At 50.8% G+C, this 141,479-nt stretch overlaps 2 protein-coding genes across 12 annotated transcripts; both read left to right on the forward strand.

Moving 5' to 3' along the window:
* Positions 1-29,307: 29,307 nt before the first annotated feature.
* Positions 29,308-55,013, forward strand: STX16 (syntaxin 16). 7 transcript variants are annotated; one of them, XM_057529132.1, is made up of 9 exons: positions 29,308-29,503; positions 30,179-30,244; positions 44,649-44,767; positions 45,155-45,295; positions 46,343-46,508; positions 47,593-47,684; positions 48,241-48,384; positions 49,601-49,681; positions 52,060-55,013. In XM_057529132.1, the coding sequence occupies exons 3-9, from the start codon at positions 44,735-44,737 to the stop codon at positions 52,162-52,164; spliced, it is 762 nt and encodes a 253-aa protein (XP_057385115.1). In that variant the 5' UTR covers positions 29,308-29,503; positions 30,179-30,244; positions 44,649-44,734; the 3' UTR covers positions 52,165-55,013. The 7 variants fall into 7 exon arrangements, with proteins under 7 accessions (XP_057385115.1, XP_057385116.1, XP_057385111.1 ...); XM_057529133.1 differs by having other exon boundaries at positions 30,179-30,193; XM_057529130.1 differs by having other exon boundaries at positions 29,311-29,503; positions 30,179-30,193; positions 44,649-44,756.
* A 10,430-nt stretch (positions 55,014-65,443) lies between these two features.
* NPEPL1 (aminopeptidase like 1) lies at positions 65,444-86,500 on the forward strand. 5 transcript variants are annotated; one of them, XR_009005480.1, is made up of 13 exons: positions 65,444-65,710; positions 66,413-66,598; positions 67,169-67,339; positions 71,314-71,403; positions 71,854-71,935; positions 73,617-73,759; positions 78,447-78,524; positions 80,620-80,720; positions 81,413-81,536; positions 81,868-82,044; positions 82,510-82,620; positions 83,157-83,372; positions 83,932-86,498. XR_009005480.1 is itself a non-coding variant. In XM_057529669.1 (13 exons), exons 1-12 carry the CDS (start codon positions 65,561-65,563, stop codon positions 83,368-83,370), a joined length of 1,533 nt encoding a protein of 510 aa, XP_057385652.1. In that variant the 5' UTR covers positions 65,444-65,560; the 3' UTR covers positions 83,371-83,372; positions 83,932-86,500. The 5 variants fall into 5 exon arrangements, 4 of the variants coding, with proteins under 4 accessions (XP_057385652.1, XP_057385649.1, XP_057385650.1 ...); XM_057529669.1 differs by having other exon boundaries at positions 83,251-83,372; positions 83,932-86,500; XM_057529666.1 differs by lacking the exon at positions 83,932-86,498 and having other exon boundaries at positions 83,157-83,900.
* Positions 86,501-141,479: the final 54,979 nt, after the last annotated feature.

Below are 141,479 nucleotides of genomic sequence, written 5' to 3' on the forward strand. Positions count from 1 at the left end.
CCTGTAGCTCTTGAATGCCTTCATCCATCTCCACCCCTACCGTTACCGCTTACATGGGGCCACCGTCACCCCTCAACTACCCCAGAGGAGTCCTAGCTCCCAGGCTTGCACTCTCCCATCTCAGCCTTGCGAGGCTTCTGGGACGTGGCTGGGAACCCGCCTTTCCCTGCTGAGGACTCTGCAGGCTCCTCGTGGCCCAGCCTCTACTGACCTCGCCACCCCCTCTCACCTACCTCTCAACTCTACATCCTACTTTCAACCATCTTGATCTCCCTGCTCCCCAAATGCCCCCCTGACTCACACCCAGAGCACATTTGAAGCCTCTTTACCAGCTTCATCCCTGCTCCTCCTCAATCTGGCCCACCTGCGCCCAGAGCCTTGCTGGGAGAGTGTCAGTGGCACCGTTGGGTCCATTCATGGCAATTCCACCTGGATCTTTAGGCAAAGGCGCCTGCCAACAGAGCTGGGCTCTGCAGGGAGCTTCCCAGAGGCCCTGGCTCGTGGGGGAGCAGCTCAGAGCACTTGTGTCATGGGCAGAATCCACGTCCTAATTCCTGGAAACTGTGGAAAGGGATGTTACAGAAGTGATTAAGTTATGGACCTTGAGAAGGGGAGAGTTTCCGGGATGATCAGGTTACGTCCAATCTAATCACAATGGGCCTTAAACACAGGGGACGTTTCCGGGCTGGAGTCAGACAGAAATGTGACAATTGAAGCAGGGTCAGGGATGCACATGGGTGGCTTTGAAGCTGGGGAAAGGGGGCCATGAACCGAGGAATACGGGAGGCGGCTAGAATCTGGAAAGACAAGGAAATGGATTGCCCGCTGAAGCCTCCGGAAGGAACCAGCTCTGCCCACACCTTGACTTTCGCCCCGTGAGGCCCACCTTGGTCTTCCGACTTCCAGGACCATGAGACAGCAGATTCATGTTGTTTAAGCGACCAAGTTCGTGGTAGTATTTTTTACAGCAGCAACAGGAAACTCACCATTGGCTTTGGAGTTAACAGAACTGGGTCCGTATCTTGGCTCCAGCGCTGAGTATCTGCGTGCCCCTGGCCAAGGAGCTCGCTCTCACCTTGATTTCCTCATTTATAAAATATGTATCTACCTCATCAGGTGGTTCATCCACTCAAGTCCTATTTCTTGAGCACCAACTCCGTGCAGGCACTTCTGTGTCCCCTGTCTGACATAGAGGAGGAGCTCAGCCCACAGCACCACCCGGGCCCTGGTCCCAGCCCATGGCGGGCCCTGGCAGGAATCTGCTCCTTTGGTCTTGCTGTGGAGTTTTGGGGGGTGGGATGCAGAGGGTGTTCTGTGGATTCTGAGCCTGGAGGAGGGACACAGATGGATGCACGTGGTCACGTGGACGCTCCATTTGTTGGGCGTGGATGGACCCACGCGCTCCAGGACCCTTGAAGGCAGCCTCCTCGTCGTCAGGGGATGCGGAGGGCTGAGCTGGGTCAGTGGCAGAGGTGAACAGTGGGATCCCGAGAATAGCAGGAAGCCCACGTGGAGGGGCGGGCTCTTTGTGACCTTGAAGGTTTGGCAACTTCTCCCTCCCCTCTCCTCTCCTTCCTGCCTTTTCTCTTTTTCTCCTTTCCTTCCTCTCTCTTCCCTTCTCCTTCTGCTTCTCTCTCCTCTTACTGTCTTTCTTCCACGAGTAGCAATTATACTTAGTGAGTGTGTGTGTGTGTGTGTGTGTGTGTGTGTGTGTTGTTTAATAAATCTAGTATCTAAACCTGGCCCGCTCCTGGGTGGTCCCAGCAACCATCCCCTCCAAGCCCCAGAGCATACATGAGCGAGAACAATCTGACAACACAAGAATGCTTTGAGGAGCCCTCTCCCAGGGGCAGATTTGGGGCTCCAAACCTCCTTGCTGGGCGCCTCTCCTCCTGGTTGGGATCCCCTTCCCGCCTCCCTCCCTCCTCCTGGGGAGGCCAGCTGTGTGGTGCTTGGGGCAGAGGCCCCGGGCTTCTGAGAACCCTGCAGGAAGCCTCTGTCACGCCTTCTGGTTTCATGAGGTGGTCTTGGACGGCTGACTAGACCCACCAGATTGGAGCCCAAGAAAATGAAGAATGGGGCCCCGCGAGGGTCTGACCCGGTGTAGAGTTTCATTCTGTTGGCTCAGATGCACCATGGTGAACACTTTCTGAAACTCTGGGGGCCCCTGCCATAGCCTGGAACTAAGCACGATGCTTCCAGCGGCCACGGAGATCACAGGCCCGGACGCCAGCCTCCAGCCTCCCCATCCTGGCTCTCCCTCCACCTCCTCCAAAAGCCCACCCATCACCGTCTGAACTCCACCCCACCCGTCGAGGGACTCATTGTCTCCTGCAGACCTGCTCACGCCCCCCTGTTCTCAGGGAGCACCCCACCATCCCCTCTCCTGGTCACCCGACTTCAAATCCACGCACCAGCCTTTCCTCTCTCCCTTGCTCCACAGCTGACCCTGGCCACGCCACCTCCTCCAAGGACTTTGCTGGCCTCGCCAGGGAAGGTGTGCGTGTGCGTGGAATTGGCTCTGTTGCGGTCCCTCCGTCAGCCCCCAGCCAGTGGGCAGCACCGGGCTGCGGAGCTTGCCGAGTTCACGGCTGCAACCATCCCTGGGCTGAGCACTGGGTCGGTGCCTGATGACATCAGGATAGATCAGCAAGGAAACAGATGCGTTCCTCTGACTTGATCACAGCACTCCAGTCTCTTGCAGAATTTCGTAAATTCCCTCTTAAAAATAAGCCTCCTTGCCACTGCACACGGTTGAATTGTGTCCCCTACAAAGAGATGCCTACCCGGAGCTTCAGAATATGACCCCATTTGGCATAAGGGTTTTGGCAGATGTAATTAAGGTAAAATCTGGAGATGAGATCATCCTAAATTAGGGAGGACCCTAAATCTAATGACAGGTGTCCTTATAAGAGACAGACGAGGAGGAGACACAGACATGGAGGGGAAGGTCGTGTGCAGACGGAGGCGTCTACAAGCCAGGGATTGCTGGAAGCCCTCAGCAGCTGGGAGAATCCTGGGGCAGATCCTTCTCCACAATCTTCAGAGGGAACAGGGCTGCCAACACACCTTGACTTTGGACTTCTGGCTTCCAGAACCAGGAGAGCATACATTTCTCTTGTTTGAATCCTCCCAGCTTGGGGTAGTTTATGGCAGCCCTAGGAAACCAATGCACCCTCCTTACTGGATCTAATAACCCACCCCAAGGAGCTCCATCAGCCCACCATAGATCCCAACCTCTCATCTACCTTGAAACCCGGTCTCTAGCTGGGGATGTGGCCTGTTCCTGTCTCCCCAGTGCCCCCCACTTGTGAATCCAGCCCATCTCCTGGGCCCCCAGCCACCATCTCTCTGCCCCCTGTGGTTCTCTAGAGAGCAGACTTCCTTGCTCTGCTGCTGGAGAAGATGGACATTGTTGCTTCTGATGGCCTGGCATCTATTCCCCCCTCTTCTGGTAATGGTGCATTGGCTTTCCTTTAGGGGTGGGAGGCTATCCTTCCCCTATTTTCAACCCATGAGGTCTTCGTGGGGCGCATGACCCAGGGCGATTTAATCAGAGCAGTCCACTCGCTTAGAGAAGGGCACGTGACTGGTGGGTCAAGGAGGTGCACTCATGGGCTTTGGGTGGGAGGGACTGTAGAGAAGCAAGCCTTTCCTATGGTATGGCTGAGGTGGGAAGCTGTAAACTGGGATCCACCATGAGCCACTGTGTGGGGAGAAACTGCCTAAGAATGAAGCCAACAGGGAGGAAACCAGAGCTCAGAACAGAGCAAGATACTTACAGCACCTTTAATGTGGCTGGATCTCACCATGCCTGCAATCCACCCTATCCCTCCAGATAGGCACTTTCATGAGACAGTGAAGCCCCACGTTTTTCCTTGAGCCACACTGAACTGAGTTTCTGCTCTTGTCAACCAAAAGAGCATTGTTGACCCAAGAAGACAAACTGTACCTCCTCCCAGAGATGAACAAAAACGAGGGGCACAGGGAGAGTGTTTTCTTCTCACACAGCCCTGATCATCTTCGGGTTCCTCTGGCCACTTCCGCAGCTCTTGAGTCCCCACTGACCTTCTCCCCCCACTGTAACTAAAACGAGCCGCACTGATCTGGGAGCCGTCTCCCTGTTTTCAGTCCTCCCTCCAAATCACTGCTACGCTTTTCTTCCTAAAAACCCAGGCTTCCTGTCCCCCTCACCTCCACCCCACTTAGTTCCCAGCTCTGTAACTCACTTGCTGCTCTGTGGGTAATTGTGAGGGCGCATAAGCTTACGTCCGAGTTGTTTGCCTGCCGTCTCTGCTCCAGACCTTGGCGGGGATGGTGCGACAGCCCGGGGTGCCCTGTCTGCTCACTGGGTGCTTGTTAGATGCACGAATCAACGACTGGTCCCAGCTCCGGGGGCCCAAACCCACCCAGAGCACCTGCGACGTGCCAGGCCTCATTCTAAGCACATGCCATGGACTTTGATCCTGGGAAGTGGTGTTAATCGTCTCCATGTCTTGTAGATGAGGACACGGGGGAAAGGGCTGTGGAGTGACTCGTCCATGGCCACATGCAGCTGGTATGTGATGGGTGGGGGAAGGAGGTCCCTGGTTCCAAAGCCCACGTCTTACCAGGAAGGAAGGTGGGGAGGAGGAGAAGGAGAGAGAAAAGAAGGAGGGGGGAGGGAGGGAGGGAGGGAAGGGGCTGTGGGTGTGTGCACGCGGGCATGTGTGGTGTGAGTTGTGTAAGTGAGTGTGCATGAGTGTGTGGGTCTGTGTGCAAGTGTGTATGGGTGTGTGTGAATGTGGCTGTGAGCCGGAGTGAGGTGGGGATGTTTGTGCAAGTGTGTACAGGTGGGTGTGAGTGTGTGTGTGTGTGTGTGTGTGTGTGTGTGTGGCGTCCCCGCCGCTATCCGCCGGCTGCCCATCACCACGTGCGTTGTGATGCTGGGCCTCATCAGTGTGCGCAGCGCATCTCTGGCCGAGCTGACTCACACCAGCAGCTCGCTGGGTGAGTCACTCCCCGGCAGAGCCGCAGGGGTGCGGGCCGTGAGGCACCGAATCCCCACAGGCCTCGGGTTCTCAGCCTGAGCCACGCCAGTCCGCCCACACCGCGCCTCTGGCCCTCATTGTCTTGCAAATGCCACTTCGTGAGCTGGGATGGGAGGGTGACGCCCCCAGAGACTGAGGACGCTCTTCCCAGCCAGACACAGAGGGCAGAGGGCAGGCAGATGCGCTGTCCAAACCGGCCCCCGCTCAGCAGCCCCCCGGGTGCCTCTCATGTGCAGGCAGGGGGCACCGCCGAGGTCATAGCAGCCCCTGCCCATCAGGAGAGACGGACGGCAGACAGACAGACAGATAAGTAAGAAGGAGCAGACAGCATGGCGAGAGGGCTGCTCTGTGTTCCCTCGTAGGTGTTAGGACCACCTGAGACGTCGTCCACGTTTATTTGTGTCCTGAGCACACACCCCTCGGTCAGGGCTGGACCCTGTGCCTGCGCCAGCCTTGCCCACCCAGAAGGGGAGGAGGCGGGGGTGGAGGGCCGGCCAGGCAGCCCCCGAGGGACGCCCCCCACTGGGCTCTCCATTCACCCCGCTCCTGGAGGTGCCCACCCAGCCTGGGTGAGCTCAGTCTACGAACCACATCCAAACACCCAGATTTGCAGAGAGCAATGCAATCAGCTTGACGTTCCCCAGTGAGCTTGACTTCGGGGACTGGAGAAGTCACGTGTAGCACTTTTCAAACCATTTATAGATCAGTTCGTTACCACTGATGACGGAAAGCATGCGATAGTGGCGGGAGATCTCAAGATTCGGGTTTTGGCTATTTCTTAGCGCAGTGTGGTCCTGGCGGGGCTGTAGGCGGAAGCCACACACAGCCTGGGCCCTCGTGCCACGCGCACTTCCCTTCGCCTGGCACCACCCTTGACTGGGATCCTTAGCAGTTTTCTCCTCTGCGGCCAGTCCTAGGCCTCCCAAGCGCCCAGCTCGGGGATGGCTCAAGTTTGGGGTTAGAGACAGGTTTCTTGGGTGAACTGGCAAGATGGTGGAGGTCAAACTGTTGAAGTTGGTTCCATGTCTGTTTGGGTCTCAAACTTTTCCTTCCGACCCTCTGGTTCTCTCCTCTCCTTCTGTGTCTTTGCCTTTGCTTTCTCCTCTCCCCACCTTCTTTCTCGTCCTCTTCTTCCTCTCTTTCACACTCCCTCCTCCTTCTTACAGCGTCCCTGTTCCTCTTCTCCTTCCTCTCTGAGTAGAATCCAAGGAACTTTAAGGACAGGGCAAGAGTGGGCTCGTCAGGGTTCCTTGCCTTGATGACCCATCTCATACTGAGAATTGGCTTTCTTGTTGTATCTGCTGAAGTTGCTTTTCTAGAAGAGTCGGTGGGATACACACACCTGACGGCATAGTGGTGCCCTCCAAAGTTACAAGACTAATTCGATTCCCAGTTCCCCCGTAGTTGGGTGCTAACTATATGCCAGGGGCTCACTTTCTTGGAAGGAAGCCAGGCACGGTCCCAGCTGGCCTGAGTGCGAGGCAGAGGGTGGCAAGGCCAGCAGAAGAGCCGAGGAGAGGAGCCCAGGTCCAGGCAGGGAACCAATATGGCGCTGGGTGGAAGTGGCAATGGGGTGGCCTTGGGTGCAGCTCTGTGTGGTCTTGGTCAAGCCCCTTCCCCTCTTGGATCCTGTTTCCTGACCAATTAAAGGGAGACCCATTCCCCTGCACGGGGATGACATGAGACATTTATTGACTGCCCGGCACATGAGAGGGTTCTGTCTTCATGCGAGGGCTAGATGGAGGCGTCCTCCACCGTGATTCCCACTGGGCAGGAGATGAAACAGACACGTTCTTTCCGCATGTTTCCCGCCTCTCTCTTGAGGGCTTCGGAGGCCAAGCTACGGGTTTGGACTCCCCAGGCGGGATGGGGGGGAGGGACTAGCCCCGGAAGTCTGTGCTGGGCAAGGCGCAGTCTCAGCCCTCATGGCCTGTGGGGCAAAGGACCTCGGGGGCTCTGGAGTAGCCGCTACTGTTCCGGTTTCTGGGAATGTCCCTCTCAGCAACCTCGTTACTGGGGAGCATCCTGTCTAGGGTCTCTGGAAGGCTCGCCTCCTCGTATTTCCTTCCAGACTGATGTCCTGACAGCATTGTGTGCCGGGGTGGGGGTCGGAGGTGGCTCTCAGAAAATTGTTTCCCTCGAGTAGTTCACACAACTGATGAGATATTTCGTGACATACCCTCTCTAAGACCTGTCCCCAGAGACCCTGTCTTCCAGTGACTGCCAGGGCCTTCCATGCCAGGGTCACCTCTCCGGGGACCATCAACATATGGAACTTATTTTTAATTTAAGAGAACAAAAAGACTCCTCCCTTCCCTCCCTCTCCCGACTCCTGCCACTGCCCCTGGCTATCCTGGAAACACGGGGTTGTTGCTACCTCTGGGGTTTTGCTACTATGTCCAGCCTGGAAAATCTTCTCCACCCAACCCCCCCTTGGCTTGGCCAAACTTTCCCGGGCTTTGGGGGCCACGCCAAGGCCCTAGAAGGACCAGGAAAGCCCCACAGACACCCTTGAGCCTTCCCACCTCCCCATCACCCCCTGACTTCTGGGCTAGCAAACTGCGTTGCTCTCTCCCCGAGCATCTCCTCTCCCTACCCTTGAGCGAGTGTCTGAGAAGGATAACAGAGCCTTGGGAGGGTCTGGATGAAAAGTCCGAGAGGACTTAGCCTCGTGGAGCTGGGAGCTCCACAGCAAGCCCCGGTGCTGCCAGCGCTACCCGCCACCCACGGCCGGCACGCCTGCCTAGGCTTTTGCCCCACGCCGGCCACTTTCTAACCGCCGAGATGCATTATTTGATATCGTCCTCATTGAAAGCCCATTTTGTAGGCGAGAAAGCCCAGTCTCAGGGAAGCTGAGTGGCCTGCCCAAAAGACAGTGGTCCGGTGGGGACTTGACCCGGACTCTGACCCCAAAGCCGGGGCCTCCTACCTCCTCTGTGGACTGGCCCCCGTGTCGAGTCCATCACGGCCACCTTTTAAGACCCAGCTGGGGGAGGGGCCACTCCGATTACTTAACATCAGTGACAAAGATGGGTTTTTGCAGAGATTCCTTTTGTCATAAGGGATTTAAGTCAGTTAGGTTTGGGGTGGGGGGACAGAGACAGGGAAGGGTGGTGTCATTGTGGCTAATTCAGTGCCTAGCACACCTCCCTCCGGGCCTCTCCTGGCTCCAGAAGCCCCCTCCCCAGTTGTAATGTCACCAGCCACCCCTGCAGATGACAGCCTGTGATTCATCGTCAGCCATCTGCTTTCTCACTGCGGGGGCCCAGAGCGGGACCCATTGGGCTGGGGGGCAGCTGCAGGTTGACCCGATGCAGCTCCTGGATGGTTTGCATTTTGGGAGACGCTGGGAGAGGCTTGGTCTCACCCAAGTCTGCAGATAGCAGCATCTCACCATCCTGGGTTGGAGTTTCTAAACAGTCAGATAACCTCGCTCCCGGAGAAACAGCCTGAATGCTATTTACAGAGAGTGACACTATTTAATGAGATAAAGCCTTGGGCATCCATGAACCAATGTATGGTACTAGCCGTGATGAAATGGCTGTTTTCTTAAGAGATACCCAAACTGAACGTCATGCAGAGCTCTGAGAGCGTCAGAGAAACTCCTCAGCTGTAGCCTGTTGAAATTTCAGGCGAAATCCAAACATTTGTCAGTCTTATCGCTACCGTGAAAATGATATGTTTTTCTAATATTATGTGGAACCCATTTGCCAAGGGAGAGATGCCCCAGCTGCTTTCGGGGCTTAAAGCCAGCATCTTCACCCTTGTTTCACATAATGCACAAACAAAATTCCAATACCAGTTTCTAGAGGAAAGATTTTAGATGGGTGGCTTGTCCTCGAGAAGTTTAAACAGATAGAAGGGAGATAAATATCAAGCTTTCATTAGCTCCCAGTTTCCTTGAACTAGCTGGTTTTCTAAAGACTCCAGTGTGGGGAGACTAGAGCAAGTGGACAGCTAAATATCAGACCTACTCCTTAAAAAAAAGAAAGAAAGACTATCCCCCCAAATCCCACCATTGTGGATCCCTCAGACAATGACCCCCTCAGACAGTAGCCCCACAGGTCCCCTTTAAAAGGGCACTATCCTCCCCCCACCCCCATGGTGTCTGTCTCTTCTGCCAGCCTTGGACAAATGGCTCCCTCCCCTGAGTTCCTAAAACATTTATCATCCCTACGATTCACGGGGCAATTAATCATGTGCTGCCTTGAATATGTCTTCTGTTGTTGTATTGAACAGCTGTTTAACCCTTATCAGTGGTGAAGTTTTCAATATCTTGTCTTTCTAACCAGACGTGGGCTTCCAGAGGGCTGGGTAGGCGTCCACCTCTCTCTCCCCTGCCCGTAGCCAGAATGTGCCTGGTTTGTCACCATCAGGGGACGGGCTGTGTCTCCCATTAAGAGTCAAGCGCTTAGCACAGAGAATGGTTACTCGTAAGTGCCCAAGAGCCTTTGGATTAACATTATTCTTAGTATTATTGCTATTTGGTTTACTCAGATATGCATCCAGCACCTACCATATGCCAGGTGCTTCTGAAACCACCTGAAAACAGTGCCCATGGATTTCCCTGAGGCCTTCTGGAATCCAGTCGGAAACTCTAGGCACTATTCCCTACTGAGAGGATGCATTTATCCCCTGGGTGAGAACATGTCTTTCCTCCAAGGCCCTCGGTTGGTGTCAAGGACCCTTCAAGTCTGGGCAAAGTTGGTTGTTTTGGTCTCAAGAGCTGTGTGTGATTTTCAAAGAATAGAAGGTTTGTAGGCAGATGCTCATCAACTTCTTCCCCAGAGAAGTCAGGAAACGGCCAGAAACGGGGAAGTGCTGCACAGGGGGCACCGCTGGTGTGGCAGGGGCTCAGAGAAGCTCGTGCTCACTGTGGCTGGAGATGCTCATCCGTGTCCCAGCAGCAACCCTTCCCGGCCAAGGGAGAGGGCAAAAAGCACAGCAGGCTGGGGGGATGTGTGTGTATAGAGCAGCGGTCCCCAACCTTTTTGGCACCAGGGACCGGATTCGTGGAAGACAATTTTTCCACGGACGGGGGGCTGGGTGGCGGGGATGGCTCAGGCGGTAATGCGAGGGATGGGGAGCGCTGGGCAGCGGCAGATGAAGCTTCGCTCGCTCACCTCCTGCTGTGCGGCCCGGTTCCTAACAGGCCGTGGCCCGGGGGCTGGGGACCCCTGGTGTATATAGAAACTACTTCCTTGTCATTTTCAATGAAATGGTTATCGTTGGACCATCCAGTAGCGCTCTACCTACCTCTACCTACGCCAGCTCCCTCATCTGATTTTTACAAGTCCCGCTGGTTCCCGTGTGGAGAGTGTTTGGGGGTGCAGGGGGAAACCTGGGGGCCCAGCGAGGGGGCCTGTCATGATGTCACGGAGCAGGGAGGCAGTGGGGGGGGGGACCAGGCGGGACCAGATGGAGAGAAGCCGGTGCGTTCCAAAGCCCGCCTTCCTGAACCCCACACCTGGGTTTCCTCCCCCTTCCCCCAGCACCCTGCCTGTGTGTTGGTCTCCCCCATGAGTAGGGGGCTCCCTGAGGGCAGTCACTCTGGCTGGACGGGGTCTGAACACCGGAAGGCAGGCAGGCCAGTCCTTAGGTCTCTTTTCCTGGTTCAGATCTTCCCAGGAATCCATCTGTGGGCTTTGTTGCAGCACCCGGGCCCTGGAATAAGAGGAGGCGTAGCTCCCAGGCTGTATATGATTCCATTCAAAGCCTAGCCTTTCCAGCCACGCTTCATTCCTGCCTGGGGTTCATGACTCTCACGGGGTCCATTCTACCGCCCGCTTTCCAGCAAAAGCGGGATTCAGGGGCAGCTGGGACCAGCCTCAGGCCCAGGAGGAGAGAGACTTACATCTCCCCAGAGGGCACCTGGCCCTGGGGACAATGGGCCCTCTGTTAGCCTGTGGTGATGTTACAAGGACTTAAAGACCCTTCCGTGGCCTGGCTCCAGGTGTGTGTCCGACATGGCTTCCCACTTCAGACCAGAGGGCCTGGGATGGCTGTGGCCAGGAGCAGCGGCAGACCTTCTCAGGGGTCCTCCCAACCAAGGGAGAGCCCCTCAGCCCGAGCCCATGCGGGGGGCCAATGCCTTGACTCTGGCCAGGCCCCACCTGCCTCCCCTTCTGAGACCCTTTGCTGCAGGGTCTCTGAATAAAGAGTACCAGGTCCTGAGAGGGTCATGCCGTCCAGGTTTGAGCCCTGGCTCTCTTGCTTACTAGCTGTGCAGCCTTGCACAAGCAACTTCACTTCTCTGAGCTCCTCTCTCCCCCTCTTTAAAATGTTGGCCAAGCCTCTCTGAGCCTCAGTTTCCCCATCTGTAAAATGGAGGCACTAGGTTGTTAGAAGGACTAAAAGGAACTTGGCTGGGGGACTGTTAGCACAGGGTCCGGGCCAGGTGCATGGGCATTAGGGCTGCTGTTCATCTTATCCCGTGCTAAGGGGACAACTTCTCCATTGTTTTCCATCAGCCAATGGGCTGGCCGCACCATTGCTTGCCCCCAGGGCTCACCCCACCCGCAATTCATGTGGGAAGGATGTGCAGAAGCCAGCTTCACGGAGGACCAGTGAGCTCACTTCAGGAGACAGGGTCGCTGTACGGGTTTCCGCAGCAGAAGAGTTAACGGCAACTTCAGGGTAGTGACCAGGGTTCCATGAAATGTGCAATGTGGTTTGTTGCTTTCTGGACAGGCTTTGCAAAGGCCTCCTTGTCCCCTGCACCTTCCACGAAACCTTTTGAGCTTCATTCCTTCTTCCTTCTTTGGACAAATATTTATTGAGCACCTATAGTATGCCTGACCATCTGTGTTAGGGCCAGAGTCATGAGCTGCCCAGGCCAACTCAGATCCATTTTTTTTTTTTTTTTTACCATTTTCATAGCATTTATTTTTATTTATTTTTTTAACCATTAAAAATTTTTTATTCATTCATGCATTCAATGTAGTCATTCATTTATTTTTGTTTTATTGAAGTACAGTTGATGTACAATATTATACACGTTACAGGTGTACAATAGTGACTCAATTTTTAAAGGTTGTACTCCATTTATAGCTATTATAGAATATTGGCTATAGTCCCTGTGTTGTACAATATATTCTGGTAGCTTATTTTATACATAATAATTTGTACCTCTCAATCCCCTACCCCTATACTGACCCTTCCCCCTTCCCTCTTCCCACTGGTAACCACTAGTTTGTTCTCTGTATCTGTGAGTCTGCTTCTTTTTTGTTATGTTCAGTAGTTTGTTGTATTTTTTAGATTCTACGTATAAGTGACATCATACAGTATTTGGCTTTCTCTGTCTGACTTATTTCACTTAGCATATACCCTCTGAGTCTATCCATGTTATTGCAAATGGCAAAATTTCCTTCCTTATGATGGCTGAGTAGTATTCTATTGTGTGTGTGTATGTGTGTATATATATATATATATATATATATATATATATATACCACATCTTCTTTATCCACTCATCTGTTGATGGACACTTGGGTTGCTTCTATGTCCTGCAGGCCAGCTCACATCTAGTGGACGACACAAGGTGCTGAGATAGAGACTTATGGGAAGACCCAGCAGGAGGGTACAGCCAGAGGACTTCTCTGAGGGGGAGTCATTTGAGCTGGGACTTGGAGGTGAGGAAGGAGCCAGCCATGGGAGGAGCTAGGACAAGAGCATTTTAGGCAGAGAGAACAGCAGATGCAAAGGCCCTGGGGAGGGGAAGGTTTGGCCAGTTCTAAGAATGTATCCAAGGCTCCCATGGCTGGACAGCAGTGGGTCCCACTGGGGAGCAGGGATGCAGGATTGCCATGTGATCGAAGACAAATGCCCTAGCGAGACAGCCAACACACTGGCATGCCACCTCCTCTAGGAAGTCTTTCAGGCTGGCCATGGTGGAGGTGAGCTGTAGCCCCTCAGAAAGCCTAGGCCTTCTGCCATGGCCCCATCTGGCCATCATCCCTCGTGGCTGTGCCTCCTGAGGGTCTTTGTCTTATGACGAGTGGGTGTCTAATCCTCCCAAGATACACAGAATAGGGTGACGTCTGTTACTCCACTGATCACCAGGAGAGATGTGACACATCTGGCTGGCCAAGTGGGTGACCCCTTATCTCCCAGAGCGACATACCGAGAGACCTTCCCAAGGAGGAGCAGCCCAGAGCTCTACGTCGAACAGCATTCTGGAGCTACACGTGCAGTGAATGATCAGCAATGTCTGCTAGGAGCACGGGAGGGAAGGGTGGGGGCAGGCATACCACGTATTTGCCATCCTTCATCACCGAGAGCCTCGTTCCCCCTCCCCAAAGCCCCATATATTTTCTAGGTCTTAACCCAGTGGCATATACATGATAGATGTTAAAAAATATTTGTTATTTGATCGATAGTTTATTCAACAGTCATTTTATAGCCTAGTGACTACAAGCTAGATTAAGCGAGGGGGAGAAGAGCGTGAGGGGGAGGGAGGACCTGTCTGCTGGAGAGGAGATTCGGCGGGGGTGGGGGGGTGGGGGGAATGTGCCAAAGACCAAGATCTCGCCAATCTGGGTGTAAAGAAGTCATTTTTCTACGCCTACTAAGTACAGACGACGTGCCTGGCGCTGTCCTGGATGCTGGAAGTGCCGTGGTCCCCGCTCAGGAAGGCACCTTCCTGTCTCTAGTTTCATGAACTCGATGCTGGGGAACCCTGCTTGCCTCTCCCAAGGCCAGGTCCTCAGGGCTGAGATGCTGGGCCGGTGTGGGAGTCTCCGCACTCCCTACGGAGTGGGGTGTGGGGATCTGGGCTGTTTGACAAACACTCTTATGAAAGCAGCCCTCGGCAGGCAGGCGGGAGAAAGGCCCTATTTAATGGGGCCGTGTCAGAGTCTGGAGCTTAAATTTTCTTCTCAAGAAAGGAAAAATGCCATCGAGACCCACACCCGCAAATGCATAAATGTGGGCGTGATTTATTAACCCACACGTCAGCCAGTGTTTTCTCTGAGTAACTGTGAAATCTTTCCTCCTCTCTAAACAAGACATCAACAGTGTGGTCACTGTATACGTTTTTCCACTTTTTCCAGAGCCAAGAACCAAGGGAAAAAAATTAAAAATGAAAGTGTAAGAAGAGTAAAGCTTAGGCCATACCCACCCCAGTTTGGGGAGCCGTGTAGGTTCTCAAAGAACCGCCAGGCCCCAACTGGCCCTCCTTGTTGGGATCTGATGTGCTGGAGGTCCGCAGACCCCTCTCTCCCTGCAACTCAGGAACACATCTCCCACCAAAAGGGGCTGACGTTCCTGTAGGTCACAGAGGAGCAGGAGCACGGGGGCTTTGGGAGGATTCTCTGCATCCTGCGGGCCTTTCTGAGTGCTCAGAGGAGGCAACATCTTTTCCCAAGAGAGGGGCCTCCTAGGCAATGACGTGTCCTGGTCCAGGTGAGGGGTTGTCTCGCACCAGCTTGGGGCCCAAGTCTTTCCCGGTTCCCCACAGTGTGAATGTGCCCCGGCCCTTGAGGCACCAAGAGCCCTCCCCTTGAAGGCCACCAAGTCCTGACAGCAGCCTTGGGGACACCATCCAGGGCCTTGGGACATAAAGAGCCGTGGACCTCAGCTGGGGATGTCTGCCAGTGTCTGGAGACATTTTTGGTTGTTACGGTTCAGGTTTTCCACTGGCCTCTCATGGGTGTGGACCAGGAAAGCTGTTACACACCCTAAAACGCACAGGACAGCCTCCCAGCGGAGAACCATCCAGCCCCCAGGTTGGGGACCTGATCTAGAGAGATTTCTCGCCTGCTTCCCTTCTTTCAAACGCTCGCGGCCACGTGGAAACTCCTCCTTCTGTCTCTCAGGACTCTCCTGTGGGTCAAGAATATATGTGCCCACTTGAGGAGCGGACAAACTGAGGAGTCCGGTGGGGAAGTGACCTCCTTGAAGGCCAGGGACAGTCATTGGACAGCTGTTCCCGCCCCTCCCCACCTCCCTCACTCTGTCCTACTCGGTTCTTTGATGGTGGCCTGTTGCACCTTTAAAATCAAGTGAGAGAGAGAGAGCGCCAGAAACATTCCCGCAACCTTTTCCACCAGAGGAAAGAACGTGAAGCCAGCTGAAGATCCGTGGTTGTTAAAAGACAAAAACAAATCAGAAAGAAGGAAAATGTTCTTAAAGGTGAATCTCCCTGGAGCAGAGAAGGAAGTGCTGGCCGGCCCTTGTGTCACATGGAGACGTTCTGGAGAAGTTTTGGGAGAAGGGCCTCGGAATCCTTCCATTTCAGGTGACAGCCAGGGCAGGCGACCACAGGGAAGGGGGAATGAGACCACCCAGCCGGTGGAAGCCCGCCAGACCCAACGTTGAAAGGGAAGGCCGACTCAGAACCCCCTCTGTGGCTGTAGCTTGCAGGCACTGGATGGAGGCTTCCAGGCCAGAGGAACTGCTGCTCTCAGACCACAGCCCTTAGGGGCACAAAGCGTTTCAGAACCGGAGAGGGAGATGCGGAGGTGGCCCACAAGTAAAGACTCTAGGAATGGGCAACAGCCTGATTCGATTCAGCCAAACCCCAAGTCCTTCAGGCAACATCACAGATGCTGCCGTTCCCTCTCCCTGAGACACTCTTCCCCAGACTGTGTCTCTGCTCCAGTGTCACCTCCTCCTAGAGGCCTTCCCAGATCATCCTTCATGTGATTCTACTGTCTGCCATGAGGCAGGGACCTTGCGTCTTGCTGGCCACGGCATCCACAGCAGCCGGCTCTGTGCCTGGCACACTCTCAGTATCTGTCCCACCCCTGTTCCTGGGGGCTCTGCTACGTTTGTCCTCGGAGGACTTGCTTACAAGGTGCTCTTGGCTGAGTGGGCTTAACCAAGATCATCGTGGGTGGCATTAGTAGATTCCCTCAAAATTTACAACATGATTGAGGGGTTGGGTGTGGGCCCTGGAGCCAGCCGGACCTGAGTTCCATCTTGGCTCTGCCTCTCCATGACCTCAGGAACGCTGGCCCCTAGGACTGTTTGGAGGGTTATTTGAGATGACTCGTATCAGGTGCTGAGCACAGATGTAGCACAGCACCTCCTCCCCGCAAGGAGAAGCATGGTTAGGCAGAGTTTCTTGAAAAATGGGATGCTTTTTCTTCGAGAGCCGAGAGCCTGGGGATGTTTCTTTCCCAGTAGGTCCTTTGGGGGCTACCAAATCTTTCCAGCCTCCGTGTGCCTCTCATTTTAAGACCAAGGAGCTGTGAAAAAACTGCTCCCACACATGGGAAACTCAATCATGGGATCTGCATGAAAAGCATCCCAAAGCAGCCTTGTTTAGCATTCAGACATGCATGGCCCCTTCCCACCACCCTTTCCAGGTGTTAAAGATGGTCCATCAGAGCCTCCTGCACTGGAAACAAAGGAGTTGTCTGTTCAGTCACCGTTGCCCATGCCCGGCATTGCTGTCAGGGGCCCCGGGAGCCCTGCTCCAGCCAGGCCAGCCTCTGGGGAAGATGCTTCCCCGCCATCTCTCCTGGATGTTGTCCAGGCCCCCCCCAGCAATCCACCCCCCGACTCAGGAGACAAGCCTATCAACGAGTCTTCATTCTGGGCTGGTGACGGCTCGGCTTCCCAGGTGCGAGGAAATCATCACGCCTGGGGGCTACCTCCTATCACTCTGGATCCATCTGTTGCTGGAAAGTTCCTCCAGGACCAGGGCCATTGGCCAGGGCTGACACAGGGGGAAGAACAGCCCTCATTTCACACGGAGCTGCACTCTGAGCCCGTAGCCCTGCCACCAGCATGCCAGCTCACGCAGCCTCCGGCTTAGCGTCAAGCCCAAGCGCCTTTGGCAGGGGTGCAGTCAGCCTGCTGGGGCCTCGTGCACTCTCCATGAGCCAAACATGGGGTCCGGGGCCGTCCGCGGCTCTATTCCCACCGTGGGGACTGCCTGTCACTCCCAGGAGGTCCATCATTCACTTACTATTCGTTTATTCTTTCATTCACTCCACAAATGTTTACAAAGCCCTCACTCTGCCCGAGCATAATATAGAAATGAATACGTGGTCCCGTAGCTCTCTGTGGTTCTGAAATGGACATAAGGAAGTCCTTGTTTTCGGTCTTTGGGGCTTGCTGTTCTTTCTGCCGGTCCAGCATCTACTTTCCCTTCTTCCACTAACAACACCCTGATTTTCCTTGGGAAGGCCTCCCCACGCCTGCCTCAGCCCTTGTGGGTGAGCCAGGCCAGGCCAGACAGACCCTCCCTCCCCCAGGGATAAAGACTGATTGGTTCTGGGATGAAGAGGCAGGTGACCTAAATCTGGCCAATGAGGCTCAGTTCTGGGACCTTTACTGGAATGACCGATGAGTCCAGAAACGCTGGTCGAGGCTAAAGAATCCGTTCATCTTCCATCAATCCAGGAAGGCTTTTTGAAGGTAGAGCTTCGAGTCTTAAATGATGGGACAGAAGTGAGTGCAGCCAGCCCTCCCACGAGGTGACCAGTCATCTTCCGACCCAAGAGAAGCTGGCTGTGTTCTAAGCCTGTGTATGGCTTGGCTGAAGGGTCCGAGTCCTTTCCCCAGCATGTGAGTGGTTCCCTGCTTCCGTCCCCTCTGACCTGCACACCCAGCCCACTTCCTGCTCGCGAACAGGCCATGATCTAAGTGATTTAGTGAGAAGTGAGACCCACTCTCCCAGAGACCCACACAGAGGAGGAGGTCTTTGTCGGGGACCCGGGGAAGGTACTAATTCTTCTCAGATGGACTCTGGTGTGCTGAAGGGCCACGCTGGGAGTCGAGCTGGGTTCAAGGCCAAATCCTGCCGCTGGGCAGCATGTGATCTTGGCCAAATGGCTTCCCTCCTCTGGCCTCCGTGGTCTCTAAGTATCTATCTAATAAATTCGTTATTTCTAAATCAATTAGATAGAAATGCTGAGGCCAGGAGGCTTGGAACAGGAGCCAGGGTACATGGAGCTGACCCATGACCCCTTGGGAAGGTAGCTGCCATCTGTCGTGTTCTGAGAGGTCCTCCCTCTGCTGAAAGGGGGCCCAACTCCCCGACACCATTTCTCCCCTTTCGTTTTTCTTCTGTTCCAGAAAGAACAGGGTAGGAAATTCTGTCGAAAAAAGGCAGAAGGGCTCTGCGTTGCTAATGGCATCCCGGGGAAATGAAACGTAAAACCGTGTGAGTTATTCAGCTTCACATAATGCTTTTCTCAGGGGCCTGGAAAGAAGCCCTTAGCAGGAGGAAGTCTGATTTCCTTGGAAAGATGGAATTCTGGTGAGACCAGCAGGGAGCCGGGCCCTCCCAGCACAGACGCAGGGTGGAAAGATCTGCAAGTCAGCCCGAGGCAAAGACCAAGACGTGAAATTTCTCTCCCTCCCTCTCTGACACACACGCATGCACACACACAGCAAGACCATGGTTTATCCCCACTTTTCAAAGGAAAAGCTGTGTGTGGCCTCTCACGTGGCCGACTTTGAAAGATACCTTGACTCCAGGATGCTTCTAGAATAAAATCCAAACGCCCGACTTCCAAGGCCAACGAGGCCCTCGGCTCTGACCTCACCCCTCACGCTCTCCCCTCCTTCACGACCTGCCAGCCTGTCGGCTCCTTCCTGCTCCTCAAAGGCTCTGGCTTGGCCCGCCTCGGAGCCCTTGACCTCGACCTTCAGTCTGAGCCTCTACGACTGGCCTTCCCCGCTGTCCTTCAGGTCAAGGTCGCTTGTTCTGAGAGGCCTTCCCTGAAACATCCCTGGTCTAAAGCAGGCCACTTTTTTTTTAGTTTTCTGCTGGCAAATCCTTACTTTCTGAGATCGCATTATTTATTTGTTGTTTATTTTCTGATTCTTCCTCCTGGCAAGGGAACTGTTGGAGGACAGGCGGCACACTGGTTTGTCCATCCTGTGTCCCAAGTCAGGAACGATGCCTCCAGAAACTTGTAAGAATCTCCTTGTGGCCCATCCCGACTACAAACATGGAAGAGAGGGGATTCTAGGAAATGTCGTTCAGCCTGGCCAAGTGCTATGGTCTGAATGCTTGTATCCCCCCACTGCCCCGCGAAACTCCTGTGTTGAAATCCTAACCCCCAAGGTGATGGTATTAGGAGGTGGGGCCTTTGGGAGATGACTGGGTCACGAGGGTGGAGCCCTCATGAATGGGATTAGTGCTCTTTTTTTTTAAAATATTTTATTTATTTATTTATTTTTGGCTGTGTTGGGTCTTTGTTTCTGTGCGAGGGCTTCCTCTAGTTGTGGCAAGCGGGGGCCACTCCTCATCGCGGTGCGCGGGCCTCTTCACTATCGCGGCCTCTCCGGTTGCGGAGCACAGGCTCCAGATGCGCAGGCTCAGTAATTGTGGCGCACGCACCCAGTTGCTCCGCGGCATGAAGGATCTTCCCAGACCTGGGCTTGAACCCGTGTCCCCTGCATTAGCAGGCAGACTCTCAACCACTGCGCCACCAGGGAAGCCCGGGATTAGTGCTCTTATAAAGGAGGACCCGCCGAGCTCCCTCGCCCCCTTCCACCGGGTGAGGAGACACCAGTTATTCACCAGGAAGAGGGCCGTCACCAGTGGTCGACCATGCTGGCACCTTGATCTTGGATCTTCCCAGCCTCCAGGACTGTGAGAAGTAAATTTCTGTTGTTTATAAGCCACCCAGTCTGTGGCATTTTGTTCTAGCAGCCTCTCTGGACTGAACCGGGCAACCGAGACACCAAGTTAGCATACTGGAGAGTCACCCTGAATCAGTATTGACTGATGGGAGTAAGTGAGTGGTTTTGGATTAAGGTGTGAACTCCTTAGGCTGGAACATCATTCTCATTATGGTGCATCTTCTACCTGCCCATCTTCCTCCCAACCATCTTTAAGGGTCTAGGAACACCCAGGCCCGTTTGAGCGTCCCGTCCCCCAGAATACAGCTCTTCACCCATCCATTGGCTGGCCCTCAGCACCTTTTAAGATTCAAGCTTCAAGCAATGGCTCCTTTTGGAGTCATTTTACACCAAGGCTGAATCACAGCCTTCCTCTGTGCTCCCCTGCTGGCTCTCCTCCCTGGAAGCCACCATTATTCCATGTTTCTTGCGTCTCTTTCTAGAAATGTCTAGTCATTTGCCAGCAAAACACATATATAATTTTTCCTCATGTGAAAGAGAGCATACAGTATTTTTTTTCTGGATCTTGCTTTTTTTTTTTTCTCTTAACACTGTATCTTGGAGACCTTTCCCAATCAATATATACTGAACTGCTTTATCCTTTTTAACTGCTCTACAGGATTCCATATGGATGAACCATAACCTATTGCATCAGTGGCTTTTTGCTGGGAATTCAGATTGTCTGCCCGTTTTCACTCTGATAAACAACATTGCAGTGAACATCTTTGTACATGACCATATCATGCTTCTGCCCCTTCCCCACCTGGACAACTTCTGATGCTCTATGAGATTCCCTCTGAGAAGCCCCCATTAATCTTCATTAAGTGAGGCCAGCTGCCCCTCTCTGGCTTCCAGGCAGCTGGTGGGTATGTCCCCTGTAACACTTACTGGAAGATATTTATTGAAGTGTCTGACTTTCCTTGTGTCTGGTTCATCTCTGAACCTCCAGCATAATCCACAGTGCGTGACACAGAGTAGGCACGAGATAAGTGCTTATGAATTGAATGAATGTCACATTTAAACCCCTGACCTTCAGGGGACTCCAAATCTCACTCCTTCTGCATCGTCACCTCCCCAGTGTTTATGGGGCTCAGCGGGGCTCTCTCCAGGTCCCTTGCCCACCTTCTTCTGAGCCCTGCTTCTTCAGCTTCGCCCATGCTGCTTCCCCCTCTCTGGAATGCCCTCCCCTTTCTGAAGCCCTTTCCCATCCTTCAAGGAACGGGTCCTCCTCTGCTTCCTTCATGAGGAAGCTTTCGCTGAAATATCAATCTCTCCCTTTTCTGAACTGCTGCTGCCTTTATAGTCACTTTGGCATATTTTTTCAAGCTCCAGTGCTCACTAATTGTTTCCCGTCTGTTGGTTTTGTTTCCCCAGCTAGACTGTGAGTTCTTTGAGAGCAGAGCGTCTTACATGACTCCAGCGGCTCCATGATGCCGTGTTCATGGTAGCTGTTCAATACTTCTGTATCGGTAAAGCAATTGGTGCCTTCATTGACTGAGTGGGATCTTAATGCCGATGGCTGGAAATGGTGCTTGGAGCACCAAGGAGGTGCTAAACATCTCAGTCCTGGTAACCTTTGAAGTAGGAGATGTGACCCATGTAGAAAAGTCTGTGGGAGCTTGGTTCCTCCCCAGACCTCTACCCCACCCTGCTTAGACTGGGTCGTCGGCAAGAGTGAGTCCCAGTTACATCAAGTCATGTCGCTCTGTGGTCCCCATGGGCCTGCACACAACTCTCCACTGAATGTTGCAAGTGGCACACGCCCTGCTTCCCCGGCTCCTTGGGGGAAACAGGGCACCTAGAGAGAATTGAATGAGTTTCACCCAGACTCATGCCCAGTCATATTTCCATAGATAATTTGACTCCAGTCTGACTCACTCAGCCTCTATTTCCACCAAAAAGACATGAAGCACACCGTCGATCCCATCAGGGGAGAAGAGTTGAGTCACATCTAATAGAGCCAAAGGAAACACTTAACTAAGTTTGTAACTGAACTTTGGAAGCAAAAAAAGAGAAAGAGGGTGGGTACCAGAGACATGTGTTTACCCCCGACAATCCAACCTTGAGGCTCAAATTGGTTTACACTGTGGCTAAGGATGAGCCGGCCTTTCAAAGGAGAACTGCCAATTGGAGATGCAGAATTCAGCTGGATTTTTCTCCCTCTGTCCTCAGTTTATACGAACTTCTTGTTAGTCCCAATACACCTCGAGCCATTTGGGCTTATGGATGCCTCCTGATCACAGGTAGCTGGCCCTAAAGACATCTACCTGGACTTCGCTGGGTCCGGCCTGGCCTCATAAACCTCACATCCCAAACCCTGGGCTTTGGTTGTAAAACAAGGATCCATCTTCCCACTGTGATGGGCTGTAACCTGCCTCCTTCCACATCCCCCATCAGCAGTGCTCAAATGTCATTCATCCAGTCACGCTCAACGAGCAAGTGCTTCCCCCGGCAGTGCCTGCCCTCCCCACGGCCCCCGACGAGTGGCGAAGGCAGATGTGGAAACAGACCAACACAAGACAGCATGGCGTGTCCTCCAGGCCATGAGTGGACGTGGTGCTCTGTGCTCCAAGAAGGGGAAGTGACTGATGTTGCCTGTGGGGCTGGGGACGGGCTCACTGGTGACATTGGAACCTGATCTTGAAAGGCGAGGGAGTTTTCCAGGAGGAGGGAGTGGGAATGGAGGAAAAAATTCAAGGCAGAAGCTATCAGATGTCAAAAGGCACAGAAATGGTAAACACGGAGGGTGCGGAGAATGTTCCACAAGGCATAGGATTCCCCGTGGGTGTGGCTCGAGAGGCATGGGCACTACAGGCATTTAGAGGCAAAGTGAAGGAGTTCATTTTTTCTCCATATGCAGTAGGATGACAGAGCAGGCATCTAATCAGGAGAGAAGCACGACCAGATTGATCTTTTTGGGAAGTTGATGGTTTAGAGAACATTCTGCATCAGGGACCAGCATCAGAGGCGTGGAGACAAGGCTGAGAGGCCGCTGTTGTGATTTTCCAGGCAAAAGGGACAAGACCAGTGGAGTGGCCGTGGGCACGGAGGGGTGGAAGGACCGCCCATACGTAGGAGGAGGAATCTTTTGCATTCTGGTTGTGGATGGTATGTTGACTCAGGCAAGGAGGATCTAGGATGGCAGATGATGCCAAAGGCTCTGCTTAGGGGCTCGGCTGACTGGTGGTGCCACTGATGAAGATCAGGAATCCAGGAGGAGGAGTATACCTAGGAGGGAAGCCAGGGGTTCACTGTGGGACGGGGAGGACCTCCAGGAGGCTCTGTGCGGTTGGACACGGTGGAGTCTGTGGAGAGAACCTCTCGCTAGGTGGTCCCTGAAACCACGGGTAGGTAAAGGGTAAGATAAGAAAAGCAAGAACCAAACATCTGGGGACTGGGCCACAGACAGACTACGAAGGAGTGAGTTTCAAGGAGAGGCAGATGGCCATGTGTGAAGGGCACAGAGTAAGGACTGAAAACTGGCTTGAGGCAGAAACCTGCTGCATTGGAGTACCCAATGTCCCTTTTCTTGGGTCCAACACACTGACTTCAAAAAGGGCGAACTTGCAGTGCATTTTGTTTGGGTGGCTCAGACCCGGCCGCCCTCACCTTCCTGAGTCCAGAAGTGGTCACATGACCTAAGCCCGACCAATCAGATGATCACTACTTTCTGGCCACAGTTTGGTGTTTAGGGTCCAGGGATGAGGATGGGACTAAGACAGGCCAGTGAGAGTCGGTTCTAGACTTTTGTTGAAGTTATTGAGAAAGAGAAGCGTCCTTTCTACTGCAGTTGCTATGCCATGAGACACCAGGGCTGGGCTTCCAGATATCAATTTGCCACCTCCTGGGGAGAGCTAGCCCGAGCGTGAAACCCACGCAGAGGAAGGAAGAGCTGAGAGATAGACTCTTGTGGATTTCCCCTCTGGATCCAGCTCTGCCTAGATTTTTCTTTCCTTTCTTTTCTTTTTTTTTTTTTTTAAGTTATTTGGGCCAATACATTTGCTTTTAAGCTGAAACCAATTTGATTTGGGTTCTGTCCCTTGCAGCCCAAGGAGTCGTGACTCTTACAAGGCCACGTGGCTAATGAGAGGCTGCTGGTCACCAGAGTGGCATCTGGAGAAGACTGGGTCCAGGTCTGTACTTGACAACACTCAGAATACCATGGACAGGCCAGTGGTTACCACCATGGGAAAAAATATATATATAGAAATGGCTGTGCTGGCTGTGTCTCAGTACCTGTTACCGTGAAAACACAATGATTTCCTTTATATTTTTCAAGGGTTGAGTCATCCAGGTCAGGCCCGGCTTGGCACTTCGACTAATTGATCTTGCCAAGGAAGATGGTTAAGATGGGAAGGTTGATTTATTTGAGGACACATGTGTCAACATCATCCCACAGAAGAAAATAGAGCACAGAAGAAAACAGAATGTATGCTTTGCTGGCATCAGCTGTTACTTAAGAGGTTTCCTTGGGGACCTCGAAGATCAAAAGCCATGAGGTTAGATGTTGTTTCAGTCTTGAAGTTGATCAAACACAGCCACATGGTATGATGGCCCAGGGCCCCAGCAGAGGATGTTCCTTTCCCAATGGCACAGACAAGGTCGGGGGACTATTTTACATGGGGTGATCTGAGACCTGAGTCGTGAGAAGGAGCCAGTCGTGTGAATAGACTAAGTTGGCGGGAGCAGCAAGTTCTAAGGCGGTCTGAGAACTAGTAAGATGGCCAGTGTAGCTGGAGCACAGTGAGGAGGAAGTGGGGAAAGAGGACCAGAGGTCTTGACCTTCTGGTATATGCTGGTCCTTAATATATTTCCTCTCATCTTTCCATCTATCAGTCCAACCATTCATCTATTCCATAAACATTTATGACATGTAGACAATGGGTGGCACTAAGAATTGAAGGAAGAGTTCACAAAGCAAAAGGGCAAAGACCCACAATCCAGGCAGAGAAAACCCACATGAACCAAGGCCTGGAAAGGGAAGAGCTCACTGTTTGGGGTGGAGGGCTGTTGGGAAGGGTCTTGAATGCCTGGCCTCCCTCCCAGCGGACCCCCCACCACACAGAACACCCATGTGCAGAACGCCAGGAAATGTTGATACGTGAAAAAAATTTGTCAGTGTAATTCATGATTCTGGGATAAATCAGATATAATCTTACGCTATATTCAGCCAAGGGGTAGCAGTGAACAAAGGCTTAAGAAACAGTGAGGGGAGAAACACTTCAAATGGAGACTATTCCATCAATTAGCTTAATTTTTTTCTGCCAACCAAGAAAAGACCATCATTAGTTACTATTAGTGATGGCCTGGCTTGGAGAACACCTGTTTTCTGCTGAGTGTCGCTGGTGTGGGCCAGAGGGAGCTGTTTCAGAGCCTCAATCAGGCAGTGACATGATGAGAGTCGCGCTTTGGAAAGGTCACCACGGCTGCAGGGTAGAGGATGGATGGAGGGAAAGAGAGAGTGCGTGTTAGGCTGTTGGAGAAACACACATGATGAGAACCAGCATTTGGGCAGAATAGTGGAGGCTGCATTCCTTGAAGGCCAGAGTTTTGCTCTGGTTCAGCCGTTTTAGCAGTGCCTGGCAAGAGCTAGGCAGAGCCACTGCTAGATTTTTTAGAAATGCTTCCTGAATTGAATTGTCTCCTATAAAAACCTAATGGAGTCTGGACAAAACAAAACTTGCCTCTCTCTGGCATCTCTCTGCTCACGAGAGGCATCGTGGCTGAAGGCAGACAGAGCTAGGGAGTTTCCGGAGGTTGGAAACACTCAAGGTTTTGAGGAGCTATTTGGGGAGACAGACACAAAGCTCCTGTTTCCTAAATCTGGTCAGAATCTGCCTGTTATGTCAAATCTGTGCAAATGAGACATTCATTAGGCTCGGGGGTTCTGCTGCTCATCCTGATAAAAGAATGACCATCTGTCTTCCAAAAGGCGCTAGGAAGGCCCAAGGTAAAAGGTGTCCATTTGAGACTGTTTAAACCCCTTTTCCACCTGCTTAGACACATCTGGATTCCTAAGCCACAGAATCCGAATTTTGAAATGTATTCAGGGGAGTACCCAGTTCCCACCACCGTGACCTACTATTTGGAGTTTGCTGTGAAGCCTTCCAGGGAGAGCCCAGCCTACGTGAGCTTTGTGTCAGCAAGACGGCTCCTGAAATAAAACACGTGGCCACGTTCGGAACACTTAGTACGTGCTGGCCCCAAATGAGGGCTCCGTGAGCCCTATCTCATCTAAACTTCTTCCCTGAAGGGTGTGGGTCTCGTGCTGCTGACCCATTTTGTCTAACCACTGACCTATCTGCACTTGAAAACCTTCTCCTGCCCCTGCCATTGTCTGGCTTCAGCCAGGAAAGTCCATGTTTATGGTTCCCTTCCGCACTGATTAAGATGACAAGAAGACAATGAAACACTTGTCTCCCAAAGTGACTTCTTGGATCCACTGGCAAAATGTTAGAAAGTGGGTACAAAGCCCAAGAAACAGGACACCCAGGCTCTTTGAGCTTGGGGAGTATTACAGAATCCTATCCCAGGCCAAGAATGAGTCACAATGAAAGCTTTTAAAATATAAAACCATCAACCTAGATTTCAATTCCAAGGAAACACATACTTGGCCACGAGGGAATGCTTGAAAAAAAAAAAAATCAGTCTTAAGCCACTTGACAGGAAAATAAAACAGCCAAGGAACATTCAAATGTAATGATTTACATCCTCCCTCTCCCCCCAACCCACCTCCCTTCCAGTATGGGTCAGGGCGTACACAGACTGGACACGGTCTCCACCAGTGTGCATGTCCTGGCCAGGGCTTCCATTTCACTTAACACTATTTCACGCACATGATCTTGTGCCTGGACGCAGCCAGGTTATAACTGCACGCTGCCACCTTTGGGTTGCTATGCCAGTCTCATGGATTCTTCATGATTTCCCTGCTCTCGGGCTCTTGGGTTGCTTGAGGTGGCTGTTTGGGGAATACAGGGATTTTTCTTCCATTATTTATGTGGGCAAGCGCCCGTTCATTTCTCTCAAAGAAATGGAAGCTTGATTGATTTCCTAAATGTAAGAACGAGATTGTCCTGCAATAAATATTTAAGACTGACCAGGAAGGGCGACCACCATCTGCTGAAACACAAGCCCAGGAATTACTTTGTTAAGCTTTCCCAGTGAAGGGAATGAATAACCATCCTATGTAATATTTGCTCAGCACCTGATAGTTGACAAAGGTTTTCACTTATCTCATTGGGTCTTCACAATAGCCCCGAGAGGTAGACAGGGCACGGATTACATGGATTATTAAAACCCCACATTTTCCCCTTCCTAACCGATAAGGGCTCTAAAGGCTTAAAGTCACTTGAGGGAGGTCAGAGAGTTTGTGGAGGGTATCGCGGGTCTCTAATTCATTCATGCGCATAAAAACAAAACAAAACATTTATCTGGAGCCTAGTCCCAAATAGATGAAATGGCAGAGGGTACAAAGATGAATAAAACACGGTGCCTGCACAGGAAGATCACGTTCTAGCCTGGGGGAGAAAGCCAGAGATAAACATGTCCCCGCTTTGCAAGGTGATGAGTGCTCAAGAGAAAGGAACAGGGTGCGGATCACGTTTCTAATCTGATGTCTTGCCGAACACCGGCTCGGTTGTTATTTACAATATCTGTCCCCCGAAGGGGGGAATAGGGGGCTTAGCCGTGCGCCCCGGGTCAGGTCTCACTGCGGGGATCGCACGCGGTGTGGGGACGGTTCTCTCCCTTTTTCGGCAAACAGGCACATATCTCCCGGGGTGCCGAGCTTGCCGGGGGTCCGCACACAGGCTCCCCGAATTTCCCTCCACGAGATAACCGGGGTCCCTGCCTTTGGAGCAGCGGCTTTCTCCCGCCGCAGCCTCCCGCTCGGAGGGGCAGGCAGCTCGCTGTCCGCGGAGACACGCGGCGGCGAGACGGCTGCGAGTTTTTGTCTCGCCCGAGCATCGCCCACCGCCCGCCAAAGCCCGCGAACGAGCGCCGCTTCCCCGCGCATCTCCCTCTCCCGCCGCCCGGCTCCGGAAACCACAGCCCCTTCCTCGAAACGAACGCGCCAGCCCTGCTCGCTGGCTCTCCTGGTTCTTTTTCTTTTATGCATTTTGATATATCCCTCCCAAAGATATGTTTCACAACAATTTTTAGTTACACGACCGATGCACAGAAACATTCTCCTTTAGGAAAGAAAAATGATATATTTCTATCTAGCGGGTCGCCAGCTGCCCGGCGGATCCCCGGCGGGACCCCGCCGGGCGCCCCGCGGGTGCAGCTGAGAGCCGCGCGCGGGTCTCCGCGCAGCCCGGGCGGCCGCCCTTTGTGAGCGCCGACACCGGCTTTGTGTTTCCCGTTTTGCTTTCCTTCTTTTTTGCAAACCCGGAGCTTAGCACGCGGGAAACGCTCGGAAAATACACACGTGTGTGTAAAGTTTGTTTAATGCAGGACCAATTGCGGGGATGGGGGCCGTTCCCGAGTGCCGGGGCGATTTTCCTTTGTTAAGACCTCAGTCGCGAGTGCGGCACGGCGGCCCCGGCTCGCCCGGGGAGGGGAAGCCCGCACAGCCCCGGCCCCGGCTCCGGGCCCAGGGGAGGCGCGGCCGCCTGGCTCCGCGACCCCGACCCGCTCGGGCCCGCGCGCCCGGCCCAGGCCGTTTCTGGCTCGGGCTTCGGCCTCGGGGCGCCCGGGGGGTGACCTCGTGCCGCCGGTGGGGTGGCCTCGTGCGGCCCGTGGTGTGGCCCCGGGCCGGACACCTCGCGGGGCGACCGCCTAGTCCCTGCTCGCGCGCTCGGGCTCGGGCGGCTCGATCCCAACGCGCCCCGGCGGAGCCCCTGCCCAAATCCCGGCCACCCGGGTCCCCAACCTCCAGCCGCGGTCGCGAGGAGCTCCCCGACCCGACTGCAGCGCCGGAAAGCGGGCCGGGGGCGCGGGGGGCGCGGGGCCAGGCTTGGCACGCCGGCGCGCGGGCCCACTAGGCAGAGAAAAGTTGCTGGGGGCGGGGGGGGGACTGTCAAAGTTTCGGGGAACTTTTCCACTTGAGATTCTACAACCCTGCAGTGCCCCCTACAGAAAGCGGTAGCCGGGGAGGGCGGGCGCCCCCCACGACCCCCGACCGCAAGCGGCGGCGCGGCCCAGGCGGCCTGGAGCTCTAGCTGCAGCTTTTGCTTTTTTTTTTTTTTTTTTTTTTTTTTCCCTCCTGGTGGTTTTTCTGATACATCTTTTTTTTTCAGAATTGGAAAAAAAAAAAAGAACGAAAAAGAAAAAAAGCAAGCGTGAGCCGCCGCCTGCAGTGGAGCGTGCTCGGCCTCCAGAGGCAGTCGTCTCCAACTTTTCCTCTCCCGCCCCAACTCCGCGCGCCTCAAACTACGGCTCTGCCGGAGCCCAAATTTGCCTGCCGCTCGACTCCACTCTAATAAGCGCGCCAAGGCCCCTGGCGGTTGTTTGCAACGTGGGGGCCACGCTCTCGAGGCTCAGGCCCGCCCGGCGGCCCGCTCCCAGTGCCTGGGCCCAGTTGGGAAGGGGAAACCGGGCGTCGCGGGAGCACCCCGGGAGAGGGCGGAGCGCTCCCGTGCCCCGGGGCAGGCGTTGGGGGGAGGGGGGTAGGGATCTCCCGCGCCCGGAACGTTGCGAGCTAGGCTTATGAACGTCGCAGGGGGGCACTCGCGAGAGACGGACAGGAAGAGGGCCAGGGGGAACGCCAGAACCCGGGACCATAGCACGGAAACGGCCCGGGGCTGAGCAGCAGTCAGATCCCGGGATGGAGGGAGCCGGAGAAGAGGAGTGAGGAGGCCGGGGAGGCAGGCCCTGCTGCCCTCCTGGAGGCCGGCAGCCTGCGGTGGCAGTGGAGGACCAGGCCGCCCACAGAGGGAAGGGGTCAGGAGGTCGGGCCTCGACCTTAGCAGGCTCAGACCAGGCCCCAGAAGGGAGCTGCAGAAGTTCAGGGCCCAGGCCTGGCTCGGGTTGTCCAAAGGGGACCTCAGGCAGGCCTCCCAGAGCCTCTGGCGGGGACACTGAGCCGGAGACAGGCCTGAGGGCCCGGCCCAGACGCCTGTGAGCCAAGTTAGGCAGAGCCAGCTAAGGCCCTAGGGGGTGTCAGAGACTAATGTGGTAGGGGGCTTCAGGGCCTCCCAGCCCGGAGCCGGATTGGCGAGTTAGACGCTTGTAGATCCAAGGTTGGATTGGGGAGGGGTCTCTGGGAAGTTGGCTAGCAACGCAAGGATTGGGGGGATTTAAGTGCTTAGAGATCGAAGGCAGGTCTTGGGTAGGGGGAGTCAGACAATCGGAAAGCCTAGGTGGTTATTTGGGGAGGGGTCTTTGCGCTTAGACGAAGCGCAGAGCAGCGCCTGCTCGGCTGAAGGCCCGAGGCCTTGTCAAGAGAAGCTCCTGTGAAGGGTGGGCTAGACTAGGCCAGGCCAAGAGAAAGAAAGTGAATAAACCTGGCCTCGAAGTGGGCGGGGGGCCCCTGAGCGGGGGGTCACAAAGGGTGAGACATGGCCACCAGGCGTTTAACGGACGCTTTCTTGTTGTTGCGGAATAATTCCATCCAAAACCGGCAGCTGTTAGCCGAGCAAGTGAGTAGTCACACCACCTGCAGCCCTCTGCATTCACGTAGTATTGCTGCGGTGAGTCTCTTGGCGGCGGCCTCTCCGACACACGCACCGTGTGCACTGCGGCTCTGCCTGTTTGTCTGTCTCTGTCTGTCTCTCTGTTTAAAAAAGAAGATTAAGACTAGTACGGAAATGCAAGGTCTCTCGGCTGGGGTCCGAGAGCATCGATCACCCTGGCTGGGGAAGAACCAGTGCTAGGCCCCTCCCTGCTCCACCTCTGCCTTGCACTCTCTCCTCACTTCCGCATCTCTCCTAGTTCCTCCCCCCACCCCCCGGCCTCCCCCCGGCCGTCCCTGCGCGACCCGCAGCCTCCAATTTACATATGTTTTAGCACTAAGGTTTGGAAGCTTTGGGCCTTTCTGAAGCCTTTTCGTTCCGTTTTGTTTTAAGCTCCCCTCCCCCACTCCGCCCCCGCAGACTGAGCCTCACTTCGGTTCTGCTGGTCGGGTTGCAGGCTCGCAGACCCAAATCCTTGCAAATGCACGATGCCCTTCCCCCAAAGAGGAAGGAGTTGTTGTTTTGGTTTTTTGTCGTCCGTTTTCTTTTAATGGCCTCGCAGCCCTCTGTGTTTCGTGTTCCCTGTGAATAATTGCTTCGCTGTTTTTCCTGGGGGCTCTCGTTTGTGAGGCTGTAAGGTGCTAGCTTCTTCGTTTTCCATTTCCCAGACAGGAAATTAAGCTTTTCCCTCCATTCGAACTTTTTAAAAAGAACATGGTGTGTATGTGAAAATCAACCCCCCAAATAGCCCACGGTTTTTGATTTAATTAACCTGAAACTTTCTTTAGCCCAGCCGTAGAATCTTTTACTGGGAGGGCCTGGAAGGATTGCTGTGCTTTTCTGTTTGTTTAAGGGGCTCCTTTCTCTTCCTGAGCCTCAGTTTCCTGCTCTGTTGAGTAAGAGGGTGTGTGTGCATGATCTAAACAGGAGAATGAAGATGAGCTCTGTGGTAGCCTAAATGGAAAAGTGAAGTTATGAAACTAGTTTGTAGTGGGGGGGTGGGGTCCTTGCTGTAGACAGAGTGGGTTTGAATAGAAGCAGCATTGGAGGAGGAGAGAATAAAGTCACCCCAAGACCAAGTTCTTGGGGGTTATACTTGACATATACAGTTGGGGGAATCTCACATTTATTTCACCTGTTAGGGACTGTATTCCCTTTACATTTTTTCTTTATGACTTGATCTAAATGCTTCACAAAAATCAGGCCTTCTGTCTTGATTATTGACAAAGTCTACAAAGACAGTTTTTCCTTTATGTAAATCGCAAGAGGAAAATATATTTGGCCAGCTTGCTTATATAGAAAAATATTGTAAACTGTGTGAGCGGTTTTAGGAATAAAATCACGGTAAACTTAGGTCAAAAAGCATAGAAAACAGAGGGACAGAGTGTGTTTAGCTTTTCATTTACTTAAGAATTTGAAGGTTTTTTACGTTTGTAAACTGAAAGAAGTCGTATTATACTGAAGTAAGTGCAAAATGGGAACGGGCTAATTCCAGCGCTAATTTTGAAAAGAATGTTCTGAAATAAGTCAAGAAATAGAGAGTAGAAGTGAGTGAAAAAAAAAAAAAATCCTCCATGGAACTTTAGTTTTGCTAAATAAGATGTAAAAATTGCATGTTCTTTAAATGACTTGATTTTATGCTACCTCATGGGGAGAAAAAAACAGAACTAAAACTCCTGTTAATGTTTCTAAGGTATCAGTCTTTAACTGATTTTAAAACATAATGTTTGCTTTAAAATTTTTAATCATGTAAGGTTCGGAATACACTGAACCATAGGATAACATGAGACTTTTTTTTTTTTTTTTAATCATTTGGTCAGACGGTTTAAAAACCTGGTGTCTGAGATAGGCAGCTTTTTAAAAGTGCATCTCTAAGTCAAATCTATTTTTAAAATGGTTTTCGAAGTTAGGCAATTTTAAATATATATATAAACTAAGTCAAATATTTTAAAATATATAGCTAAACTGTACAATTTGGAAAAAGATATGTCAGAAAATGTACAGGTATATTTAGCTAACTCAGACATTTTCTTGCAAATAGATTTCTAAGTCAGACTAAAAATACATGCCTAAGTCAGAGCACTAAAAAGTATTTTTTACATACTATACCATTTAAAATGTTACATATGTTGGTTTGACTATTTAAAATCTTTCTCAGATCATTATGAGCAATCAGATCATTTAAAATATCCTTGTAGTCAATTAAGACTATCTAAAAAATAGATTTTGCAATTAAACAAAGATGGTTTGCCTAAGTTAGAATTAAATAGAAGTCACACATTTATATATTTTAATTGTGTGCATTAAAAAACATATGGCATGTCATAAATTTCCGAAGTGTTTAGGGGTGAATTATTATATTTTCAGCTTGCTTACAGTTGATTCTACAGAAACCATTTCTACACACACACAGACACACAAAATTAAATATGTCAAGATGTTAGCATGACTACATAGAGGGTACAATATTTTCAGTTTTTCTGGAAGTTGGAAAAATGTTATAAACATTTTGGGGAAAACTATGTCTAACACAATTTTTAAAACTTTATTAAATAACTGATGTAATATTTTTCACTGCATATCTAGCTCATAAAAATTTTTAAACCTCATTTCTGAGTTGTAAATTTCAAAATCATGTAGCAAATCAAACAAAATTAATGCTGTCAAATTTGAATATGGACTGGGTTTTAGGTGGTATTAAGAAATTATTAGTTAAACTAATTAAATAAATTTGTTAGCTTTATTAGAGGGGTCTACTGAAATGTTTAGTATTGAAATGTCAAACGATCACCTAGTTTATATACTTAACCCCCGCCCCCCATAAAGGAAACAAATAAGGCAGAGTGTTACTAATTGTTAAGGCAGAGTGTTACTAATTGTTAAGTCTACTGATGAATATGTGGGGGGAGGCTATGCCATTTTACATAGTTTTCTGTATGTTTGAAAAATCATAAATAAAAACTTAGCAAATACCTAGCATGTTAAAAGCACAAGTAAAACAATTAAAAGGCAATTTGTATATATTTATCTAAAACTCAGGTAATTAAAAAAGGAAGTAACTAAATTCTAGAGTGTAACTTAATTAAAAAATCAAACTGAAATTTCTACTTCCTAGTTAGAAGAAAAAGCTGTAGACCTTGATTTTGGGGTGTGCAAATTATCTCACAATTAGAAATAAATCACATCTGAAATTTTTTTTTTTTTTTAGTTTTAAATCTGAATCTGCACATCCTTATTTTAGGTGAAAGCTGTGGAAATTGATTGTAAAGTGTTTGTGCGTGCGTGTGTGTATTACACACCTCAAAACAAAGGGCACATAAAGCCATATCATTCAAAAAATTTAAACAGGCATTTTTTTGCATCCTAGTTGGAGGAAAAAAGTAGAAGTTGGTGGTTGGTGGTGGTGGGGTTAGTGTGTGTACCTATACACGCGTATAAAACAGGTTTGTGCCACATTCAGGCAAATATGTCACAGCTAAGCAGGAATTTAAGGAGGATGTGCGGTGACAAAACAAACAAAACGTCCCAAGGGCCAGGAGGGACCTAAAGGTCGTTTGACCCGACATCCCCTCTGTGATAACCCCTCTGCCTGCCTTCCTTGACCGCATTATGTGATGGGGATAGGAAATTCCAGCAGCCGTCACCCCTACCTCTTCCACTGCGAAAAAAGTCCTTGCCTCTGTTAACCCCGTCTCTGTCTGTGTCTTGCATCCTGTGGTCCTAGCTCTGCTTCGGGGCCCCCGGGGTCTCTGACACAGGAAGCCTCTTCCTTCTCCTGCAGGATAGATAACCCTGCAGCTTGCTGGTGCCCCGGAGCTTTCTCTAGCTCAGCAGTCCCGGCTCAGGCAGGGAGGTTAAGTTTTCTTGCCTATGAATGAAGTCTAGTTTTTCTGTGTGCTTTTTAAAGTTCAGCACCCAGAACTGAACAAAATTCTACTTAATTGTGTTCTCGGTTGTGTTGATATTAGTAAAACTAATTGTTAAAAATAGACCAGGGGTTTGATTTTTAGACTGTCAGCAAAATGCAGCTGTTGGCATTTCCCATTCATTCTGTTTTGGCCTCAGTTTTGAATGCTCCATCATGGTTAGGCCTCAGGGCAGCGTGAAATACAGGGAAGAGCCCTGGAGTTTAAACCTGGGAATTTAGGGCCAAGTCTCACTCTGTGGCTGACTCCGAATGTAGGTCTTCCTGCAAGCTGTTAATCTCTTCTGGCATCTTTTGCCTTAATTGTAAATAGAGGGTTTGAGTTAGGTGATTTCTAGTGGCCCTGTGGATTCAGCCCTGCTTTCTCAGATTCTGTTTTAATACATTGTTTCTACTGACCAAGGCTTGCAGCCTTAGCTTTAACTTGAAAAGGAGGAAATCACAGTCAACAGCATTGCCCTGCCCATCAGCCCGATGTTACCTCAAAAATCCTCAAAAGTAGCTCCAATACTGTGGAGTAGTTTTAACGTTCTGTCTGCCAAGTGCAGGTTTTAAGGCAGCACCTCATTCAGGCAGTTACAGGCAGCTTAGCTTTAAGGAGCTGGAATGAATTTACAGCATTAAATAATCATTCAAAAAAACGTGTAAAGTCTTGAATGAATGACAAGTAGATGTTGAGTTGCTGTTCTCATCTGGTGAGGTGCTGTGTGACTTGTGTGATTTCCTTTGATCTCCTGAAACAGATCTTATAGAGGGATTTGAGCTACTTTGTTAGTGTTTACTGCTTAATCTATTCTCTGTTTCAGAATAATGCACAATCTATAAATGGAAGCTAGAGTTAATTGGTCTTAGATTAGTTTGAAAGTAGCACATTATTTTTAATAAAACATGGTGTGCTTTGGGGGAAGAAAAACAATTGAGGATTAACTGTGGTTATAAGAAAACTGAGGTCCTTCTTCAGTCTTGACTATAATATTAGCCAAGATTTATTGAGCGCTTACTGTGTGCCTGGCACTGGGTTTAGCCCTCTCCGTGTGTAACCCTACTTCATCCTCACAGAGCTCCATCAGATAGGTGGTGTTGTTTTCTCATGATACAGATCTGGAAACTGAGGCTTCGAGGAGTTAGGAAACTTGCTCAGTATTGCCCATCTAGTGAGCCAGGGAACTGGATTGGGAACTCAGGCAGACCTGGCCCGGAGCCCTGTGTTACCTGCTGGGCCACAGGAGTGCTGGCTGCTTTTCCCGGACTTGGGCTGCAGGTCCCGGAGAACGGAAGAACCCATTAAAAAAAATCTTTTTCTTCTTACTATGGGATTGCATCTTTATCTCATTTTACAACCATGCAAGTCCATTTTGACTTGCATATTGAAAGTTCTGTGTTTTAGTCCATGCTGAGTCTGTTGGAAAGTTAGTTCTCTGTCTTTAGAATCCAAGTATGAAATCATTGTATATTTCTCTTTAGATCTATTTGCTTTTCTGCTTCTAAAGATTCCATTTGAGCAGAGAGGCTTACTTGAGAATAAGGGTACTTTGTTGGATAAAAGTGAAGCAAACTTTTACTTTGGTAGTAACGGAAATAAAGTAAATATCACTATAGCATAGACCTGTATTTCCAACTCATTTTGCTCAACTTTTCCAGACTTCCTGAGTAAACACAGATGGGTTTCCACTTATTTTTCAGTTTTATGTAGAAAGTTCTTTAGACAATAAATTCCACATGCTACTTGGAGTTTTCAATATTTGCTTGATTGTATGCCATTGGCAGGTCAGAAACCTAGATGTAGACGTTATAAAGATTTAGAAAGTGATGATGTGTAGTGCCGTGTTTTCATTTGGCTATATTTTGGTTTTTCCTGATGGTAATTCTAAATGTTTTAATTCAGGTCTTGACAAAATTTTCTGGTAAATTGGTGGCAGGGGGAGTTTTGAAAGGCCTTCTGTTTTTAAGTAGCAAAATGGGAGGGGATGATGCTCTTCAAAAAGAAGACCTCCTGAATTTAATTCCCAGTGTGGTGTGGTAGTAGCTGCCTATCACTAGTAACTCCCTGAATTGTTAATAAAATTAGAGAGACTGGAAGGTGGGGTGGAAAGAGGCCTGAACACCTGGGTCTGTCCCCATCTCAGCCCTGTGACTTTGGGGAAATGGATTTATATATTCTGAAGCTTGATTTTCCTATTTGTTTAAAAAAAAAAAAAAAAGAGTCGTATCTAGCCCATGATTCTGATTTCACCTCTTGTCAACTAATAATTGTAGAAACCAAAAGATCAGGGTGTGTGCTTGGTTGATAATCCAAGAGGCCAGGCTCATGTGCAGCAGAGATCTTAACCAGGGTCTGCAGTAATGCTTTATCCAAAGATTGGATGCCAAGGAGGCACTGCAGGACAGGCAGATGTGCAGACTGAGATACTGAATTAGGGGTTTTGCGTTGTGTCTTGTTTTATTAATAAAACCACTTCAGTGCTTTCTTGCTGAAAATGTTAAGCTTTTAAAAAATAAAGAGGTTTTCTTTTTAAAGTAAAAGGTAATTAAATCAGATTTCCATTTGACACTATCTTCTCTATTAATATCTTGTAGTACTACTGTTATGGCAGGGTGTGTATAGAAATATAGTTCTCTTGCTCTCATGGCAAAGTGTAGAAGGAATGAAGAGGGCTTTCAGCTTTCTATAATGTCAGCTGATTGAATTTTTACATGGAGGAATGTTGTGTGGTTACACTGTTATTGCTGTCATTGTTTAATAATATTTTGGCCCTGATAGACCAGTTTCATTTGCACTATTAATTTTTAAAGAAGGAAGTTATGGTTTTTTATTTTCTAAATTGACTGCTCAGCATAAAAAAAAAATCAACACAGTTGATTATTGAAATTCACCACTAATTATTTCAGTGATCAATACTGTAAAAAAAAAAAAAAAAAAAGACCTAGTTGTTCAGATTATCTGTCATTAGTAAATGTCTGTTCAGAAGATAGAGTTCCACTTTGATCGAAAAAAGAACCTTTGGTTTTAAATTGAAACTTAATCTTCTGCCAGCCGGTGCTGCTTCCTTTCTGCTCCCCCTTTAAAAAACAAAACAACAACAACAAAAAAAACCCCTCTGCTTACCGTTTGTTTTGTTTTACTTTCCTTTATAATAGCCTAATAAATAACTGTGTGCCTTCTAGACTACTAATAATGCATGCCAAGCAAATGGGAAGAGTTTTTCTTTTCTTTTACCACCTGTGTCTCTCTCCGGGGAAGAGTGGTTTCTCGGCTTGCTTATTACCACGGAGAAAGCCGTGTCTGCGGGATTTAATTTGTAGAGCCCTTACATATGTGGTCACTCGAATATTATCTGAATTCGGCCATAGACAATTTTTGGGGTTTTTCATTTTCTAATTTTGCTGCATTTGCAGGGCTGATTTACATGTTAAAATTTACATTTATTTGACATGGTAAAATTACATTTTAGCTTTGCTCTCTTGATATTATCTTCCTCAGGGAAATTTAGAATCTTGTGTATGATATTTGATATTTATGAAACAATACCATTATATTTTATTGAAACTAAAGCAAGTGTGTTTTATTTGTTTCTATTGTATTTTAATTTTTACAACTATTTATTGTTTGTATCCTATCTCATTTACCAAAACAACAATCATGGTAAATAAAAATAAAAAACATAATAAGATAAATATTGATGTAGCTTTTTTTTTTTTTTTTTTAAAAGGAAGAATCAGAAGGGGGAGATTTTTTTAAATGCTTTGGTTAGTGGATCTTTATTTTTAGTCAACTTTACAGTTTCTTAAAATCTCAGTGTTTTCTCAACTGACCATCCCTTATCTGTCTGTCTGTCCCCATCCTTCTTTTTTTTTTGCTATCCCTCACTGGATGGGCTGATGGGAACAACATATCTCTTCAGGAGCTGGATGAGGTATTGTGTTTTGACTATTTTTGTATGTTAGTTTATAAAATTATGCCTGTTTTTCTGAAATCTTTGGTCATATGTAAAATGCTAAGAGTGTACATTTTAGCATTTGTTTTGATTACTTCTAATTGTCGTGTTTTACAATTTAATACTTAGGATTTATTTAATGTATTTTCACACCAGATGAATTGATGATTTAGAGAAGGGCTTAGGAACATTATTTACTACTGTAGGGAAAGTGTCTCAACTTTGGAAGCAGTAAAATTTCTTGCCCTTAAAATAAGCCACATTGTTTTTAGGATTATGCATGCAGCTCCCTTGATTCCTGAGACTGTGCAGTGAGGTTGCTCAGAGGTGTAGAAGGACGTGCTGTCTGGCACAAGCCCTAAGGAAGCAGGACCCGGAGCCACCAGACCTGTTGAGATGTCTGCTGAGGTGTCACTGGCCCCAAGCGAGTGACCCTCCGGTTGTGCTGACTGACTAATCGTTACGTGGCCCCCTTCCTAGCAGCACGATCTTGGCCTTTTCGTCACTTATTAGCAATTCTCCCAGAAGATGGAGAGGGTATGTGTTCACAGCACTTTATTCTAGTCGTGTGAATAAAAGTGTTGAGGAAAAAGGCGATCGAACTGTGATTGTTGGTTTTGTGTTTCTAGTATCTGTTTCAGCCATGAAGGGGTTGAAAATACTTTTCCTAAAGGCAGACCTTTTTAAAAGAGTCCTTTTAAAATTGGGGGTGGGAGGGTGTCATTGGTTTTTGTTTTCATTTAGAAGTATGAACAGTGAGGTGGGGTTAGGGCCACTGTCTTCAAAACCAATGGGGTCCCTTCCTAGTTGATAATAACGACAGATGGGAAACAACCTAAAGATCCTTCGTGGAGAACTGGTTAAATAAATTATATAGCAACTCTCATTCCCTGTACTGTACCTGTTAAAAAGAGTGCAGTCTGTCTCTGAGGGCTGCAGGGAATGAGCTCCCAGACACATGGCCAAGTGGGGAGAAGCCTGATGCAAAACACTGGACACCGCGATTCCTACTCTTTAAAAATAAATAAATAAATAAAAATTATGTCTTATTTTATTTTTTTAAGAAAAATAACTAACATTCAGGCTTGTGTGTACTTAGATTTCTGAAAAGAGACAGAAGAAACTGTTAACAGTGGATACCTTCCAGGAGAAGTCTGGGCTGGAAGGGAAACTGCCTTTCTGTTGCAAACCCTTTCCGTAGGTTGGATATATATTTTTAAGCCATGTGTATCTATTACTTGAGTCATTAAAAAACAATTAGTATTTAAAACCAAACGCATCCATCTAAGAATGGATGCTACCGCTTACTGAACGGTTTGGAAATGTGGGACCTGTGGCCCCAAAAAGGAAGTGGGCCGTGGGGAAAAAACAAACAGCAGAACGGCTTCAGTTTGAACACTTCTCCCACCGGGCCTGTCAAGGGTCGTCTTTCCTGAGGGCTCCGCCGTCTGAACCTATTTCCAGTCTCTCCTACTTCCTCTTCAGGCAGCAAGTTCCAGACACTGGCTCCCCCCGCAGAAATTCTCTCTGCCACGATCTCTAGCAGAGACCCCGAGTGGAGAGCCCCTTCCCAGCCACACGCACCTCACGTGCCAAGAGGCCCTCCGAGCTCCAAGCCTTTCTATTCCGGGGCCACGTGGCCCTTCGGCCACCCGAGGCACTCACTTCCCCTTCTTGTCCTTTGTCCAGAACCACTGTATCAGTGAAGTGAATTGTACATGACCTGTCTTTTATTTACTTCATTCATTCATTCCATTTATTGTTGACTCATGCAACTGATTATAATTGCGTACTTATTACCACGAAGTGCCAGGCGCTGACCGAGGAGCTGGGGCTGTGTTGGGAACGGTGTCCAGAGCCTCACCTTGCCAAGGCTGCAGTAGGGCTTCGAATCGATCCTGGCGTGGGTCAGATGGAAGCCCACCCCTGGGTGGGTGAGGCCTGAGCACGCTGTCCTGACTGCGTCACGGGTGGCGTCCTGCAGTGTGTCTGCGTTGGTTTGTCGTTTCTCCTACTCAAGCCAACTCGAAAATCTGCTGCACCCTGGGGATAGCAGGCTGTGTTCTTCCCCAGGAATACTAAGTAAGGTGTGCCCAGAGAGAAAGCCCACCCACCGTTCACCCTTTTGCCCAGTGTACGGCCCTGTCCTCTGCTCTCTGCTCTCATCTACTCCCTGCCTAGGACAAAGTCATCTCCCAAGTTGTTGGGTTTTAAAATCCATAGGAGGAACTATTAAAAAATTACAAGATGTAAAATCGGGCTCCCAAACCATATAGCCTGGGAAGGGCAGGGTGAAGTAGCAGGGGCGTGGGGGGCCACAGGCTGGCTCACTGGTCCCCCTCCTGAGGGCAGCATTGAGAAGGAAAGTCTGTGAGCCCCTCGGTGTCTGTATCTGTAGAACAGGGAGCAGTTCCCTCTGCACTTTTGTTGTTGGGACTAAAATGACCAAGTCAGTGGGGGTCCAGTACCAACAGAGCGCAGGTAATTGTTGCTTTTTTTTTTTTTAGGATGTATATAAGAGTTGAGAAAAAAAGGAAAATCAGCGAAACTAGTAACATTGTATCTGGGTGGTGTGATTGTCAGATTTTTTAAATTTCTATATTTTTTGCACATTTAAAGAAGTGTCAATTTTGAACATTTTTTGTTTCATAATCAGAGAAAGTAAACACTTATAAAACTATCACAGATTAAAAAAAACAAAACTGTAGGGCTGACAACCCCTGATTCTCTTTTCTACAACATGCTTATTCACTCCCTCAAAGAACTGAGATTTCTTCAGCCTAATTGTCTATTAGCCTTCCGAGCCCAGTGAGTTAACGCTTGTGGTCTGACTGCATCATACACACTCCCACACTGTCTCAGGTGGAGACCAGAGCTGCCAGGCTGTAATTGTCAACGTCCCTTCTGGACTTTTTAAATGTTCGTTGCCACAGAACATTTAAAAAGTCCAGAATTGTCAGTACTGGTTCTTATTACCAGGGCATTATGGCTGAACTTGGTGTGTTTTTTTACATGGGTGTGTGGCGGGGGGGTGGGAGGGGCTGTGTTTGACTTTTCTAGTCCCTGCAGGGGCCCTGCCATTTCCTTAATCTTACAGTACACCAAATCAGCCTTCTCGTAAAGGCAGGGTTTGCTAAGAGGAGGAAGGCTGTATATTTGGGACAGCAAGATTTATAAGACTGTGCTCGTGTGTGTGTGTGTGTGTTCCGTCCATAGATCAAGCACTCGTCCATACTGTCTGGTACTCTTTAAAGGGACAGTTGTCAATGTCTAAAGTGGACCAAGAGCAGAAGATAATTTTGATGAGCTGAACAAGAAGCCTGTGGGTGTGCTATTGTGGGCACCCGCTGGCATTTTCCTGCGTTGATGCAGTTGAGCTGGATGACTCTGGGATGTGGTCGTGCACCCTATAGTTCTTGGAGGACAAGAGTTACAAATCAAAGAGACAAGAATTCTTAATCCTCATAAATACAATTTTATTAAAAAATTTTTTCTTATTTAAAAAGTAAGATTTTTTTTTTTTTACTTCAGAAGCACAAGTTCACTAAGAAAAGCTTTAATGAGCAACATCATGTGTTTGGTAGGGGGACACCGAATGGAGTAGGCACAAGTAAAGAGAATGAGAAACCTGGCAGCTTTTTAAGGTCTGAACTGACTTGGATGGCAACTTGAAAACTGATGTATTCTGGATCTTAAAAATGAGGAAACGTGTTGAGGTGGGCAGTGAGGTTTCTGAAGTTGAAAGGGTGATTGTTTTGCATTTAAGATGTATTTTTTTAATGTTCATATTTGTTCCCATTTTTAAGTGACATTTATCTTCAATTAGGTTTTTCCCTTCCCAAAACAGTCTTAAAAAAAAAAAAAAAGTACATACTGTGAAATATATTACAAATCCATACTGATAAAATAAATGCCACATTTCTTCTGAGTAAGGCTGCATTTCTTTATCATGATGAGCTATTGCTACAGATTATACCATAAAGGGGACAAATTCTTCCCTGTTTAAAGCTTTCAGTCTCAAAGAATCAGCTATTCTGTCTTATTGGCAACATCCTGATACAGCATGTGGGAAAGCTAGGGCCAGCTAGACGGGCTAGCGTCTGTCCCCCTCACGTGGGGATCTCTCGATTAGCAAGCTTCCTTAGGACACTTCAAGAGGGTGTGTTCGCACACTCTTTTACGTGCGTTTTTTGGGGGAACACGTCTATGGTGTAAAATCAAGTACTGCTTAAAAAAGAGTTGAATCCACTTCAACTGACTTTTCATACGTGATTTATAATTTCTTATTTGTTTCAGAGAAGTTGATACTAATTATTGTGCAGATAAATTTAGGTAAATACCATCTCTGTATCCTTTTTAGTTTAATGTATATTAGTAAACCGTAACAGCAGTTCAAAATCGTGAGTTTAAAAACTCTAAATAAAACAAATTACTATTATTACTTTATTGAGATACGGTGTAACGGTAAAATGTAGTGGGTTAGATGATAAACTGGCGTAGTGGAAACTCTCTGACCCGTACGTGTTGCTTTGTACGAACAGCTGGAGATTTAAGTTCAAGTTCTGCTCTCAGTTAGGCAACTCTGCAGTGCCTGCTGTATAGCTGGCAGATGCTGGGTGCTGACTGTGTGATTTGTCCCTTCTGTTTTGGTCATCGTGCCCTCCACAAAGTTGCATAGCTCTTGGTGACTTTGGGGCAGGACTTCTGAGGAATACACAGCTCTGTGTGGAGTGAGGTCTGCACCTCGGGGCTGCATCTGCAGATGGTCCTCGAGAGAGGCTGTTTTGTGGATGCCTCTGTGCTCAGCCAGAGCCTGTCCTGGAGTCCCTGGTGTAGCTGGTAGGGAGTGGGTCCGAGGACCGTGTCTGGTGTTATTGTTTAAGTCTGAGGGCTTGTTGTCCTGGTGCGTTTAGCAAGTTACAGTTATATTTCACGCGCCTGCCAAAGTGATTGGCAGCGTGCGGGTGGACGGTGCTTCTGGAGTAGCCGATCCAGGTTTTAATCTGTCACATAATACGCTGTGACCCTGGGCAAGCTAGTTAACTTTCCTGAGTTTCAATTTCCTCATTTATAGATTGGAATAATAGTTCCTAGCTCACCTAGCTTTTGTGAGGATTAAAATAATAAAGAGAATGTAAAATTCCTGTTAGTGAACTCTTAAAAACAAACAAGGTGGCTCTGGCTGAGAATTACCACGTCACAGACGCAGAGCCCCGGATAGTGCAGGCGGGATGACGCACCATTTGTTTAAGACCTGAAATGACACCGGCCCTGCAGGGTCCACGCGGCGGCGGAATGCGCTGGCCCTGATCACGACTCAGACGCTCTGGGAGCTCTTCTGGGGCTGCTGGTCCCCTGAGCCAGTGGGGGCAGCGCCACACCAGGCATGACGGGTGGCAGACGCAAGACTCTCATTTGCTTTTAGGGATTTTGCTACAATCTCTCTGCTCAGGATTTAGGGCTTATTACTTGAAGAATTCTTTTAATTTAGGCTTTTCCTTATGTGATTTATCTTCCCCCTTCATCTGAGGATGTTAAACATTTTGCCTTGTTCCTTTATTGTTAGAAAAGCAAACAAGTATTTGCCGAATGAATGAAAAACAATAAATTTAGATAAATGCAGGGGTGGGGAGAAAAGCAATATAAATTCTTCACCCAATTCTGCAGTGTGATTTAGAAAATTTACAAAGCATTACCTGTAAAGGACTTTCATGTGCTATTTTCCATTCTTTTTTGATCATCATTTGCATCTTTTGAAACTGGCATTTGTAAGTGCTGGGCTCCCGAGGGTACCTCGGGACCCTTTCAGCATTCACTGCCTCCAGGCCAGAGGGCAGCTTCAGCGTGCCGAACCCATGATTTCCCTCCCATTCTTAAAAGCTTCCTAGGGCAGTGTATTATATAGGTAAAGTAAACAAGAGCTGTTGAGATCGTTTCAAAATAAGTGAAAATGTTGCCTGTGGACATTTAACCAAAGAAAGGAAAGGACAGTGTAAGAGTCCCTTGAAATTTTAAGGATTGCTTTTGCCAAATGGTGGGTAATTTGCTGACTGTTTTAGGCAGTTCTTTCACACATTTTAACACATGGTTGATGATCTTGTGACTAAGGTAACTAGATCAGCCCTGTTTACAAAATAAGCTAAGTGTATGTAAGTAAACCGTGACATTTGTGTGTTAGTTCCATTTACAGCCTAGAATTTTTTTTTAACTTGCATCTGTCTGATCAAATTAATTGCTGAGGTTCATGCCATCGCATCATAGTATAGTACTAAGGTTTTTCTTGTAAGGATCTTTTGTTGACTTTTTCATTACATTTCCATAGCCAGAGCAAGTCAGATGCATGTTCACAAGTATGTCCAAGGAAATTAAGAAGTGGTGCATGAAGAGACAGGAAAACCATTGCATACCCTAGCAGTATCAGAAGCAAGTGTGTAACACAGGGAAGTGCACTTATTCCTCCATTTCTGAATCTTCTTAGGGAGCGGCAGTGAAAGGTAGTAAGACTGTGCTTATCTAAATTGAATTTGAGTAATTTTTTTAATGTCCCTTTATCTCCCTGTAGCTTGCGGATGATCGCATGGCTCTGGTGTCAGGCATTAGCTTAGACCCAGAAGCAGCAATTGGCGTGACAAAGCGGTTACCTCCTAAATGGGTGGATGGAGTGGACGAAGTAAGTTGAATGTTAGTTTCACACTCTCTTATTTATTGAGGTAATTATGACATTAACGTATTTTAAGATACCTGCCATAAAGACTCGAATGAGTGTCCCTGGAAGTACATTAGATTTAGGATTATTCTATTCACATACCACAAGAAAGGGGTGTGTGTGTGTGCGCGCGCATGCTTGTGATTTTGGTTTTAGTACTAACTACCTGAATTATAGAAATAAACTGAAGAACTGTGTAACCAGGAGGAGTGCTATTTGAATGTCTGGTCGTTTGAATTAAAAGTTGCTCAGGCAGCTACAAGTTGGCTGAAGACTGAGCTCCATACTGTGAGTGTAGCCAGTTGTCTCAGAGGCAGATAGCCGGCAGGCAACAGTGATGTTCTGTGATTTCATTTGTTTAGATACAGTACGATGTTGGCCGGATTAAACAGAAGATGAAGGAGTTAGCCAGCCTTCATGACCAGCACTTAAACAGACCCACCCTGGATGACAGCAGCGAGCAGGAACATGCCATTGAGATCACCACCCAAGAGGTCACGCAGGTGAGGGTGGAAGGGGCCGCAGGTGAGGGTGGAAGGGGCCGCAGGTGGGAACCTGCGCTTCCCAGCCTTCTCCCCCTCGCAAAAGCCGGAACGCGCTCCGGCTCTAAATCAGATCGCATGTTAGTCCCAGAGCCTCACTTCCCAAGCGGAGGTTCACAGAGGGACTCTAGGAGGCCCTGAGCTGCTCCAGGTGTCAGCATCTGCTCCATGCCTTGGAGGAGTGGCGACTGTTTTTCATTTGTTCGTAGATACTACTGTGGATTGATTTGAAAATTAAATTCAGAACATTATTGAGTTCAGTCATTTGGTTTTAAGATGTGTAAGTTCTGTTGTATACTAGTGTGCAAAATTTTTTCATGTTAAAAAAAAATGGTGGTTGTAACTGAAAGGATGGAGAGCTACTGCCCCAGACTGAGTATATTAGTATCCTAGAGAAACTCAGCATCCTAGAAATGTTTCCTGTAAAATGTTAAATTTGAATAATTTTAAAATAATGTGACTAGTGTGTAAACTAGCACTTACATTTTTCATTTATTTAAATCTCTTGGGTTGCTGATGCACAGAGAAGCGGTGTAGTGGGTGGGAAAAGCCCTGGGGTGTTGGGGTGTTTGAATCCTGGCTTTTAGCGACGTAACAGTGGCATGATTCTCATTTAATCCCTTGGACTCCAGTGTTCTCGTCTGTAAAATGGGAGTGATAATAGTAATACCTGCCTCTTAGGGTGGTTGTCGGGATTAAATGAGAAGGCCGTAAGGAGTGATGCACACAGCGTGCGCGCGCGCACACACACACACACACACACACACACACACACACACACACACACACACACACACACACACACACACACACACACACACACACACACACACACACTTGTTCAGGTCCGGTTCAGCTTTGATCTCTTGGCCGTTCTCGGCACCAGCCGGTCTGGACAGAGCGCTGTGTGTCTCACTCTGGCCGGTGAGCGAAGAGGCCGAGGGGCACCTTGGGCCACCCCCCACCCCACCCCCGCCGCCCTGCTGTGAGCGCCACCTGTTCTCCCAGCTCTTCCACAGGTGCCAGCGTGCAGTGCAGGCGCTGCCCAGCCGGGCCCGCAGGGCCTGCTCGGAGCAGGAGGAGCGGCTCCTTCGCAACGTGGTGGCCTCCCTGGCGCAGGCTCTGCAGGAGCTGTCCACCAGCTTCCGGCGCGCGCAGTCGGGCTGCCTCAAGCGTGAGTGTCCGGCCCCTGCGGGGCTTGTGAGTCACAGGAGTTCCGGCGTCAGCGCCTGGAACGACTTTGTGGTTTTACCCTTCTCTTTCGCTGCTAGTCTCCGTTTTGTCCTGTGCCTTTCGTTGTTAGCTTTTGAGCACATTCCCACCTTGCGGAACAGAAAGGAGCTCCCTTCCGCCCCCAGTGGGAAACCTTGCCCAGGTTGAAGCCATGGCGACAGGGTGTCAAATCGTTCACATCTGAAAAGAACAAAACAGAGACATAGGCCGTGTCAAGTTTAAAGTATTTGAAAATGAGTCTCGCACATTTTAAAAACGTGTGGCTTCCTAGGTGTTAGGGGTGGAGGAGCTGCTGCTAAGTAGGTAGAAAGCAGTTGTGACCCTGCTAAAGCTTCGTATTTGCGCAACAGCAGGTATTTGAGAGAGGGTCCCAACACCTTTCCTGGAAGTAGCTTAAACAAACGCTTTCTCCCTTGGCACAGTGATTTACTCGGGCTCCCTTTCTTCCTAAATAGTGCCAAGTCAGGCTTCAGCTACATCCTCGTTCTAATTACCCTATAAACTGGTTTTTTCTTTATTGCCATTGTAATCAATAATATCCCCACATGCTCCCCCCAAAACGAGTTCTCTCTCCTCCCGACGACTGGCATATTTGTGTTTTAATTTTACTATTTCTAAAATTTGACTGGGGCCATTTGGAATTCTACTAGAGATGGCTTTAGGGAGAGATATCGATTTTTTTTTTTTAATGTTTTGTAACAGCAGTTAGATTAAATATTTCTGCTTCTCTTAGAGATTCTCACATGGTTGTGTCATTTTGTCATTCACTTGGCATCCAGTGAATTATACACATTTACGGTGTGATTTTTGTCTTAGATAACCCCAGGTGCTCGCATACTGTTGCATGTTTGTAGTTCTCTACTGTCCCCCCACCTCTGCTGGAGGTGAGATAGGGTCCTTCTAAAGCTGCTAAGAATGTCTCCATTTTGACTGTTGAGTTTTACTCTAGATTTCCCCTTTTTAATGGTGGGACAGTACCAGGATGGTTTACGTATTCAAGTAAAGTGAATTCCTATCCGTGATAGGCCTGAAGAATCGAGAGGAAAGATCCCAGCATTTTTTTGATACATCAGTACCACTGATGGACGATGGAGACGATAATACTCTTTATGATCGGGTACGTGAGGGGCTGCAGAATTGACTGCTGTGCATTTGCGCTCCGGTCTGTTTCCTTCTCTTCGTGGACCTTTAACTTCCATGCGATGCAAATGGATCAGCCCTGCGTGACGTGCACATCCATCGAGTGGCTTTGGCAGCCGGCGGAAGAACGGTCATGGGGGCCATACTGTTTCTTCCTTTCCAAAGGCTGCAGGGAGACCTTGTCATCTGCCTTCCAGAACCTTCCGGAAAGCAGTCTGCCCACCCCACTCCTGGGAAGAACCCAGAGGTGCGCAGGCTTCTCCCCGGTGGTTTTGCTACTTAGCCCTTGGGTAGCTGCAGACGCGGGGTTCTCTGTGTCCCCTGCTTTGGCCGATAGTGCTTTAGAGCCCGCTTGTTTGGGGAATTTGGATCTTTCCTGTTAGGGAAGAATAAGTGCTTATCTGTGGTTTATGTGCTTTAGAGAAATAGTTTCAGAATTTATTTCCTTTAAGTTACATCTAAAATGGTACACTGTAGCTTTCTTGAGGGGAATAAAACCTAATGCACACATTTCGTCCTTTTTGTTTTGCTAGGGTTTTACAGATGACCAGGTGGTGCTGGTGGGGCAGAGCACACTGATGGTGGAAGAGCGGGAGCGGGAGATTGGCCGGATCGTGCAGTCTATTTCTGACCTAAACGAGATATTTAGGGACCTCGGGGCGATGATTGTAGAGCAGGTACGTGAATTCACCTGCCTCCTCAGTGGGTTTTCCTGCCGTAGTGTCTAGTCCTTCTCCAGACGTTTTCGGTTCTGCACTTCCGTCAGGAACACAATTTGAACCTACTCCCCGAACGCATGTATGTGTGTGTACAAATTATATGCATATACTGCTATCATTCCCCATAAAAAGACTAATAAACTATTTTTTAGATGAAAAACAAATGTCCGTGACAGTTCTCCTCTTCTCTGCCTCTACCCCAGGGGTGCTCATGGCAGCACCCCGCGCTGGGGGCCTGGTTGGTCTGCCCACGCTCAGCAGTGATTCTGCCAATAGATAAGGTTTCCCTTCTAATTTTGGCAGGTTATTGTGTAATGGCAACTGGAACCACTAGCTCTCAAGTAGAATTAAATTGTTTGTTCGCTGTTGCAATCTGATTAGGGTATTTTATTATCTTGCCAGCAGGGATTTGGGTCCTGATCCCCCTGAAACCAGCCTCAGAATGGAGTGGCGGGGCTGTGGAAGATCTAGTTACGTTAATTACCCCCGAGGCTCCCACGGGACTGCTGCTGCCGTTGTCTCTCCTCACACAGCACGTTTCCGTTCACAGCCCTGTCCTTCCCTGGAGCCCAGTGTCCCTTCTTCCTGTCTGAACCAAGAGATTAAACAATTAAACACAAAATTCTCCCTGAGGCGAATGTGTAACTTTACGTGTGGATTGGAGCTCACCGTGTTTGCTCTGACCCATGGAGCTGCGTGGTGACTGACGTTTATAGACATGATAGTCAATTTCCAGACCTCATCGAAACCAGGCCTGGCTTAACGGGCCCTCTCTGCTTACTTGAATCCAAGTATTTAAGCGACACACGGGCACAGACGCAAGCCCTTCACCACTCAGAGCCTATTTCCACTGAACCGTATACTTTTTAAAGCCCCAGTAAGTCTGAATATGGCATATCCTGCAGTGGCTAAATCCAAAAAAGAAACCTCAATTTGTCAGTATCTCTTTCTCCTGAGCTAGACTTTATTGTGACTAGTGCAGCAGTCTGCCACTGAGTGCCTAATATTGCACGGTGATGGATTCCAGACCTGGCAGTGTGTACCTTTACATCACAGTTAGGTAAAACAGATAATTCTGTGGATAATGATGTCTGCAATTTGCATCTCTTATTTTTGAAGTTCAGTTTTCCCAGTTGTGGTTGTTGATCATCTGTAACTGTCATTTATTACTCAGGGTACCGTCCTTGATAGAATCGACTATAATGTTGAACAGTCCTGTATCAAAACTGAAGATGGCTTGAAACAGCTTCACAAGGTAATGCCCTATCTTTCAGTGGTTGAGAATTTGAAGAACTATTATCAGATATCAAGAATTCATGAGAGACTTCTCTTCCATCATAACTGTCTTCGGCGTTCTCGTCTGCCGTCGGCTCGAGATAGGACTGTAAAAATGCACCGTGTCGTTTTATTCAGAGCCGACCACGTGCGCTGTTGCCGTTTTACTGCAGTTAATGATTCCGGGTGCACCTCACACGCAGGTCTGAAATTGCCGAGAATCCCCTTCTGTGACAGTGGATTCTGAAGGAGTTGGGGTTTTCTCCCTTTTAGAAAATATTTTATTCCTTGTTTAGGTCGTCTTGTTTTAGGAAATCGATTTGAGTGGGTATTTGTTAAAATACGTGTTGAGCATTCTGTCTGCTTGTTGCTGCTGACTCAGGCCTCTCTTTGTTGTGATACTTTTCTGATAAATTGCTGGTGGGGATTCATTCTGGAGGAGATAAAAATCTAATTTTTCCTTTTAATTACCGCAGTATATCTGTGTACTACCTTGAGGAAAGAGTAGTTTGTTGAAGTGAGAGTATTAGCTCTCTTATTCTTTGCTAATAATAAAGTGGCTGTTTCAGGAATGTTTTTCACGATATTTGTTAAAAATAAGTGGAAAACATCTTTAAAATCTTGTAATGAGTTATGAGAAACATACACATACACTGCTGTGTGTCTCTCATATATAATTGTGTGCATGTTTTCTTTAAAAGGAATGTAATACTTCACAAATAAAATAAATTGTGTCTATTTCCTCATGTCTTTGAGACCTAGCAGTATTCCTACCCGTATATAATGGTCATTTTTCCGATTCACTAATGTACTTCTCTATCACCTTTCTGAAACCAGCCACTTCCTGTGGCAGAGATGGCCGTATCTGACAGTAGTGTCAGGTTTACAGAAAGACCTCGCATAGGTCTGACCAGAAGCCCTTCACTGCCTCTTCCACGTGCTTTCGTCACCACATGCCGGGTGGGGATGGCGCTCCAGCATATACTGAGAAAGAAGAGGCTTGCCTTGTGCATGCAGAGGGCTTTTTAAGCATTAGGTTCATTCGGTTGCCAAGCTTTGTGTATTAAAAGAGTGAAAACTAACTTTAGTTTATCACTCTGTAATGCCCGGGCTTTCATATGCTGTTGAATTATGCATCGGTTTTGAAGTTTCTTAAATAAAAACTAGTGAAACATGTTTTTTTGATACAACACAGATAAAGGGAAAAAGCTTTCTCCGCGGGAGTGTACAAATCTAATGGGAACTAAAAATTTTGTTTAAGGTTCTACTTTATAAACCATTTTGAGAGGTTTCAGAGTATATCATTTGGTGTCAGCTTCCGTGGTGGTGCAGGTTACTTATTAGAAAACTAAGCACGCGCCGTCCTCTTTCTCCAGGCACGGCTGGCCGTTGCCTTGGCGGTCAGCTCATCTGAGGCTGATGGAGCCTTGAGAGCTGCTTCACATGGGCCGGGCTCTCCAGACGGGTGACCCTGTCTGCCCTGAGGTTTCCTCCTGTGGCTGAGTGGCTCCTGGTGGGCGGGCAGGCTCGCTTAGGAAACAGACGTCCTGGTCAGAAGGTTGGTGGGGACGAGGAAGTAGGGCAGCGGAGGCTGGACGTTCTGAGCAGGTCCGGCCCTCAGGCTGTCTCCTTGCTTTCACCTTCACTGTGAAGCAGCGCTGTCCTCGGAAGGGCAGGACGTGCTCTCCCCGACGTGGACAGGGACACCCTCACGACTCTCTTCTCCCCTCTCCTTTCTGTGGGTCACGTTCTGCACCACGGGCATGTGTGTCTGCAGATGCACAGAACTGGACTCGGCAGGTTCTTTCTGCACTTGACACCACAGGGCCAACTTTCCTGTTTCTACTTCAAAGGTTGAATTTCTTCTTGTTCCCAAATTCAGAGGAGGTAGAAAACAAGCTTCTCTGGGACCCTCGGTTCCATCCCTGCTGGCTGTGGTAACTTTAGCCAGGTGTTCGATTTCTTAGTGAAGGAGCTGTGCGTTCATCCAGAGAACTGTGTCCGGAAGCGAGAGGCTTCTGTTGAAAGAGTGGGTCCTTGCGGTCAGTGGAAGGAGAAGTAAGGAGAAGCGGCCCACAGGGATCTGAAAGCAGAGCCTTCGGCCTCTCCGGCGGCCTCCGTGTGATGGCGGGTCCCCAGCGCGGGCGTTAGCGAAGCCGGGTAAATAGGGAGCTCCGGGGTCATGGGACTCGTGTGGATTGAACTCGCGGGAGCTGATGGCAGGGATCGTGATGCTGGAGCCGGTGGCAGAGGTGTCGGGTGTGTGGGTGCAGCCAGAGACCTAGGACTGGAAATGAGCGAGCCGTGATTTGGGATTTTGGGGAAAATGACGGCCTTTTTTCCCTCCTCTTTCTGTAGGCAGAGCAGTATCAGAAGAAGAATCGGAAGATGCTTGTGATTCTCATATTATTTGTCATCATCATTGTCCTCATTGTGGTCCTCGTCGGCGTGAAGTCGCACTGAGCAGCGCTGGGCCGGGGCGTGAGGCCCGCGTGGACCCGGGTGCGCGGGCCCGGCGCCCGTGGGTTCCTGCCGAGGTGCGGCCCCGGGCCAGTCGGGGCGGCGAGCGTTTCCGTGGACGCCTCTGCGCCGTCGTGCTCGCGCAAGGGGAAGGGGCCTCTGCTTTTCCTTCACTGTCAACACTTGAAGGACCTTGGATACTGCTGCAGATTAGAGATGAGTTCTCTCTTCAGTTATAATATATTTTTTTTTAGAAAGAGAAAACGAGTTGAAGGTTTACAGGCCTCCTCAAGCTGTTCGATATATTATATCTGTATATGCTATTTTTTTTAGCAGTCATGTCTGAGCAGCATGTTAAAATAATTTTTGGAAAAATTTTTTTTAAACCATCTGGTTTTTAAGAAATTTGGTACCAAAAATTTATGAGTAAAGGCAAAAATGCCTCTTCATTTTTCTCTATATATTTTCCAGTTGAAAACAAACTGAGAAGTCCTTTAAGAATTTGTAATCCATGCCCCTTTAACTTAATTTAGCTTTTCCATCACTGTTAATGATCAGAGTAACAAAGTGTGAAAAATAAGAAACCATCATTGATGTTAATTAACACATTTAGATGGGCCAGTTAAAAACAGCTTTATAAGTTTAAATTAATTGCAAATGGAGTATTCCTCATCTAAAATTTGTGCACTGCATGTTCTCCCGTAACCAAAAGGGGTTACTAAGCAAAACCACCTAAATTTAAAAGTTGGTGATTTGAAATAACCTCACATTGAGAGGAAGCTTCGTAGTGTTGTGAAAGTCACCAGAAGCAGCCGGTGTGTCTCTGTGCTTGTCCCCAGCCATCCTTGCTCAATCCATTGCTTATGTACTCACTACTTAATGACCTGTTCAAACCAGACACCATTTAATGAACTGTGAATTTACACAGAGGCCATTCTAAATGGGTCACCCCATATAGGATTAGTGGGTCTCAAATTATTAACCAAACATCACTCCATTTCAAAGTAAAATATTCCACCAGTGGTTTGATTTATTGGCCCTTCGTTTGCCACTTACCATGCCCAGAAAGTAGGCATATTCTTGCAATTTGTTAAAATCTTGGCTAGAAAAGCCCCTCGTTTGTGTGAGCGTGAATCAGATCGCCAAAGTAGGACTTTGTTGTTTACTTACCTGTTATCAATATGGTGCTTGAATATATTCCTGGACCTGTGAAATAATGTGGAAAGTGATAACTTTGAAAACTGAAGTTGTTCATGTTTTAATTGGTCTTGAGACACCAGTATTGTTTTAATGGTCTTTGCATCATTTTCAATGGCTTTCCATTATTTTTACCTTTCTTAAAATGTTTTAAAAGAGCATGATCTCATTAAATGTGCTGCCGTTTATTTGGACCAGTCACATAGAATGTTTCTCTAGAACTGACTTTGAAGTTATTTCCAGAAATTTAAACTCAAGTCCCGAGATTCAAGTTGTCCAAACAGATCATGGGCTTAAAACCCAGACCCCTGCCCCAGCCTTCCCTTCCCTAGTGGTTTACGACGCCGGGCAGTCACTGGTTTTCTTATTACTGATGTGGCCGTAGGAGGATCTAAAGGTGCCCCTGGCATTTCAGGAAATAGCACGGCATTCCCTGACAGTTATTTATTGGGAAAGAAGGTCAGGGGTAAGTGTCCAGCCCCTCCTCGATCGCCCCTGAAATGGGGGGCCTCTGCGGTCCTCGAGAGTAGCTGTAGGCGTCTTTCGTCTCAACGGTTCTGACCTCGTGGAGTCAAGCTGCTCCTAGCAGCGGGGCTGTCGAGATGAGGGGCCTCCCTCCCAGACAGTCTGCAATGGTGATATGGGTTACTGCTGAAGCTTTTCAAGTGCTGCGTCTTACTGACCTTTGAAGGAAAGTGACCCATTGAGAAAGGATCACTGTTCATTTGTATTTATTTTCAGTGAATAGGGTGACTAGAGTTGGGTTTTTTACCCAACTCATTGGGTAAAACAATGAATCTTGGAATGGCTTGAAGGATCCTGTGTGGGATCCGGGCAGCTGCCCCCCACTGACTGGATCCAGTGCAGTGCCAGCTAAAGCCCGGCCGTCCGCTGCCACCACTGTGTCCCAAGGCGGGGAAGTGGCCCCGAGCCCATGCACCACAAAACACTGTACTGTTCTGTTGAGCCTTCACTTGCGGAAAGATCCGCAGCATTGCGGGAGCAGGGGCAAGTTAGTAACCAGCGTCCTGGCACCTGAGGGTCCTTCTCCCCCTCCTCTTCCTGCCCACAGCTCTGGGGGCAGTGATGACCTGTCCCGTTTCTCCCCTCGCCTGGAGTGCACCCCGAGAAGAGGGCCCACAGGGAGGGCTCCTCTGGGCTCAGCCTGGACCCCTGCCCCCTGTAACGTGCCCTGGGTGGCTCTGTTGACCAGGGCTGGAGAGGGGAAACGTAGACATTGACTGTCAGGTCCCCAGAGCTCCTGATATTTCCCGAGAGATCGTAACTGAAAGCTACTGTCTCTTGTTTTATTAATTTGGGGTTGGGGGGAGGTGCTGGCTCGCCCGCCATGGGTGCGAAGCCGCGTACATCTCTAATTTAACGAATTTACTGCGTTCTCTGCTAATTGAGAGAGCATTATTTATTTGTTTTGACACAAGCGCTTTCAGTGTTTTATCCTGGCTAATGGCTTCTTAAAGGTAATAAAACCCTTCCAACCTAATTGGTCAGATAAGACTTTTTTTCTTGTGTGCTTAAACAAAGCAATTAGTGAAGCGCTTCTATCTAAAATGACTTTTTTTGTCCTTTTTTTAAAACTAATTTACTCTTACTGGAAACTTTTTGTACAATAAAGCAGTCGTGCAGATTAAAGAACATCCTGCTATCCTAGTATTAATTTTAACGATGGGGTGCATGTTTTCTTCAAGTGCGTCTGTGTTTCGGGAGAGCCTGGCCTGTTCTGTGATCGTTTGGGCTGATGACTATTTGTTTTGTGCCGAGGCCTTTGTCTCAGTGTCTGAGAGTCCATCTGTCTGTCTAATGGATGCTTTCAAGGGGACCACCTCGACTTGCTATCCACTATACAAAAAGGCAGATCATTACTTTCCTTATGAAAATGTATGCTTTATATACATACCAAGAAACACTGGAGATCTTCAGATAAAACCGTAGTTATGTGCGCCTCGTTGAGAAGTAATTCTTACACACGGGCTCCGGGAGACTTGAACTTCTCAATGACTTTGAATGTTTCCCATCCTATTAATCCGAAAATTTCGGGGGTGGTGTTTGCCAGTCGAACTCAAAGCCAGGACTGTATTTCCTCTCGAAGGTCCTGGGCTCCTCAAAGGCCGGGAGGGTTCTCTGTTAACTCATCGCTGATTCTCACCCGCGTCTGCCCGGTGAGAGACGCCATCGGGGCGCGCCGGGCGTGTGTCTTCTTAGCTACACCCCAGGGTGCACATACGTGGAAGCGGGCGCTGGCTCTGTGGGCGGTCTCCTTGGGCGCCAGGCGTTCAGTCCTTGGAGGTCGCTGTTGCTCCAGGCAGCGCGGTGTCTCCGGAGCCCGCCGATCCACACGGAAGACGCAGCCCCTCCTCTTCCCGTGCGCTCACCTTGTCTTTGGACTGGAACCACAGGCGCCCAGCTTGCTCATCAGCCATTGGCTCTGTCCACGGTCAAGTCCACTCTCCGAGGATACACACCAAAGAAACGCTCCATCCTGACGGGGCCACGGGGGAAGCGGCCGCACGCGTGGGCTCTGCCGGACGCGTGTGCTCCTTGCGCGGTAGCTTCGTGGCTCGTGTTCCCACTGAGGTTTTGGTGGCCTTCTCTTGAGGCGGTGCTCCAGGTGTGTGCAGGTACAGTGATTGGAAACATTGCTTGCTGGGCAGAGAGCTCCTCGGGTGCTGGCCCTCAGGCGTGACCGTGTCACGTGTGGACCGTTGGGTGGGTCCTCTCGGGGACACACGTTGACGGCAGGAGGACAGGCTGCGTGTAGTTGCCCCTGTCAGTGTCCTGAACATCTTCTCAGAACTGTGTTCATACCAGGAGTTGGAGCAGCCTAGAATTCTTCCTGGTTTGCCTGTCGTACTTGTGTAGGCGCAGCAGAACGACTCAGCTAGCCTGCCATCATTTGTTTCTACATTTATTGGATAGCATGTTTCTCTACCTGCTGGCTTAACTCCTATCAGGATTCCCGGTTCTAGTCAAAATGTGGGAACCACGTGGAGAAACTGGCTCGCTGTCTCCGCAGATCGGACATTCATTAGTTGGGTGTAGGGAGGATGGGATGGTGCTAATTCATTGACTAGTTATCCTAAGTGTCCCCTCCCCCTAAGACTTAGAGGGGCAGACTCGGTTTGTTTGATGTTAGCTACACTTTGAAACTCAGCGCTGTGCACACGTGGACATGGTGGGGCCCGAGGTGTAGATCCCTGTGTGTGTGAGCCCTTTAAAAACACCTAGTTTCCTCTCTCCAAGTTCCCTTGACCACCCAGACACCACCTCTAACCTTGCTGCCTGATGCTTTTGTTTAGTTTTGTTTTTAAATTGGGAGACAACAACCCCCTTCGAAATGATGGGTGTGAGAACTAACGAGGGTGCTGGTGCGGGCGTGTAGAGCCTCTGCTCGTCTGAAGGTGCCTCCGATTCAGGACTTGGAGTTGGACGGTGGGCGTCAGCCGTGTGCCGTGTGTATCCTGTCCCCGACTCCACACCACCCCGACGGCAGTCTACCGGTCCGTGGCTGGGTCTTCTTCCAACACAAAGGGACATTTCCACAGCATCAAATGGCAGGGACTTGTGTACGATTATCTGGTCAGCTGAGGCAAAAGAAAATAACCATTTGTCCAATTGTCCAAATGAGCTCTCTGGCCTGTCCTGAATGTTCAAGATAATTGTGTGGGCCCCCGTTTCAGCTCTGTAATCTGGCTAAAATGGATCATTTAAGAGAGACTCCACTCAACGCAACGCACATTTAAATCGGGCTTAGTTAAGATAGACCACTGGGTTTAGCGATTTCTGTTTGTCAACTGTTATGCTAAAATTGCTTTTTAGCTAATTGTCCAAATTCCGCCATTAGGAATCACTATTTCTCTCATTTTGTAGTTGTTGTAATGGAAGCAGAAGGGCTCTGGTTTGCATCATTTGGTCTCTTTTTCTCAGAGGAAGTGCTGAGGGAATCAAATGGTTGTTTTTGTTTTGTTTTTAAACTTGGTGTTCTGACTCGGCACCATAATAGACCTCCATTTTCATCAGCTGTCGGGGAAATAGAGCAGCCCCCCTTCTCCCCGCCAAACCTCCCCCTTTTCCAGATGGGGAAACTGAGAGCCGAGAGAGGGCTTGCCAAGGTCACAAGACTAGTGGAACCCACGGCGGGAACTAGAATCTTCGACTTCCCAATTTCCGGACCAGTACTGTTTCTGCTTATGCCCTTTTCATTGTTCATTTCTTTCCATAAAATTAAATGACCTTCTTCCAGAAAGATTTAATGGTCAAGATGTGATTTGGTAAAAGCTTCCTCAAGATTTTTTTTTTTTCTTATTACAAAGATTAGAGCAGACTGAGGCTAAGAGAGATTTGCAAAGAGCGGTATGTCATTACCCCGAGCTCAGTTTTTCGTGTAATTGGTGTGAAGAGCTGGCTGCCGATGACTAAGGCTGCCGCCCAGCAGACAATAATGCTGCTTTTGTGACATGCCTCGGTGTGCATACGTGTCCATCTGCGGTTGTCTGTATAAAAGGTGTACGTCTGCATAAAACGCTGACCAAGATGGATCGTGTCATGTTGACGTTGTAAATAATAAAAAATAGTCTCGAGCAGAACTGATTTTACAATTGCCTGAGAATGTAGCGCTTCATTTCCATGCTAGGCAGTGGCTAGAAATTGATTTTTTTAAATCCAATTAAGCCTCAAGGTTGGTTATCCATTTAAAAGGTCGGCTGAGTTAAACGATGACAGTACCTTCAGTTCATGCTAATAATTAAATTTACACAGGACTTCAACACTTACGTCGTGCCTCGTGGAGGCACCCGTCGTGTGTTTTTGCACAACAGTGGCAGGCGAAAGTCCCCGGCGAAGGTGCAGACACACAGCAGATCGTGCACCCTGACTTGCTAAGTCCCAGAGCTGGCTGCCATCCAGCCCTGTCACTCCTTCCCCTCGGACTGCCACAGCCCCCAACACCTGACAATGTACCCCTCCCACCTCTCCTCTCCCTGTTCTATGGCCCCAGGAGTACTGGAGGATAGAGAGTAGCCTCTCATTTAAAGGAAAGGAAAAAGAAAGAGGGGAACTCTTGGTATATACGCTACTTGGTTTCATGTGCTGCTGAATTTATAATGTAACAAATCAATCATGTTTTAAAAATAGTACTTTATAGTGCGTATTTACTACGTGTTCCCAACGTTTTAAGAAAAAGACTTCAGAATGTCTTTTTAGGGTTCTCATAGGTGATGTTTAAGTGTTACTGAACTTATGAAGATGTTAGGAGAACCACAGACCTGATTGGAATACTTTTTACTCTGTTTCGGTTATAATGTCACTCAAGTTTCATAAATCACCGAGAAGGGATAGGTGATCTGATTTCAAACCTAGCATTTTAACCTGCATTGTAATACACGCAAGGTTGCTCCTTCTTTGTGCTTCGCATCCATGACTAGGAACCGGCCCAAAATATGGAGCCTTCCAGAATCAGTGAGAAAAAAATACTGAATTTCCTTCTCATGGGCCTTAAAAAAAAACCCCAACAATTTCTGGTTAATTTTTCCCTCCCCCAGCCTTACCTCCACACTGCTCAGCTATACCAAAATCATCAGCAACAGATTCAGGATTCTTTTTTGCTTTTTAAGAGATCCACATTTAGATACGAAGATAGACGTGTTGCTTTACACAAGAGTGTTTCTGGAAAAAAAATGTGACTCAGGTTTTTAAAGACTGAGTCATTTTCAAGGCACTCGAGAAGCCTACTACTTCAGAGGATCCTATAAGGGAAGCTTTTCCTAAAGAAACGATTTCTTGATCAAAATAAACACGGACCCCTCATTTCGCTTTCCTATACATCTCCATTTTATATGCTGAGTTTGCTTCAAGGAATGTAGAACCACGATTGGTCTGTTAATGATTTCTCTCTTACTTCCTTCAGCCACCCCATCTCCAGGCTCCAGGTCTTCAATATGCCCTTGAAAACTTTTACAACCACAAAAATAATTTTGTTGGTGTTGAGAAGTAAATAGAAATTTAGTTCCTGAGACATGAGGGTCATTACTATCTGACACTCTCCCCTTCCTGGGAGAATAATTTAGGCTGCTAGCATGGCCAGGGAGCTCCGAGAGCAACTCATTCAGCCCTCATTTTATCGAGAAGCCCTGAAAACTGATGTTAAGAAGGAATGCTTACTGTTGTTAATAAATGATTCCACTAGTAACATTTTTATTAACACATTCTGTCATCCCCACTGATCCTGGAAGGTAAAAACGAACACAGGACTTGAGATGAGACTACAAAATGTGCTTTTAAAGCAAAGCACAAAAGATGACGTGCAATATGCTGTCTTTTATGTCAGATCCATGAATATATATAAGCTTTTTTTTTTTCCAAAAGGAAACAAGAAAGATAAACTAAAAAGTAATAAAAATGGTTACGGTGGGAGAATGTGGAAAGGGGTGGAAGGAACAGGAGATTTCTTTGAGCATTCCTTTTTACAGTTTCATCTCTTGAACCATACAAATGTTTTATGTGTTCAAAAACTGAAAATGTAAAAAAAAAAAAAAAAAACCTACAAAACAGCTGTAAAACAAAGAATGTTACCCATCATCCAGTTCTACCTACCGTACACCCTGAAAGGAATTCAGGGTGGAGAGCAGGAATGAGGCCCTCTGTGCTCTGGGAAAACAAGGAGAACAGGCCCTCAGATAGTTAGATATTTTCAGGAGAAAATTTCGTGAACCTAGATTCTTGTATCTTCCCATACTTAGAAAAGTGCTGAAATCTTGAACTGAGATATCTGTTCCTTGTGACTAATAGTAACCTTCTACCAAGACGTGTGCTTGATTGCACCTACCCCTTCTCCAATATCACCTATATACTGACACCTCCCCCCGCCCCACCTCTTTGGAGCAGTTCCTCAGAGCTCCTGGGCTAGAGTCCTCAGTGAGCCCCCAAATAGAACTGAACTCACGGCTCCCACATTGTGCATTTTTACTTCAGTTGACCCAGCAAACCCTTATGTTGAATACAAACAGAAACATAGGAATCTAGATGGACATCAGCTAGACAGACCACACAAACATGAAGTAAAATTTGAATATATCAGTGGGATACATTCTAAGAACATGAAGGAAGAAAGGAAGGAGGGAAGGAGGGAGGAAGGAAGGAAGGAATCTTGATGCGGTAGGTTTGTTGTCAGGAGTGGAGGCTATTTGGTGAGAGTTGTAGGAAAGAACAACTGAGTATCCCTATAAAACAAATTCTACTGCTGTCCTCTAAAAGGATTGGGAGCAATGACACCCAAGGAGCTGTGAGCACGCCTGGAATGCAGTTCTGGGTTTCTCAATAGGAAGCTCTTACTTTCTTACCAGCCATTCCCCCAACCAAAAGGCAACAGGGTTCCTTGGAGAAGTGGCTGGCTGTAGATGTGGGGCAAGGAAGGGACACTGTGAGCCCGGGGGTCATCTTATTGTTCCAGAAAGGAGAGAAGTACACAAAAACCGATAGGGACATGGGAAAGAGACACAGGAGCCTGCCTGCTGTGTTCTCATCGGCCTAAGTGGAGACGCTTGGAGCAGAGATGCTGAAAGGTACCCACTTACTTAACGTCCTCAGTGGGGGAAAGGCCGGCGTCCTGGGCTTGCAGCCACTTCAGTCGCCCAGGCCCTGTCTTGGGTTCAATGCTCTTCTGTCGCCATCTTGAAAAAGAGGCTCTGCATTTTCATTTCTGCCCTAGACCTCCACAGATGATGTTCTTCTTTACTCAAGAATACCAGGCAGCAAGTGTAGAAGGGATGAGATAGCTGGAAAATAACCGTGCTGCAACCAGTCCTCGATGCAGGCAGAGATCATTATTGGGTTTGAAAGCCATGGGGGAAAGGTTGTCAGGGAACAGAACGTTCTCATAGTCTCAGAGTGTCACTCTATGCATTATAAAGAGGAAGCTGATTTCCATTCTATTCGCTATAAAGGGGGAAGTGTACCTTTACCATGAAGAGATCTGGCCGACCCCGCTTAAACCAAGTTACCAACCTCGGCCAGTAAGGCGAGACAGCCTAGGTTATGTGCTTCCTGATGGGGCGCAGTGGGAAACACAATGTGCATTGTTGCCAAAAAGGTCTAACCCGAATCTAATCATAAGGAAACAATCAGAGGAATCCAGACTGTGGGCACCTTCTGTGAGACGCGTCAATGTCAGAAAAGACAAAGGCAGGGATTGTTCTGGATTAAAGGAGACCAAAGAGCCTTGACAACCAAGTAGAACGCCTGATCCTTACTTGGATTCTGGATTTAAAAAGAAAAGGCCATGAAGGACATTTTGGGGACAATTAAAGAAGTTTCAATGGGAACTGCATATTAGATGACAGAATGGCTTCTATGTTAAATTTCCATGGCTGTTGTCATCATGGGGGCTGGTGTCCCTGTTCCTAAGAGAGATGCACAGAGGCATTTAGGGTTAAGTGTGTGCAGCTAACTTTACATGATGCAGAGAAAAATACCTATATACACACCCATACACATCCACACACATATATATGAACCTAGGTGAAGGGCATACAAGCATTCATTGTACTGGTTTTTCAACTTTTCCGTAAGTTCATGCATTTTTTTCAAAAAAGTGTTTAGGGAAATGTGATTTTTATGGCAATTAGTTAATTTTCAATCCTTGAGGGAACGTACAAATCTTCTAATTGGCATGTCTGACGCAGTTATTTACAAAATGTAACTGGGAGGCTCCCTGAGGTCCAGGCGTGGTGATGGAGGGCACACGCTGGACACAGGCAGCCTCCAGGGAGGTCATGCACGGGTCACCCGCCCCCTTTCTTGGATGGGGGCTCACTTCCAGGCCAGCTGCCCCATGGAGGGAGGTGGCTGGAGCTGAGCCTTCCTCTGCATCCTCTGGGCACAGGAAGCAGCAGGTCATTCTCAACCAGGAACAAGCCCTCCCTCGATTTCACGTTGGTCCTGACTGAGGCCCGTCCACTGGCTTTCAGTGGCCCGCAAGGTCAAGTCCAAAGGCCAGGGCTCAGCACACATCTCACGCACACTTTATATGTGCAGCCACGGGAGCCATGGTGGTTCCAGAATGGCCCGTGCCCGTTGGTTAGTAGTACTTTGGGTCTTCGTGTGAACGATTCCCTTGTCAGGGATCAGACTGCCTGGCACAGCTGCCCTCAAGACCCAGCTCAAGTATCTCATCCAAACTCAGTCTTCTCCCAGTGACTGGATTTCTTGGTTTTACTGCTGTGTTTGTTCCTTCACCCCTGGGCGCGCGCGTGCACACACACGCACACACACACGCACACACACTGCTGCACATCCCCAAAGCCTGACCTGGCCTGAAGCTCTTCAGAACTGGTACTCATATATTTTGATTTTATATAGGTAAACTCTGGCATGAAATTAACACAGAAATGCACATTTCATACACCGAGAGCCATCTTACGTGATATGACTTAAGAAATATGTTCTAGTATGTGACCTGTACCAAAAAACTTCCTAATATGTCCTGGGAACTTTATTCTGATTTCTTCCAGAAGTTTTTAGTCTTTTCCTCAACTCCTAAATTAAAAGTCTGAAGACCCAGTTGAGTTTGGAACGAGTTTGAAGTCATCAAAAACATGAGTTACTTCTTGGGTTGCATTAAGAGCCTGGTAAGTTGTTTTAAATTTTCATTTTTTAAGAAAATTAAATTGAGGTGAATTTTTCATTGACAGTGAAATATATACTAAGCTCTGGATTAATACCTTCATAAAAATTTATCTAAACAAAGTGGGGCCTGTCTTATTTATGTTGAAGTCTGCAAAGTCTGCAGTGAAAAGGGGCAAGTACTTTCCTGGAATATAGTTATATCTGTCACAAGCGGCATCTTGAGGAAATTGGCAGGCGTTTGAAGTGGAATAATTCCTTAGTGTTCTGTTTAGTTTGGATTTCTTCGATTCAGGGGTGGCTTAAGACCAGAATCAGAAATATCTGCTTCTAACAAGCATCTAACATTTTCTCTTGCTTTGTGTACATAAGTGTTCAATAAATGTCAGTTGCATTGAATCATCTTGTTCACCCTTTCTTGGGGCCATCGGGGTTATTCAGTCTATTCTTAAATATGGAAGAATTCTAAAGGGAAAGATGGTCTACCAGCAGTTTCTCTGCCCCCCTCCCGCCCCCCAACTCCCTGTACACAAACACTGCCAGATCGGGCTTTCTGAAATGCGGCTTGGATCCTCCCTCAGTTTGCAAAAGTCTGTGGATTGAATCAAAGACTCCCTGGTCCCCCTGACCCCGCTCCTTCCCTCGTCTCTGGCAACCTGTTGCTCTTACACTCTGGTTTCAGAGCCCCGTGGACACGGGGTCCGTGCCTCCCCCGTCCCGTCCCATCCCGTCCCGTTAGCCTGCGCAAGTCCTAGTTCATCCATCAGGGCAGGGCTTAACGTCCCTCACCTTCCAGGAAGCCCTCCCCCCCGCCCCCAAGTGCCCCACACGCCTGTCTGCAGCATATTTGCAAACAGAAGAAAGAGTGATAGATCTTCATACATGCTCTTCATACCCTTTACAAATGTGTGAAAACATTCAGCTGCTGTAAAATCTTTTGAGGAAAACAAGATCCAATTAGCGCCGACTTTTGTGTCGGGAAAGCTGAGGGTTTCGAAGGAATTCCTTTCACTCAGTCAGAAACTGACCGCTGCTCTGTGCCAGGCCCTGAAGAAAAAGGCTCTAGTCCGTGGGATGCGTGGGGCCGTCTGCCCTGTGCCAGGGACCACGGCCAGCCGAGGGGCAGACGTGGAGGGAGCAGACAGGGAAGATGGGAGTGTGGCTCGTGCGTGGGTGGTGCGAGTCACAAGTCAGGGAGTCAGGGACACGCTGGGAGGTCAGCAGCCGTGGTGCTTGGCTGCCACACTAGAGAGTTGGCTCTGCTGCTTTTTAAGGTTGGTGATGAAGAGAAAACTCTAAAATATAAGAGGACTGGTGCATGGAACTAGATGAGGTAGCAGAGAGGGGTGCCCACCAAAGGCCCTCGAGCAATCAGGATGTGCACGGGATGGAGTGACAGGTGTTTATTTTTAAATGACTCCTGGTAGAGCTTCCTCAACTGGGTCCCCACGCCCGGACCCTCGTACCTGAGCCGCAGCGGAAGCCAGGCACCCTCACCATCCGCCGGGCGACCCCCCCACCCTCTGGGGGCCCCTCCACTAGCCTTCCCTCCTCAGAGAGGGGTGGGCTCAGGGGTCTTGTAAGCCACTGGCTGTCTCTCCTCTCTCCCTAAGCGGGGTGGGAGGCCGCAGGGACAGCTTCTCGCAAAGGGCTGGGCTGGTGAGGTGACGCCTGGCTTCCTAAGTGGCCATCCCAGAAGCAGCAGCCTGAATGGACACCCCGTCCCCGGTGCCCTCGTCACATCCAGGACAGGCCTGGCAAATCCTGGGGGTCTGACAAAGGTTCAGGAACCCACTAAGTGAGGACGAGGGGATTATGCACACTGCCCAGCATGCCAGCGGGGCCTCGTGCCACGGGGAGCTGGCCCGAATCCAAGAATCACCCAGCCAGTCCAAACGCAACAGGGTGTGGCGGGGGGTCCAGCTGGACCACCACTGCTGCTCAGAGACCCCTGGGAGGCCTGCCTCTCCTCGGGGCTGGGCTGGCTCAGGGCCCACCTAGACTGTGGTCTGGTAGACGGGCTGGGGTGGCCTTGAGGACGGGCCTGCATCTGCTCAGGACCTGCTGGAGCTCAGGTGCACTAGGGTCCGCTGGCAGCCGGCTGGGGCTGGGGGGCGCCTTCCCGGAACGGCCGTCCGGAGACCTGTGTTTCCTCAGTTGCGCAGAAGGACCCACGTCGGGACCTGCCCCAGGGTCAGGGCCTGCCGCGGTTAGAGGCCTGCCGCGGTTTGAGGCCTGCCGGGAATGGGGCCTGGTGGGGCCGGGCCTGGGCCTACTGCCTGCGGAGCGGGGCCTGGCGGAGTTCGGGGCCCGCCCCGGGCCGGGGCCTGCAGGTCCGGGCCGCCCCGGGCCGCCCGACCCGGGCCTGCCCAACCCCCCTCCCCGCCCCGCCGGCCCGGCGCCCCCTCGCGCCCCGGGCGGGCCCTGCACGTCTCGCGAGCGGCCCGGAGCGGCGGGGGAGGCGGGGCCGGCGGCCGGGCAGGGCCGGGGCGGCGCCGAGGCCCGGCCGGAGCGGGAGCCCAAGCGCGGCAGGCGCGGTGGCCGGGGCCGGGGGCGCGGGCCGGCGAGGATGGCGAACGTGGGGCTGCAGTTCCAGGCGAGCGCCGGGGACGCGGACCCGCAGAGCCGGCCGCTGCTGCTGCTCGGGCAGCTGCACCACCTGTACCGCGTGCCCTGGAGCCACGTCCGCGGGAAGCTGCTGCCCCGGGTCACCGAGGAGGTGAGCGGGCCGCGCCGGCCGCCATGCGCCGCCCTGCCGGCGAGCGGAGGCCGGGCGGGGCCGGGCCGGCGGGGAGGCCGCGGAGGCCCCGCCTCGACCGCCCGGCGCCCCCCAGCCCGCCGGCCCAACGGCCCAACGGCCCGGGCGCGCCCAGCAGGCCAGGCCGGCCGGCGAGGCCCGGGGCCGCCCGCCTCCCAGGAACCAGAGGAGCGGGCTCCCGTCCAGCAGCCCCGCCCGGAGGCCGCGCGCGCCCCGCACCCACCCGGGCCTCAGGCTCGTGGGCAGAGCTGGCCTGCCCTTCGACCAGGCGCGAAGGAAGTGCCCTTGAGGGGCCGGGCCCGGCAGCCTGCGCGGCCCTGACACCGCCTTCCAGAACCCTTGTGGCGGTGCCGCCCGCCCCCCTCCAGGGGCACCTGGCTGCGTCCCACCCCAGTGCAGGTTTCCAGCGTTTGTAGCAGAGCAGCCTCCAGCCTGGCCGTTTAAGTCCCCACTGTTTAATCCCACGAGGGTGGACGCGCGCCAGCCGACGCACACAGCGCTTATCTAGTGAGATGTGACACTTCTTAATTAGGGACCCTGGGTGCCGCGGGGAGGCTGCAAAAGTGCCCTTTTAGCAAGTGAGGCAGGCGTGTGCGCGCAGGGCTCCTGGCCGGCGGCCCTGTAAAGGCTGGTGTCTGTCTTGTGTCTCCCCTTGTGATGCAGCTCTGGCAGGCTGCCCTAAGCACGCTCAACCCCAGCCCCACGGACAGCTGTCCCCTCTACCTGAACTATGCCACCGTGGCCGCCCTGCCCTCCAGGGTGAGCCGGCACAATAGCCCCTCGGCCGCGCATTTCGTCACGCGGCTCGTGCGGACCTGCCTGCCGCCGGGAACCCATCGGTGCATTCTGGTGAGTGGTTCTGAGGGGCTGGCCCCGCACGGGCCCCTGAGCTTCGGGTCGCTGCGTGCTGGCTGCTGGCCGGGGCCTGTGGCTCAGCCCTCTGGACCGCAGAGCACTCCGGCCCACGGTATCCCCGAGGCGGACGATGCCGCCGCCGCGACCGCGCAGTGCAACCCCGGCGTTACCGCCGCCGGGGATACCGAGGGCCCCGAGACGGAACGGTCCACCGCAGATCAGTTTGGGTGGCAGATCTGAGACTCAGACCCAGGCTTCCTGAGCCTGTGTCCGCTGTGCATCGCTGCACGTCCTGCCTTCCTGTCTCGGGAGGCAGTTGACCCCATCTGGTGGCTGACATTTTCTTTCTCACATCGTGGGACAGTGATTCCGGGGAAGGCCCCTGGGATGATGGCTTTGCTGGGGCATCTCCGTCCAGATTGTTTCCACAGTGGCCTCTGACCCAGCTCTGGGGCCCTAGCACTTCCTGATGGCGGCTCCCATGGGTTGGGCCCTGGGTCCCATCCCCCCACCCCCAACCCCGCCTCGCTCCCCCTCACCACAGCTCCACTCTCTGTGCTGCAGATGGTCTGTGAGCGGTCGGACGCCTTCGCCTCGGCCTGTGCCCTGGCCCGCGCTTTCCCGCTCTTCACCCAGCGCTCGGCGGCATCACGGCGCCCGGAGAAGAAGACCGTCACGGTGGAGTTTTTCCTGGTGGGACAAGACAACGGGCCAGTGGAAGTGTCCACTTTGCAAGTGGGTGTCTGGAAGCTCAGACCGGGTCCCCGCGCCGCACTCCCCGCCGCCCCCCAGCTTGGGCAGAGCTCTCTTTCCCACTCCCTGGGAGGACAGGACAGGGCTGCTGGAATTCCCGAGAAAGACCCCCGGGGCCTGTCCAAAGCCGGGCAGCGGGCTCCCTCCCCCGAGGGTGGTCTTGTTCTCAGGGTTCGGTTCTGTTCAGCCAGTGTTTATCGAGCACCTGCCCCGTGCCAGGCGCTTTCATGTTTCGATACTAATAATCCTGCCCGTGTATATATCGCGTTACCCTTTATGGTGCGCTTTTACATGTGTTATTTCATTTGATCCTCCTTCGTTTGATCCTTTTGAGGCACGGCGAGGCTGGAAGTGATTTCCAACCTAGAAGTCCTCGTGTGGGCCGCATGCCAGGTTTCCCTCCCGTGGCGACCCCCCCCAGCCCAGTGGTGCTGTGGTCTCATCCTCCCCACCTGCAGCCCCCGCTCCAACCGCCAGACTCAGGTGGTCCTTTCCCCTCTCCTCCCCCACCCGTCACTCTGTCTCAGGCCCCTGGAGCACCCCCTCACCCGCTGTGTGCCCCAGGTCTGTAACTGCCCCCCCTCCACCTGGATTCTGTCCCTTAGGAGGAGACAATGTGCCTCATCTCTGCCCTCCTGAGACGGTGCCTCTTTTTTCTTCCCTTCACCTCCCGTGGTCCGCTTGCTTTGCCTGTCTTAACTCCCTTTCCCCCCTCAGCCCACCAGCATGGAGTTCGCCCACCCCCTTCCTGACGTTGTTTTCCAAGGACCACGTCTGCCTGACTTGAGCACTGGTCATCCCTCCTTGAAGGGCACCCGCCCAGCCAGGAGCCTGAGCCTTCTCTCCTCCCCGTACCCCTCCCGCCTGCCGCCCCCCCCCCCACCATGGGGACATTCCAGCCTCACTCCCTCCTCTCTGGGTGGTTTCAGTGCCCCTGGGCTCCAGCCTGCAGTTGGACACCAATGATCACTCCTTCCCTCCCGCTCCAGGGAGTTCCTTCTGAGTTCTGGGCTGGGGCTGGAGGCCTGAGCATCCTCTGCCCGCTCCGAGCCCCTCTCCTCCTGCCCTCAGCCACAGGGACTGGCTTCCTGCTGTCCCTTGGCCTCGCCAAGCCCGGTCCTGCTCAGGGCCCCTCTCCAGGGCCCTTCCGGCTCTGGTTCTGCCTGGTCTCAGTCCGGCTTCTGCCCACATCCCTTCCTCGGGGAGGCCTGGCCATCCTGGCTAGCCCGGCCTCTCCCACACTGCCAGGCCCTCTGCCAGCCGAGAGCCATCCGCACCAGACATGACGCATCTGAGTTTAGCCTCTGTGCCCTGCGCTGGAATCGGAGTCCCCCAGCCCCCGGAGGGCAGGGTCCTGGTCCTGTGCATAATAATCCCCGCACCGGCCTTGTATGTGATGAAGGGTCTCCCTGGCCCCTACATCCCACCCATCCTACTTTGCCCACCTGCACCCCACTGTTCTCTGGGACCATGGCGGCAGCCTCCTAACTGGCCTCGCTGCCTCCAGACGCCCCCCTCCGGTTCCGCTTCCCACTGCCTCACAACCAGGCAGGGGCCGGTGCTTTGCGAGTGCTTGTCAGGTGTCAGGCGCTGCTCCGAGCACACGTGTGCACACACACTTAATTCTCACAACTGCCCAGTGAAATGGGTTCTGTTACTCTCCCCACTTTAGAGTGGAGCAAACTGAGCCTCAGAGATATGAAGTGACTTACCGGGGCCACGCCAGCATGGGGTAGAGCCAGGCTTACACCGCGGCCGCCGTCCGTCAGCCCTCTTTCTCTTCTGTCTTGGATTGTGAGCACTTGAGGCTCTGACACCCCGGCTGGCCTTTCCGTCACCAGGGGGACCGCCTAGACCCCATCTCTGTGGCCTCTCCTACCCTCCTCCTCTGTGGCATCTGGTGGGACGATGTGTTGTGATTCTCTGCTGGACTTGAGTCCCTTGGGCATCTTTGAATTCAGAGTCTAGTGTGGGGCCTGGCGCGCAGTAGGTGCTCACGTGACGTGGATGGAATGAATGAGTGAGTGAACGGATGGTCCTGCTTTCGTGGTGAGGAAACTGAGGCACAGTGAGGTGCCGGCTCCTACCCCAAAGGGGCGCCCTCGCGCCTGAGCCTCCGCTGCGCTCACAAGGCCCGTGAGGCCGGCACTGACGCACCTCCCCGACAGCGGCCACGGGTCTGTGCAACCCCCCACAGACAGAGACCCTCACCCTCCCGGGGGAGAGCCCGCTGCCAGGCAGCGCGGGCTACACAGCACATCTCGCATCTGAGCTGTCAGGTCTCTGCCTCTGAGGCGCCAGGGTTTAATTACCTCGGGACAGCCTGGGAGGTGGCTGGGCTGGCGTTGTGGACCCAGAGCCTGCCCTCCCCGCCCCCGCGGGGCTGGAAGAGGCGGCGAGAAACGGGATGCCATCCTCACCCCTGCCAAACCCACGCTGCGCCTCTCTCTTGACGTCGCCTCTTCCCTGCACTGAGAAAGGCAGCCAGGCCCTGGAGGTGGGTGCTGCAGGGCCAGGTGGGGCAGGAGGCAAAGCCGAGCGTCAGGGCTGACGCGGGTGGACGGAAGTTCTTGGCGGAAGCTGCGAGGGAAGAGGGGACAGCCGGCTTGGGGATGAGCATGACCTCTGCGTGTGCCTGTGCCCCGTCGGCAGTGCCTCCCGTGGTGGACGGTGTCAGGCTCCTGCTCCCCTTTGGGCGCTGGGTCGGTGCACAAGGCCGGTCTGTCTGTGTCCTTCCCTCCTGGCCCTGTGGCCAGAGCAGTGTCACATCAGACGACCAGCAAAAAGGATGGGGGTCTGTGACACTCACATGGGGCCCATGTGAGAAAAACGCCTCCCCAGCGGGCCCAGGGACCTTTTCTCCATTGGGAGGATCCAGAGAAGCTCCTGGAGGATATGGCCTTTGAGAAGGCCCTCAAAGCGTAGCTGGGATCTTGGCAAGAGAAAGGGAGTCGTTTGGTCTGCTCAGGCCACCATGACAACAGCCCACAGACGGGGGGCTTGAACAGCACATGTTTAGGACGTCCAGGATCACGGTGGGTCCTGTGAGGGGATCTCTTCCCGGCTTTCAGACCACCACCTTCTTGCTGTGTCTTCTTCTTTTTTTTCTTATAAATTTATTTATTTTATTTATTTATTTTTGGCTGCATTGGGTCTTCGTTGCTGCGCGCGGGCTTTCTCTAGTTGCGGCGAGTGGGGGCTGCTCTTCGTTGCGGTGCGCGGGCTTCTCGTTGCGGTGGCTTCTCTTGTTGCGGATCACAGGCTCTAGGCACGCGGGCTTCAGTAGTTGTGCCTCGCGGGCTCTAGAGCACAGGCTCAGTAGTTGTGGCTCATGGGCTTAGTTGCTCCGTGGCATGTGGGATCTTCCCGGACCAGGGCTTGAACCCATGTCTGCTGCACTGGCAGGCGGATTCTTAACCACTGCACCACCAGGGAAGCCTGCTGTGTCCTCTTCTTAGGGGCAGTCATCCCATCACGGGGCCCCACCCTCCTGACCTCATTGAAACCTGATCATCTCCTAATACCATCCCATTGAGGGTCAGGGCTTCAGGACATTCAGTCCATAACAGAGGGCAGTACCTCCTCTTGGCAGAGGCCAGACATAGTGTGTGTTCAGAGCCAGGCGGGAGGGCCACCTGCCACCTGGATGAGGGGCGTACGTAGCAGGAGATGAGGTTTAGAAAGCAAGGTGGGCCCCATGTAGGCCGGGCAGGATGCCAGACTTGAAGGGTTCCCCTGTGATTCTGGAGCTGCGTTGGACTTTCTGTAGACGGCTGGGGGGGTCACGGGCAAACTTCTGCTTCCCTTCCACCTGCCCTTGCTCCCCTGGCAGCAGCCCTGCAACCTCCCCCGGGTGACGTGTGCCTCTGACACCTCTGGGCCCCTGGCCATTGGATGAGGAGGGATGCCTTCCACCTGGTCCCAGGGCCCCAGTGACGGCCTTTTGTTTCTCCTAGTGTTTAACAAGCGCCACAGAAGGCGTGCGGCTGGCAGCCCGCATCGTGGACACGCCCTGCAACGAGATGGACACAGACACCTTCCTCGAGGTTCGTAGCCCTGGGGTCCTGCCGGGACTGGGACGGTGTCGATAGACCTCAGGGAGAGTCAGGAAACCCAGGGCTGCAGGGGGATGGTCCACAGTCTCTGCACCTCGTCTGGGGAAGCCGCGGGCTGCTGCAGACAGAGTCCTGCCGTCCATCCAGAGCCGAGGGGCCCCCAGGCCTCAGCTGAGGGTGGAGGGAGGACAGAGCTTCCTCCCCAAGGCCCCTCAGCAGGACTCCAGCCATGAGTTGCAGGAAATCGCAGAGTTTGGAGGGTGAGCCGCCTCTCCTGGGTTCAATCATGCTCGGAGCCAAGAGTCAAAGCCACGGCATCCCGGCCCATCCCTCTCCCACCGTAAAGCATCTGCTCACCCCTGGCCCAGGCCCTGGCCTCGCCCTGATTTAAGCCGTCTTCACGTGTTTGTGTGTTGTTGTTTTTTCCATGAACACATCCAGGAGATTAAGAAAGTTGGAAAAGAACTGGGGATCGTCCCAACCGTTATCCGGGACGAGGAGCTGAAGACGAGAGGGTTTGGAGGTGGGTCGGGGCTGTTCCTCGCAGATCCTGGCCTCAGGAGCAGCCCGGGGTACCTGGGCGGCAGGGGGGCACCAGGCTGCACGGTGTGTCGTCCCAAGCTTCGCCCTAAGCTTCGCCCTGAAGGAACCCAGCCCGCGTCCAGCCCCGAGGCCAGACCCTGGGAAGCAGACCATCTGTGGGGGAGAGAGGAGGCAGCGATTCAGATTCTGATTCAGATCCTGGAAGCCTCAGGATCCAAGGCCTCCCCCGCCCACTCGCTCTGCAGCCTCCCACATGCTGCCGTCCTGGCTCCCTGGCTAACCCAGCAGGGCCTTTCTGTTCCTCGAATACACAAGTTCACGTCCACATCAAGGCCTGCACTTGCGGCCCTTTCTGTCTGGGATGCTTTCCCCCGAGGTAGTCTCACGATAGGGCCATCTTACCCTGCACGTCTTGGCCACCTCCTCAGAGAGCCTTTCCTGATTGCCAGGTCCGTCCTCCCCCAACTCCCAGGCACTGAGATGCGGTGACGACTAGGACAGGAGCTTTCTGTCTGGCTGGGAAGGTCACTGTCGTTGTTACCTGAGGCTGCAAAGCCAATTACCCCAGAAGGTAGCAGCTGAAAGCAACACGTGTCCGTTGTCTTGCAGTCCTGTGGGTGGGGAATCAGGCGTGCCTTAGCTGGGTCCAGCCCAGCGTCTCTCGAGACTGCAGTCATCTGAAGGCCCCACTGGGGCTGGCCATGTGCTCCCAGCAGGGCTCACTCACGGCCCTGCCAGCAGGCCTCTGGGCCCCACTGGCTGTTCCTTGTCTTGTGGGCCTGTCCTTGAGCAGCTCACAACGTGGCAACTACTTCTCTTCAGAGCAAGGTCTCCAAGCAAGAGATGAGAAAGAGCAAGCAAGATAGAGGCAAGGTCTTCTTTTGTCACCTAATCTTGGAAGTGGTCTTGTCATCTCTGCCACACCCAGAGGAACTGAGACATGCAGTCCTGCCCACACTTCGGGGAGGGGATCCACACGATCATGAATGCCCAGGGGCGGAATCTCTGGGCACGTGTTAGTGGAGGGAGAGGCAGTTCAGTCAGAAAGCTTCACAGAGGAGGTGACGTTTGCAGCGGGTCTTGCAGGATGAGTAGGAGTTTGTCAGGCAGCTATTACTGCCTCTTGTCCTGGTTGCTACGATTGTTCAGCTCGATTACTGGGGGACCTTGAGGCATGGGCTGTGCCCACAGCAAGCCACAGTTTTCTTGAGAAGGTGGGGCATAGAAACCAACAGTGAGGCAGTGGTGGGAGCGAGGTCGGAAAGGGAGGTCCATCCTGAGTGCACAGAGAGGTCAGGGAAGGGAGGGTGAGCAGGGGCTGGAGCGGCCTTGAAGAATTATCCAGAAATCGTTTCATTCTGCAATCCTGTTCACGTCTTTCTGGGAATGATACAATATTTTTTCTCTCAGCGGGTTTTCTTGCCTCACAATACTTTGTGTAGAATTCATTTGCAGTCCCAGGGCAGTGAACTCATTTGCCTTCCCCGATCCCACACCGGCCAGGGGGCGGGAGGGGCGGGAGGGGGCAGGGAGCTCTCCGGGAGGAACGTCCACAGGCCAGTGGCTGCTTCGGGGGGAGAGCAGTGTTGCTGGGGGGCTTCCGGGAGTCCTCCGCTGGGTCCAGCCCGCGCCTCACCGACGTGTCCTGTGCTTTCCCCTAGGGATCTACGGTGTGGGCAAGGCTGCGCTCCACCCCCCAGCCCTAGCCGTCCTCAGCCACACCCCGGACAGAGCCACCCAGACCATCGCGTGGGTGGGCAAGGGCATCGTCTACGACACCGGGGGTCTCAGCATGAAGGGGAAGGTGAGGTGCGGGGCTGGGGCTCGGGCGGGGCCGGGCGGGAGGGCCCCTTCTCAGGCGTCGGAGGAAGGAGCAAGGTTCCTGGGCCTCAGAGTCGGGGCGTCCAGGGGAGAGGCCGTGGGGCCCAGTCTCCCGAGAGGCAGACGATTTCACGCCCGCACTTCAGGCAGGAGGCAGGAAACAGAAAATCTGGAGAAGAAGAAGGAAGGGGCCTGGGGAGACGCCCACCGTCTCCACGACCGTCTGAGGTCCCCCAGGAGGATGCTTAGTGGTGGTCCTCACGAGACCTTCGGAAAGCAGACGCCCTGGTTCAAGGGAGGGGAGTCTGGGCCCGGAAGCCAGGCGCCTGGGAGCGTTGCTGGGAGGCTGCAAGTCCCAGAGTCTCTCTTAAGGGTGGCCCCTCCTCACGCCCGGGGGCCTGCCCTGCACCAGGAGGAGGAGGAGAGGTGTCTTCATCTGCTCACCCCACGTGCAGGTGCTCCAGGCCTGGGCTGGGCTCTAGGGGGAAACTGGGAAGGAGACCTGGAAGAGCGGAGTCAGCCATCCCAGAGAGGGAGCTTTAGACGGCTGAGCGCAAGCTAAGCTCGTGCAGGGAAGACATTGACGACTGGCAGCCCGCGTGGCTCTCAGACGCGTCCTCTTGGCCCAGATGGTGTTTTAAAATCCGAATTAGGTACCAGCATTTAAAAACAGGAGGAATTCTCACGGGACTGGGTCTCTTACCTTTTGTAAACTCAGAGGACCTGGCAGCGCTGGTCCTGCGTTCGCACCTGGGGGCATCGTGCTGGAGCTAAGCGGCAGCTGCCCCTGTGGACGCGCCTCCTTCCTCTGGTTGGCCGCCGGCCCCACCACCCCCTGCCGCTCCTCTGACGTCACACCCCAGGGTCAGCTGCTATTTAGGGTAGGGCTTGTGCTGCTACTTTTTGCACTTCTGTATTTGGTACCTAGAGTGGATGATCTTTTTTTTTTTAACATCCCTCCTCTAATAAACAACAAAATTATTTTCAGGACTAATCGGGAAATGAAACAAATAATAAATGTTTAAAAAAACCAGACAGCAGTAGTGAATTCCCCGATAGTGAATTCCCTTTTATCGAATTCCATATATATTATCATGCCAATAAAAAATTAAAAATGAATGTTATAGTACAAATAAAACAGTCATCCATTAACACTTTTAAACAGCATTAATGTGGGCTTCCCTGGTGGTCCAGTGGTTAAGACTCCACCTTCCACTTCAGGGGACATGGGTTTGATCCCTATTCAGGGAAGTTCCACATGTTGTGAGGTACAGCCAAAAAAAAGAAAATAGCGTTAATGTCATTTTTGATAGAAAAAAACTGATACCTCCATGTTGTTCTCTCATGGTGATGTATGCCAGCATCAGACTCTGCTGTCAGGCCTTAGCTTCTGCGGATTTGTCAATGACTTTATCAACATTGGTCATCCTCACGTCTTTATGTTCACTAGACAGAGGTACCAGATCGGTCAGTCTGTGTTCACTCATAGTTGATCCAAAACAACACAGTTAATTTTAATTTTGAAGAGTTTCTATCACATGAAGCAACTGATACACAAACACTCAGGGGAAGTCTCCAACAGTAGGGTCCCTCGGCAGTGACTGCTAAGAATCCCATTTCCCAAGAAGCTCCCAAAATTGGTATAGCGTCCATGTCTCTGGTCCTTTGAGATCAACTCCAGCAGCTTTCAGACGTCTGTGGAGTAAAAACGTTTTAAACACCACGACTCCAGTGGTTCCCCGAGACTGTGGGCAGCAAGGAGGCTCGCTGCTCCCCGGGGTTCACTCCGAGCGCACCATCCGAAGGCAGGAACTCGCCATCACAGGCGCCGTGGACACTGACCGGCCGCCTCCCGAGCCCGCCCGAATCGGAACCAGTGCACCTCGCGGAGTCTGTGCCCCTGGCAGCAGCCCCTGGTACCTCTAGCACGTGATTAGTTATCCGTGTAGGATAGTGTTGCTGGAGTTAATGCTGTAGGAGTTAACATAGGTGGATTTGAAGCTTTTATTTATGTGATTAGGACTCGCTTCAGCCAACAACAGGAGGCATCTTTTTCCACTGATGACGACGGGCAGACTGACTTTTAGTCGGTTTATTACCGTTTTAAATTCTCTGCAGATGATGTACCCCTCTAGCTGCACCTGGTGCTGGTCCCCCGCCCACACCCTTGACAGGGGCTCTTGCCCTGAGTTCTGGGGGGCAGAATTTCAGGCTCATTTGGACGTTGGCTTGCTGGAGGGCAGGAGTGAGAAGCAGGGCTTCCTGGGAATCAGTCATTTTGCTGGTGGCACCCTCTCCCAGTTTTGCAGGAACAATCCCGGTTTTCAGAGATTCTCAAGGCAAATCAGGATCAGCATGAATTAACAGGTCTCAAGTGTGTTAGACTCAGGACCCCTTCCAGTCTTAACAAGTATTGATTCCAAAGGGATTTTGTTTATAAGGGTGATGTCTGCTGGTATTTACCCTACTAGAAATTAAAACTGGGAAATTTTAAAGATGTGTATTAATTCATTGAAAAATAACAACATGACCCCATTGCATACCATTGTAAATAATACAGCTTTATGAAAAGAACTGTATTTTCCAAAACGAAAAAAAGTTACGGAGAGGAGTGGCAATGTTTTACATTTTTGCAGCTCTTTAATGTGTGCCTTAATAGAAGACAGCTGTGATCACGTTATCTTCTTCTGCGTTTAGTCTATTGTGATCTGTTTTAGTTGAAATATAAAAAGAAAATCTGGCCTCGGTCCTTTTGTAGTTAGAAAGGGGAGAAGCATTTTAGTACCCTCTTCAGGTAACTCAGGACATTCTTCTTTGCTATTACGCCAAAACTCAACAGGTGGGAGCTTCTGAAAGGTTAGTTATGATGTGGAATCTGAAACCGTGCCTGTGAGCTTTGGTGTTCTGCTACGTTGAAATCTACGGGTCTGTCTTGAACTTTGAATGTATGATTTTGTCATAGCACACATGATACGGGTCATTTGGAAAATATTGTTCACAGAGTTATGCGGAACCTCCAGATTTTGACACATTTCATTATATAATATTTTTTAAAACCACATTCGTTAATATCACCATCTATCTCATGTAAAAAGGTGAGTGTTAGGAAGCCATCATGGAGGCAGATACAAGTTTTCCAAAATTCTGACTTTTGCTTGACAGCTCAGATTTTACCACGGGCACCAAGCAATGCCAGCTGCCCTCCTGGGGAGAGAGGCTCACTTTGATAGTTTTTGAGAAAATGTCTGCAGATACCTGAGTCTGGGTCCCCAGCATCTGTCAGTGGTTCCTCCAAGTACAATGGTGTTTGCAAGAACAGAGGCTTGCTGAGCTCAGGAGAGACTCAGGGCCCGCTCCCACTTGGGCTCCAGCCGACCCACCGTGACCGACTGCCGGGCGTCGGGGAGAGTGAGCAGGGCCTTCCCGGCACCTTCCATCTCATCACAGACGGTGTTGGGAACAGCTGAGATTTTGAAAAGTTAATCATTTACTGCCTCAGCAAGGAGACTCGAGTGAAATGGGCAGTGCCTTATTTCCCGGAAGGCCTGGAAATGAATCCAGTGACCGCCAGGTCCCGTGGGGCCCCGGGCCACGGCTCCAGCCATCACTACCCCTGCCCCATTGGTGCAAGTGTCAGCCTACCAGTGACCAAGGCGTTACCATGGAAATCGTTTCTCTTATAAAAACAGGAACGACAGGTGGGGTCCGAGAAGCTGACACAGTCAGTTGAGCTGCGTTTTTGGTGGGACATTTGTTCTGCCCATGACAGGGGATCACGGGGTTTCAGTGACCATCTCGAGCCATTTTCTGTGTGGCCATTTTGCAAGGGGTTTGATTCTAGGTCTGAGGCCCTGTTTTTCCATTTAAACAATCCTGTGGTTTCTTGCAGATTAGGTCAAAATAGATGGCTTATTTTCAATAGTGCTAGCTGAGTCATTTTCACTCAACTTAATTGTAAAAGCAGCTCCGTTTATATCTAAAAATACTTCCCATTAAAACTCGAGGCTCACGTAATCCAATAAGGGTTCAGAAAAATCACTCGGTACCTTTCAATCCCAAATCCTTACATCCGATGACCTGTTGTTAATTTAAAATACGAACCTCTCAGTTAGTGTTGGGAACCTATAGAATGTAAAAACGTGCAGCTGCTCTCAGCTAGCTTATAGAAAATCGTGTTACCTCTGTGGCCGGAGGGCGCCTCTGTCTCCAGTGATCCTCCCATTAGACCCGTCACCCCAGAGACGCGAACTGGGGCGGGTGGCAGGTATCCTCAGGGTGGGGGTGGGATTGGTGATGTCACAGTGACCGGTGACATTTGGGAAGAGCTCCCATTAACCCGGACAGGGCGGTCAAGGTAGGGGGCCTTGGTCATGGCCTAGCCAGGAGCCAGGCCACGGCGAATCCGCCAGCTCTGGACGTCTCCCCCGCCCCCTCCCCCCTCGCACAGTTCCCTTCAGTAACTCCCAAAGCTCTGCTCGAGCCAGAGGCACCCCGGCATCTTTGGCCCTTGCTTCCCGTTGCTTCTAGGGGACCCCAGGCGACCAGTGGCGTTTCCTGGGTTCTGTGGGCACCAGGTCCTGCACCTCCGGGGCCCTGGTGTACGGGCTGGGGCGGGGGCCCTGGTATCAGCATCCGCCCACCTCTCTCTCGCCCCTCTGTGCCACCCGCAGACCACCATGCCGGGGATGAAGAGGGACTGCGGAGGCGCCGCGGCCGTGCTGGGGGCCTTCCGAGCCGCCGTCAAGCAGGTGGGTGCGGCCCTGCCCTCCCCTCGCGACCCTTCTCCCCAGAGCTGCCCCCCGTCCTTCCTGAGCCTCTGCAGCCCCCTGGCCCCTTTTCCTCTGCACCCCAGCACTGGGCCCCTCGGGCTCCTCCACCCGAGCGTGTCACCTTCGCCTGCGCGTCTGGCTTCTCGGGTCCCCGCTGAGTTCTGAGAGCCTCGCCCGTCCGGACCGATACGGGAAGGGCGCCGTGGAACAGGCTGCCCGCCCGGCCTGCCCGCTCACACTCGGGGTCCGGTGCTCAGGGTCGGGGTCTGGGGAGGGCCGGGCTGCTGTTCGGCGGGAGGGGCCCGGGGTCGGCCCTGCTCCGGGCAGCCGGAGGGCCCGCACTCCCCACCCAGGGCACGCCAGGCCTCGTGAGCCAACGACTGGAGCCAGGTTCCTGAGCCGGGGCGCCCTGTTGAGGGGCCAGCAGCAGTGGCTGCCCCCGGCGTTTGGAGCTGCAGAGGCTGTTTATCCAGCAAGGGGGGCGGCGCACACCGGCCGTCCAGGGGCGCTTGCCTCTCAGCGTGGCTCCCTCGGGCGCTTCTGAGAAGCCCGGCCCTTCGTGTCGCCAGACACAAGCCTGCCTTCCCCACAGGGGCCACCTGAGCAGCGTGGCTCCCAGGGGTGAACTCCAGTGAAAAGATTTCGGCAGATAGTTTCTGCCCAGGCACCCCCGAGAGGGGAGCAGAAAGTCCGGGAGGAAGGAGGGCTCGGCCTGCGGGCCGGGGCGTCCCCACGGTGCCGGGGCGCCTCCCTGGGGTCACTGCGGCAGAGCTGCAGGCCACGGCACCCGCCCCCCAGGAGCAGCGCGTGGCCCCCCTCTGCGGAGCCAGGTGTGGGATGGGGAGGGGGTCTTCGCCCTCGTCCCCTCGCCCTGCTCGGCACACGCAGGCCCGGCCTGGGGGCAGCACCCAGCTCACCTGCCCGCCTGGGGCCCTGCGGGCTGAGCCGGGCCCGCCCCCTCGGTGGATGAGCTCAACAGGGATGCGAGGGGAAGGGCCCAGCCGCTGCTTGTTGTCAGCTCGTGGGGGAGTGTCTGGAGAGCTCACGTGGCCGCGCTGCCCGGAGTCTTTGCTGCGGGGCCCGGGTGACTGCCCGCAGAGGGTCTGTCCCGGCGTTTAGACAGGGAGGCTGGGAGACGCCCCAGCAGGTGGACCCATCCTGTGTGCAGGGAGCTGCTTGGCAATTAACGCCGATCCGTCAGCTGGCGGCCGTGAGTGGTTTCAGGACTCCTCTGGACCCTCCACCGCCAAGGGTGCTGCCGTGGGGTGCTGAGGGTCCCCACCCCACAGGGGCCGAAGCCTGGAGGCTCCGCTTGTAACTGGTTGTTTAAGAAAAGGAGCGTGCCTCAATATGAGCCTCAAAATGCATAACGATGGTGACAGATCGTAACCCACAGAATAAGTATCCACACATCGTACTGGTAGGCATAAGTCATTTATTCACAGCAGAATCCCAGTTGCTTGCTGTAGAAGTGATAGAAATAGAAAACCACCATTTGGCAAACAGCAGCGTAGTAATTGTTTCAGGTGAGAATGATCAATAGATGCTGAAATCAGAGGTGAGGGTGGTGAGAATGGGAGCGAGGAGGCGAGTCCACGCAAGGGCTTCCGTGGTGGGGCACGGGGGCGGGGGTCATTGTGTCCCCGTGCACTCCACCGGGCAGGGACGGCACACACAACCTGAGCGCAGGCACAAGCAAACAGCAGAGACAAAAGGCCAACCTCAGAAGCTCGCAGATCTGCGGGTTTGTGTGGTGAGGGACCTTGACCGCTGGCCACCCTGTGTGGGCGGGAGACAAGGGCTGAGCGAGGCCCCTGGGGAGCGGCCGGGCTGGGGCTCAAACCCGGCAGCTCAGCCCCGCTTCTGGGCTCAACGCTGCATTGCACGGACTTTGGTGGCAGACCCCTGGCCTAGAGCCCGCCACCAGGACCACGGGGAGTGCCGGAGGCTGTGCTCACGGCTCCCTGGACTCCTGTCTGTCTGTCTGTCTGTCGCTGTCCTGGTGCGTCAGAGGAGAGTTCCGGCCCATCCTCCCCCCAGCCGGTACCTGGAGCCTCTGCCCTTGTGCCTGCAGGGTTTCAAAGATACTCTCCATGCCGTGTTCTGCTTGGCTGAGAACTCGGTGGGACCCAGCGCCACGAGGCCGGACGACATCCACCTGCTGTACTCAGGAAAGTAAGGCTGACCCCGCCCACCCACCTCACAGTGCCTGCCCCCCTCACGTTGTCTCTGTTGTTGGAACTCGTGGCCCTTCCCAGGGCCCTGCTGGCAGCCCTGGCCGCGCCCAGCTCACCCCGGCCGGGGCCAGACGCTGTGGGGAGGACGCCCTGTGTCAGGAGCCCCTGGGCAGCAGCCGCTTGGCCCCAGGGTGGCCGCGAGTGGGGCCGTGTCACTGCGCAAGGTGTCGGGCGCCACGCAGGGGCTCGGGACCCACCCTGCCTTAGGGGGACAAGCCCTTTCCAACCTTTAGGCGTACTGTCCTTCGGGTGTCTGAAGCCTGCACCCCCAGACCCCCAACTGGGGGGCCCTGCCTGCATCTCCTCCCTGAGATCAGCCCTTGGGCTGCTCCTTCTCAGCTGCAGAAGGAAACGCTCGAAAGTCACAGCAGGCAGCATCTGGAGGAGCAGGGGGCCCCGGATTCGGAATAGCAGAGTCTGCTCGCCCGCCCAGCCCTCCCACGGGTGCCCGTCCCCAGGGTGACCCTGAGAGGCGCGCCTCCCCTCCTTTACCGAGGCGACCCTGTTCTCCCATCCTACAGATGAGGAAACTGAGGCACGGGAGCGGGGGGGGGGGCGTCACTCTGGACCTGTGTTTCTGTCGGGGACAGGGAGGAGGGGCTCTTAAGTGGGGTCTTGGCTGCACCCTAGGACTGTGGAAATCAACAACACGGATGCCGAGGGCAGGCTGGTGCTGGCAGATGGCGTGTCATACGCATGCAAGGACCTGGGCGCCGACATCATCCTGGACATCGCCACGCTGACCGGAGCTCAGGTGGGGCCCTCCGCAGCGGCCCCCGAGGAGCCAGAGGCCACCTTGACTCTGAGAGGGGCAGGGTCTGCCATCCCTTCATCTTCGTAACGGGTCGGAGCTGGCCCACGGGGCTCCATGGGGGTGCAGGTGCGCGGGGCCCGAGGACCACAGCAGGAACGTCAGGGCAGGACAGGAACCGTCCCCCAGGTGGTCGCGCTCAGGCTTCTCTTGCTGTCTTGCTGCCTCGCTTTCTGTCGGCCCCTCTTCTGTCCTGGGTGTTCCCCGCCACCCCGACCTGGATACCCTCCGCTCCCCCCACCCCCGGCTCTCTCCATCTCTCCCTGGTCCCCAGGGCATCGCCACGGGCAAGTACCACGCGGCAGTGCTCACCAACAGTGCCGAGTGGGAGGCGGCCTGCATGAAGGCCGGGCGGCAGTGCGGGGACCTGGTGCACCCGCTTGTCTACTGCCCGGAGCTGCACTTCAGCGAGTTCACCTCGGCTGTGGCCGACATGAAGAACTCAGTGGCGGTAGGTGTGGAGCAGGGTGGAGCGGGGTCAGAGCGACCCCAAGAAACAGCGGCAGGGCGGATCACGGTCCCCCCACAAGGCCCCAGATCTGGGCTCTGGTCGGGGGAGGGGAGAAATCATCCAAAGTGGGGGCGCGCCGCTCACCGGTCTCGCTGCCGGCACGTCCGCTCGGCGGGCACCAGGGCGTCCTCCCCACTCCGGGCCCTGCCTCCGTCGCCCCCATCAGCTCTATCGCTGGCGCCCCCCTTGCCCGGCATGAAGGCAGACCCCGTAGCCCATGGGCACGGCCCTCGGGGTCACTCTCTGCTGCTCCCCACGTGGTCGCTGAGCACGGTGGGGTGGAGTGGGTGCGGGGCGCCCAGCGAGGGCCCAGCTGGACGCAGCCCCGAGGGCGCTCTGGGTGAGCCCCTCCTCAGCGTCCCCGCCGCTGGGTGCCGAAGGGTCGCGGCCGTCCTCCTCCCGCAGGACCGGGACAACAGCCCCAGCTCCTGCGCCGGCCTTTTCATCGCCTCGCACATCGGCTTCGACTGGCCCGGGGTCTGGGTCCACCTGGACATCGCCGCGCCCGTGCACGCCGTGAGTCCGGGCCCCAGGGGTGCCCCTGCCTCCCCCCGTTAGGACTCGCTTGGCCGGCCGGCCGCTCTGCTCCCCTCCCCGGCGCCTCCCCGCCAGGCTGGCCGCCCCCACCCTCTCGTGCGTCCAGAGCCCCCTCTGGCTCCAGAGCTGCAGGCTGAGCTCATCGGAAACACTGTGTGTGAGGGTCACACGGCCAGCTGTGGTCCCCCGACCTCTGGCCTGCTCGTCCCTGGGAACAGCGTGGCTGCTGCGTGGAGCCCTTCCCAGCCGGCCCGTCCTCGGCAGGAGGCCCAGGGCCCTCGGTCTCGCCCTTTCCCACCCCGGGGAGACGGGCTGGGGGCAGGGAGCCCGGGGCCGTGTGACCAGCCCGTCGCCCGCCGGCCCGGAGTGTAGCAGGACAGGGAGGGGGGCCGTGGGGCATGTGGGGGGCAGACGCCCTGGCCCAGGAGCCAGGGGTCCCCACCCACACCCCGGCGGCGGGTTTGCCGAGCGGCTCTGGCTCGGCCGCACGTGTTTTCCACTGCCCTCGCCCACAGGGTGAGCGGGCCACGGGCTTCGGTGTGGCCCTCCTGCTGGCACTCTTCGGCCGGGCCTCTGAGGACCCTCTGCTGAACCTGGTGTCCCCGCTAGGCTGTGAGGTGGACGCGCAGGAGGGGGACGCGGAGAGGGACACCAAGAAGCGCAGGCTCGTGTGACGCGGCTGTCCCGCCCGGCGCTGCCGGGCTCTTTACCTCACTTTGCACTGATTAATTGTAAGCAATTGGAAGAGTATACCTTAAGATGAGCTTCGGTTTGTTTTGTTTTTAGTTGTCGTGGTGACGGAAAGGGCTCCTTCTTGTAAGTCTTAGGAGACAGCTCAGTGTTTGGCGGGGCCCCGGGGAGGGACGAGCGGGCAGCACTGGGCTTGTTTCTGTTTGATTCGCCGCCAGCTTCTGCAGACCGTGCTCCCTGCTGGGGCCTCCACACGACCCCGGGCCCCAGGGTGCATGCGCGGCCCTGGCGCTCTGGGCTGCATGGCCCTTGGGCCGCCTGCCCCTGCTCAGCGTCCACGGTGGGTGCCGTGGCCCAGTGTCCAGCCTGGGCCCTGCGCGTGGCACCCACATTACAGAGAGCCCAGGCCCGTGCTCCAGCCAGGGCTGCCGCTGCCTCCAGGCAGCCCTCCCCTTTGAAAGGATGGAGGTGACTTACTGCGGGACCCAATTTTATGGAGCACGAGGAAGCTCTACTCTGGCCCCTTAGAATTCACTGGGGGTGGAATTAAATATGGCTGAACCACATCACATCTTTGCCTCCGTCTCACTCTCTCTCCAGCCCGTTTTAGAAAGCAACCCTGACGCCTGCCCATGGGCCTGAGGCTCCGGGATGCCACCACCTTCTCCCAAACCAGCATCTGGCTTTGAGATGCAGCTTGTCAACCTCGTTTTTACAGATGAGCAAGCACCCTGGGGCCCTGGGGTCCAGGCCTGCACAGCCTGGGCCATCTTGGATTTGAGGGTTCGGAGTGCAGCCTCCTTGGGCTCTTAGGGCTTTCCCACGACCTGCAGTCTGCAGGGAAGGCTGTCCTGACCCCCCGAGCACATCACGAGGCAAGTGTTGTACGGGTTCAAGTGAAGGTCCCCCCCGGGCATGTTCCTAGGTGCTGAAGGGCCCGGTCTGGCCAGGTGTCGGGGAGACCCCCCGACCTGGGCCCAGCGGAGGAGATCGGGGACTCGGGCCCCACCCGTCATGGAGGCGGCTGCCCACGCCTCCTCTGCTGGGGACGGGAGGGCGAGAACATGTCTGCAGGGCACTCGTCCCCAGGCTGTGCCCTGACAATCAAGGTGACCCTTTCTGGGTTTGGTCCCAAGCATGTATTTAATAACTGCCTGCTGTGGGCATAGCCCTGACGGCCTGGGAAAGGCAAGCGGCGGCTCTGAGGCCCCAGCCCCATCTGGGAAAACCGTGGCCCACGTGTTAAGTCGCAATAATAGTGGTCACAAGGCGCTCGGTGGGCCGCGCTGTGAGCTCAGGGAGGCGCAGGGGCCAGAGGGGCCAGGAGCCTTCACGGGTCATTAGCGTGCTTAATGGCCTTGAAGTAGGCAGCTCGCTCCAGCTTCCCCCTGAGAAGCCCTGGAGGATCCAGAGGTCACCGAGGTGGTCCAGCGCCTTCTCCAGGCAGCTGGCACTGTCCTTTCCCCCCCCATCCCCCCCCCCCCACCCCGCAGAGGCTGCAGGATGCAGGGTCAGGGAGCAGGGGAGGAACTGAGTCTCCCTTGTGTGGGCACAAAGGCGGCCTCAGGCCCGGGGACTCAGCTGGGGAGCAGCTGCAAGGGCTTGGCATCAGGGGGACCCAGGGCTGAGGCAAAGACCCTGCTTCTCCGAGGCCAAAGGGCCTGAGGACGTGACGGCTGCTTCCCACGGCCCCTCTGGAGCCCTGGCAACAGGGTGGTTTGCGGGCCGGCGGGCGCCGGTGCGCCCACTTGATCACGGTCCTGGGCGAGCGGTACAGGAAGATGAGCCTGGCCGACAGCTCCTGCTCCAGCTGCAGCTCGCCCAGCTCGCGGACCAGGAAGACGGCAGCGCAGAGCCCGAGCACGCGGCGCACGTCGGGCGGCTGGTCGTACATGATGGACCGGGCGATACCGAGGAAGTGCTCGTGGATGAACTTGGCCGTGACCATCACCAACGACACGTAGAGCCCGACGAGGCTGGGTGGGGGGCGGCCGTCAGTGCCACTGTCCCAGGAGAGCAGTCACAGCCCCCGACTCAGCCCGGCTGGATAGGGGCGCGAGTGCTAGCCGCTCACGGCCCCCGAGGCCTCCTGTGAGTGGGTCTGGGGTTCCAGCCCCCGCCTGAGGTTGGAGGGCGGGGAGATGGGCACCCGTGGAGCAGACACACGTTACCCTGCAGACAGGAATGAGGGACAGGACGGTGGGAATGTCCCTTTCTGCTAGTGGCTTGTGTGACAGTAAACCACCGTCTTGGTATGTTTCTGAGGCCAAGGGAACAGGGGCTTGTGCCCCCCCGCTCCTGGGGCAGTTCTGGGGAGCAGGGGTGAGAAGGGACCGGAAGGTTCTGAAGAGCCCAGGGCATGAGGCAGGTTCTTAGAGCTGGGGGAGCCTTACCCGTATCCCGCCAGGAAGCCCAGGCTCCAGGGGCTGACTTTGTCGTTAAAGATGACCAGCTCCATGTCCTGGCCGCAGCCCCGGCTCTGGTCACAGCCTGGCCGCCACTCCCGGACACCCCGCCACTCGGCCGCCGGGCTGGCTGTGAGGGCCTCCGCTGGCCTCAGCTGCTGCATCCAACTGTGGCATTGCAGAAGAAGGCCAGGCGGTCCACGTCCCAGGACCCGTGGGAGTGGGCTGTGCAGGAGAGACAGCGTCAGGCCCTGGGGACGTCTGCAGGCTCGGGAAGACCCAGTGTCACCCAAGGTGACCATGTCAGAGAACTTGCCTCGGATGGGCCCGAGATGGACGTTCAGGGGAGCGAAACCGCTGACGCTCTCCCCGGCTCTCCCCATAGGCAATGCAGCCTCCACTCGGGCGCAGCCTGGCCCTGCACCCAAAATGCACCCCTTTTTCCTGCCTTGTTCAGGGGCCCCCCCCCAGAGGCCCCTTCCCCAGCCGGCCCCTGGCAGTACCTCCCGATGGGCCGGTAGTTGTGGTCTCGCTGGAAGGCTCAGCCTTGTCCCCTGGTGCACACTGACGCACCCCTCAGAGCTCTCGGGGCCCCCAGGAGCACATCCACGACCCCACCAGCCCCTCCCCCAATCTACGTTGGTTGAGTTGGAATTTGCTGCATGATGCTCTGCCCAGAACCTCTGTTCAGACTGTTCCTGGCGAATTGATGTTCAGCAGTTTTGTTTATTTGTTTGTTCTTTAACAAAAGGTTGTTTTGGTTTGAGATTCAGCAAAAACACTCACCGCCTTCTGCTTCCTCTCTCTTCGGGATTCAGTAAATTAGCTGTTCTCCAGTTGGCTTCGAGGCCTCGCCTCAAATGAGCCTCCAGCAAGATAATGCGTTTAAAAGCCCTTGGAAAAGTACCAGGCACCAGCACATGAGAGGCAGTGTCAACCTGCGAGCGGCTTGCTCAGCCCTGCGCCCGAGCCAGGCAGGATCGAGGGGCCTTGCTCAGGCCCACGGGTAGGGCCCGGGGGCGGGGGGCTGCCTCGTGTCCTCCTGCCCGACCCCCTGTCTGTACCAGCAGCGCCATCTGAGGCCGGGGGCAGGGATGTGAGGGCGGGACGGGTCCTCATCAACTTCCAGCTGGTGGGCCGTTTTCGCTTCGGTCCTCTCCGTGGTCCTGAGAGCTTTGGGGATGAGTCCAGGGAGCATTCTTCAGTCAGGAAAACAAAGTCAGAGACAAAAATCCAGAGGCCCGCTTTACAGTCACCTGCATTTAGCGTAGTTCAAACACGAGGGGCCTCAATCTGAAACCGTGGGTTCCTATTGGCTGCGTGAGAAACTCCGCGGGGCTCAGACCCCCCCCCACCAAGTCAGCTTAGAAAGTCTCCCCAATTCCGTGACCGTGGGCTCCTTTGCAATGCCTGACTGTCCCTTTCTTCTAATGGGTCGGCTGAGTTTCTGTGGCATCCACGAGCGTGTTTGGTCCAGTGTGGGGATGGCCTGACGGCGCTTCCTCGGCCAGTAGTCTTTATTAGGCGCCACCTGTATGCACCCCTGAGACAGGCACTCCTCTCGTGGGGTCCTTCCCAGCCTGCAGCCCTGGGGGGGCCCAGCTTCTGGCTGAGGAGCCAGAGCTGGCCTGTGGGGAGCTGGAGGTGGGCTGCCCCCGGCACCCAGGGGGCCCGAGCTGTAGGCGGCTCGCAGGCCGGAAGCGGCCCTCAAGCCCACCTCAAACACTCGCTTTCTTGTACCAACCATGGAGGTGTCATTAGCGACTAATAGACTAGCATTTCATAAGCAGTTTGCCTCGTGCAGGGCAAATTATCTTATTCCCACCTCGGGGCACGGAAGTGTGCGTGCGTGTGTGTGTGTGTGTGTGTGTGTGTGTGTGTGTGTGTGTGTGTGTGTGTGTGTGGTGTCGGGCAGGCGGGAGATTCAAGCCCAGGGGGGCCGGGCTCTCTCTCTCTGCATGATTTCCGCCTTCCGTCCAGAGCCCTCTGACCTCTGGCAGCCCTCCCCATAGCGCAGGGCGCAGTAGGCAGTCATCAGGCCTGTGTGCACCGGTCCGTGGAAGAGGGAGGTGAGCCCACAGATGCTCAAGGCCGAGGCTGGCCAGACAGAAGCGGCCAGTTCACGGGGCCCATCACTGGCCAAATGCCCCCGGGAGCTCTGTGTGCGGCTCTGGGCCTCGGTTTCCCCATCTGTCAAATGGCACTGGACCCTCCGGCCTCCTGTGATCTGAGTGTGCTGCTCACGGGCTCTGGGCCAGCAGAACTGGGTTCAAACCCCAACCCTGCCTGTTTTGTGGCTTGAGAGCTGGAGCCGGTTAGCCGGTTACCTGTGTCCTAGGGATACCATGCGCCTGGGAAAGTGCTGCCTAAACAAGGAAAAGCCCGCACACTGCCGCCCCCGCCCGCGCCCGGCGCACAGAGGGGACACCTACCCGGGCTCGCTCCTGGCGAGGCTGAGCCTTTGGACCAGCTGGCCCCGTGTCGCCGCGTCTGTGTAACACACCGTGTGTTTGCCGGATGCTTCCACGTTTCTGACCAGAGACACATTCCTGAGGGTGGAGGGAAAGGAGAACACGATGCTGAGAAACAAACCAGCCAGGGGCGTGGGGCAGCTTCCCTCCCGCCTGGCTGCCAGGGCTCCCTGCTAAGATGGGCTGAATGACCCTTGTGTTCACCTGGGGCCCCTCAGTCCCCGAAGCCGGAGGAAAGGGTGACAAAAGATCCTGCCACTGAGGAGTCTGGGGTCTTCACCAGGCAGCACCCACCCCCTGCCCTCTGCCCTCTGTGCGCCCTTCCTCCATCCGGGCCTCACTCGGCCCTGGAATTGCACCTGCGCCGGCGCACACGGCTCCCACTTGTCCCGCACACCTGAGCATCATTTAAGGCCTAAGAGGCCAGCGGGCACCAGGCTCGGGTCCTCGTGCTTCCACCACCCGGAGGCTGCTGTGAAGATGCCCAAGGCGGGCGCTCAGCACAGGAGGACAGTGGACACGGCCAGCCTGTGCCGGCCCCTCACCGGCCCCCAAGCCTCGGTTTCCCCGTCTGAAGGTGGGGAGGGAAGGGGTGCTCCAGGTGGAGGTACAGCAGGTCTCCGAAATCAAGGTTTCCTGGTGTTATGACAACAGGAGGTGGCCCGGCCGCCTTGCACGAGGAGTGAGTCGTCACGGCAGAGGGACCCCATTACACGTGGGAGCTGCCATCCTCTGCGCCCGAGCCAAGAAGACAGCACAGAACGAAAACGCCCTGCACTCCCTCCTGCCAGCTGTCCTGGGAACCATCTGGAGAAGGTGCCGAGTGCAGGGCAAGGGCCCTCCATGCCTCTCTCGCCTGTCAAGGGCTCTTTTGTGTGTGTGTAGGCAAGTTGTCAGCCAGGGTTGCAAGGGCCTGGCAAAGCACAGTCCCGCCAGCCTGCTGGGCCCCCCCGAGGAAGGCGCCGTTTCCTCCTGTGGATGGAAGACAAGGCAGCCCCATTTCCTCCCCGGCTCTGGCAAGGAAATGGGCTATAAATAAACAGCCCACAGACGACAGTTATAGCAGAGGGGACGGCCCAGCTCTAAGAGGGGGCCCTGGGGAGAGGGCTAGTTGGGGAAGTGCTATCTGAGCTGAGATTGCAAGGATGAGTGAGTATTAAATGATGCAGAAGATGGAAGAAATCATTTCAGGCAGAGGGAACCACGTGTGCAAAGGCCCTGGGGTGGGAAAGGCCGTGACAATCTGGAGGAGCGGGAAGGAGGCCAGCGAGGCTGGAAGGGAGAGGGGGTGTGGGGACGAGGGCAGGGGGTGGGTGTGATGGGCAGGCACAGCCTCGCGGGCCGCGGGCGGGAGCAGAGTTTTTATTCGAAGAGCAAGGGGAGCCATGGCGGTGTTTTGTGCAGGTGAGAGGCAGGTTGAATTGACACCTTCAAGAGAGCCCTCTGGCTGCAGGTCACCAGAGGCATGCCCCCCGCCTCCCATGCGCGGAAGGGAACCCACATCAACACCCAGTGTTGGCTGGGATCAACCAAGTTGCTGTGGAGGCCAAGTTTAAGGAGGGCCGGTGAGAGCCAGCATCCTAGGGGCTACGGTTCCCAGGTGTCTGGCCCTAAAAGCTGATGGCCACCTTTGTGGTCGTGGACGCCACGTTCCTGTTCCCCCGCAGGGCACGAGTGGGACAGGTTTTGTGGCCCTGCCGGCACCGCCCCTGCCATTTCCCAGTCACGTGACCTGGCCCCAGTGCCCTAATCAGCTGCACTTAAGTCCCTCCATCAGTTAAAAAGAACACGGTCTAACATCCACCTTGAGAGGGTCAAAACGGTGTCAGTGGTCATGAAAGACCCATGGCGGGCAAGTCTAAACTCTTAATAAATGGGAAAGACAGCAATTTGAAGAAACTGGAGAGTGACAACAGTAGAAAGTTGCTGGAGCCTTGGGGTGGCAGGAATTCCACCAGAAAGCCGCAGTCTTACGGGTGGGTGTGCGAGAGAGGAGCTCCGGGCTGCCCAGCAGGTGACGGTCATGGTGATGCGGTTCTGCCGGGAAAGAAGCAAAAAGCCAGTGTTTAACACCCCCCGAGGGCTGGGTCTGACCTCCATTTCCAGCCAGGTTGGAGGGGAGGAACTGGAGTTACCCTCCTGCATTAAGCAAGTGAGAAAACCAGACAAACACATAGAATGCAATGCTTTTCAGACACTAGAAAACAGGCAGCGTGAGAGGGTTATCCCAGAGAGAAAGGAAGCAAATGCGATGAGCTGCCTGCCCAGTTGCCCCAGCTGATGGCCCAGAGGCCTTTTGGCTGCACCACAGCCCAGAGGAACCCAATCAGAGCCCAGGCAGCCTCCTGAGCGACAGGGGGGGACAGAGCTGAGGATTTGGGAAGGGTCCAGGCAGCTGGAGTTGCAGGGTGGAGACCTGGAAAGCAGAGAGCTGCCCAGAGGGAGGGAAATCCAGAGCCTGGCAGAGGGTTCCCTGAGCCTCCAGCTGAGTCCTGCTGAGCCCATGGCTGGGGGGATGGGGTGCCTGTGGGAGCAGAGCTGCACAGGCCCCGGTCCCAGGGCCAGGGGCTTGGGGAGGTCAGCAGAGCTGAGACCTGAGACACCACCACTCAAGTCCATGCTGACCTCTGAGTGGGACGCACGTGGGCATTTGAAACCAGCGCCACCGGAGCCTGGCAGCTGAATGGACAGGAACCAGTGCCCACAGAAGGTAGACAGAGTTTGCAGCGTGAACCCAGCTGCTAAAACAGAACCAGGAGGATGGGGGAGGGAAGGGGGAGGAGGAAATGGAAAAAGGAGAAGGAAACCCACATTCTCCAGGGCGTTTTTAACAGGATCCAGTCTTCTCACATAACACAAACAAACAAGATGTCCAGGATAAAAATCCAGCATTACTCAGCACACCAAGAACCAGGAAAACTCTGACCAAATCTCTAGGGAAAAGGCAATCAAAAGATGACAACCCCGAGATGACCCAGATGTTGGAATTATCAGACGAGGACTTAGAAGCAGCTGTTCTAATTATCCTCCACGAGGTAAAGCCGTACGGTCTTAAAATGAATGGAAAAAACAGAAGTTTTGGCAAAGAGAGACAAACTATAACAAAGAATCACTAAATGTGTTGTGGTATCCTGGATTGAATTTTGGAACCAAAAAAAGAAAAAGAAAAGACATATGTGTAAAAACTGGTGAAATCCAAATACAGTCTGGAGTTTAGCTAATAATAATGTACCCACGATGTTATCTTAGTTGTGACAAACATACCATAGCTCATGGCAATGAAAGAGGTTAACATTAGGGAAAACAGGGCGAGGGGTATTTGGAAACACTATTATCTTTGCAACCTCCTGTAAATGTAAAATTTTATTAAAGAAAAAGTTTACTTAGAAAGAAATAAAAATTTTAGAACTGAGAAGCAAAGTATAAGATATAAACATTTCACTGAATAGGCTAATAGCAGAATGAAGATGACAGAGGAAAGAGTCAGTACACTTGAAGACAGATCAATGGAAATGATCGAATCTGAAGAACTGGAAGAAAGGATTTTTAAAAATGAGGGCCTCAGGATTTGTTAGTCAATATTGTAAGATCTAACAAGTCATTGAAATTCCTAAAAGAGGAACAGGAAGAGATGAGGGCAGAAAAAAAAATTTTTAACTACTTTATGGAGATATGACTGACACAGAAAACTTACAGATAGCTAATGCAGTAAATTATAGATTTATAATTATAAATTATAATAAATGATTTATATTACAAATTATAGATAATTGTGTTTGGAGCCTGGGACACCATCATCACTATCAAATCACTATCGATGCGATAACCTTATCCATCACCTCTGAAAGTTTCCTCCCGCCCCTTTGTTTTTCTTCTCCTTTTGTGGTTAAGAGCCCTTAACATAAGATCTACCCTCTAAGCAATTTTTTAAAGTATATTTTTTAAAGTATACAATACAGTATTGTTAATCGTAGGCCCTGTGTTTTACAGTAGATCTCCAGAACTTATTTGTTTTGAATGGCCCAAACATTCACTGTTTCCACCAGAATCCAAACAAAAAAAATTTTTTTTGAAAGAATAATGGCTAAACCTTCCCAAATATGTCAAAAGACATAAATTTTACAGGTTCAAGAGGCTTCAAGAACTCCAAACAGGATAAACTCAAACAAAACCACACCCAGACACATCAGAATCAAGTGACTGAAAGCCAAAGATAAAGAAAAAGATTGAAAGCAGACAGAGAAAAATGATGCCTTACATGGAGGTGAGCAATGCCTGGAAACGGTTCATCAGAAACAATGGTGGTCAAAAGACAGGGAAACAAGACGGCATGCTTGGAAATTCGCAGCAAAAGGACCATCAACTCAGAATTCTAAATCCAGCAAAAATATTTTTTAAGAATGAAGGCAAAATAGAGGCCTAGTCAGAAAAAGAAAAAAGTGGAAAGTATTCATCACCAGCAGACCTGCTTGAAAAGAAATATGAAAGAATGTTCTCCAGACAAAAGGGAAATGATACCAGAATAAAACTTGGAACATCAGGAATGAAGGAAGCACAACAGAAAAGATAAATATCTGGGCAAATATAATGGACTACTTTACGTCTCTTGAGTACTTTAAAATATGTATAACTTTAAAAAGCAAACAGGGTAACATTGTTGGGGAGATTCAATGTATGTAGATGTAAGATACTTGACAATTATAACAGCAGGTGAGGGTATAGCATAGAGATGGTAAAGACAACTATATGATTATAAGGTTTCTATATTTTACATACAGTACATACACACATACAGTAAAATATTAGCACTAAATAGATGGTGAAAAGTTGGAGAGAGATATATTATCCCTAAAGCAACAACTAAAAAGTAACATAGAGTCAAAAATTCAATGGACAAAATAGAATACTAAAAAAAAATTCAAATAATTCAAAAGAAGGCAGAAAAGGGAACAGAGGGAAAAAATGAGGAAGATAGAAAAATAATAAAATGGTAGACCTAAATTCAACTACAGCAATAGTTGCATTAAATCTGAATGGTCTAAATACGGCAATTAAAAACAGATATTACCACATTGGACTGGGAGGAAAAAAGACCCAATTAGATGATGTCTCTAAGAAATCCACCTTAAATTTAACTGTAGAAGGAGCAGCAAACTGGCTCACAGGACAAATCCAGCACATGAACTGTTGTAGAGAATGGTTTTTACAATTGCTAAGGGTTGTGAAGAAGATGAGGAGGAATAGGAGATAGAGACCTTACGTGGTCATAAAGCCTAAGAGATTTACACACTGGCCCTTTACAGAAAAAGTTTGTTGGCTGCTCATAATGACAGATTAAAAGTAAAACGATGGAAAAAATACACAGTTAACACAAATCAAAATAAAGCAGAAGTGGCTATATTAACATCGGACAAAGAAGACTTCAGTACAAAAAAAAACTACCAGGTATAAGCAGGGCCATTACATAAGGAGAGAAGAATTTACCAAGAAGATATAACAATCCCAAATATGAGTGCCCCCAATGACAGAGGACCAAACTACACAAGACAAAAACTGAGTGACCTGAAAGAAGAAATAGACAAATCCACAGTTACGTTTGGAGACTCAGCACTGCTTTCTCAGTAATCAACAGAACAAGTAGACAGAAAATCAGCAAGGATATGGAAGGTCTGAACAACACTATCAACTTGACCTAGTTGACAATTTACAGACCTCTCCAGCCAATGGTAACAGAATACTTATTCTTTTCAAGTGTAAGTCGGGACTTCCCTGGTGGCACGGTGGTTAAGAATCCGCCTGCCAATGCAGGGGACATGGATTTGAGCCCTGGTCTGGGAAGATCCCACATGCCGTGGAGCAACTGAGCCCGTGCACCACAACTACTGAGCCTGCGCTCTAGAGCCCGTGAGCCACAACTACTGAAGCCCCCGCACCTAGAGCCCGTGCTCCTCAACAAGAGAAGCCACTGCAATGAGAAGCCCGCACACTGGAACGAAGAGTATCCCCCGCTTGCCGCAACTAGAGAAAGCCCGCGCACAGCAACGAAGACCTAACACAGCCAAAAATAAATAAATAAATAAATAAATAAATTTAAATAATAAATTAAAATTTAAAAAATAAAAAGGAAGGAAATTCTGATACATGTTGCAACATGGATGAATCTTGAGGACATTATGCTAAATAAAATAATCTAGTCACAAAGATACTGTATGATTCCACTTATATATGAGGTTTTTAGAGTACTCCAAGTCATGGAGACAGAAAGTAGAATGATGATTGCTAGGTACTGGGGAAAGGGAAGAATAGGGAGTTCATGTTTAAGGGGGACAGAGTTTCAGTTTTACAAGATGGAAAGAGTTCTGGAGATGGATGGTGGTGATGGCAGCGCATTATGAATTTAATACCACTGAAAACAGCTAAAATGATTAGATGGTAAATTTTATGTCTATTTTACCACAATGAAAAATTGGAGGGAAAAGTAATGCATATTATAATCCCTGGAACAGACATTAAAAACAAAATGTAAAGATGCATATTTGAAAAGATAACAAGGAATTAAAATGGAATATTAAAAATACAGAAACATTTCTGTTAACCCAAGAGAAGGCAAAAAACAGAAAAGCAAAACAAAACAAAACAAAAAAGAGAGAGAGAGATTAAAAACAAAGAGCAAAAGGGACTTCCCTGGTGCCCCAGTGGTTAAGACTCCTCACTTCCAATGAAGGGGACACAGGTTCAATCCCTGGTCAGGGAACTAAGATCCCACATGCCATGTGGCACAACCAAAAAAAAAAAAAAAACCATGAAAAATGGTAGGCTTAAACTTGACCTTATCAATCACTATGTTAAAATGTAAAGGGACCAAACACTCTAATTAAAAGGTAATATTGTCCAGTTAGATTTAAAAATCCAAGATCCAACTGCATGTAATCTTCATGAAATAATTAAAACTCAAAGACAAGGATTAAAAGTAAAAGGATGGAAAAAATATGCTATGCAAACAGTAAACACAAGTTAGTATGATTACATTAATGTCATACAAGTAGACTACAAGAAAAATATTGCCAGAGATAAAAAGGAACATTTCATAATGATAAAACATTTCATAATGATAATGAAAACATTTCACAATCCATCAGGAAAACATGACAACCATAAATGTATATGCGTCTTAATACCAAAGTTTCAAAATACATGACGCAAAAACATGATAGAATCAAAGGGATAGAAAATTCCATAATCATAGATGGATTTTAACACTCTCTGAAATTGATAGTAAAACTGGACCCCTCAAATTAATAAACATATAAAAGATTCCAACGGTATTATCACCATTTTTCCTTATTGACATTTATAGAACACCATACCCAGCAACTACAGAATATACATTCTTTCACATAAACATGTAATATGTATCAAGATAGACCATATGCTGGGTCAAAAAATGTCTCAGTAAATTTCAAAAGATTGAAAACTTACAGAGGTTTTTTTTTTTTTTCCTATGAACACAATGGAATTAAATTAGAAATCAAAAAAGACATATAGTAAAGCTCCCAGGTATTTGTAAATTAAGCAACACATGTTTAAATAACACATGGCTCAAAGATGAGATCACAAAGAAAAAATTTAAATACTTCAAACTGAATGACAAGGAAAATTCAACAAATCAAAATCTGTCAGATGCAATTGAAGCAGTGCTTAGAGGGATATTTATAGATTTTAATTTGTTTTGGAAAAGACGGAAAGGTTTAAAAATCGATGATATAATTTACCTTTTAAAAAGCTGGAAAAAGAAGAGCAAATTAAGCCCGAGTAAGAGAATAAGGAGACAATAAAGATAAAAGCAGAAACCAATGAAATAACAAGCAACACCTAAGACAGTGGTCCCTGAGCACCATACTCTATAACCCGTGTCCTATGAGGTCTTTCCACTATCGTTCATGGGATTACAAATTATTTCTGGCCAGTTTGAGCTCCAGGTATTCTTCTTCCTGTTGCTTTCCAGTGTTTTTTTTTCTTACCACCTTGATAGTTTCCTTGCACATGTATAATGATCAACACTAAGCTACAGACTCAGAGGAACCCTCCACAGATGTCCAATGTTTTCTCTGTGTTCAGCTCTCTCTCCTCCCTACTCTGACTTGCAAATTCTCACCACTGTGGCCTTCCTAGACCCCAAACTCTGCTCAACTCATGGGGACCATTAGATTCTGTTTGCATTCCCACTCCCTGTGCTGTGGCCTTGAAACTCTTTCCAACCACACACACACACACACACACAAAGAGGAAAAAGGAAATGAAAAACAAACGGTACATATTAAAACATGCAACAAGATAATTCAGACTCAACCATATTGATGATCATGTTAAATGCAAATAGTCTAGATGCACCAGTTAAAAGGAAGAGATTGTAACACTGGATATAAAAATAATAACCAAATCTATGCTGTCTGTAAGAAACCCACTTCAAAACTTATAAAAGGATGGAAAAAGATACACTACTAACACTAACCAGAAGAAAGCTGGAGCTGCTATGTTAAATAAGTCAAAGTGGATTTAAGAGCGAGCACTATTACAAGGATAAAGAGGACCATTTCATAACGATAAAGGGGACAATTCATCAAGAAGAGCTAATCATGCTAAATATTTATACACCAAGTAATAGAGCTTCAAAATACATGAAGCAAAAAAAAAAAAAAAAAAAATACATGAAGCAAAAACTGACAGATTTCAAAGGAGAAATAGACAAATCCAGAGTTAATTACAGTTTTTGATAGCTTTCTCTCAATAATTGATACAATAGATAAATGGAAAATCAGTAAAAATAGAGAAGACGGTAATACTACCAAAAACAATGGCAGAACATAATTCTTATCAAGGACACGTGAAACATTCATCAAGATGGATCATATTATGGGCCATAAAACAACTCTTAATAAATGTAAAAAGACTGAAATTCTACAGATAATATTCTCTCACCACAATGGAATTAAATTAGAAATCAGTATCGGAATATCTGGAAAATTACAAATATCTGAAACTAAAACACATACTTTTAAATAATCCATGGGTTGAAGAAGATATCACAATAGAAATGAGAAAATATTTGAACTGAGTAAAAATTAGAACATAACTTAAAATTTGTGGGATGCAGTTAATGCTTAAGGGAAATTTCAAGCATTAAATGCTTATATTAGAAAAGTAGGAAAAAACTCAAATGACCTACAGTCCTACCATAAAAAACAAAACAAAACAAAAAAGGTAAAACAAGCCCAAAGTACAAGAGAAAACTGAAAACAATATAGTAAAATCAGTAAAAGCAAAAGCTGATTGAAAATATCAATAAAATTGATAAACTTCTGGTCAGATTTAGCAGGGGGCAAAATGAAAAAAAGATATAAATTACCAATAGCAGAATTAGAGACCATCATTAAAGAGCCTAAGTGAATATTATGAACAACATTTTGTCAATAAATTCAACTGAGATAAAATGGACAAATTCCTTAAAAGACACAAACTACAAAAACTCGCTCAAGATGAAATATATAACCCTAATAGCTCTATAAATATCAAAGAAATTGGATTTGAATTTGAAAACTTTCTTGCAAAGACAACTTCAGGCCCAAATGGCTTTGCTGGTGAATTCTACCGAACATTTAAGGAAGAAATAATACCAATTCTATGTAAACTTCCAGAAAATAGGAGAGTGCACTTCCAAACTCATTACTCTGAGACCAAAACCAGACAAACACATTACGGGAACAGAAAGCTATATAGCACAGTATCCCTCATAAACATAGATGCAAACTTCCTTAACAGAATGCTTTCCAATTGAATCCAATTATATCTATATGTGTAATACCTCATGATGAAGTGGGGTTTATCTTGGGAACTCAGGTTAGTTTAACATTGGAAAATAAGTCAGTGTAATTCCTATTTATAGACCATAGAAGAAAAGCATATGATCATCTCAACAGGTGCAGGAGAGGCCTTTGACAAAATTCAATATCCATTCACAATAAAAACTCCAGAAAACTAGGAATAGAAGGGATATTAACCCATTAATAAACACTTCAAAAATCTTTAGCTAACATCATAATTTATGGGAAAGGACGGGATGCTTTCTTCTTAAGATTAAGAACAAGGCAAGGATGTCCAACTCGCCAGTCTTACTCATAGCACTGGAAGTTCCAGCTACTTTAATAAGGCAAGAAAAAGGGAATTCCCTAGCTGTCCAGTGGTTAGGATTCTGCATTTTCACTGCCAAGGGCCTGGGTTCAATCCCTGGTGGGGGAACTAAGATCCCACAAGCCAAGCCGTGTGACCGAAAAAAAAAAAAAAAAAAAAAAAAAGCAAGAAAAAGAAAAGGCATACAGATTAGAAAGAATGAAATAAAGCTGTCTCTGTTTGCACATGACATGACTATGTATAAAATCCGAAGGCATCTTCAAATAAAACAACCCCACCTAGCAGTAAGAAATGAGTTTAGCAATCTTGCAAGATGTAAGATCAACAAGAAAAATCGACCACATCTCTGTGTGCCAGCAATGAACGTGTGGAACCAAAATTTAAAACACAATGCTGGACTTCTGGTTTCCAGTCTGGCATGGAAGAAGCTGGAACTGGCCACTCTTATCCTAAAAACAAGTACAAAGATGAACAAACTGAAAAACCGACAAGTCTTCTTAGATCTGTCAGAGAAGTGAGGTCACAGGGCAAACTACGGTCCCCCGAAACTGGAGAGGCCAAAAGGCAGATACAGAGAATCACAACTTATTGGAGCTGAAACCCAAAAGCACAAACCTCGTGGGAACCAGTGTCAAGGTTAGGAAAGCTGGGCTGTAACTGACAAACGGTGGGAGGCTGTGTGTGGACAAGTCCTAGAGATAAAGACCACAAGGGGACCCGGCCATCGGGGGTCCCACGCTCCTGTGGATTTTACCTTCTGGAGGTAGACCAGGCCCTCACAGCAAATGTCAGAGAAAAATCCCCTTGTACTCCTGGCAGGCGTAGGGGAGAAGGAACCTTTTTTTTTTAACATCTTTATTGGAGTGTAATTGCTTTACAATGGTGTGTTAGTTTCTGCTTTATAACAAAGTGAATCAGTTATACATATACATATGTTCCCATATCTCTTCCCTCTTGCGTCTCCCTCCCTCCCACCCTCCCTATCCCACCCCTCTAGGTGGTCACAAAGCACTAAGCTGATCTCCTTGTGCTATGCGGCTGCTTCCCACTAGCTATCTATTTTACGTTTGGTAGTATATACATGTCCATGCCACTCTCTCACTTCGTCCCAGCTTCTCCTTCCCCCTCCCCCTATCCTCAAGTCCATTCTCTAGTAGGTCTGTGTCTTTATTTCCGTCTTGCCCCTAGGTTCTTCATGACCTTTTTTTTTTTTACCTTAGATTCCAAATATATGTGTTAGCATACGGTATTTGTTTTTCTCTTTCTGACTTACGTCGCTCTGTATGACAGACTCTAGGTCCATCCACCTCACTACAAATAACTCAATTTCGTTTCTTTTCATGGCTGAGTAATACTCCATTGTATATACGTGCCTCATCTTCTTTAGAGCATGCTGCTCGTAACAAGATGTACCCTCCGAAGAAACTAGTTAACCGGAGCCTAACCTGCTAGGCTTTTATCAGAGCCTAACTGACCTGGGGGAAGGGAAATACCAAACCCCAGTCCATGACAGCCAACCTGGTCCACCTAAGGAGTCGGGGGGGAAGAGGAGCATACACGAAGCTTGCCAAAGGCAGGATCTGTGGAAAGAAAGGACCGACAGCCTGTATTTCATTAAAATTAAAAATTTCTCCTCTGTGAAACACACTGTCAAGAGAATAAAAAGTCAAGCCACAGACTGAGAAAAGATATATGCAAAAGGCATATTTGATAAAGGATTGTTCTCCGAAGTGTGTAAGGAACTCTTAAAACTCATGTATGAAAATATATAAACTTCTAGAAATTGCAAACCAATCTATAGTTACAGAGAGCAAATCAACGTTTGCCTGGAATGGGGGTGGAGGGAGAGAGGAATTACAGTGATGAAAATGTTCATTAGCTTGATTGTGGTTTTGATTTCACAGATGTATATGTATGCCAGCACTCATCCAATTGTATACTTTAAATATGTGCAGTTTATTATATGTCAATTAACCTCAATAAATCTCTTTTAAAATCCCTAGCAGAACTGATCAAGGAAAAAGGGGAGAAACTCACAGATAATCAGTATCAGAAATGAAAGAGAGGATATTGTTATAGATCCTACAGACCTCAAAAAATAAGGGAATTGGGCTTCCCTGGTGGCGCAGTGGTTGAGAATCTGCCTGCCAATGCAGGGGACACGGGTTCGAGCCCTGGTCTGGGAAGATCCCACGTGCTGCGGAGCAGCTGGGCCCGTGAGCCACAGTTACTGAGCCTGCGCGTCTGGAGCCTGTGCTCCGCAACAAGAGAGGCCGCGATAGTGAGAGGCCCGCGCACCGCGATGAAGAATGGCCCCCGCTTGCCACAACTAGAGAAAGCCCTCGCACAGAAACGAAGACCCAACACAGCCATAAATAAATAAATAAATACTTTTTAAAAATAAATAAATAAGGGAATTTATGAGAGATTCTGTCAATAAACTCAACTGTGTATATGAGGTAGACAAAGTCCTTGAAAAACACAACTTGTCAAAACTGATACAACTCAAAATAGATTCTCTGAATGGTCCAATTTCTATTAACACAATTGAATTTGTTATTGAATTCTTTCCACAAAAAATTCCAGGCCCAGAGTGCTTTCCTGGGGCGGTACTATCAAACACATGAAGAAGAAATAATACAACTCTTATACAAACTCCAAAAAATGAGAAGAAAATATTTGTCAAATCGTCTTAGGAAGTCAGCATAATCCTGATACCCAAAACCTGACAGAGGCATTATAAGAAAAGTACAGACCAATATTCCTCACAAAACAAATGCAAAAATCCACAATGTATTACCAACAAATTGAATCCAGTGATATATAAAATGATAATACATCATAATTAAGTAGAATTTTCCCAAGGAACACAAAGATGTATAACATTTAAAAATCAACCAATATAATTGACCATATTGACAAAGTAAATGGGTAAAACCATATGATCATTTCAAAAGACAGAGAAAAAGTATCTGAAAAAACTCAGTGCCTGTTTGTGACCAAAACTGTCAGCAAACTTGAATGAGAAGAGAACTTTTTCAATCTGATAAGAGAAATATGAAAATCCTAGTTAATCATATTTATTGCTGAAACATTGAAGGCTTTTCTCCTGAGACTGGGAACTAGGCAACTCTGCTCTCACCATTCGTCTTCACCATTGTACTGGAATTCCTGGCTAGTGTAATGGGGCAAGAAAAGGAAAAGATGCATAGATGGGAAAGAAAGAACAAGACTCCCTAAACTTACAGATGCCATGATTATTTATGTGAAAAAATTTAAATAATATATGAAAATAACTATGAGGACTAATAATTACTTTTAATAAGGAGAATACAAAGTTAATATATAAAATCAATTATATTTTTTATTCTAGCAGCAAAGAATTGGAAATGAATTTTTAAAGCATTTCCATTGATAATAGTATCAAAAAACATAAAATACTTAAGAATAAAGGTGTGCAAGACCTGTATTTTAAAAAGCAGAAAATAATGCCAAGAGAAATTAAAGATCTAAATGAATAAATAAACCATGTTCACGGTTTGGAGGCTCAATATAGTTAAGATGCAAATTCTCTCCAGATTGAACTATGGTTGTGTATAGTTTCAACACAATTCCAATCTAAATATCAACAAGATTTTTTTGTATAATTGACAAGTTATTTCTAAAATTTAAATGGAAACGCAAAGTACCTAGAATAGCAAACAATCTTCAAAATAAACAACCAAGTGGGAGAACTCACACTTCCTGATTTCAAAGTTTATCAAAAGCTACAGTAATCAAAAAAAAAAAAAAAGCTACAGTAATCAAGATGGTGTTGTACTGATGGAATCACAGAGAAATAGATCAATGCATCATAATGAAGAATCCAGGGATAGGTTTATCTGTAACCAGATAATTGATTTTTTACAAAGGTGTCAAGGCAAGGAAACATCTTATACATCTTAAACATCTATAAAATGTATAGAAAAAAAAATGAGCCTAGACCTCTACTTCACGTTGCACATTAAAATTAATTTGAGCTAGATCGTAGATCTAGACATAAAAGCTAGAACTATAAAGCTTCTAGCAGAATACATATAAGAATATCTTCATGAACTTGAGATCAGCAAAGATTTCTTAGAGAGAACCCACAAAAGCACAACCATGAAAGGAAATATTGACACACTGGACTTCTTCAAAACTGAAAAGCTCTGTTCATCAAAAATCAACATTGAGAATACAGAAAGGCAAATCACAGATTGAGGGAAAATATTTGAAATACATATATCTGACAAAGGACTTGTATCCAGAATAGTTAAAGAATTCCTACAGTTCAAGAATAAAACAAAAAACAGAACAAGACTTGAGTGGACACTTCACAAAACAAGATATGCAAGTAGACAATAAGAACATGAAAAATGACTCAACCTCATTAGTTATCAGGGAAACACAAGCTGAAAGCACAATGAGATACCACTCACATTAATCAGAATGGTCAAAATTCGAGAGATTGATAATATCTGTTGATGGTGAGGGTATGGAGTAGCTAGAACTCACATGCATTGCTGGTGAGAGTGCAAGACGGCACACCCACTTTGGAAACTGTTCCTAAGTTCCTTAGAAGGTTAAACACACAGCCACCCCATCACAAAACAGTTCCCCTCCTCGGTGTTTGCTCAAGAGAAAAGAGAACACGTGTCTATAAGAATGGGTACAACCCAATGTCTACTAATAGAAGAGTGAATAATTAGACTGTTGTATACATGCCTACAATGAGATATTGCTCAGTATACGAAAGGAGAATAAACAACTGGTACATGCAGCAATACAGATGACTCTCAAAAGCATTGTGTTGTACAAATGAGCACATATTCTATGATTATGTGTATACGAAGTTGATGAATAGGGAAATTTAATCTATGGTGATGGAAATTGGAGCAGTGGTTGCAGAAGGCACGGACTAGAAGGGCCTTGAGAGAACTTTCTGGGACAACAGAGATGTTATCTGTTGACTGGGATGGTGGTGACATTTGCATTACTCAAAACTCAGCAAAAATTGTACTCTTATCTGTGAATCTACTGTAAGTTTTGCCTCAAAAAAGTGACCATGAAATACACATTGTTGTTCAGCCTTCAACTAGCATCGTTGCACCGTTATACCCCATAAAGTTCCAAATTCCTTCCTCAAAAAACCTACAACAAAACACAAAATAGACTCTAAAGCAAAAAGATAATAAATAAAAAGTCCATTAACATAATGTCAAAATATTGGGGGGACAAGTAACATATTGTTTGTCCCTCAGAAAGTCCATTTTAAAAACATTTTCTTTCTAAGCATATAATTAAAAATTAAACAAATGGTTTTTGTTTTATTCTAGTATTCTGTATCACAAAATAAAAGCAAAACACACTGACTGATTTTTTTTTCTTAAACCAAGCAAACCTAACCTGTATTGTTAGAAGTCAGGGTGGTAGCTTCCCTTGAGAGGGGGGTAGCGACCAAGGGAACCACAAGGCAGCCTTCTGAGGGGTGGTGAGGTTCTATTTCTTGATCTGGGTGCTGGTTACACATGTGTGTTCAGGGTGTGACAGTTCATCAAACTTTGCACTTATCGTATATGCATATGTATATATATGTGCCTATATTCATCCACTTTTCTCAATGTTTCTCAATTATACTTCTATAAAATTAAAGACAAAAACAAATTAATCCTAAAAAGTTAACCATGGTGAAAGCTTGGCAAACGATGAATAAATTCAAAATAGAAATTTTTTTTTGAAAGAGAGAAGTGAGAGAGAGAGGAAGGGAGGAAGGATGGACACACTGCCTGACACCCACGTGGTCCTCATTCAAGGTCAGTCATTATGATTATTATTTGTGGACTCCTATGGTTGACCTGTAAGATCTGGGGAGTTAAGACGGGGCTGTGGGTTTGGGTTGTGCCAGATTACCTCTGAACGGTCCAGGAGGTGGTGATGTAGATGGCAGTGGCGTTGGCGAGCTCCTGGACCATTGCTGTTCGGTCAGCGGGGCTGATGTCCCACAGCTTGACTTCTGATCTTGGCGAGAGCGACGTCGTCTGGTCTGAAGTCCGCTAGGAACTGTATGGCGGGCTGGGGGCAGAAGGAGAGAAGCGAACCTGCATCAGGACACGAAGCGCCTCTTTGGTCGTCGTTTGGGTTCATCTCTGTGTGCTCGTTGCATGGATTTGCCTCTTTCCCATGCCAGGTCTATTGCATTTTAACAATTGGAGCGTTATGAAGTGTTGATACCTGGTCGGGATATGGGAGAAGGAAATGCACGGTGCCCGGTGACCCCTCTGGGCTCGGGAGACACTCACAGGATGGAGGGCATATTGCTGGGTCAGCCGGTCATAGTCTGCGTCCAAGAAGACGACCAGATTCCACGAGCTGCTGAGCGCTCATGGAGAACAGGGTCTGGAAGGAAGGAGGACAGTGGGGTAGGTGGGCTTCAGAAAACTGGCCGAGCTGTGCCCAAAGAACCTCTGTTCTCTCTGGGGTGACGAGTGTTGGAACTAAACACACAAGCTGCAATGAGCTAAAATGCCAAGGGGCCAGGCTTGAGGAAGAGACTCAGATCTCTTCTCTTTTGAAACTGGCAGGAGGAGGAAATGGGAAGGGTACGTGTGGGGGAAAGAACAGCAAGAACGAAGGCTCAGAGGCTGGTCTAAGCTCTGAACCCACACCTAGGACCACAGCTTGGAGAACAGGGGGTTCGGTCTGGGAAGCAGGTGCCAGCACCTCCCCCCTCCTCTCCAGCCACCTCGTAACCCTTGATGGCAATCTTGACCGACACATCCAGGGGCTGGTTGGTCACGCCACCCACTGTCTTCAACAGGGCCATGGAAACCAGGGGGAACCGCATGAGGAAGACCAAAGCGAATGTGGCGCTGCGTCCAACCCCGTACTTCATGGCTTTCTTCTGCCGCCGCCCAGGCGGCCACGGGTATTTCTGCAGAAGAGGGGCAGCAGGTTGGGGCCAGGCAGATACAGACTCAATGGGGGGCAGGTTGGTGAATGACCCCCCAAAGTTGGGGGAAGGTGGTCAATTCAGGGAATGTCTAGTGGTCCAAAGTGCTGGGGTCAGAGAGAGTTGGACCCAAGTGCGGACCCCTCGTCTTCCCAGCTGTGTGACCTTGAACCCAAAGCCATGCTGAGCTGCCTGCCTCTCTGTAAAATGGGAATAAAATGGTACCTGCTTCTTCAGGGGGGTTGAGCATCCATGAGAGGATGGTGGGAGGACTTAACATAAAGTCTGCCATTTTATTGAGGATTTACTACAAATTCCTGAGCCCCGAGTGAAGCAGGGCCTGGGCCACGCCAAGAGGTAAGCCCCTGGCCCACTGGGCAAGGCAGGAACCTCACTGCTCTGGGGGGATGGGGCTGAGACCAGGAAAGCTGCCACCTCCAAGCCTCCCGAGAGGCAGGAGCTGCTACGTGCCCACCTTCTAGGACTCCTGGCAGCACTTCATGATGAAGATGTTGGCGTGCATGTCCTCCAGGCATATCCAGCTGGACAGCTTGAGGGCAGTGTCAGTTCACACCCAGTCTATGACAGCCCTCAGCTCCAGGAGGAAAGGTACCAGGCGGAACCTGGGAGCAGAGAGGACCACTGGGAGGCTGGAGGGCACTGGTCCATCCAGCGGTCCAGCCCATCCATCCATCCAACCTGTCCGTGCGACTGCATCTCATCCTTGCCCTTCCCCCGCCCCATCCATCCGTCCAGTGCCATCCACCATCTCATGCATCCTATCCCGTCTCTTCCCATCTCATCCCACCCCATCCCAGCCACCCCATGTATTCTCCATCCTTTCAGCAAGTAATCTTACACTCTGCCAGGCCCCATGCTAAGTATCTAGGCTACGCGGGTTAACAAGAGCCACAAAACATCCTAGTTGGAGGACACCAACACTAAGTAGGTAAACATTTCTAGATCGTGGTAAGTGCTACAAAGGAAACAAGCAAGGGAGTGGCAGAGACACTCCAGATTGGGTAGCTGGGGAGGGTCTTTATGCCGGGACCTAAGGGATGAACAGAGGCAGCGCTGTGGAAGGGGGTGGGATGAGGATTCCCAGGACAGCAGGCGCCCCCAGAGGTGAGAAAAAGCTGGACACAGTCTGGGAACAGAGTGGCTGCAGGGGCCCACGGAGGGGAAGGATGCGGAGTGAGGTAGGAGATGCGGGCAGGATCGGGCCACGGGGTCTCGTGCGCCTCAGTAAAGAGAGAGTGTGCAGGGAAGACGTTTAAACACAGCCGGTTCCCTCTTGCCCTGGTTCAGCCTACACATGGGTCCCAGGACCCCCTGGGACGCAGTCCCATCGGAGAGACTCCGTCCCTCCAGACATGGGCCCAGAATTTGTCCTGGATGGGCCCTGCAAGCCCCAGTGGGCCCCTGCCAGGTACATCTGAAGCTCTGTTATCTACTCACCCTTCGAACAAGGTAAGGTTGATGAGGTTGAAGTGTTTGGTCAGGAAATTTCCGAGGGTGTGGTTTGGGCAGCGGCACCTGATCTGGTAGGCGGACAGGCCAAAGCAGATGCATTTCGCCAGGAACCAGGTCTGAGCCACGTGGTGGAGATTAAACCTCCTGCAAACGCGCAGAGGAGGGGATCATCCCAGTCTCACCTGGGCCTCCACAGCCCCACCCAGGAATAGGAGGGGGCGCAGGAACCCAGCGCACTGGGCCCATCAAAGCCAGGAGGAAAACGGGGGTTATTATTTCAAGAATAATTGTTAGTTGGGGAAGAAAGGAAGAAAAGAATGAAACTAGTTTTCCTCAAATGATTTGATTTGCAGGTGGTCTCTGGGGACACTGGGCTCCCTTTACTTTCCTGAAAAAGGCCAGTTTTTTTTCTCCCCTCATCTACTCCTGACAAAGGAGCCAGGGCCGCAGCCGCAGGTGTCAGAACCTTGCCCGTCTCGGGCTGTCTGCGGCTTGGCTGCTGATTTATTATTAAGATAATCCTTAAATCTTCTTCGTTGGGCCAAAGGAGATCATCTAATCAGAAGGGCCTCGGGAAGCTCTTGACAAGCAGAACGGGGAGAAATGAGCCCCCCAGCAAGTTTGCTGCAAACGTCTCTTCTGGAGACAAGTTTCGAGCCAGGCCCTGGGGTCCAGGGGAGGTTTTATGTCTCTGCTGCTCTAAGTCTGGGCTTGGAGCCCAGGCCTGGGGTGGCAGGTCAATGCCACCTTGCGTCCCCTGCCGTTTCTCAGCTGGAACCCGGCCATCTCCTAGTCTCCCCGGCAGGCCCGGCGTTGGCCTTTTTCGTAGGGAGGGAAGGAAAGTACAACTGGGCTGAGCCAGGGGAGGCCTGATAAATATTTCTCGGGCTTATTTACCAAGCTGCTCGGGGGATACATCAGCGGTTCAGCCCTCTGCTTCTCACTCCATTGGAATTGCAAGATGCTCCCCATGCAGGTGGATCTTTGCCTTTTTTCTTTTGGCCGGGGGCGTGGGGGGGTGGGGGGGGAGGGAGAAAGGAGGGCCGGCAAGGCAGTCAGGGTACCTCTTGGTGACACCAGGCAGGATGAAGAAGGGCCGGAAGTGGGTGCCGAGGACTAGGAAGACCTGGAAGGCACACTTCCCCAGCAAGGCCTTCCACGGGTAGAGGGCCCGCTCCACCAGCATCGTGCCAAACTGGATGAGCGCCAGGAAGGCCTTGGGCACCGTCTCCTCCAAGAGCGACTCCGCTAGCTCAGCGGCTGAGTCCTTCTACTGGAGCCAGAAAGGCGGCTTAGGAAGCGGCTGGCGGAGGGCTGTGTGGCCGAGAGCGCCTCCCTCCCCGTCCCCGCCATCCTCACGCTTCAGACGCTTTAGGAGGCATCTCCCTTCTTAGCCTCGATCTCCGGGGGCCCCTCTGCCCCTCACCCTGTGTGCCAGGCTCCAAGTCCTCTATTACAGCGGCTTTGCTCCACTGTGTCCCTCCCTGCACCTGGGTCCCTCCCTCGGCCCCTGAAAACCCTGGGCTGCACTGCTCTTCTCTCTCTCATTCCTGTCTTGCCCTTCAAGGCCTGTTCTGATGCCGCTGGACTCCAGAAACCCTCCTGACCTTCCCTCCCCGTCCCCTCCCATCCCCACGCAGAGCGGGTTCATTACGAGTCCCAGGACCCCATCTGGCCTCATGGAGGCTAGATGCCCTCCAGCTTGGGCTGTGGTTTGCTGCTCCCAGATATGTGTCCTGTTTCCTCAGTTGAAAGCTCAGTTCCTTGAGAGCTGGGGCTGCCCTTCACAATTCCACAAGCCCCAAGACACAGAGCAGAACTCACCCCCCAAAATCTGAAGTTGGAGGGGACTCTGTCTGCTCCCACTGTCACCACCCCCGTCCCCTTGGACCATGGAGCACAGGCCACCTCTGAGGGAACTACGCGGCAGGCTTGTCCTCCCTCCAGCCCCACTCTGGCTGGCAAGCGGCCCCAGTTCTTGGAGTGAGGGTCTGGGCCTTGATGAATTCTCAGCACGCGAGGTGGTGGTGGAGTGGGACAGGGGCAGAAGCTCTGGACACAGAAGCATGCCGCCAGCTCGGAGGAGACCCTATGCCCGCACTGCAGCCCCTGCCCCATTTGTATCTGGCTTTCACCTTAATTAGTAGGAGCTTTTCAGAGAAGCAATAAAACAGCGACATAGCAACTTGGACAGGGCATGGAAGGCAAGAGCCGTTTCAGTAATGGAGTTGGTGGAATTGCTATTCTAAATAGAGGGACAGAAACGGGGTGGGGAGCGAGACAGACCACCCTCTGCTGTTAAGAAAGCCCGTCGTCTGCCTGGTTATTAAGGAACTGACGGCCACACCCACCTCCAACTCCGGAGGGACACTGCAGCCCCAGGAACCCAGAAGTCCGGGTGGAAGCTCCCAAGAAAGCCAAGTGCTGAGCTGGGCAGTCTGGAAGGCTGTGCGGGCCCGGGGTCGCGGGCTCACCCCAAAGGCCCAGGAGCCAAAGAGGACAATGGCCAAGTTGAGCATCTCCACCAGGAAGGCGAAGGTGTACATGTTGCGCACCGGCTGGCTGGCGGCCGGCGGAGGTTGGAGAAGACCCGGCGGATGGAGTGGTAGATCTGGAGGGTCCTGCGGGAGAGAGGGTGATGCTGAAGGCTGCTCTCCTGGTTGACCACATGTCAACCAGTGCAGGCCAGAAGGTTCTGGGAGGAGGTGGCAGCTGACAGATGCGGAGGCTGAGGACCACACACAGGTTCATCCTCCTAACACCTGTATTCTCAAAGGGCACAGGGAAGGCTGCCCTGGTGTGCAGGGACCAACCCCCGAGTGAACGCCGTGCTGCGGTCTCTTGATGTCTTCATCTCCACCCCCATAAGGGCTGGTTGCTTGAGGTCCAACCTAATCACTAACCCAACCATAAGCTCTCGAGGGTCTCAAACAAAGGCCAGTCAGATGCAGACTGGAGAAGAGCTCGGTGTGGTGGACCCTCTCCCTGCCAAGTCCTCTCTGTGTGACACGAGGCAAGTAGCTCTGTTGCCAAGCTTCAGGCTCCTCGCCAGCCAAACGGGGCTGATGAGCCCTGGCCTGACTATGCCATGGGGTGGCTGCAAGGGTAAAATGTTGGAGTCAATGTGAAACAGCTCTGAGGATGAGAGAGTACAGCGGCCGTGTCTGATTGTCTGTGATATACAGGGAATCCTACAGATGAGCAAGAGGAGGGCAGGCAGGTGGCTGTGGGAGGATGGATGGATGGGTGAATGGATGGATGGGTGGATGGATGGATGGATGGATGGATGGATGGATGGATGGATGGGTGGATGGATGGATGAATGGATGGATGGGTGGATGGATGGATGGATGGATGGATGGGTGGATGGATGGATGAATGGATGGATGGGTGGATGGATGGATGGATGGATGGATGGATGGGTGGATGGGTGGATGGATGGATGGATGGATGGATGGATGGATGGATGGATGGATGGATGGGTGGATGGATGGATGAATGGATGGATGGGTGGATGGATGGATGGATGGATGGATGGATGGGTGGATGGGTGGATGGATGGATGGATGGGTGGATGGAAGACGGGCTCGGCTGTCTTCTCCCTTCTGGCCACCCATGGAGCCAATGATCAGTTAGTCTGGCAGTCAGCAAAGGCTCTCCAAGTTCCCTGAAAACAGTTGATCTGGGGCCTCTCCAAAGGCAGACAGAGGACCTGGGCCACGGGAGGGTCCCTGGGATGTGAGCAGGGCATGGGATGGGCAGGATCACCCCCCAGTCCTGACCCCCCTCTCCTGACTCCCGTCCTGGGGCCCGGCGTCTGGATTCCAGCCCCCGAAGAGCGGAGGTCCGGCTGCGCTCAGGGCAGCATCCCTGCGCCAAGGGTGGGGCCCGCACGCAGGAGCCGGCGGGGGAGGGGGCCCGGAGGGCAGCAAAGATGAGGAGCAGGAAGGAAGAGGACGCGGCAAAGGGGCTGCTCCCCCGGGCAGCTTCAGAAACGGCAGACACGGCCTTCTGTGGAGCAGACCGCCCTCCCAGTGCTAACTCGCCGCCCGTCCAGCCTGCCGTGGGGAGGAAGGAGCAAGTCCCTGGCAGGAAGAGGGGAAGGAGGGTTCCAGGGAAGGCCAGGGAGGTGTCCGGGAGAAGCCTCCACAGTGTAGAGCCAGATGCGGAGAGCAGGGGCAGGGGCGAGGGGCTCTGAGGCCGCGGGGAGGCTGGGGCGTGGGGAGAAGGGCCTGCGAGCCCAGCCCGGAGGCAGGCGTACGCTGCAGTGCAAGCTCCTGGGGGGAGGTCACCGGGAACAGGAAAGTCTCACACCAAATGATTTAACACTTCACTGGAAAGAAAACACACCCCAGCGGGGAACCGAGCAGCCATACGACTGGAGGCTGAGCCGGGCTCCCGAAATTTAATCATCAGTCTCTGCTGTTGAGATGTCCGGGGCAGGGGGCTCCCTTTTCCCGTCTGGAGGGCGGGGACAGGTACTCTGGCCTCGGCCAGTCCGCCTCTCTTGCTCATGACTAGCAAATGTGGAGGGTGGAGCCGAAGGTCACAGCCCCCTTCTCGAGGTGGGCGCACCTTCGTGGTGGAGCGATGGAAGAACAGGGCCAGCAGCTGCAGGAGGTCGCACAGCACAGAGCCGTCCTGCTCCTCAACCCCGATGATGTTGGGCAGAGCAAAGGGCTTTTCCCTGTGGATGCCAGCATAGTGTTTTGTGGTCCAGGGAAAGAGTCCAAACTGCGAAAAGTATTTAACCACAACAGTGGCCTGAATAAGGGAAGGAAAAAGAGGCAAGGTCATCGCAAGAGTCAAGGTCATTGCAACTGGCCTGAAAACACATACACACACACACACACACCCCTAAAACAAGTGAATGCCCAGGAAAGCTCTTTATATAGGCTGCCAGGCTTCACAAATGTAAGGAATTGTCTGGTTATCAGCAGAGGCTAGAGGTTAAAGGAAATAAAAAACCAGAAACCACCGTGAATATGTAAGTTGGCCCCATGTGACACTGCTGAAGGCTGGTCAACCTTTTTTAATTTCTTTGAGCTATTACTCCCTTTCTAATTTCTCCTGACATTTGTTGCCTGCTAAATCAATTTGATGCATGGCAGGCAGATTAAGACGGCTCTCCCAGCCTGCCCCCTCTCACAAGCCAGTAGCGGAGTAGTGATTTTTAGAGATTTTTTTATGCTGAAAATGCTCAAAAATGGCTTTGTTTCCTTTGGCAAGAAGGAAAGGTCACCCGAAGCTCCCATCTTTTCAATGCTGCTATGTTATCAAGCATCCATCATGCCACGCAGAGTTTCTTGAATGCTTCTGTTTCACAGACTTCTAAAAGTCAGGCTCTTCAGCCAGGTAAACAGCCTCGTGCCTCGAGGGTGCAAGAGGGGCCCCTGCTTGGTGGAGTGGCTGGGTGGTGATGTTTCTGTCTGGAAAGGGAGGAAGTGGAGAGACGCTTCCTCTGTCCTGGGGGTGGGCAGGGGGTGGCCGCTACTCGTCTGTCCCAGGAATGAGGGCAGCCAGGGGCAGAACCATGGATGGAGGACCCCCCACACGCCATTCAATGTACAAAACGTGGTATGGACTCGAGCCCTCGTCTTAAATTCTGCCTTGGACCCAATGCCCCCTTGGTTTCCTTGCCTGTAAAATTAAAGGGCTGGTTTAGAACGTCTTTAAGGCACTTTCCAGTTTGGCCCTCGGTAATTCCCTAAGCAGAAAAACATATTTTTGTTAGTCCATCTGAACCGAGAGGCAGAATCAGCCCTGTCGATAAGAGTGCCCCTGAGGCGGCCGCAGCCGATTCTAGGCCGAAGAAACCCGGTTCATTGTGAGGACGAGTTCAGGCGCCGGCGTCTGTGATTGTCTCTCCATTAAGTGCCCTGCGTTGGAAGGCCATCGAAAGCTATGCCCTGCAGGTGGCAGCTGGAGCTTCAAAGACCTGGGGCAGGAAGGGAGGGGTTGCCCCATGAGAACCACCTTGGATTCATAGGAGGTGAAGGTGATTCCGGGGCAGTAACGGGGTATCATGGGGGAGACCTCCCCACCCACGGCGGATTAGGAAAAGGCCACGTGCACATTAAAGAGTACGGTCCTTTCTGCTCTAGTGCAAATGCCCATAAACATGGAGAGAGGAGAGGTGGACCCCAGGCAGTGATCTCAGACCTGTCATTCTAGACCCGGTGTCCCCTCTCACTACAGTCGGAGACAAGGCCTGGCTTGCCTTCCAAACAGCCTATCCAGAGGCCCCAGTGGAACCACGCGGATTATCCAGACTGAGCCCTTCCAGGGCAAGATGGCATTAACCAAAAGTCAAAGTTGTCGGAAGACTTTTAGGGAAATCAAATTTTATTGGACTCAGTTACAAGCAGTAAATCAAAAGAGATCGGTTTCACTTGTAATTAGGAGGATCTACATATATATACAAAATGTAGCACAGATTTTTAAAGGCATATTCCTTCCAGTGGATTAAAATATTCTTTATAATGGTGTTTATTCGTTTTTTTAAACCAAATTTTTCTTCCTAGCTCAGAAATGCTGGGATAGCAGAGCCTAAGGAGCCTGACCAGAGAGAGCCCAGACGGGCTGCTGTTTCCCCTGGGGGTGTTTCCAGTGACTCCAAAGGAGGGAACCCAGAGCCTGGAGGCTCCCCTCCCTCCCTGTCCAGGTCTCTGGGGGGCAGGGGAGCCGTAATTCATCCCCCGAGGCTGATACAAATGATGTGATGGGAGAAACAACTTAATGACTGGTACTTAACTTTTGCACTAACTAATTTCACGGACAGGCCGTCTTCAAGTTTACAAATGTTGCATCTGAGTCAGAAAGAGCAGCAGAGAGCAAGGGCTGCTGGTAAATTATGTCCAAGATGCCAAAAAACAAAATAAAATTAAAATAATACAGACACGCCTTGCCAGAGGTGATGTGGGATAAATCCACTCCTGTTTATCATGCACCTACTATGTGCAAGGTGCCGTGGGAGCACCGTTCATCGCTGTATCTGACTCTTGAAAGCTACCTTGCCCTTGGGAGGGCGTGAGTGCGGAGGGGAAACATTAGGGGTTCTGTTCTCTGGGTTCCCCGGCCCCATCATCACTGGAGGCGAGCACTCAGTGTGTTGCCCTGAGGTTGCATCGAAGGTGTGTGGGGTTGGGGGGGTGGAGACGGGTGGCGGGTGCCCACCTGTTGGCAGGAGCTGGGTCTGCGAGGGGGCCTCCTTGGCACCTACCTCTGTGTAATAGGTCGCTTCCATCCAAAATCGTCTGGAGGGCCTGGGGACAGAGAGCATGGCCCGCAAGAAAGACAAGATGGGGAGAACCATGGAGAGGATGGAAGCGGAGAGCGTGTGGTTGAGAATGATCATAAAATAGCACAGCGTCTCAGAGCTGGCCGCGGCCGCCTGGTGCAAGGCGAGGGTTGGCTTCACCAGGCGCCACAGGCTCCGGGAAATCCTGTCCGACTGTTCCAGCTCGTTGTCCGGGGGGCAGCCTGGAGGGAGGAAGACACCTTGCCATTAAGTCCCGGAAAGACAGGCCCACGGCCCTGGATGGGGTGGCGTGGCCTGGCCTGGAGAAAACCCAGTAGGTAAAAATAACTGCGTTTCCCCAAACTCTACACAGGGAGCAATTTTCCACTTTCCTGGAGCACTCGGCCACAAAGTTTTCTATTGAACAGGCACTCCCCAGATGCATTTAAAAAAATATGTGATTTGCAAAAAAAAGCTCCATTGCTCACAATTTCTCTACTGAGTAAAGTATTTTCAAACAAGTAATCAAGTTCAAAGAACCACTTGCTTTGCCTCCTAGCGTGTGTAGTGTAACACCTTCTGGCTCAACTTGCTAACCTGGACAGCAATTTGGCCTGCTGCATTGAGCGGGAAAAACGTGCTGGTTCCTGACTTGGGTCACAGATAGTTCTTGCCTTTTAAGTTACAGATCCCTAGCTGGCAACATCCTAAAAGGAGCTTTTCTGCTGGAGCTGCTGGTCTGTTTGATTCTCTGAATGGGTGGCATAGAATAGGAAGGTTGGCAGCTATTGGGCGGGGGCGGGGGGCGGCTCTTGGACTCGCCAGCCCACTGGCTGCGAGGGACAACCTACCGGGGCTGGTGTCCCCCTCATCTTCCTCCTTCACTCTTCCCCCCTCCCGGCTGGCCCCCAGCAACTGTGCATTACCATCTCTGTGACCTCTCTAGACCCCCAAAGACATTATTTTTAAAAACCTTTGATGACCAATCGATTACATTTGCATCAAAGGACATTCTAAAATTTTTAAAAATCCTCATGAATTTTGATTCCAGACTCCCCTCATCTGGAATTTGCAATCACTTGGGACGGTCTGAGATTTACTCCTGCATCATTGATGAAGACTGCATTGCTTTGTCGAACAAGCCAGCAGCAGACACTGAAAGGCTGTTGTGTTCTAGACCTTGAGCTGGGCTGCAGGGGCACAGAGATGGACACAGCAGGCCCCTGTCCTCACAGGGCTCATGTTGCAGGGGGCAGGGGCGTCCCGAGGACGGGTCTGGGGCCCGGGGTCTGGGTGAGAGCCACTTTTGAAGTGGCAAGGAAGTCCAGAGGAGGACGGGGAACCAGGTGGTTTCCCAGAGCGGCGGCTGGGCTGGCTCTTGAAGGACGAATGGCAACCCCCCCAGGCGGAGAGGCCCGGAGGATGGGCGTTCCGGGCATGCACTGTTAGATCCTGTGCAACGCAAAGAACACGGAGCCCGGGGAATAGAGAGCCTGTCAGGTCACGAGGGGCCTCGCAAACCAGGCTGAGGGTTTGGATTTCATTCTGGAGAGCCAGGAAAGACCTGGAAGGGTTAAAAAAGGGGGTGACAAGGGCAGGCTGGGGTGAGTTGAGGTCGGTGTGCAGAGTGAGTCAAAAGGAGGAGCTGGTGGCAGGGAGGACGGGCTGGTAGATCAGGCGAGAAGCAGTGACAGTCTGAGCAGGGCAGTGGGCACAGGGTGGGGGGATGGGGGTGGAATCCAGAGACATTTTCAAAATAGAGCCCTGGGTGCCACGCCCCCATCCCCCCACCCCCAACCGGATGCGATGAATAAGGAAAAGAACGAAGCTAGCATCCCCTGCCAGGACTCTTCACTAGGAGCTGGACCACCGGTGAAGGCTTTGCCTGCGTTTGGGGGTAGGGCTTTCGCCAACAAAGACCATGCTGGGAGCACAGGGGGCACCAGCCCATGGGGAGAGGGAAGCAATGCGCTTGGGTTTTGCAAGGTCAGAGAGGGCTCCTAAGTGGGTAGAAGCCCTGGCTTGGAGCTCAGGACACGCGCTGGGGAAGAGCAAGAAGGGACAGGAAGGGGGCAGCAGGGGAGGGGCCAGCAGAGCAGAGGCTGCCAAAGCCAGGAGGTCCTGTAAAAACACGAGGGACAAATAGGGCAGCTGTCGTGGAGAGGAAGCACGAGGCTCCAACTGCCTTTCCGCCCTTTGCAAGAAGCCTGGTGGTGAAGAGAGGAGGGGGAGGACGGCACGATCTCTGCAGACCCAAGAAGACCCTAGGCTGCTGGGTCACTAAGGGGAGTGGAGGGGACAGGCTGGGAACAGAAGCCACGGAGAAAGGGGAGAAGGTGGGCGAGAGAAGCCACGGCTCCTGGGACACAGGGAGGGGTCAAGGTGGCAGATTTCGGGCAGGGAAGATAGGATGTTCCTTCTGGGATGGTGGACCAGTCAGGGCTGCGTACACAGCACCTGGACGTCCACGCCGCGGCGGCACTGAGACGGCAGAATGCAGCCGCCATGTGACCTTGAGCCACCGACTGGCCTCAGTTTCCGCTTGTGTCAAATGCGGATAATATCCTTACCTTCCTCCTTGGGTTCTTGCTGGCTAAGGGGGTTAATCGACACAAAACTGCTCAGGACCAGCCCAGCAAGGGGTCAGCACGGGGAAAGGCCACTGTTCCGCCCACACAGCCATCACCAAGGCCCTGTCCTCCTCTGTCCCACAGTGTCTAGGACACATGCAGCCACCGCTGAGTAGCTGGATGGTCCTGGGAGAAGCTTCCTCGGGTTCCTCGCCAAGCATCCCTCCCACGCTCCCCTGTCCCGTCACGTCTGCAGGTGGCACCTGCTCCACTCAGGCCTCCCAGGTGACTTTTTTTAATGGGACCCATTTACAAGGTCACAGCTCCCGTGCGGCTCACTTAACGTGCCCAGAAAAAGGGGCCCCGTCAACACCCACTGGGGCAGCCTCCAACTTCTCTAAAAGCCAGATTTCGCATTCGAGAAAAATTACATCTCTACCTGCCGCGGGCCACTGTTATTCGGACTCAGAGTATAATTTCATGGCATTAGCAAAAATGGTCCCTTTTACAGCTCTCTAAACGTCCTTGGCCCACAAAACGCAGCCTTGACCTTCAGAGAGACTGCGGTTTCCCAGGGGGCCCTTGGCACCTGAGGTCATCCCGGGGCAGGGAGGCTCCTGGGAACTGAGGGCGACCTGTTCCCCGCCTGGGGAGATCCGCCAGCTCCTCCTCCGGGGGTCCTGCCTGGAGCTGCGGGTGTTTCTGCGCTGGTCCTCTGTGGCCGTTCCCTTTGCCTTTTCACCAGGCAACGGGATGTCTTCCTGGAGCAGCTGTGGTGTCCCAGGTAACCCTGTGCTGTCCGGATGCCCCTCTTGCCTCTCTTCCCTCCTGGCCGGGGCAGCTCGTGGGGGCTCTCGCAATGGCTCCTGGCAGCGTCTCAGAATGTTCTCTGTGGTGGCCTTTTTCCCCTACAGAGAAATTTCAGATCGTCGTTACATTAAGAAAAAAAAGAGCGAGGGAGAGAAGCAGATGTGGATAAGGGCGGGGAAGGCAGGGAGAGAGCCGGTGGGTCTACTTGCCGTGACAGAAAACAGATGGAACGCAGCGCCTCGCAACTTGGGTCTCGGGACTCAAGCTAGGATCGCCGAGGGGCTGTCCCACTGGGGCCCCGAGTCCCCTGCGGGAGTTCTGGACGCAGGTGGCGAAGCCCTGCAACCCCTTGCCGGCCGTCACAGTCCGAACCTGCAGGGAGGGTGGGTGGCAGGGCCAGGGTGGGCAGTGAGGCCTCCAGCCATCTTGCCAGGAGCTAATGCGAGGCATAAATCACGCGTCAGCAGACGGGGTGACTTTCAGAGCTGTCGGCGTGGAATAATTAAAAGCAATTGAGATGGCAAGAGGTGCCGGCTTGCCTGAGTGACAGCTTGCCACCGGGCGTGGCGCTCCCCCCCGCAGGGCCTCGGACACGGGGCTGCTGTCCCCGCTGAGCGCGCACAGGCCCACAGTGACATCGTGCAGCAGCACCTGTCCCAGCGCTCAGGACAGCCGGGCTGCGGTGACGAGCCCCTGGGCCGGGCCCCCTGCGGGGAGACAGTGAGAACCTAACAGCCCCCGGCCTCCACCCCTCCTCCCCTCGGAGGAGAGGACCGCACTGTCACTGTTTGCCTTCTGAATAGCTAACACGAATTAGGCACTTACTGTGTACCAGGCACTGGTGTCATCTTATGGTTTGGCCCTTTAATCCTACAGCAACCCTCTCACTCAGGTCCTCTCACTGCCCTCCTTTTGCAAGTGGAGAGACCAAGGGCCAGAGAAGGGAAGGGATTCGCCCCAGATCGCACCAGCTAGTGGGGATGGGAGCGGGTCTGATTGCAGGCCGCCCGGACTTGCGCTGAAGGAAGGGTCATTTGAGATGAGGGATGGGGAGGACTCTGGAAAAGGCGCTCTGCCCACAGGTAAGGATGAGCAAGAAGAAGAGCACATCCCTTGGGGGGGCTGGCTTTGTGCCGGGTGGTCCCAGCCCTGATCCAGGTGAGGGGCCTCGAGCAGGCACTGAAGCCCTCTGTCCCCCCTCTTTAACTGGACGTCGGCATTGGGGGTACGTGGGTTGTGCCTGGCACATGGTAGGGCCTGGGTGGGCACCCGAGATTGGGATTATGGGATTATTGGTGTCACCTTGGGGTGAATATGCGCCTATCTTCCCCAAGCCCAAAGATTCAGGCCTATTCACATTTCTCGATTATGACTTTTCAAGAGGGAGAAGCCCTTTGAGGGGACCAGGGCCCACTCTAGCCTCTAAATGCTACGTCTCCATGGAAACGAATGCTCCACCTGATGCTGAGAAGGGCCGGGGCTGCAGGAGCCCACAGTGAAACCCCCTTTCCCTACTCACTTCGGTGACACTGCGGGACATGTGTAAAAAAGCCTTTGTGAAGTTCAGCAGCTTCTTCTTGAAGGTCAAGTTTTACTTTTTCTCATCTCTGAGCTCTACCCACTTTCATCTCCGAGTGAGCTTGTCAGACGTCTGCCCTGATCAGTGACGTGGTCTGCCTCCTGTAGTTTTTTTTTTTTCTGTTTTGGACACGGCAGGGCACCTACCAGATTCATCTAAATTCTCTGCTCTGGCCTCAACTTCGGCCTCACGAGTTGCTAGTCTCTCAACTCCTGAATCACCAAAGAAAAACAAAATAGACGGCGGTTGGAAATTCCCGTCTGTTTCCGATTGACATTTTTTTGTAAATGATCGTTACATCCCCATAGGGGTGTCTGTGTGTCTAAGGCGGGTGTGATGATGGGGTCATGGAAATTATGGTCTTCCTGAAACATACATAGCATTGCGGGCCCTTTACTGGGGTCGCCAGTACGCTACAGGCACTAATATCTAATCACCTGATCTTCGTTGCAGACATTCCCCAAAGCAGGTCCATCTAAAGAGGAAAGCCTTTCAAATTTGTACTGGCTCCTGACCACTACTTGTCAGGGTCCAGGGCTTACCTCCAGTGAATGCCTCACTTAGGAAAGATTGGACACCTGACAGACCACATATTTCTCTCTCCCTGGGTCTGGTCAATGCATTCCAAAGTTCAAGCCATTACGGAAAACAGGCTTGGAAAAATGCATATTCCCCCCCCCCCCACTATCTCAGAATAACAAGTTGGCCCGTCAGCAAATGTCCCATTGTCCGAGCGGCAAGGACACCTCCATGAGGCACCCACAACCCCACCATCAGCGTGTATAAAAGATCCCCTATGCTTCCTACACGCACCCATGTCCTCATCTTCCCTCCACGCTCCACCTGCTGTCAACGGACCCAGTCACCATCCAGAACTGATCGACGCCAGTGTTTCCTAGTCGACCATCTGTTGATCCAAGTTACCACACAAGCCCCGCTTTGCCGTCGACAGTACCTCCAGGGTGGCACCGCCGGGCCCCCTCTTCCTCCCCGCCGGGGTTCCCCATCCCTCCTCCATCCTGAGAGCAGACGTGGCTCTATTGGTCCAGGCGTCATGTGCGAGCTGCGGGGAGACAGTCGTAAACCCGGCTCTGTTCTCCGGCAATTTCAGGCATCGCCGGGCCCAGACCCTCCTTTTCTTCCTTAAAGGTCACAAAATCTAATTAGAACCATCACTAACTGTATATTCTCGTTGTTGGTAAGCCTGAAATAATAAAAATCAGACCGAATGAGACTAATCAAGGGAGATGGAAAATCAATGTCATATTTGTTCCAAGTAATTTCCTTTCAGAAGAGAAAAGGCTCTTAGGAGCGGTTTGTGCATTTAAAAGATGTTTAAAGTTGCATTTAGACATCGGAACATCAAAGTCAAACCCAAACGGAATTTCACTGGATGATCTCGCTCATTCCCGGAAAAGTCAGTGCTGCTTGGTATAAAGGCTAAAACGGGTGACGGTCTCTCTCATGTCTGCTGTAAGTAGTTCTGGCTTTGCCAAAAAACAAAACAAAACAAAACAAAGCAAAAACATTGAAAAATGGATCCCTTAAGACAGGAGCAAAGAGTAAGTAATATATGGGATTGTTTGCTCTTCCTTCAATATTTTTCGGAGTAATTACTTTCAACTAAAATGTACACTTAAAAAAAACCCTAGGGCTTCCCTGGTGGTGCAGTGGTTAAGAATCTGCCTGCCAATGCAGGGGACACGGGTTCGAGCCTTGGTCTGGGAAGATCCCACATGCCACGGAGCAACTAGGCCCGTGAGCCACAACTACTGAGCCTGCGCGTCTGGAGCCTGTGCTCCGCAACAAGGGAGGCCAGATGGTGGGAGGCCCGCGCACCGCGATGAAGAGTGGCCCCCGCTCGCCGCAACTAGAGAAAGCCCTCGCACAGAAACGAAGACCCAACACAGCCAAAAATAAATAAATAAATTAATTAATTAAAAAAAAAAAACCCTAAATAATAGAATGCAACAGAGACACACATGCATAGGCATGGTAAAGGAGATTAAGACACACCTTCAAATAACTTATTCTTTTGCCTGAAATACCCCAAAGATACTGATTGACATCTCCAGATAAGCACCCCTGCTCTCCACTTGGTTTTGTGTGTGCCCATGACAATGGGAGTAATTTATACCAAGACTAGTTGACCAACTGGATACAGAAGGACTAGTTAACTGGCTTCCTCATGATTCCACCACTCTTCCCCAGTAGTCAGCAGGGAGCCCCTTCGGTGGGGAAGACACCCTCAGATTCACACCCTGATCACACATAAACAAGCACCCAGCATCCACGGAGGTGGGCCTCCAGAACACTCGTTGTTCTTTTGATAATTAGAAATCCCCCAGAGGGATCCAAACAAACTCGGGCTCAAGTTAAGTTCTAGGCCGTTGTTCTACAAAGTCTGGTCCACTGTGGGCGGATCCAGCCATGCCTTTGGCACACATGGAAGCTTCTAAGGAAAGAGCATCCTCTGTGAGGACCACTCAGCCCACAGGAGGCGTCTACTGTGCCTGCATTAGCTCAAATCCAATTCAAAGAAAAGTTACGCGGAAAGCTGTTCTGGGCTTTGGCTGATGATCTGTTACTTCTGCCTCGCTTCCTTCTTCTGGCTCTTCTTCCTCGCTGTCAGTCTCAGAGAAGCCATAGCTGCCATCCTGGATCACTGGGAAACACGTCCACAAAAAGAGCCCGGAACGCATGCCCTTCCGCCCCTTTGCCCACAGACCTCAGGACAAGCCTGGCCCCGTCGGAGACACGCTGGGCGCCTTGACCTGGTGGGCACGTTATTTTATGTGTGGGGTTTCCTCCCTTCCAGCACCTTCTACAACGGAAGGGAACTCTGTCAAAACAGGTCTACCTGGTTCCCTAACTGGATTTAAATTATGTATTAGTATTGACATTTATCCACATTAGATGCCTGTGTATTTCCGTCTCCCCTCACTATCAATCTACCTCGTTAGCACGGAATCCCCAAACCCCCGTCTTCCTTGGCTGCAGGTGCTTCACGTCCCTGGTCCCGTATCATCTACGGAGCGGCCCCATGCTGCCCTGGCAGATGGAGAGGACCCCGCTTCTCCACTGTCCCCAAAGGCACATACACGGCTTCCTGTGTCCTGTTGGGGCAGCAGGCGTAAGCCCTCTGCCTGCCTCCTTACCACATCCTTGCTGCCTAAAATGACAAGCATTTCCTAGAGAACGGGCCTATTTTAGGGAACCCTGGAACTGAGGAGGGTTCCAGTGGGCCCCCAATTCTCGGTCTCCTGAAAGGTCTTGCTCTAGGCAGCTGTTAACAGTCCCAGCTTACTGGAAGGATGCCTCATCCAAGTCTGCCACTATTTTTTCTCCTCTTCATTTTCTTTCGTACTGAGATCATCGAAATAAAGATGGAACCCAAATTTATCAGCCATTCCCACCCTGGACCACGTTGTGATTATTCTAAAAAGGGATCAGGGCTGAATCGTCTACTGAAGAAATCAGCTCATTGAATATCTACTAACTCCCCCCCATCCCCAAACTTACAAAATGATTCATTTGGACAAATCATTTACTTCAAATAAGATTTGAAAAGGAAATGTATAAGAATATGTGTTTTCAAGTCTGCCTGGCACGTAAGCTGACGAGATTCCCAAGGAGGTCTGTGCTGGGTGGTACTTGGGGAGACCAGTTCTAATGGTTTCAGGAACTCGAAAGTACTAAAATGGAATCTCTTTTCTTAAAAGCACCATAATTCAGTCTTGTCACTAATTCAGACAGTGTGTCCCCCAATTAGGAAGGTTAAACCATAGATCACACTCTGCATATAAATTGCCAGATAAAGCCGAATCGTCTTAGTGGTTGGTAGCCAAGGGGTGACATTATTCTCTTCAACTTGTTCAACCGGAAGAAAGAGCAAATCCTGTCCAATTGAAAAGGAAGAACTTTTTGAAAGATATTTTATCTATTTTGTGACCAATAAAAAATGAAACGCCTTTCATCTTTAGCCACCTGGCCCTTTGGGGAAGTCATGTTTTCTGAAAAAAATCTCAAAACTGAAAGGAAGAAAATGCAGTTTAAGTAGTCCACGGATTTCCAGAGAGCCAGGGCCCGATCAGATAGAACACTTCTGGGCAAGGTGTGTTTTTATTTTGCAAAAGGGGAGGGGTCCTTTCTGGGACTTCAGTTGGGGTTCAGAATTTCACCTCAAAGCACTGTTCTAAATCTAAACTCTTCTGATGCATCAGACAAAAAGACACCTCTATACCCTAGTTCTGAAGGGAGAGACCCATTTTCTTGTTGGCTCCAGGGGAAGGTGCTGGTGGCAGAGGGCTCGGTTTACTGTCCCTGTTTCAAGCCCCAGGGCAGGTCACATTCCGCAGCTCACCTGGGGCGCAGGGCCCGGTGGCCCCTTCCTCTCAAGGAAGGCTCCTCGCGCTAACTGCCAGGTGGGCAGGACTCCTGTGGGTTCACTTCAGAGCAGCAATTTTCTTTTGCTTCGCTTTGATTTTCTCCATCCTAGCAATTGAAGACAAACAGAGAAAGCCATTCTCTTCTCCTGCGGTCAAAACGCCTTTGCCATTTTGCTGGTTTCCGTGCTTGCCTTTTCCCCTAAACCCGAGGCAGAGGAAGAGATGCCTCGATATCCCCTCCACCTTTCCCTTAGTTAAGAGGGTGACACCCCCCCAGCCCCCGCCCAACAACCAGTGTCTCAGGCGCCCACGTGGATGGGATCCTCTTCCAGGTGTGGATGGGCTCCTCTTCCAGGTGTGCATGGGGTCCATGGTGGGAGGAGCAGGAGGGCTGACGGCTCTCTGCTTCAGAAGGCAGAGTGGCTTCGCAAGCGGAGTTCGCTAACCCCAGATGTCGGCCGGGCAGCTGAGGGGCTGGAGTTGGGGGTCTCGGTGGTCTCAGATAGTTTGAGAATTTGGACTTAAGCAGGCAACAAAACAGAGCTCCACCAACTTCGTCATGCACACATCATGATTTCTCCAATGTTAATTAATTTTTAAAGTTGATTAGAGTCCATTCACTTTGACAACTTCGTCTCATCCTAAGCAATAATATCCTTAAAGTCACTCACTGGATGGTCTAGATATTCCCCCCCTCCAAAGCGCATTAAGATAAATAATGTAACCTTTAAGTGAAAAATTCATACATGCGTGACCACTGAAAACCTTCCTGGGTACCACTTGGGGTGCATGCATTGTAGCACATTGGAAGATGCAGCATGGTCCGGGCTAAGTAGAGTAGCGGGTGGCCCCTCTTAGCCAGGGACAGCCTGAACCAAGGCTCAGACCAAAGAAGGCAGATGGCCTTTTGGGGGAACAGTGACTTTAGCCAAAGCAGAAAGTCTGAGTCATCAAGAGCTTAAAGAAAGCATCACCTCCTCATCTAAGAATTACATCAGGGGATGGATCATTCCAGGGGTAGCTCATGTTCCCATCACACTAAGAGCCCGGCCTTTGTTTTCAGGGTTGGAAGAATCAGCCTGCAATTTCTGCCACCTCCATCCCCTGATTGACCCACATTCACAGCTTGTTAGTGCTCCATACTCTGAACAATGGCGCATTGCCAGTCTGAGGCTCTTACTCTTGGTGAAATTCAAAAATAAGAAAAAGAAAGAAAAAGGTGAAGTCTATAACAAAGAAAGAAATAAGTGATAAGATGGCAGCTCGTTTGGAAGAGCCATGCTTCCAGGGTGAAGAAAGAAGAGCCAACATAACTGCTTCGTGATGACCCATCGGGATTTTTTCTTGTCTTATTTTTTCTCGTCTTCCTTACGGCGTTCCAATGTCTCCCTCAAGGACAGTGCCAAGAGCTCAGCACCCCGGTGTGGGCAAAAAACTACATTTAAGAAATCATCTTATGTGTATTTTAAGTATCTTACATATGTGTCTTATATGTATCTTATAGGGAACATCTAGGGAAAGTCTTTGTACTTTCTGTTGGCAAAACATCACTATCTGGTTTTGCACTGAAAGTCAAGATGAAATGCGTCAATCACACATCAATTCGTATAACAAGACAGCTCGAGCCGGCTGCTCAAAATGAATTCTTTTCTCGTTGCTCCCCAAAGAGCATAAACCTCCAGAACATCAAGACCAAGTTTAGCTCAAACAGATTGAGGACAGAACACCCAACAAACCGCGGAAACTTTGTATGGGACTGGATGCTTGCAGCTTGCCTGAAGGCTGGCCGCGCTTGGGCGGCTCTTAGGGTGAGAGGCAGTGGAGTTTGAGGGGACCGTGTGCTCAGCGGCGCATCTGCCTTCTGGAATGCTAGCCTGCACTCGGGAAACGGAGGGTGGGACCCCTTGGGGCTGAGCCTGTCCCTTCCCTTTGGCACAGATGACCCTCCCATCGAGGAAGGTGAGCAGCCCCCAGGGCTGGTGGGTGATCAGTTTATGTCAGGTCAGGAGTTGTCATTAGAAGGGGCCATCAGGCAAGCTGGTCAAGCAGGTATGTAAGCAGGGACAGAGGCCTGAGACTGGGATGGGCAGGGCTGCCTAGAGAGGTTCCCGAAACCCCGGACCTCTGCAGGGCCGAGAGGCATCTGCACAGAAGTCGGCCAACCTCCCCTTCGACGCTGAGCTGAACCTGGTCCCTCACGGCCATGGGGTTACCGTCGGCGAAGAGAGAAGCTGGTCCTTTGCCCTCGCCCTTCCTCTGTGTTTACAAGTCAGTACCTCTTGGGATCTCACGGCCCTACACAATTTGAGGCCCCAAGGAAATGACCAGGACCGGATCCCAGACTTGGGAGGAAGCAGCGTACGTTGGAGGGGCTGCATCAGTCCTGCTCTGGTCCTGGCCAGCTGGACAACCCCAGGCAGGTGACCCACTCTGAGTGTCATCTCTTCCTCTGCCGAGGGGAGGGGTGAGATGAGATGGCCTGAGGTCTCTGAGAGTTCTAAAGGGTTGTGATCTTTCAACTAAAAGTTCCTTCGTGTCTAATCGAGCCCCTGACGTCTGATGCCTTTCTCCTGGGTTTCCTGGTACCTGGACGCTAAGGCTTTGGCAGCCTCCTATCAGCTACCACGTAAAGGTGGTAATAACTCAGGAATATCCATCGCTGGATCAGCAGGAAGGTTAAACACATGGCATCCCACAGGACCCCCGCTTCCTTTTCTGGGGGTTCACAGGCTTCATCCTCGGGGACGGCTGCATGGAAGACAGGAGAAACCGGGAGTCTTGTGGCCAGTGCCTGGGGTGTGGCCGCCGCTCCGGATGGGCAGAGCTGGGTCTCCTCACCGGGAGGTGAGGCCCCCCATCTGCACCAGCACCTCCCTAGAGCCTCAGCACCCCCTTCCCGGTTCCTTGCGGGGCGACTCAGGCAGAGCCCGGGGTAAACAGGGAGCTGATGCCTGGCGGTGGGGGGAGAGGTAATCCCAGGGGCTTGAGAACCTTCCACCTCAGTCTCGCTGGGATGTTCAGAAACCTTCTCCCCGTGGCCGCAGCATTAAGCCCCGGAGCTCCAGACTTGTTTGTGAAAGATGAGAGATGTGAACTCCCGTGTTTTCTTGACAAACCAAGAGAGAGAGGGAGAGCCGAGCCGAAGATGTCACTCAGAGGCAAGAGTTAAAATAAACACATTTCTCCTTTTCCTCCGTTCATGAGAGGAAGCCGCTGACAGCTGCAGTCGGGCAGAATCCAGGGGTCCTCCCTCTCTAACAGGCCCAAAGCCCGGGAGTCAGCGGCGAGGCTGGAGTTTCGCCAACTCCGGTGAAGGGCTCTTGGTACAGAGTGGGAAACGCCCTAAAGCCCGGAGGCCATTGACCGGAGGGCGCCGTGCCCTTGACTTGACATTGGGTCACAAGGCAGAGTCGCACTCTCTCTCTTCTTTTCATTTGGTCCCTGGATTTTCTCCGAGAGAATGGAGGTCTCTTAATTTCTACCGGGGCTTGCCTCCATGTCACATGAGAGAGTGGTCTGGCAACACAGTCAAACGCAGCCCGTGAACTTGGATTCTGAGTCCAAATAATAATAATAATAATAATGATAGAAATAGCTGTCATGACCCATTTAGGAGCAACTGGGGGCATTAGCACGTAGACTGAGTATTAGAGGACTGGGGAGCCAGAGTTGGTTTTCTCAGGATGAGCTGATAAGAACGTGGTTAGAGGGAGACACAAGAGGGAAGAGATATGGGGACATATGTATATGTATAACTGATTCACTTTGTTACACAGCAGAAACTAACACACCATTGTAAAGCAATTATACTCCAATAAAGATGTTAAAAAAAAAAAAAAAAAAGAACGTGGTTATGTAGGAGAACGTCTTGGTGTTTGCACCTTTCCTTCTGGTGATTTCACAAAAATATGTCCACACACCCAAGTACAGGAAGAGCAAAAGATGGCAAAATAAACTGTAAATCTAGGGGGGGAGTGGGGGTGACCATTGTACGATTCTTTCCACTCTTCTGTGCCTTTGATCTTATTTTCCTAACAACACACGCGGGCTCTGCACTGGCTGTGCTGAACTGGGGGGACTTACCTAACTGGTACCCTGGGACCGTGCAGTCCAGGCCGAAACCGGGGAACCAGCCAGCAGTGGGAGAGGAGTAAAGCCTCCAGGTACACACATGCGCCGACCTGCAAGAGAGGAAGAGTGTGGGAAGATTCGCCGTGCCCGTGTCTGCACCGTCGCCAGCGTGGCCTTGTTGTTCAGTGGCATCTTTCATTTGTCTCCGTAGTTGTAACCTCGAGTGTGCTGGTCCCCCAGGAGAGCAGCATTTGGCCGCTCAGCCTAAGAGGTCTAATCACGCTCCTCCCCGAGAACATAAGGAGGGGTTTACCCAGAGGCCATGGAAGAACCTTCCATGTCGAGAAGAACCGAGCATCAGCAATTGAGTGGCCATGAGCAGAGGTGTGGCCCCCAGAGGGTTATTGCCCTTCCCTCCCCTCGTTCCTAATGTTCTCATCAGCAAAGTCACCACGCCATCTCCGAAGACTCCTTCCTGCCCTCATGATCTGTGATTTTTATAAACGAAGACCTATTAGCCATTAGAAGATGAAGTCCTAAGATGTATGATACAAAAGGACACGGTGGTATCCCCGCCCATGGAGATGCAATAAGATAAACTGGGGATACCATTGTCACCATTACAGTAAAAGCTAGTTTATTGGACAGGCAATCACTCAGAAGTTTTTGGGCCAATGAGGACCAGTATTCTGAATGATGACCTGAGGCTTGGAGACCTCCAAAGAATGACTCCATTATGCTGAGTGGAGTCTCAATGTGTAGCTGTGTTGCAAGTTGTGCCCAAGGCATGGACAATCAGGCAAAGAACCAGCACTGGGGTCTGGAGATGGGGGGTGGGGGTGGGGGGTCCAAATGTCTCCTAGACTAGCAGGTGGTACCGGGCTGGCCTCTTCTGGTACTTCTCTCTCTGCATCTCTCATGTGGAAATCTTAAGTCCTACCAACCCAAGACGGGGGTAGGGAGGGAGGCACCAAATAATCTTTCAAGACCCTTTCCAGTTTCAGACCCATGACTTTCCTAGCCTTCAAACTGCTGCATTAATCTACTCGGTTCCGTGTTATTCTACTTTGTCCTTTGAAATGTGCACGCTACCACGGTCTAGCACCATGAACACACCCCAGGATCGCTGGGGTATCATCTCCAGGTGATTAGCTAGATCATAAAGCGTGTTTTCTATTGCACATCCTCCCCTTCCCTCTTGATTTCCTTGGGTTCAGAGCTCTTCAACATCAAAAGCTACTCCGCGAAGCACAGCCTGCATCGTGCGTGACACACGGGATCGTTTTACCTCTTTCCACCTTTGGTAAACAGATCTTTGAAAAAGGCCTTTTAAGATGACTGTTGATTTTGGCAGTACCTTTTTTAGGGTATTAAGACCATCAGGCTAGGAAAACAAAGAGCCACCTTGAAAGAAGGACTATCCCGTACCAACAGGAAAGTCTTCACAGCAACCACCAGTGCCAAGTAGGCGACCAGGCAGTCCCGTGGCCGGAGAGTGATCTTCACCGGCTGTAGGAGGAGGCGGCTTCCCTGCAGCATGAAGTATCCAAAGGTCACCAGGTACCCGGCACCCAAGATGTGGATCCGTGTCGTTCCCGCAATAAACACCAGGCAAAGCTCAAACCAGAAATGATACCGAGAAACAGCGACTTTGACCCTGTCCAGTTAGGAGCTGGAAGATTGAAGAGGCGAGGGGAAAAGAAAGAGGATATCATTTGACAGACACAAAGGTACCTCCCACAGGTCATCTTCAAACAGAAGGACATGCAGAAAACAGAGGAGGGGAGAGAGGAGGGGTCTCCAGCGAGCAGGAGACCCTCAGAGACCCACGACCATGCTCGTGAGACGGGAAGCTCCATGAGGCCAGGGTCTTTCGCAACGTCAGGCTTATCAAGGTGCAACTTGCATTCAGTAAAATCCCCCTTTTTAAGGGTGTAGTTCTTTGAGGTTTGACAAATGCATACAGTTCTGTAACCACCACCCCAATCAAGATACAGAATATTCCCTCATCCTCGAAGTTTCCTGTGCCCTTTGTAGCCAATCCCCTACCCCACCTCCAGGCAACCAGCGATCTGTTTTCTGTCCCTATAGCTTTGTCTTTCCCAAAATACCATGCAAACGGCACTGGGCAGCGTGTCACCTTTTGTGGGGGGCACGATGCTGTTGAGAGTCCCCCGTGTGGTCACGTGTGTCAGTCATTCCTTTTTATTGCTGAGTGATGTCTCAAGGTATGGATGCACCATGATATAACCACTCATCAGTTAATGGACATTTGGGTTGTTTCCAGTTTTCAGGGATTATGGGCAAAGCTGCCATAAACTTTCATGGGCAGGGTTTTGTGTGGAACCAAGTTTCCATTTCCCTTGGTAAATACCTAGGAGTGGAATCGCTGAGTCACACGGCAAACGTACATTTAACGTTAGAAGAAACCTGCCAAACAACAAGCTCTTAATGAATAGCACATGGAACTATATTCAATACCTTCTAAAAAAGAATGTATAGGTTGCCAAGGGGGAGGGGTTTGGGGGAGGGATGGAGTGGGAGGTTGGGGTCAGCAGATGTAAGCTTTTATGTATAGAATGGATAAACAACAAGGTCCTACTGCATAGCACAGAGGACTATATTCAATATCCTATGATAAACCAGAATGGAAAAAAATATTTAAAAAAAAAAGAATGTGTATATATATATATATATATATATATATAACTGAATTACTTTGCTGTATAGCAGTAATTAACACAACACTGTAAATCAACTATAGTTCAATAAAAGAATATATATAAACATTTATATATATATGTGTGTTTGTATATATATAATTGAATCAGTTTGTTATACACCTGAAACTAACACATCATTGTAAATTAACTATACTTCAATAAATATATATATATATACACTTTTTTTTATACACACTTTATAATAGTCAAAACAATGGAAATAATTACATGTCTAGGTCCTTGCTGATTAAGCAAATTAGGACATATTCAAATGATGGAATATAAAGTAGCCATTTAAAATTATGATTACAAAGCATTTTGGAGTCATGAGAAAATGCTTGCGAACAACAAGTCAATGGTAAATGATCAATCCATGGTGGCTGTTACTAGCGAGAAACCAGGATACAAAATTGCTTATAGGACATTATCTCTACTATATAAAAATTATTTTAAGAGACTGGAAGGAAATATGCTAAAATTTTAACAGATTATGTCTGAAACTGCAACGATCTTTTTTCTGTTTATGATTTTCTTATTTTTACAAATTACAGCAAGTAAGTGTCATTTGTAGGATCAGAATAGAAGTTAAATGTTATCGCTGAGAAGAAGAAAAAAGAAGAAAGAAACTGCCCAACTGTCTTCCAAAGTGGCTCTACCATGCTGCCTTCCCCCCAGCTACGTGTGAGGGTTCCTATTGATCTGCATTCTTTCCAGGACTTGGTATTGTCAGGTTTTTGGTGTTTGGAGCTTTAAAAAATCTTAACTGTTCTAATAAGTGTATTAGTGGCATCTCACTTTAATTTTTAATTTGAATTTCCCTAATGACTAATGATGTTGAGCATCGTTTCAAAATATTCTTATTCTCTTATCTTTTTGGATTAAGTGTTTGTTCAACTCTTTTGCCCATTTTAAAAATCGCTTCCGGGCTTCCCTGGTGGCGCAGTGGTTGGGAATCTGCCTGCCAATGCAGGGGACACGGGTTCGAGCCCTGGTCTGGGAAGATCCCACATGCCGTGGAGCAGCTGGGCCCGTGAGCCACAATTGCTGAGCCTGCGCGTCTGGAGCCTGTGCTCCGCAACAAGAGAGGCCGCGATAGTGAGAGGCCCGTGCACCGTGATGAAGAGTGGCCCCCACTTGCCACAATTAGAGAAAGCCCTCGCACAGAAACGAAGACCCAACACAGCCATAAATAAATAAATAAATATTAAAAAATCGCTTCCTTCATATTGAGCTACAGACATTCTTTATATATTCTGGATACAAGTCCTTATCAGACATGTGTTTTGCAAATCTTTCCTCTCAGTCAGTGGTTTATCTTTTCATGATCTTAACAGTGTCTTTTGAAGAGCAGAATATTTTATATTTTGATGAAGTGCAATTTATCGACTTTTTCCTATGGTGGCTCCTGTTTTTTGTGTACTATTTAAGAAATCTTTCTCCAACCCAAGGTCACAAAGAGTTTCTCCTATTTTTTTAATAGAAGTTTTGGGTTTTACATTTGGGTCTACAATCCATTTCAAGTTGATTTTTGTATATGATACAAAGTACAGATAAAGGGTTTCTTTGTGCATTGGGAGGGGGTTGGATATGGACATATCCAAAAACGTTCCAGAACCTTTGATGAAAAGATTATCCTTTCTGAACCATCTGTTCCATTGATCTAGGTATCTAGCCTTTTACCAATAGCACAAAAGTCTTCAACTCCAATTCTGTTCTTCTTTTTTCATAGTTGTTTTGGATATCCTACGTCCTTTGCTTGTCCATATAAATTTATTAATTTCTTTTTTTTTTTTTTTTTAAAGAGCCTGCTGGGATAACAGCAGGGATTTTTCTTCCTCTTGAATTCCTAGTGCTTTGAACAGTGCCTGGTACATAATAGGTGCTCAATAAATAATTTCAAATGCAAGAATGAGTGGGTAGCACATGGCAGGGACCCAGTCAACATGTGGTATATTTCTAGGAGGGGGTGCACTCAGAAATTCAGAGAAGATGATACAACCACTTGGGAAAACTACTTGGCAGTTTCTTAAATCACTAGATGTGCATTTACCTCATGACCCAGCAATCCCACTCCTAAATATTTATCCAAAGAAATGAAGACGTATGTCCACAAAACCCTGTGCAAAAATGTTCACGGAAGTCTTATTCATATTAGCTCCGAAATGGAAACAACCCAGATGTTCATCAACTCCTCAATGGGTAATCAAAATGTGGAATATTCATACAAGGGAATGCTACTCAGCCATAAAAACGAATGATCTACCGAAACATGCTAAAAAATGGATGGATCTAAAAAATACTACGATGAGTAAAGGAAGCCAGACACAAAAAAGTACATACCATACGATTCCATTCAGATGAAATTCTAGAACAGGTAAAACTCCTCTGCGATGCAGAAATCAGGTCAGTGGTTGCCCGGGGAAATAACTTACTGGGAAGAGAAATAAGGGATATTTCTGGGATGATGGAAGTGTTTTGTGCCCTGATACACACCCACCAATGCTGATTGAATATTATAATTACAATCTGGATGTTTCACTATATGCAAATTATACGTCAATTTAATTTTTTTATTAAAAAAAAAAGAAAATAATAGTACCTTCATCTCCAAAGGAAGGAATTCTTGGGCCCGCGATGCTGAGCGGGAGGGGAGACTGCCCACCCACCAGGCGCCCAGGACCAGGAGCCCAGGTCTCACTGGCAGAAGATGAAGTTGGGAATGGGGCCGAGCTGGGTGAGGTCGGCAGGCTTGAGCTCTCAGCTGATCTCCACGTTGTCCCCTGCCTGCAGGCTCACTGATGCTGTGTTCTCGTCCACAAACACTTGTCACTGCAGGGAGGCCACAAGGAGGAGCAGGAAGTCAACTGCAAAGAGAGGAGGAAGGGGTCGTGGTCCTCAGCAGGGGCTACCCACCCGCGGTCGTGGGTGTCCACGATCAGCCCCCTGAGGCCAGTGAGGCTGAGTGCTTGGGAGCCTTTTGTCTTCCTCCAGCATCGCAGGGGATCTTCCCTGCCCCCATCTTTTTGGCAGGGCACTTAGGACAGGAACACTGTGTGAGTTTCCAGGGGTCACTAGGAACCCTCAAAGGTCACAGAGAGTGCTATGCCTCCTGGGGCCCCCTCACCCCACTCAAGTCGCGAATCCAAGCCACAGGTGGTGAGAGAGCACAGGTGGTGTCCCAGTGGGACCCTGGAATCCAAGGTGGGGGAGAGGCACAAAGTCTGGGTCTATCAGCATTTGATGGATGGATGGATGGATGAAAAAATGGATTTTGCACGGGACGGAATTCAAGGAAAAGGCGAGAGGTGGATGAAGGTAACGAAAGCATGGACTATTGCCACAACTTATGCTTACATCCTCTCGTATAAGACTCAGCCTGTTTTCAAGAAGAGATGGACATTTTCTAGACCAAGAAGGGCAAACCCCGAAAAGCACACAGATTGCTCACTTTGGGATGGGTAAGGGCTACCTGACAAAATCCAAATTTTGGAAGGGCTTTCTTTGAGGCAACCCTTGGAAATCTGATTTGCAAATCAGCCATGCACTTTGGATTTAGTATCTAATTGGATCTCTGGATTTTAAATCATCTATTGAAAAATCCTCCTCCACCCCCCAGCCCCATCAGAATAATGCTTATGAATTAAAATTCTCTCCGATGCAAGCAGTTTTTAATTAGATTGAGACCTTGGAACCTGGTAACTATATTTCTTCGCCGAGTACTGTCTGGGTGATTACAAGAAGATGAAATGGAGAAATATTGGAAAGAAGGTTGGCAGAGAAGGAAGATGGAAATGACACTTGGCATGTCCCAAGTTCTCAATCGCCTGCCCGCTCTGAAGCTTCCCGAGTGAAGAGGCGCTCGGACACCCTCGGTACTCACAGAGTAACAAATTGGCATCTGGCTTCTTGGCAAAGTCTGGGAGACACAACCACTTAATGAGATTTGAATGTATTTCTGTACTTACGGTTCTCCGTGGGTAATCTGTAAAGGAAGGAGCAATTGTCTTTTTGTCTTCATTATTTTTCTAAAGCTCATTGAGTCTGTGTTCTATTAATGCTTCTTTCAAGTTATATGGGATAACTAAGATGCTGGATATGATTTCGGGGTCAAGAGAAGGACTTTACGTTCAGAGGGTGCTGGGAACTGCTTCAACCCCCTAACCCCTGACGGCTGACTTGATCGGGTCTGCCTCGTGGTGCTGGGGGTCCTTCCTGGAGACAACTGCCCACCCGGACTCCATCTGCAGGGGGCAGACCCAGGTGGACTCCCCACTTTGGGGGTCAGGGGCAGGGCTGTGGGGTGAGAGGAGTGTGTGGATGGGCTAAAACCCTCAGCCTTGATCTGGGAGAAAAAGAGTGGGGGTGAAGGCAGGAGGGGGGTGACGAGACTGTGCAAAGAGGGGAAGGTAAGGAACGGGGAGCTGAGGGGGGACCCAGAGAGAAAAAGAGAGGGGAAGTGGAGATTGAGGGCAAGGGGAAGCGAAAGGAGAAGAGGGGGATGCAAAGAAGAAAAGGGTCGAGTGCTGGGAAGAGTCGAGGAGGAGAGAGAGCGGGTGGTGGGGGAGGGGGGAGAGGAGGAGGGGAGAGAGACCCGGGGAGCTCAGCGGAGAGAGCAGGATGGAGATGGCGGAGGTGTTCTCTAGCGGACAACACTCGCGCAAGCCCAGAAGATGGTACCCAGGAAGAGAACAGAGGCTGTCAGTTCGACTCAGGGCAAGGGTTTTGACCCTTTACTGCGTGGGGACAAGACGATCCAAGGAAAAGATGACCCAGGCCCAAGTCCGCAGCCCAGGTCCTCCTTGGGCCTGGGGCCCCCAAGGGCCCTTCCCCTTAGTCCAGAGGCGGCCGCAGCCTGGGCAGCAGCCTGTGTTCCCTTTCTGTGAGACCTCAGCTTCCTCACCTGTGCGATGGGGATGCTGGCGTCTGATTGGCTTAGGCTAACAGGGTTGCTGTGGGGAAAAGAGGTGGGAAGCGAAGGGTGTACACAAGTGGCAAGGGCGTCTTTCCTCCCGTTTCCTGCTCTTTTCATTTTAATTTGCTTTTTCGGGCAGAGTTGGACCAACTCTTCCTCTTGAGGCAAGCCTGGGTTAGCTTGGTGGGTTGGTCTCTGTTCTCGGTCCAAGTCAGCGGTGGTTGGTCATCCCCTAGAACTAGATGGCCCAGGTATTGGGCCAGATCATCTCCGAGACCCTGTAAGTCCTCAGCGCAGCAAATTCCCTGCAAAAATGAACCAAGGCACGAAATCCTAGCTCCTCTACCTGAGGGCCCGATGTGTCCAGGGCAAAGTCAGCATTTGCCAAAACTTGGCATTTCCCCTGAAGAGTCCCGTGACGGGCAGGAGGCTTACCTTTGCAGAGAACAGTAGGCAGCCCGAGACATGGAAAATACTGGAAGATTATCAGACTGACCAGGAAACCACAGTAGCTGGGCCAGACCTCAGCGATTGCTGCTCTCCGTGAAGGTTCAGCGGATAAATCAACCAGATGACATGGACCAGGGCATAGAAATCCACGTGCTGCCCTACGGCGTGGAGGGCGGCCACGAAACTCAGCGGTAATGACGGGCGAGTGATGCAGACGATGTCCACGAACAAGTGCTCCTCAGGGGCAGGAATGGCCATCACGCCCCCAGGACAAGAAGGTAGTTGGGCTTTGGGGACGGTGGGGAGTTGGGCTTGTTCATTTGTTTTTGCTTTATTGCTTTTACGAAGCACCCGCAGTGCCCAGAAATTCATTACAACCATTTGATGTGTTAACAAATTGGATAAATCACAAGACCCAGTTTGTTAAAGACTCAGAGAGAAAACAGAGCAGAAGCTGTCAACCACAAGCGGATGAGGAGGCCGGGGGACACTCTGAGGTGAGCGTTGTGGCCCCACAGGGCTCCCAGTGGGTCGGAGATTTAACAAGAAGGGAAGGCAAAGGGCAGGGCCCATTGTAAAGACCCCTGGCCATGAAAGCGAGGCATTCCCACCGGCCAGAGATGGGGCCGTCTGAGCGCTGATGGGACAACAGTAACAATGGATTGAAATGTTGAAAACTCACTGGGCAGCTTGGAAGGGTCCTGTAAAACAAACTCGCTATTTTGAAATATCAAGCATTTTTCTTGACTTTAAAAAAAAAAAATAAGGGACTTCCCTGGTGGCGCAGTGGTTAAGAATCCGCCTGCCAGTGCAGGGGACACGGGTTCAAGCCCTGGTCCGGGAAGATCCCACATGCCGCGGAGCAACTAAGCCCGTGTGCCACAACTACTGAGACTGCACTCTAGAGCCTGCGAGCCACAGCTACTGAAGCCCGCACGCCTAGAGCCCGTGCTCCGCAACAAGAGAAGCCACCGCAAAGAGAAGGCCGTGCACCGTAACAAAGAGTAGCCCCTGCTCGCCGCAAATAGAGAAAGCCCACATACAGCAATGAACACCCAACGCAGCCAATAAATAAATAAATAAATAAATAAATAAAAATAAGAACTACATCTCAGGGAAATCAAATAGTTGATGAGGGAATGTTTCTCTTCATAGAAGTCTTTCAGTTAATAAACAAAGAGATCAGGATAGAACCAGAACACCACCATTTCACATGAAACCATGGGGACGCAACCCACAAAATTCAGGTGATGAAAAATCCCACAGACTTTGATCAGTTTCTTTCAACCCATAAATTTCAGGGAGAGAAAGAGAATCTATAGATTAAGAGTTTAAAAGATGTATCAACCAAGTAACCAGTCACAATGTGTGGAATTTATTTGGATCCCGAGTGGAACAAATTTTCAAGTTATGAGCCAATTTGGAAAATCTGGGCAAAGATTGGATAGTTGATTTTGAGCAATATATATATTTTTTAAATTTATTTTTGGCTGTGTTGGGTCTTCGTTGCTGTGCACAGGCTTTCTCTAGTTGTGGCGAGTGGGGGCTACTCTTCATTGCGGTGCGCGGGCTTCTCATTGCAGTGGCTTCTCTTGTTGCAGAGCACAGGCTCTAGGCGCGCGGGCTTCAGTAGTTGTGGCTAGCAGCTTCAGTAGTTGTGACTCGCGGGCTCTAGAGCGCAGGCTCGGTAGTTGTGGTGCACGGGCTTAGTTGCTCCGTGGCATGTGGGATCTTCCCGGACCAGGGCTCAAACCCATGTCCCCTGCATTGGCAGGCGGATTCTTAACACTGCGCCACCAGGGAAGCCCTGAGGAATATTTTTTAAGGGTGGATAACGGTCTTGTTTTTGCTTTTTGAAGAATTTGCATCTTTGAGGGATAAACATGGAAGTATTCATGAAGTATGGCATTTCCTTCAAAATAATCCCCGAGCCAGGAGAAGTTGAGGGAACAGAAGGAAACAAGATGGGCCGTGAGTTGATAATTGCCGAAGATGGTGAGGGATGCATGGGGGTTTATGATATGATTCTCTCTACTTTTGTATATGTTTGATGTTTCCCTTGTTTTTTTAAAAAAAATTAAAAAGCAGGAATCTATAAACAGGAGCAAATGCAGAGACATCACCTCAAGCCCAAACTTGCAAAATCCAAAGTTGACGAAAAACTGCAAAGCGCTCAGCGGCCCATTGTCCAGATGCTCTCGGGTGACGGTGTCCGAGGTGGTGCTGATGAGGGGCTCCGGCAGCCCATCCCGAAGCCGGTGGAATCTCTGGTGCCAGCTCACTGTCACCTCCAAAGTCATGAGGACCAAGACAGCCAGCTGGCCCTGCCAAACACGGCAAACACAAGTCAGCGCTGCTAGGGGCAGAAGCCCTGCTTCCCGGGGCTGCCTGCTAGGCAGACCACAGAGATGGACACCCAGACCCTCCACCCTCCATTCTCCAATAAAATTGGGGTTTGGATGATCAGGACAATTTACCATCCCGGGCTGGCCGCCTGCTCCCAAGAGAAAGAGCTGGTCTCAGCACCAACTCTTACAAAGAGGGGGGCCTGATTCAAGACCCAGACTGTCAGAAGGACTAGATAACATCCCCCAACCCCGTTTCCCAAATATTTCCTCTCATTTCTCCCTATCAGAGATGCTCTCCACAAATACCGAGGTATTGATTTTCCAAGTGATCGAGGTGGGAAATCTTCATACAGTTATGACTCTTGACAAGCTGGGAATAAAAAGCTGCTCATAATGAGTTCATTTACTTTGCTTGATTGTATTACTTTGTAACACGATGCGCACACCAACAGCCCCTTCCAAGGACGGCTTCCCTTCTTAGCCGCCAGGCTCTTAACAGTGCTGCTGGTTTGTGCTGAAATTCATCTTGTGGCATGATGTGTGAATTTAAACATCATTCTTAGTGGGCTGCATCTTAGTCTTTCTTTCTTTTTTTTTTTTAATGTGATAGCCATGCTAGGAATCTTTCCTGCACCCAGGAAGACTTGATGGATGGAGGGAGGACCACTCAGATGCGGGGATGGGGTTTATAAGAGGGTGTTTGTTGATGAGCTATGGGGGGGGGGGATGCAGTGAAAGCCTAATTGTTGGTTATAAATATGCTGTATTTTCCCTATTGATTATGTGACACTCAAGTGAAAAGGATTACCTTATTAGATCATATTTAGCCATAAGTGTGCCCTGTGTGCTACAACTTGGGGCCACTTGCAAGAGACTAACCAATTATTCCAGATGAAGAGAGAGGTCTGTTCGGTGCCCCAGACGGTCCGAGCGCGCCCCGTTCCTATGCAGATGTGGCTGGTCTCCTCGCCGCCCTTCATGCACTTCATAGAGATTCTCTGTTCCGAACAGCCTCCCGTGGCTGTGCGGAGACCCCCCGTGCATCCTCTCCACAAATTAGGAGACGAGAATAAATAGGACTTCTGTTTGAGGGTTTGGATGGCAGCTCGTCCTTTTCCATAAGCTTTTGGGGGCAAGGTCTGGAGTTGCGTGGTAACCGACGGAGGCTGACACGTCTTAAAATAAAGTGTCTGACGATGAAACCTCTGCTCCCAGGAAATGGATGGGGGGCGGGGGACCGCAGCACCACAGAGCCTTGCTCTTGATCTTCTTGGGTAGCTTGTTGAAATAAACCGGTTCTGCTCTCCCCTGCCTTCCTAACCGTGCGTACCAAACACTGTTCCTCCTGCCTTGAGGAGCGAGGTCAGCCTCCTCTGTCTTCTGGGGCGCAGCCGGCCCACAGATCACGGGGCTCCTCGCCCCTGGTCTCATTCTGGGAACAGGCTCTAGAGCTGGGCCGACGTGGCCTCCTCTTTCTGTGGGGCTGGAGGGGTGACCCGAGCCCTCTGGATCCCAGCCCTCCTCTGAGAAGTGCCCTTGGTGGAGGGCCAGGGGCAGAACTCAGAGAGCAAATGCAGGGTCATTTTGGGAGGGTGTCAGGGAACAGGACTCCGGGCATAGCACTGTATCATCAGCACCCCAACTTTTTTTTTTAAATATTTTTAAAAATTAATTTATTTTATTTTTATTTATTTTTGGCTGTGTTGGGTCTTCATTGCTGCACGCGGGCTTTCTCTAGTTACAGCGAGCGGGGGCTACTCTTCGTCGTGGTGTGCAGGCTTCATTGCGGTGGCTTCTCTTGTTGCGGAGCACGGGCTCTAGGCGTGCGGGCTTCAGTAGTTGTGGCTCGCGGGCTCAGTAGTTGTGGCTCGTGGGCTCTAGAGCGCAGGCTCAGTAGTTGTGGCGCACGGGCTTAGCTGCTCCGCGGCATGTGGGATCTTCCCGGACCTGGGCTCGAACTCGTGTCCCCTGCACTGGCAGGCGGATTCTTAACCATTGCACCACCACGGAAGCCCAGCACCCCAACTTCTTGCACTAGAGACCTTTGGCCGGCACTTTGGCTCCGTACCTGCTTGCACAGTGATTGGGGCCTCCTTTCACTTGCTATTTAAGTCCTCTTTGTTCCAGGCTGAGGCCTGGTATGCTTGACCAGCTGGAGGGAGGGGTCGTGCATGCCCCCTCCCTCCATGCACCTGTGGTTGCTACCTGGACTCCTACCACTTGGGGTGGGGCCTCCGCTACTTCACGCTTCTCAGGCGTGACCTGGGAAGATGGGTTGTCCCAGCCAAGGGGCGCCCCTGAGATGGGATCTCCACCCGGTCCCGCCGCTCCTGCGCTGTGTGACCTCGGACCAGTGATGCTGCGTCTCTGAGCGTCAGGACCCTCCCCTGGAAAGCAGACCACCACCCTCAAGTCACAAGGTTGAGCCGAAAGAGTCAGGATCACAAGCTGCAAACTCCCGGCCCTTTGGAAGAGGCTCCAGAAGGGGAGCAATGAATCTCCCCAGTCACACAGTCAAGGTGCTACCAGACTTCGATTTTGGCTCAGTTGTTTAATTTTCACTTCTGCTGACAGCCCGTCTTTAATGTCACCTCTGTCCTTATTCATTCCTGGCTCTCGGAGCTGCCACGGAAACCTCTCTAGGCAAAACAGTAAAAGAGAATGATAAGTCGGAGCCAGCTTCATCTCGGTAATATATAACTTGGCCACCACGACAATTACTTAACGTAATGCTCCCTGGGAAGAGAAGGGGATACTGCGCTTACGGAGAGGGTACCCACCACGTGCCAGGCCCGCCAGGCGCTCGATCTCGCCCCGTCCTCCCTGGCGCTCGGATCCCGGAGGTTTGCGCGGCTCTGACGTCCCCATTTGTCTTCGCCCACTAATCACGGGCCATTATTTCATCCCTATCTTCAGACAAAGCACCACTCAGCCATCACATTTCCTTAATGCTCCGAGCCACTCTGCCGGGTCCACGGGCTGCAGGAAGACCATCGATCCCGCGGCGAGCTGGGCCGGTGGGCGCGTTCTGTTTCCTTGCCACACCTTGGGGGAGGCAGAAATGATGCCGGGGGCACTGGGCGGTGTGAACCCCAGAAGTGACTCAGGCTGCAGGGCTGCCTAGGAGAGACTTCAGCTGAAAGACCCCAGGCAGGCCCCCGAACTTCCGTTTCCCCATCTGTAAAGACCTGGATGGACCAGACGGCCCTTCCGGCACCTTCATTCTTCTTTGCGAGCCCTCGAGGCCGACTGCCAGGCTTCCCCCCACCTCCACTACAGAGGGGAGGCCGGCCACAGGCTCTCTTGGGCCCACAGGTCCTGGCCCCCAGGCAGCTGCGCTTCTCACCTTGCCTCTTGCACGCGCTGTCAACAGGTCAGGCACGGGGGGCGCAGAAGGAGGGCCGGCCTGTGGCGCGAGGCCCGGGACTCTCCTACCTGCCCTGTCCCCTGCCCATGCCCGCCCCGCCACGACTCTCCCGTTCCCAGATTCAGCGACAGCTTCCCCACCCTCCTCCCACCGCCTCCAGCCCCAGCGTGTCTGTGTCCCTGC

This window comes from Balaenoptera acutorostrata, chromosome 15, assembly GCF_949987535.1.
Source record: "Balaenoptera acutorostrata chromosome 15, mBalAcu1.1, whole genome shotgun sequence".
Taxonomy (NCBI): Eukaryota; Metazoa; Chordata; class Mammalia; order Artiodactyla; family Balaenopteridae; genus Balaenoptera; species Balaenoptera acutorostrata.

What these genes read in the sequence shown, in the direction of transcription:
- STX16 (XM_057529128.1), top strand. Translation starts at nt 30,113, where the DNA reads ATGGCCACCAGGCGTTTAACGGACGCTTTCTTGTTGTTGCGGAATAAT. An exon ending in ATTCACGTAGTATTGCTGCG is followed by an intron (nt 30,245 to 44,648) that starts GTGAGTCTCTTG and finishes ATCTCCCTGTAG; the next exon opens with CTTGCGGATGATCGCATGGC. An exon ending in GCAGTCGGGCTGCCTCAAGC is followed by an intron (nt 46,509 to 47,592) that starts GTGAGTGTCCGG and finishes TATCCGTGATAG; the next exon opens with GCCTGAAGAATCGAGAGGAA.
- NPEPL1 (XM_057529666.1), top strand. Translation starts at nt 65,561, where the DNA reads ATGGCGAACGTGGGGCTGCAGTTCCAGGCGAGCGCCGGGGACGCGGAC. An exon ending in GTCTCAGCATGAAGGGGAAG is followed by an intron (nt 73,760 to 78,446) that starts GTGAGGTGCGGG and finishes TGCCACCCGCAG; the next exon opens with ACCACCATGCCGGGGATGAA. An exon ending in CACCTGCTGTACTCAGGAAA is followed by an intron (nt 80,721 to 81,412) that starts GTAAGGCTGACC and finishes GCTGCACCCTAG; the next exon opens with GACTGTGGAAATCAACAACA.